This window comes from Dreissena polymorpha, chromosome 4 (assembly GCF_020536995.1).
Source record: "Dreissena polymorpha isolate Duluth1 chromosome 4, UMN_Dpol_1.0, whole genome shotgun sequence".
NCBI lineage: Eukaryota > Metazoa > Mollusca > Bivalvia > Myida > Dreissenidae > Dreissena > Dreissena polymorpha.
The window spans coordinates 122990939-123112041 of record NC_068358.1 but is presented as its reverse complement, the minus strand read 5'-3'; the positions used below and the strand labels follow the sequence as shown (position 1 = coordinate 123112041).

General features: G+C 35.7%; 4 protein-coding genes across 17 annotated transcripts; 1 reads left to right on the top strand and 3 right to left on the bottom strand.

The window, feature by feature from the left end:
- Nucleotides 1-2933: 2933 nt before the first annotated feature.
- LOC127880237 (60S ribosomal protein L9-like) lies at nt 2934-90666 on the bottom strand. 3 transcript variants are annotated; one of them, XM_052427549.1, is made up of 5 exons: nt 90655-90666; nt 9963-10013; nt 7740-7945; nt 4450-4663; nt 2934-3093 (listed from the first exon to the last, which is right to left on the bottom strand). In XM_052427549.1, exons 2-5 carry the CDS (start codon nt 10006-10008, stop codon nt 2990-2992), a joined length of 570 nt encoding a protein of 189 aa, XP_052283509.1. In that variant the 5' UTR covers nt 10009-10013; nt 90655-90666; the 3' UTR covers nt 2934-2989. The 3 variants fall into 3 exon arrangements, with proteins under 3 accessions (XP_052283509.1, XP_052283507.1, XP_052283508.1); XM_052427547.1 differs by lacking the exon at nt 90655-90666 and adding an exon at nt 10178-10272; XM_052427548.1 differs by lacking the exon at nt 90655-90666 and adding an exon at nt 10160-10184.
- Nucleotides 13568-87524, top strand: LOC127880233 (protein YIPF5-like). Of its 3 annotated transcripts, none has more exons than XM_052427539.1 (7): nt 13568-13647; nt 21403-21520; nt 24996-25168; nt 25952-25986; nt 77747-77857; nt 81451-81632; nt 83755-87524. In XM_052427539.1, exons 2-7 carry the CDS (start codon nt 21414-21416, stop codon nt 83915-83917), a joined length of 771 nt encoding a protein of 256 aa, XP_052283499.1. In that variant the 5' UTR covers nt 13568-13647; nt 21403-21413; the 3' UTR covers nt 83918-87524. The 3 variants fall into 3 exon arrangements, with proteins under 3 accessions (XP_052283499.1, XP_052283500.1, XP_052283498.1); XM_052427540.1 differs by lacking the exon at nt 13568-13647 and adding an exon at nt 13829-13937; XM_052427538.1 differs by lacking the exon at nt 13568-13647 and adding an exon at nt 17640-17692.
- On the bottom strand, nt 35411-72900 carry LOC127880220 (leucine-rich repeat-containing protein 24-like). 8 transcript variants are annotated; one of them, XM_052427500.1, is made up of 3 exons: nt 56207-56514; nt 52415-52464; nt 35411-39489 (listed from the first exon to the last, which is right to left on the bottom strand). In XM_052427500.1, exon 3 carries the CDS (start codon nt 38143-38145, stop codon nt 35971-35973), a length of 2175 nt encoding a protein of 724 aa, XP_052283460.1. In that variant the 5' UTR covers nt 38146-39489; nt 52415-52464; nt 56207-56514; the 3' UTR covers nt 35411-35970. The 8 variants fall into 8 exon arrangements, with proteins under 8 accessions (XP_052283460.1, XP_052283463.1, XP_052283465.1 ...); XM_052427503.1 differs by having other exon boundaries at nt 52415-52461; XM_052427505.1 differs by lacking the exons at nt 52415-52464; nt 56207-56514 and adding an exon at nt 72791-72900.
- A 3343-nt stretch (nt 90667-94009) lies between the features above and the next one.
- LOC127880224 (DNA-directed RNA polymerase III subunit RPC3-like) lies at nt 94010-119792 on the bottom strand. 3 transcript variants are annotated; one of them, XM_052427511.1, is made up of 15 exons: nt 119657-119792; nt 116883-117144; nt 115044-115205; nt 113976-114058; nt 111509-111607; nt 109368-109460; nt 104335-104415; nt 101165-101216; nt 99473-99533; nt 99068-99134; nt 98512-98595; nt 97788-97889; nt 97170-97219; nt 95436-95585; nt 94010-94169 (listed from the first exon to the last, which is right to left on the bottom strand). In XM_052427511.1, exons 1-15 carry the CDS (start codon nt 119723-119725, stop codon nt 94076-94078), a joined length of 1509 nt encoding a protein of 502 aa, XP_052283471.1. In that variant the 5' UTR covers nt 119726-119792; the 3' UTR covers nt 94010-94075. The 3 variants fall into 3 exon arrangements, with proteins under 3 accessions (XP_052283471.1, XP_052283470.1, XP_052283472.1); XM_052427510.1 differs by having other exon boundaries at nt 119579-119785; XM_052427512.1 differs by lacking the exon at nt 98512-98595 and having other exon boundaries at nt 119579-119785.
- Between the last annotated feature and the right edge of the window lie 1311 nt (nt 119793-121103).

Here is a 121103-nt window from a genome sequence, read left to right as displayed (position 1 = left end):
TACCAACCAAGCAACTCCAATATAACTGTCCCAAGACTACAGACATTCATGATCTCAATCTAGGACTAAATTTAATTAAAAATCACGCATGAAAATACACTCTGAGGTTGCCATGGCGTTCTGAATTTGGTGTCTGCATTTGGGACCTGTAGGTCACGGGTTCGAGCCCCACTGTGGAGCATTCTTAAGATCTTCCACATAGACACCAAGCACTTGTTCTAGTCCCAGGAAACAGACTTAAAAAAATATGCCCGAGGCTTTCTATGCAATCGAGCTCAAATTAATAGGTTTAAACTAAATACACCGTTTAATTTACAGGCATTGTCATTGGTCAAGATTGAAAGTTGAGACTTAAAGGGATCTTTTCACGCTTTGGTAAATTGACAAAATTGAAAAAAGTTGTTTCAGATTCGCAAATTTTCGTTTTGATTATGATATTTGTGAGGAAACAGTAATACTGAACATTTACCATGCTCTAATATAGCCATTATATGCATCTTTTGACGATTTTAAAACCTAAAATTTATAAAGCGTTGCAACGCGAAACGATTGAATAATTTGGAGAGTTCTGTTTTTGTCGTTAAATTTTGTGAAACTACGAAGATTGCTTATATAAGGTATAAAATACATTTAGCATGTGTTCTCGGCGGAATAGCTCAGTACGTAAAGCGTTTTTACTTCAGGACTCTGGCAGGACTCCAGGGGTCACTGGTTCGAAACCTGCTCCGGGCAATGTTCTTAACCTTTTTTAAATTTTATTCTTGATTTTTTACTGGAGCTTTTACGATCAAATGTTTACATTTATCAATATAAAGCATTTAATGAATAAGTTAACAAAAATGCCAAAATCTGTGAAAAGGCCCCTTTAAGATCAAGACAAAGACAGTTTGCAGTGTTGGGGTCAGATCTCGCGGTAACACATAGTAACACATAGTTTACAGTTTTAGGGGAAAGGGGTCGGGTCCCCTGAGGGGGTAAATTCGCGAGAAAAAGAGGAAAAAGGGGAAATTTTCAATGCTTAGCAAGTAACAGTACAAAATCAAGTTTTAACACTATAATTCACCATACATAGAGAAAAACATTATTCCAAAATATATATGGCAAAACAACTTTTTTTCTCCAATATACACATTGTAACGTAGCAATCTTGTATGCTATTGTGTGTAAATGCTCTTGCAACAATTGGCCATTGATAATACTATAGCATAAAATACACCAATCAAGTTTGTATGCCTTTTCAATGTTGAAGTTTGTACAGGCAATGTAATTCTACCAAAATCGTCCTCATTGTGTTATTAAACCATTTCTGAGAACATCTAAAATGCACGATTTAAAAAGAATCCTGTGTTTCAACTACCATTAAAGTTAAAACAGAGATCTTTTGTCAATTTTTTTTCTGATAGCTTTTGCTGTTGTGCGACATGGTGGAATACATACTGTTTGCGGTAGATGTAGTAAAGCGAAAGTCGTGATAGTGAACTACATACTGTTTGCGGTAAAGGAGTAAAGGCTAAAAGAAAGTAAACACGCGGATGCGGCAGTTCAGGAAAATTATAGTAAGTAAATTCGTAACGAAAGACGTACATTTACTGTGAAACCATTATTATTCGTCAGACATTAATTTTCGTCTTTTTCGTCCTTCGACCGATGGGACGAATTCAAGATCCTTACGAACAATCGTGTCCCATATTTGAAACAAATAAGACTGAATTACCGTAGGCATAAGGCATTTAAATCCAGCGTAATCCACGCATATACACATGGCTCGAAATTAACTCTCGCACACGCAAAATGCGAGTAAAAAAAGATTGCAAGGCAAGTTATAAGCCACTAGTATTTTTTGCAAGTAAAGAAATAGTGAAAAAAAACCGAGTTATATTGCTAAATGCGTTCGACAGCATGAACACTTAACCGTAGGTCAATTTTTTTTAATGTCGGAATACCCATATGCGGAAGCATGCACCTTGTTTGTAGACTGGTATACTTATAGTACAGATACCCAGATAGTATTGATACAAAAAACATGAAACAGTCGACTATTCACACTCAAGTTAAATCCGGTTTTGACCCAAAGGGGTGTACATTATACAGGGTACTGACAACTGACATTTCCTGTAAAACGCGAATGCAATAAGGCTGTATCGAATGCGTCGACTTCGTTTAGGTATAATAGTGTTGATTAGCGCTAATTGTTAACAACTTTATTACCCATTGTGTGTATTGTGTTTTTCAGGGGTGTTGCAGATATACAGCCAACACGTGGCGAATCTGGATTAAAGACAATACTATTAAACGCAATTAAAATATGACGATGTGTGATCAACACCGGACTGAAATATATTCTGCGCTTTTATTACAAATTAATAAAGAACATATTGATTTGTGTTTGGTTGTTTGGTTTTAAGTTTTAACTGCATCTACTATTTGTGTACATATACATAAAAACCGTACCTTTTTTTATTTTTCAAAACCAGAAATGGACGAATTTAAGTGCTGACGAAATATTCATTTTTTCAAAAGGACGAAATTTCGTGCTGACAAAAAATAAATGGTTTCACAGTATTTAAATGAGGTATTGATTAAAATTGAATAACACTTCGGAGAGGGGAATTAAAAAAAGAAATTGGGGAAAAATATATACTCTTTGAGATGGGGGGAATGGGGCCGAATAACTCCGAATACTTCATAAAAAAAACAACACTGTAACATAAGAGCATTCAGTAATTTTGTTAGATAAAATCAATATGCAAAATTGTGAGAAAATGTCGCTGGTATCAAAACTGCCATGCTACAACAAAAGGTTGACATTACATAAATTTATTCACCGCTTTGTTGAGTTGGCTTAGCCATGCAAAATATGAATGTGAGCGAAATCCAGTTTTTTTTCTGGAATTTAAACACCAGATTAACTTCATTAATAACAAGTATGGATATCTCTCTTCAGTTCTCTCTTTATTTCCAATGACATGAAACATGATCACCTAAATGTCTAGTCGTCTGGAACCACAGTGGTCTTGTCTGACACATAGATGCCATCCAAGAACTTTCGGATATCCTTGTTTTTCACTGCGGTGGACTGTTGAATCAGGGCAGCTGTAAACAATCAATTATAAACGCTACTTATTGATATTGATTTTTTTAATCAACATCAAATACTTGTGAATTTCTATTTAATACTTGCGGTAGAAAAGTGATATGGAGATGTTGCACGTTTACCATAAACAGAGAATTACTCAGATGCAGCCCCTGACTGTTGGGCCAGTTGTAAAGCTCTGAATATGCTGACTGTTGGGCGAGTTGTATAGCTCTGAATATGCCGACTGTTGGGTGAGTTGTATAGCTCTGACTATGCTGACTTTTGGGTGAGTTGTATAGCTCTGAATATGCTGACTGTTGGGTGAGTTGTATAGCTCTGAATATGCTGACTGTTGGGCGAGTTGTATAGCTCTGAATATGCTGACTGTTGGGTGAGTTGTATAGCTCTGAATATGCTGACTGTTGGGTGAGTTGTATAGCTCTGAATATGCTGACTGTTGGGTGAGTTGTATAGCTCTAAATATGCTGACTGTTGGGTGAGTTGTATAGCTCTAAATATGCTTACTGTTGGGCGAGTTGTATAGCTCTGAATATGCTGACTGTTGGGTGAGTTGTATAGCTCTGAATATGCGGACTGTTGGGTGAGTTGTATAGCTCTGAATATGCTGACTGATGGGTGAGTTGTATAGCTCTGAATATGCTGACTGTTGGGTGAGTTGTATAGCTCTGAATATGCTGACTGTTGGGCAAGTTGTATAGCTCTGAATATGCTGACTGTTGGGCGAGTAATATAGCTCTGAATATGCTGACTGTTGGGTGAGTAATATAGCTCTGAATATGCGGACTGTTGGGTGAGTAATATAGCTCTGAATATGCGGACTGTTGGGTGAGTAATATAGCTCTGAATATGCTGACTGTTGGGCGAGTTGTATAGCTCTGAATATTCTCTAAATAGTAGAGCTCATAAGTAACAAGAATTTTTTTTGTTTCACAATGAAACTGTAATATGTTTCGTGATAGATTAACAACAGCTTAAAACACAGTATCAACAATATAGTCACTTCTTGTAACAGTGACATGTGTGATGTTTACCATTATAATTTTAGCATACACATGTTGGATTTTCTTGTGTAACAATATACAGTTTGCTGTAATGGCATGGAAGATATTGAAATGTTAACATATTAAATATATTTATTTAAACTCAGTTGAATACAGTACTTCAATAACATAACAACACAAGTGTGTATGTTTAATTATACTTGGTAATATTTCCCCGCAAACTGCCAATAGAACGCATACATGTTCACGCAAGTCTAGCGTTTCACGCGTATCCCCCCCATAAATAGATTCGGCCAAAAGTTGCAAAAAGGTTTTTTTTAAGATAAAAACATCCGTTCCACTATAGCATACCTGATCTTGACACAAGTTCAACATCATTTCCCTGCACATGGAACTCGTCCTTAGCGCCGGCAGCAACATTGACGGTGACTCCATCCAACATGTTGACGTGACGTGTGAACTTCTCACCTAAGAAGTTGCGGATCGCCATTGACTTCTTGTCTTCAGCCACAGCCACGTTGATGGGAAAGTGAGCATAAACAGAGCGCATCTTGTACAAGTAGCCCTTGCAAAAAAATAATCCATGCTTATAAAAGAGCAGTTTGGGAGTAGTTCTACACATTTAATTCTTATTATGGGCAGTCAGAGGACGTTATTGCATGGGTTCAAGGTATTAACTTTGTTTGAATCATTAACAAAATTCATTAGTATTTTCAGTCATACAATAGCTGATTGTAAACTTCAGGGCTATAGATAACGAGCATATTTGCGTTATTACGCAAAAAAACAACCCCAAAACGTAAATAAATTCAACATAAAGCGTACAAAAACGCAAATACAATTTTAATAACGTAATTCCCGTAAAAAACCTTGTGTCACGAAATGCAATTCTAACGAACACCCGGCGTATTTTTTAGACTGGTTATTTTCTGTACAAAAATGTACTGGACAGTTTATATGCCGTCCTATGAAGACAAGAAACCGTCGGAGACGGGTGATGCTCCCGGAAGTTTTTTTTGGTCACAATATTGCACTATATATTCAGATAAAAGGAAACGTCTAGTAGTTGAAGGGACAAGAATTGCACTATATGTACAGTTATAGAAAATTTCAAAGGGCCACAACTCTGTGAAAAATCATCCAACCAAAACCAGCTGATAATATGCACATCTCCTCTCATTCTATACATAGATGGTGACATCACTACGTTATTGTCACCTCTATACTAAGACGCATCACATTCTCCTGGTTTGGGGAATTATGCTTCCGCCAAAGTAGTTCTGCGTAGGAATGAAAAGGTTCATAATGAAAGAAAAATCGTTTTTTTTATTGTGTGTTTAAAATGGAATGTTGTTTAAAGAAATGTTATTTAATAATGTTTAAATGTGATTTGAATCTCTATTAAGACTGATAGTGATTATCAGAAGCACGATAACCTGACCTACTTTCGCTTTCACTCGTAAAAGAAGTGCTATCCACAATTCCTTTTGCGTTAGTACACAGGTCAGTAAGACCGGTGTGTACACAATGCATCTCCTCTTGGTAGTGAAGCTTCCCATAAAATTTAATTGAACTCCGGTCATTAATTGCTGAGAAATAGCCCGGATAAAAATTGTGCACGGACGGACGGACACACACACGGACAGACGAAGCGGCGACTATATGCTCCCCCCAAAAATTTTGGGGGAGCATAAAAAGAAGGCAGTCTTTCAAGCGGTTATCAATCTTTGGGGTATTATTGTAATTATTCGTCGACCCGACCGATTTTTACTTTCATTTTCAATGTATTAAACTCAAAATGACCTGAAAACGAGGAATGATTTGAACAGCCATGACTTCATCAATTGTGCAGCGATTTTCACAAACCCGGTCTTTTTCAACACAAAAATGAATGAACTTTGATCAGAAATTCAGTAATTGTTTGTTGTTATGTACAGGTACCTTTTTGAATTCCATTTGTACAAATAATATAGTACCTTAGTTGATTTTTTTTACATTATATTTCATTCCCTAAACAGTGTTTTTTTTATGGCAATTTCGGGGCCAATATTGGGCTCCATTCCCCTCAAAAAAGAGTACGTATATATTTTTTCCCCGATTTTGTAGAAAAAAATCCCCTCCACAATTTTTTTTTTTTTAGAAAGAACTCTCTTATGATAAATATTCATTTCATAACAACTAACAAAGTATATAACAAATTCATAATATTATATGATTTTGAATTAATATAAAGAGTTACATTAGATTAGTATTTCCCAAATCAGTGTACTTTTCATATGAATTTCATGCTTTTCCGAAAATGGCCAGAAAAAGGCCTGATGTATCTATATATATTGTGTCAATATTTGATGATAAAAACATTCGAATTTGGTCCATTTTATTGATAAAAAAATGCTCACATTTGCCATTTTATCGATTAGAAAGTTCCAATTAGACTCAAAATGGCTAGAAAAACTGAGACTGTGCATGAAGGCTTAACTGTTTGAAACTAATGTTGAAACAATCATTGGTATATATTTTAGAAAAAGGACAGAGAAATTCAGCTGTGAATATTACATTCATACATTCATGTGTATTCATATAATAAATTTCAGAACAGTGAATTTTTTATTTTCCCCTTTTCCTAAAAAACGACGCGTTTTTCCCCTTTTGGACGGGCCCCGCCACCATTCCCCTATTTGTGAAAAAAAACACTGCTAAATTACCCAATCGAGTTAAAACACCGGGGTTGAAAAAGCCAATTAAGCTCAAAAGTAGGCCGTGAAATTTTTTGCTAAAACTATTGAATTTACAAAAACCCTATTGTTGTCAAAAACAGGGGTTGAATTACCCAATATACCCCAAAAGTTATCTATAGCCCTGAAACTTACTCACATTTTATGGGTAACTGGTTATATAGTGCACCTAACATATACCAATAAAGTGGGGGGATAAAAACTTACATACAGCAAAAATTTGTCCCGTTGAAATTCAGGGCTGGTAGCCGGCCCCATTCCCAATGGAAAAAGTATACATTTTCCCCAAAAGGGACCTAACAATTCCCAATTGAATGTTAACAAAATAATAATTATATTTTTTTATCAACATTTAGTTCATCTCCCATCCAGCTCTATTATAAGTTGAACCTTAGAACAAATAATATTGATAACACTTTAATTCTCAATTTTGAAGCATCTGTTAGCAAAACAACAATAGCTATTGTCCAATTTTATCAAAGCACTGCGATTTTTCCCAATCCAAAAGGACCCAGCCCCAGTCCTAACATGGTCAAACAAAAAAGAACAGAGAATGTTTACCTGCTTAAAACATTAATCTGAGAAAATATTTCATTCTTGTATTGGCTTGCGCTGCCATTCGCCAAATTAGTAAATGGCTACAAATGAGCAAATGTGGCCTTTTCATCTTAAAACCTCATAACAGCGCCATAAGGAACATGCTTAATTTGTAAATGTGACAAGATACTGCATTCTTGTCTTGTGTTTTATACTGAACAACACATCACAAACAATTGTATCCTAGTGTGCAAAACTAACTTGTTTGTCTTCATAGCCATCAGGTTATGAACTTAACAATTATTATCATTTTATGATGAAAACATTGTCTACAATAGAAGACCAAAGTTTAAAAAACGTTGAAGTTACCTTAGTTACTCCTTTGAACATGTTCTTAATGTGGCTGCAAACGGTGTTGACTGCAGCCAATTCCTTGCGCTTGCCAAACCACTTAATAACTTTAATTTTCTTCTTGCCATCCATGGTGATGTCGACGGCCAAATGCTTAAATGTACGGGACAGAGTTCCACGAGATCCTTTCACAATAACCTTACGGGACCTGACCTTTGCTTCAACTGAAACAAAAATAAGTCTTGCAGTAAAAAACGAAATTGGAATATAATGAATTAATTCTAGCACAGATAATTTTGAAAGTGCATATTGAAGATTTCCAATTCATTGCAGAGTTAACAATGCTGGTTACAGGATGTGACAAACTGTAATTTCTAAAAGCAAATGCTAGTCAGCTTTGAATTGTCACCATAACTTGAAGTTTAAAACATAACCTTTAATGATTATTCTAAAAATCATGTGATTGTCACCTACTTTTAATTGTAAATTTTTAGTTCAATCTCAAGATAATTCACAACAACTATCACAAAGACCACCACCAACTAAATATATGTGTGCTAGCTGAAATAATTCGCGTTCAGAATAAATCTGAACGCTGAAACTCCGGTCTGCAAAAACCATAACGAAAATTAAATACAATACTATTATATCAATATGCTTAGAATTGCAAAAGAACATAACCAACTCAAAGTTTTAGTTAATTAGTCCATTTTTACCTCAAATAGCGTCGAATTGAAGTTAAAAGGCATAATTTGTTTCAGTTAAATTTCTGCTTAAATCGCAATACAATCACTGACCTCTCGCCATGTTATGAAATATTTAAATATCAACCAATCAGAAGAAGGCATACGGTGTAATAGGCTGCGTTATCGATTAAAATCTACCTGCCGTATACAGCGGGCACAGCGATTGGAATTGAAAATGTGAGTAGTGTGTTGATTTAAATTGGTCAGGCGTGCAAAATTGAAAGAGTCATTACATAATTCTTACGGAACATTATTGAGAAATGAATTATCTACACAGGTATGTAAATATTATTGCAATCCGTTGATATTAACTGTCTGATATCGGGGCTTGAATGTTGCGCACCAAATTCCTTGCGCATCAATATAGACAAAGAAGGAAAACTCTCGCTATTAAAAAGATAGAGTGGACTATTGACGCCAAGAGTCTGCCAAAGAAAAAATCATCAAAAGACTCTTAAGGCGGCAATTTATATTGACTAATATGTGTGCATGCTATATTTTACTACTAGTCAATATAAATTGCCGCCTAAGAGTCTTTTGATGATTTTTGCTTTTGCAGACTCTTGGCGTCAATAGTCCACTCTATCTTTTTAATAGCGAGAGTTTTCCTTCTTTGTCTATATTGATGCGCAAGGAATTTGGTGCGCAACATTCAAGCCCCGATATCAGACAGTTAATATCAACGGATTGCAATAATATTTACATACCTGTGTAGATAATTCATTTCTCAATAATGTTCCGTAAGAATTATGTATTGACTCTTTCAATTTTGCACGCCTGACCAATTTAAATCAACACACTACTTATATTTTCAATTCCAATCGCTGTGCCCGCTGTATACGGCAGGTAGATTTTAATCGATAACGCAGCCTATTACACCGTAATGCCTTCTTCTGATTGGTTGATATTTAAATATTTCATAACATGGCGAGAGGTCAGTGATTGTATTTCGATTTAAGCAGAAGTTTAACTGAAACAAATTATGCCTTTTAACATCAAATCGACGCTATTTGAGGTAAAAATGGACTAATTAACTAAAACTTTATGAGTTGGTAATGTTATTTTGCAATTTTAAGCATATTGATATAATAGTATTGTATTTATTTTTCGTTATGGTTTTTGCAGACCGGAGTTTCAGCGTTCAGATTTTTTCTGAACGCGAATTATTTCAGCTAATTTTACTACCAACGACGTTACGTTGTTTTGACAGTCATTTCATTACCTACATTAAGTTAAACACAACTCAACAAACGGTTTCATGTATCAATGTTTAAACAGCATAACAAGTGAATAAATTAAGGACAGGACAAGCAAAATAACAGTGGATTTCCTGTCAAAGCAAACTATTAAATTAGTGGGTCATTGGGCGATGATGTTGTTAAATGAGATTTATCACAACAGTGATTGAATTGCAAAACAAAAACAGCTTGAGGATAATCACACACATTGACATGCAAATAGATAAATGTATGTCTGATAGTTTTCAAAGCCTGACCTCCATCAGGAATTTTGATCGTCTGTGTTGTCAGCCGAGTCTTCATTGCTTCTGAAAATAGGCAATTGTATCATAAACTGATTAGTATATCAATTTTAACAAACACTTTTATGTAAGGATATGACTAAATTTCGTGACGTAAATATAAAATACCCGAATCAACCAGCAGATGACAAGATAATCGAAGATATGTTTACATTGTATGTATAATGTACCTGCTCAGCGAAGTTTTGACCGGAAAAGGAAGTAACATAGCAGTAATTGATTAGCCTGTTGTTTGTAAAGGCTACACTCAACGAAGTTTGAAGTATAATTGTTAACGAATTTTTTACTTACAGGGGGCCTTTTCACAGATTTTGGCATGTATTAAAGATTGTCCTTAAATGATTTATAATGATAAATGTAAACATTGGATCTTAAAAGCTTCAGTAAAAACAACATGAATAAAATAAAAGAAAGAAACAAGTAACCCTCAACTGGGCTCGAACTGGTGACCACGTAATATCACAAAATATAACGACAACAATAGAACTCTCCAAATTATTCAATCGTTGCAATGCTTTATAATTTTCAGGTTTTTATATAGTCAAAAGATGCATATAATGGATATTTTAGAGCATGGTAAATGTTCATTATTACTGTTTCCTCACAAATATCAGAACTACAACGAAAATGTGCGAATCTGAAACGCTTTTTTTATTTTGTCAATTTACCAAAACGTGAAAAAGCCCATTTAATCTTAAAATATTTAATTCAACAATTCGGAAAAACAAAAAAATCCAAAGAAGACACCGCCAACAGCCGTGCAATTTAAGAAACCACATTTGCTAAACATGTTATAGGTTTTTGCCTCTTTGAAACGATTTGCTGGTGTCAAATTGGAAATATAAAAATGGCCGAGCAAACTAAATGTAGTGTAGTAAAAATGATGTAATTTCATGGTTGGCATATTGACCGGTCAATTGAGTATTGACCGGTGCGGAGGTCAATACCCGGTTAAAACCGGTCAATACTGGTCATTACTGGTCTTTACTGGTTAATACTTGTCGATTGAAAATTGTAGCATTTAAACATTACAAAGGAGCCATTTTATATTAAATCAATAATTATTCTGTAATTGATAAACTTTTTTTCTGAGTTATTTATTGTAAAAAAAATCTTTAAAGCTGTAAAAAGTTACTTCTTTATTATTTATGGAAACAGCCTCAAATACAAAACGAAAGGTGAAAGCAAAACGGCTGTAACAGACATTTTTTCACAAAATGACTTTTTTGTATATTTTGTATCGCAACACCCATGACCATCATGTATTAAAATATCATAGTTCCAGGCAATCATATAAAAAGTAAAATAGAAATTTGTCCTAAAGCTCTAAGTGAAATTAAATATATTTTTTAGTGCAAAAAGATTCTATGTGCAGTAAAGTGCTACTTAGAGCTCTTTCGCATTCAGGTAGTAAGCGTTAAGAATTTTTTTTAATGAAACTTCTATCAATATTTGAGGAATATATTTTACAAAAAATAATAAATTTGTATTTGGAAACCTCCAGAACAGATAATATTTTGTAATTGATGAAAACTAATAACAAATATTGATAAAATTGTTCACTTAGATCTGTTTCGCACTGAATTTGGATATTTACTAATTTTCTTAAATTATTCTTTTCATGTGTTACATTTAAATAATTAACTTTTTTGACAATTTAATAAGCATTGAAACACTATTTAACATTCTGTTTTATTTTTCCATAATTTATGAAGCATAATTGCAGAAAAGCTAGTTTAATTTGAAATGAATTTCAAAGAGATGTGAGCCTAAATTTGTTCTGAGCTCTGCCTAATTTCTTAATGTACAAAACAAGAAGAATAAAACTATTACGGTAAAGTGATCATAATTTGAATATTAAGTTGTGTAATTGTTAAATTGCTTATACCTGAAATCTTTGTATACTTCTCTCAGAATTACCTAGTACCTAGTTTATTGTATACAACATCATAAAGAAAGTTAAACATCTAAATATCTTGCTATTTGAGATCATTATGAAAGAAATCATTTAATTACCCTCTGACACTTATTGAACACGCGCAGATATGGTTTCCTTAAGACACAAGATACAAGAATCTTTATTTAAGTCGGATATGAACAACAGTAAACATTAGCTCATGAGCTATTTCCCGACAAACAAATGTATATAGTATAACAAGTATAAATGAGCTAAAATAAGATTAAGCATATTATATAAGCATTTAAAGTACATGTTAAAGCACATAAAACACAAATTAAGAACAAGTTAACATTAAGAGCATAATATTTTGCATGCAACAAAACACATACATATAAGACAAAGGGTAGATACCTAAAAGCTAAAAGAAAGATTAAGCATATTATATAAGCATTTAAAGTACATGTTAAAGCACATAGTTAAAGCACACAAAACACAAATTAAGAACAAGTTTACATTAAGAGCATAATATTTTGCATGCAACAAAACACATACATATAAGACAAAGGGTAGATACCTAAAAGCTAAAAGAAAGATTAAGCATATTATATAAGCATTTTAAGTACATGTTAAAGCACATGGTTAAAGCACATAAAACACAAATTAAGTACAAGTGCACATTAAGAACATAATATTTTGCATGCAACAAACACATACATATAAGAAAAAGGGTAAGATACCTAAAATTACATTAAAGTTATCTTGCATGGTTAAATATTTACACATATATTATACACATTTAAACACTTAAAACAAAGCATAGCAGACCTAATATAAATTTAAGATATTAAGGCAGGTAAAGCACATAAATACATGTTTAAAAGCATATTAGAGCACGTGAATAACAAATACATTGGACCTCACCTGCGAAATGAAGTATGCGAATATAATTTATTTTCTTTCACATGTTATTTTTCTTGCGCTGTCTGATCGAATGAAACACATCTAAGTTTTTTTCTGTTTTATACAAACGATTTGACGTTCAATGAAATGTTTGCTTTCTTCTCGATAATCTAAACGGCCACGTATTTGAACACCAGCTTGTAGATAACGTGTAACTCATTTATTTCCCAATCATTACATCACACACAACGAACTTTTTGGTCTACTAACAAAGTGATTTTATCAAAATTGTATTAATTGTGTGTTAGAAAAATGGTTGAAAAAAGAACGACCTGCAACTAGTTGTAGCCTACGGGAATTTAAATTGGCACGTTTGCGGCAAAACGTGAATATTTCACGGCTTTCGTTGCTAGAATTTGTTTTCGGTGATATAAATGTGATATATATTGCTCTTGAGATAGTCGTATTTATCTTTCACATTAAACGCGATTGTCCCATATGCTCATGCTCGTGCGCACGGGCAAAGAAAGAATGTGCATATGTGTTGTTAACTGTTCACATGTGAATATCAGTGTAAATATATTTATGCAATTATGTGCACAATACTTTTTTTACATTAATCCCAAAATTTGCTTTAGATGTTGTTGCTGTCGTTATTGCGTGAAAACATGTACAGATAAAAGTCAGATATACATGAAAGCTAATGTGTTTCGTCATATTTACGAAAAGGTTAATTTATTTAGCAAATTTCTTAATCGATTCTATTTAAGTATAACTCAAATCAAGCTACGCGGTTAGGATACACTATATTTTACGTGTCTTCGCAAAATCAATTTAAAAGTAAGCTGTTCACCACTTTGTGACAGGTTTCTTTCAATTTCATTTTAAAATAGTTTTTCTTCTTAAATATAAAGCTTTGAATAATTAGTTTTGTCGGTCTTTGCTTCAGTAAGAAAACAAACATTTGTGAACTTGTTTTAAAATCGGATAGTTATTTTCGGATAAAACGGTTGTATCATGTAACTATTAAAGGGACTTGTTCCCTGTTTGGCAAAATGACAATTTTTGTCATAAAACTTTAGAGACGGAAAATCTGTGCCTACATTAAAATTAGCATAATATCAGTCTATGTAAGAACAAATATGTAAAATATTGTTTTTAATGGATAATAAACCATGTTAACAGTGAATAGAAATTTGTAAAATTATGAAGCGTTTCTTAATCTTATTAATAATAATGAAAAGTTTATTGTACACATGTAATTAGAAATATGCTGTTCATATAAGGAGCCAGAGTTGTCCTTTTCTGCATATTATATTTTGCGCCACAATGTCTGAAGTAAGAATCTTGTTGAATGCAAACTTTTTTATTCAGCTTTTTAGAACTTGCAATGATGATTAGTTTACACTTTTCTAAATGGCATGATTATAGGTGATGCCTAATTTTCTGGAAATCTATTTTTGTATAGCTATTTAAGGTATCAAATGCATCGAATCTATGGATATATAGACAGTTGTCTGCCTTTGAGAGTCAGTTGTGCTCACTGCATTGATTTAAGTCAATAATATAGGTCCTTATAATATTTGTTTGTTTTCTAGTTTGCCATCGCCTACCCAATGTTGCTTGCAAAGGGTCTGAAGATTGGCATATGTGAAAAATACCGATTGCGAGTTAAGTTTTAAGCCACTAGTAATTTTTTGCGAGTAACGAAATAGTGAAAAAACAACAGTAATATTGCTTAATGCGTTCGACATCCTGAACGCTAAACCATATGTCATAGAACCTCCTAATACCCGTATGCGGAAGCGCGCACCTTGTATATAGACTAGTATACTTATAGTACAGATACCAGGATGGTATTGGTACAAAGAATGTTAAACAGTCGACTAATCCACACGTGTTCATTGAACTTGAACAGACATGGCGTCGAAGCGAAAAATTACTAGTTTCTTTTTGCCCACAGATTGAAATAACAATACGAAAGATAACGCAAAGTTAACTGTTGAATACAAAAATGAAATTAAATTATGTTTTCAGCAAAATTTGCGAGAATGTTTTTGATTTTGCGAGTTGGTATTAAAGCTGCTCGCAATGTTTTGCAAGTAGGAAAAAAAGTTAAATTCGAGCCCTGAGTGAAAGGCAGTTTTCCTACATTAAGAGCTAGTTGTCATTCTCAGATACAATCAGTTTTCTATCAAGGTATCAAATGAGGTGGGACAAAGGTCTTACAGCTCATGAAACCTTGGGGACATTTCCCTTACTTTTGAGACACAAACTAATGGATTTTAAATACTTTTTATTAACTAAAAATGTAACTCCTTTGTTTGCAAAACGAGTAACAAACAGCAAATAACTCCATTATATTAAATGAAATTTGATTTCCATCCCCATTTTTTTTCACATTACTTAAAGCAGGGCTTCCCCTGGCCCAAAAATTTCTGTAGCCAACATTTTAGCCAACTGGATTTTTTTGTAGCCAAATTTTAGAAACTGTAGCCAAAGTATTAGCAAAGCATTCGGAACCGCCTGTTGTATAGGCTACAGTAGTGTTAAAGAAGAAACTAAACAAAGAACTTTAATATGTTTATTACTATAATCATCATGTGTGCATAACAAAAAAACACAGTTGTGCAGCAAAGTACACATTAGTCATAGCCGACACACAGCCGCTTCACTTTTGGATATTGCTGCAGCCTGCGCATTTGTCATAGATGTTTTCAGACTATAGACGCTTGTGAGGCCTCTTTGCGATCTGAAATAAACAAAATCAAATATGCTTAATTTCAAAACAAAAAGCTCATTTTGAAAAGTGTCAATATATATTTATTATGAACATAAATTATTATTGTTATTTTTAATATATTATTAATAATATAAACAATATTCATGTATATACATTTTAATATTAATGATTGTCATTCTTTTTTATTACCTTTTGATTTTTCGTGTTTTGAAATGTTGTCTTTTTTCAACATACTACACCCAGGTGTGAATGAATTTGATTTTTGAAACTGTATGCATATTTTGCAAAACATCATTTTTGATTTTGCGTTATAATCTAACCACATGAATTCCGAAAGCCAAATATCTTTGAACGATCTATTGTCAGATTTGATTTTTTTTTTAGACCGATTCAATACATTCGTCAGCGTCCAAAGGACGCTTATTGCCTAAGGTTGCCATAGTGGAAAACGCAATTCTGACAATGTTTAGGCTTATATTCCCATAAACCTGTCGTCATTCACAATTGCAACACATTAAGACTATGATCTTTAACAAACATTGCAAACAATTAACAAACTACTTGAAATCAAAATCAATTTCTTTACTTGCGTTCATTGTGTGACTTAGTTGATAATTCGCTAACTGCTATTACTCAAATTGATTGGAATCGGTAGCAGTCTTTAATCAGTGTTTATTGTTTTATATCTTAGCCGATAAGATGTACGATAACACCTTTTGTTTTCACACCAGCAAGCGTTCTATACATAGATGGTGACGTCACTGCCAGTACACAATGCACCAGCAAGTTTGCTTTGTTTCGATGACCGGTTCTGACCGGTGTTGCAGCAGACTGCGTATCAAATTTTCTGGTTAATAACACGATGATGTATTGACGCACAGTTGACGGTTAAAGAGTTTACTATCTGGGATGGTACTTGACAGGCAAAAAACGTTTCGCCGAGCATTTTCGCCAACCGAGAATTTTATTCGCCGAATTTTAAAAACGTTTCGCCGAGCATTTTCGCCAACCGAGAATTTTATTCGCCGAATTTGCGAAACTTTCGCCAACGGCGAATTTGGCGAACGACAGCGGAAGCCCTGACTTACAATTTATCTTACACAATTTTCGTGGGACATAAATCGCAACTTTGCAAGGTTTTTGCGGCATTTAAAAAATTATGCTGTAAAATGGCAATTTTGCGGCAATTTTGCGGCCTCGGCGGAACCCTGTACCATCCATAATTATGTCACAAAGTACAGACCAGATAAAAGCTTCTTTATATAATAGTTTTTAACCAGGTTTTCCGAAGGAAAAAACTGGTAATTAGATTGGCGAATGCGGGCGGGCTGGCTGGCTGGCTGGCTAGCGGGCTGGCGGGCGGGCGGAACAAGCTTGTCCGGGCCATAACTTTGTCGTTCATTGTGAGATTTTAAAATCATTTGGCACATTTGTTAACCATCATTAGACGGTGTGTTGCGTGAAAAAATTACGTCAATATCTCCAAGTTCAAGGTCACACTTTGAGTTCAAAGGTAAAAAATAGCCATAAATGAGCTTGTCTGGGCTATAACTATGTCATTCATTATGAGATTTTAAAATCATTTGGCACATTTGTTCACCATCATGGGACGGTGTGTCGCACGATAGAATCACGTCAATATCTCCAATGTCAAGGTCGCCACAACTAAAAATAGATTTATTTTAAAACAAACTTACAAAGGGGGTTAATTTTGTTTGTTCATTTCAAAAGTTCAGTTTGAGTTGTCTCCCTTTATCAGATTTTTTTTCACAATGAAAACCTGATTTTGTGACAATTTTGTCCCTTGTTTTTCAGTTAAAACATTGAATTTTAAAGATAGGAATCGAGTGCGCATGCGTTGGTCAACTAACACGTCTTCCTCTGACTGAAGAAAAATTTCTGCAAACTATTGTTTCCAGCTATTATTTTATATTTCATTGGTAATTAATGGTAAACATTTGTATATTTGAGACTATTCCCATTCACGAAGCAGAGAAATTCCCTTGAAAATGTGCAATTTACACCTTTTTCACATGCCTATTTTGACTAGGTGATACGTACCCTGACACCGCCATATTTTGCGCCAACTCCCGGAGGTAAACATCCTGTTACTACCACATTAGTTTACAACCATGTTTACAGGTATTTCAGTCACCCTTTCAGTATTGTCAGTGGTTCTTAGGATATTTATGACCCCAAATGAGTTGGACACTACCCAACCTCACCTTTTTATTAGGCCAAATCACCTTGTTACACATCGTTTTACGGGTTTGTGCTCATTATTGCTACGCTTGAAAAAGTCCAGCAGATCAAACGCCCGTGTAAAACCTCAGGGTTATTCCTCCCTAGCCTATTTGAGCCTACTCCTACTATCCCTCTCAGCAGACATCGCGCTTAATCCAGGCCCAGAGCCCAGTTATCCACGTGGAAGCTGTGGCATCGATGTTCTAGACTCTGATCAAGCCTTAGAGTGTGACGAATGTCAAACTTAGCACCATATTGCATGCCAAGGTGTTGGAGACAACACATACAATCACCTCCTTAATCTAGATGTCTCGTTTTCATGGATGTGCACCCACTGCGACTCCATAAACATATCAAACATATCCAGCACCTCCAGCTCCCCCACCAGTCAACCAAATAGCTTCTCATCACTACCCCATGAAAATCCAACTCCTGTTATAATAAAAGGCAAGGTAAAATCTAAAATCCCACCCTATGCCAACCTAAGGGTCTTGTTTTTGAACTGTCAATCTGTTGTAAACAAAAAACAAGAGTTCCACGTCCTACTTGATACCCACCACCCTGATATTGTTGTTGGCACCGAGTCCTGGTTAAATGAAGACCATCTCACAAGCGAAATCTTCCCATCCTCCCTAGGCTACTCGCCCTACTGTAATGACAGGAAAAAAGGTAAAGGAGGTGATGTATTCATTCTGGTCAAAAATTAATTTATTTCTTCAGTGCAGCAACAACTCACCACATCTTGTGAAATTTTATGAGTGAAAATAAATATGAATATGTCCAAACCCTTGTATGTTGCTGCCTATTACAGACCAAACGAAAATGATCTTCAGAGAATCACGGAGTTTGGCAGGTCACTTGAACTCACAAGACCCCTTAAAGGAACCAAATGGATCTTTGGTGACTTTAACACCCCCAAACTATCATGGGACTGTGATCACATCCCAATAACCAAACCTAACTGTAGCCTTCCCCAGTCTTCTGACAAGCTGCTTGAAATCCTCAATGATCACAGCCTCACACAAATGGTCAACAAGCCCACCCGAAATGATAACACACTGGACCTGTTTCTAACTTCCAACCTAACATTAGTCAGCCATGTTAATGTCCAAGTAGGTATCTCCGACCATGACTTAGTTATTGCCCAGGCCAGATTAAAACCCCAAATAAATAGGCAAGCCCCGAGGGAAATCCCATTATTTAAGAAAGCCAAATGGGATGACCTCAAATCCTCTATCAATACCTCAAAAGTCAGCATCCTCCAAAACACAGATACCTCATCAGTGGATGAACTCTGGAACCAATTTAAGGCCCTTATCCAGGCAGGTATCTCAAAATTTGTCCCTATCAAAAAGTAGGCTCCAAAAGATTTCTCCCCTGGGTTACCCAATACATAAAAAGATTAATCAGGAAAAGGGACTCCCTTTACCAAAACGTAAAAAAACACAAAGGTCAAAACCCCTACATTAGGAAATTCAGAACAATCTAACACCTCATTCAATCCAAAATAAAAAGGTCATACGAACTATACATTGAAGACATCCTAGATATACAACATGCAGACACTCACTCCAGCAAATTCAACACTAAAAAGTTGTATTCCATCATAAAGAAGGCAAAACAAGACACACAAGGTGTTTCTCCACTCAAATGTCAGACAAGCGGAAACCTTATCTCAGACAGCCTTGGTAAAGCCAATATCCTAAACCGGCAATTCCAATCTGTTTTCTCAGGAGTCTCCCCTCTGTCTCTATCCCAGCTATGCAGAAATACCCTAGGAAATTCACCGTATCCCACCATGCCCAAGATAGAAATAGACCCCAAAGGAGTCTTGAAATTACTTCAAAACCTTAAAGTAGATAAGGCTGCTGGCCCAGACATGATCAAACCCATTGTCCTCAAGGAACTCCGGCATGAGATCCTTGACCTAGTGTCACTGATTTTCCAAAAGTCTTTAGACTCTGGTCAACTACCATCAGATTGGACGAAGGCAAACGTCTCTCCTCAATTTAAAAAAGGTAACACTAGTGACCCAGCAAACTATAGGCCCATATCACTCACATGTGTCCTATGCAAACTACTAGAACACATTATCGCATCTAGCCTATCCACACATTTTACCAAACACAGCATACTCTATGAGCTGCAACACGGGTTTCGCGAAAGGCGGTCCTGTGAGACTCAGCTTATAGAGTTAGTAGATGACTTAGCGAAAACTCTTGCATCAGGTAAACAGACAGACCTAATCCTACTAGACTTTAGTAAAGCCTTCGACAAAGTCAATCACCTCAATTTACTGCATAAACTTAAGATACATGGTGCTTCTGACCAGACCACATCCTGGATCCAGTCCTTCCTAATCGGCAGATCCCAATCAGTCGTAGTAGATGGTACTAAGTCTGACCAAGTCCCAGTTACCTCTGTAGTGCCTCAGGGATCTAACCTTGGCCCCCTCCTTTTCCTCCTATACATGAATGACCTCCCTTCCCTTGTTACATCCCAAGTTCGCCTCTTTGCTGATGACACTGCCATCTATCTTACAGTGACATCCGAGGCGGACTGTCAAAGGTTACAAGACGATCTCCGTAAACTAGAGAAATGGGAAGAGCTATGGGACATGGAGTTTAACCCTGGCAAGTGCCAGGTTCTCCATGTCACACGGAATCGTAAGCCCATTGCGCACCAATACAAGCTTCATGGTCAAATCCTATCCCCAGTTAAGGACGCAAAATACCTTGGTGTTGACATTTGCCATGATTTAAGTTGGAACACACATATCTCCAGGATCACAACAAATGCAAACAAAACATTAAGTCTTCTCAAACGTAACATCAAGACAAAACATGAAAAGGTCAAATCACTATCCTATCAAACACTAGTACGTCCCCAACTTGAATATGCTTCCCCCGTATGGTCACCACAAACTCAGGTCAACAAACACAACATAGAAATGATTCAGTGGCGAGCAGTCAGATGGGTAAAAAATGACTTCTCCCATTACACCAGTGTCACACAACTGCAAAATACACTCAACTGGCGCACCCTTGAGAACAGACGCATAGATGCCAAACTCGTCCTTTTCTACAAAGTCTACCACTATCTTGTGGCCATATCCCTCCCATCTTATCTTGAAGTCCCAACCAGGTTAAACAGACACATGCATCCCCTCAGTCTTCGTCAAGTCCATACAGGTTACGATTACTTTAAGTACTCTTTCTTCCCCCACACCACAGTATTGTGGAACAGGTTACCCCACCCCGTCGCAATGCTGCCTGACCATGAGAGCTTCAAGCAGGCAGTAGCCCAACTTAGCCACTAAACCCATGGGAATTGTTTTTATCCATTTTTATCCCTTGTATACTACATGACTTTTAAATCTCCTAACAACCTAACAACACTATCCTTATTATTGTACAAATTCTTAATTTGCTGAAAGATATATTTCTCAGCTTTTACTCTTTTACTTTACTAACAGCCAACGCGCACCCTGCCCATAATACTCGTGAGAGGCGTGAGGCAGTACTATGAGATAGATAGATAGATTTTTATTCATTTTCTCCTGTTACATCCTTTGTGACATTACCGTTTTTCGTATGGGACTGTTTCAGGTAGCACAATAATGTCAAACTTCGGCCAAGAGGATGGGTTCTACAGTGGCCAGTACTATGGGAACCAGAGCCAGAATCCGGACATGAGCTATGCACAGGGAGGCTATGGCCAAGAGCAGTAAGACACAGGCTTCCTGATAAGACCGGACCGCCAGTCTTGTCCAGCAAAATTATTTACGGTCCAGCGAAGTTTCTTATATCGCCGGTCCTAGTGACAGGCCAAAAAAAATATGACTAAATACTGAAAAGTCTAATACTTGCCAAAAGAACGAAAACACCCCAATAGAATCACTCTGTTTGTGAAGTTTGAGCCTTTTTATGTCCCCCACTATAGTAGTGGGGGACATATTGTTTTTGCCCTGTTTGTTGGTTGGTTGGTCTGTTGGTTTGCGCCAACTTTAACATTTGCAATAACTTTTGCAATATTGAAGATAGCAACTTGATATTTGGCATGCATATGTATCTCATGGAGCTGCACATTTTGAGTGGTGAAAGGTCAAGGTCATCCTTCAAGGTCAAAGGTCAAATATATGGGTCAAAATCGCTCATTTAATGTACACTTTTGCAATATTTCAATATTCAAGATAGCAACTTGATATTTAGCATGCTCATGAAGCTGCACATTTTGAGTGGTGAAAGGTCAAGGTCAAGGTCATCCTTCAAGGTCAAAGGTCAAATATATGTGTCAAAATCGCTCATTTAATGTACACTTTTGCAATATTTCAATATTCAAGATAGCAACTTGATATTTGGCATGCATGTGTATCTCATGGAGCTGCACATTTTGAGTGGTGAAAGGTAAAGGTCAAGGTCATCCTTCAAGGTCAGAGGTCAAATATATGTGGCCAAAATCGCTCATTTGATGAGTACTTTTGCAATATTGAAGATAGCAACTTGATATTTGGCATGCATATGTATCTCATGGAGCTGCACATTTTGAGTGGTGAAAGGTCAGGGTCAAGGTCATCATTCAAGGTCAAATATATGGGTCAAAATTGCTCATGTAATGTCACTTCTGCAATATTGAAGCTAGCAATTTTATATTTGACATGCATGTGTATCTCATGGAGCTGCACATTTTGAGTGGTGAAGGGTCAATGTCAAGGTCATCCTCCAAGGTCAAACGTCATATACGGGGGACATAGTGTTTCACAAACACATCTTGTTGTCATTTAGAACACTTACGCGTCACTATTTCTCAAGAGTGCTCTGCCTTGGTGTTTTTTCGAAAACGTCAATTTTATTGGTCCGACATATTACCATCTACCATAATTACTCTATGTTTTCGGACACTTAAAAATAATTTTAAAAAAATTCGTGTCCGAAAACTTAGATACGAAAAATATTCACAAAATACAGGTGTCCGAAAACTTAGAGTCGCAAATTAAAGTGTCCGAAAATAGCGTAAATTGTATCAATGACTACCGGTAATAGCACGCACTTGTAAAATACCATGCTCTGTAGTATAAATTACAGTTATATATGTTTGCACTGCATTTTAAATAATTTTAAATGCGTAATTTATTTGACAGAAAGTTACTACAAGGTTTGTGTTTGTTCATTTCCGATAGTTGTTGTCTTACACCTTTAATTGTTCGTAAAACTTGCAATATTGCATCACACTTTGAAGCGTTTAGTATTTGTTACAGTTATTTTACTGAGAAGAGTAGTACCATTGTGGTAGATAATTGAACTGTTAATTGGCACTTCCCGTTGTAATTGTCATAACGCTTATGCTTTCGGGCGAAACCATTGTTTAATACCGGTTTACAAGGTTATTTATCCAATAACACAAATGTAATGGTCCGTTGCCCTCAGGCAGGCACCTGCCATATCTTATGGTGTTAATCTGGTTGTAAAACCCCATGATCGAAGTGTCATTAGATATAGAAAACAGGACCGAAATTTGGTAAAATAGCACTGTAAAATATACTGTCCGAAAACTTAGAGACATTAATTATGGATGAAAACTTGTGTGTCCGAAAATTAAGAGTCACAAAAAATTATTATTTTTGCTAAAAAAAGGGGTGTCCAAAAACTTAGAGTGTCCGAAAACATAGAGTTATTACGGTATCCATGTACAGGTTGTAACAAAAAACTACACATGAAAAAAATTGTGTTGCTGAAGTTCTTCAATCTTAAATAAGATTCATTTTAGAATTGATGAAATTAGTTTTTAGCGCACATCGAAAGACCTAACATGTGTTTAAGACATAACATAATTACTGAGGTTATTGGAATAAGCTTTGCGAAGTCACTTTTGTATCTGCGGAAGAGATTCTTACAGATTCTGACGATGGTCTTGACTTTTAGGATGAAGAAGGCAACACCAATCTTGTTATGTTATTTTGTTTTGAGTCTGACTAGAGTTTAAAACTGTTGTCCATCATACACTGTTATCAATAGAACACTCAAGTGTTTTGTTTGACTTTATCGAGTGTACTTATGCACATGAGGCTGCACATTGCAATAAATATGTGCTCAACTTTACTCAATTCTTCAGTAATAAACTCACGCTGTTCGGTCAGGTGAATTTTTGTCTGGACAGGCTAACTTTTCCATCAGCCTGTTCGGTTGACAGGCACTTTTTGGGACTTTTCAGGAAGCCTGAAGACAGATGTCCACTGATGTTTGATTGAATAAATTAATAATTCTCAATTTTTTTTAATTATTGTGTAGCACATTTGATTACCCATGAATTGTTTTGTATTGGTAGCCTAAACACACCATAGACATATGTACTATCAACATAGCAACATGTGGTCGGTGTTTCTAGGAAATCGTGTAAATCTAATTTTATTAAAATGTTATTGCTTTTATTGGAATGCATATTTTCTGTCAAAATACTGGATATGATATCCAGTTTGAAGACAGTGTATAAAATGATCAAAGGTAAAAAATCTGTCAAAACACTACTTAAATTTTCCTTGATAATATCTATCAAACCAGGATCAAAAATAGATAGTATTTACGTGCATATCCTACAGTCTTCCGCCTATATATGAATCAGTTGCTGAAAAATATGCCAAATTAAATACCTAGTACCCAAAAACTTGAAGGATGTTTTTTTGAAAAACTTAAATAATTTTACTTATTTTGCGACTTCAAACTGACACATGCTATATAATAATTTTGCTTCCAATGACAATAGCACACTTCTGATTGAGATTAAGACATTACTTGATAAAGTAGTGAACTTGAAACTGCGTTTCTCCATATGATTTGGGGGTATTTAATATTTTGTCTCAAAACATTGGTCAGTGTGAATATCTTATGCTTTGCGGTAAAAAATTATGTGCTCTGTTCTTTAGAAAGAACTGGAACACTTTATATGATGCAACATGCAAAAATGGGCCTTATGCCATATAAAGCAATGATAGCACCAGCCTGTGAATAAGTAAAGTCAGGTCTCAATCTTTCCTCTCCATTTATAAGACCTCGAAACCTTGCTGACTTTAAAGCCGACAATGTAGCTCATTTTCAGACTGCTCAATCACCATGTTTTTCCGCATATGTCATTTGGCCCATTTTCACATAGCACTGTTGATATTACCTAATGATGCTCAACTAAGCAACAATACTTTCTCTTTTAGACGTTTTGGACAGTTTGATTACAGCCAACAGGGCTATGGCATTGACAGTAGTTACGCGGGCCAGCCTGGCGCCAGTCCTGCCTACAACCCCTCCATCCTGACCCCCGACCAGTCTGCGTACTCCTCACCGCCAGTGGCAGACAATTACGAGGATGAACCACCTCTCATGGAAGGTTAGATCACTCCTGAAAGTTTTATTCAGTTAATAGTAAAATTTAAATAATTATTGTAAAAAAGTGGTACCGGTTATATTATTTATGCCTGCTGTCTTTGATGGCTGGGTATATTCCTTGCTAATGTCTGGTTAGATGGTCTGTTAATAAGTAGATATCTTAAATATCTGCTTTATTTGTAAGTCCCACAGTTTCCTCTAAACAACCTTTACAAGATTGTTTGTTGTCATTATATCTTGTTCAGGCTGTATTATAAGCCAATTAGGCTTAGGCACTTGTACAGTTATGACTCTTGATTGTGGTGCTCACTGTGTCCAGTGTTCAACTAGTGTTCTTCACATATGCTTAAGGGTGCATATCTCTTGTTATAATTATGTTGAATAAAATTTAATTGCAAGGCAAAATTTAATGAAAAGTATCGAGGCATTTTACTTTTAGAGGATATGGTTAAGTGAAACTCTATTTATGTAATGACACTTGCAACTGTTTACTTGTTAACCCTTTCAGTGCGGGAACCGTATTTTAAAGGCCTTTGCAAACAGTTTGGATCCAGATGAGACGCCACAGAACGTGGCGTCTCATCTGGATACAAACTGTTTGCTATTCTGATAGTCTTCTTTGAAAAAAATGAAGAAAATGCTTATTTTACAAATTCAACAGAAGACATTTTAGCAGACGACAAATTTCCCAGCATGCAAAGGGTTAAACCTTAAGGGGCAACTTACAAAGATATAACCTGTGAATTAATGATTATTGATTGAGGTTTTGTTTTTCTTGTTTCAGAGCTTGGAATAAACTTTGACCATATTGTTCAAAAGGTGAGTGCTACTAGTTAACCAGTGGCTATTATAGTTGTTGTTACATGTTATAACAGTAAAATCAGGATATAGCTAGGTCAAAATATAGCAAAACTCAGAGGTATAAATGTTATCTTGGCACCACAAAAGCAGGTCTCTTCTCTAGCCAAGCCCATTTATAAATCACTGTCATATAGCATACAGCCAGATATTACACAATTTGTCATTAAAATGCTTAGCGTCTCCTTAGTATCAATATAAACGCTTATACTTTTAGTGGTCTAGGAAATTCTCAATTTTAAGACCAAGGGGATTGATAATTTAATCTATTGTGTATTCATTGATGGTATAAATAGCTCTTTGTATGGTTGCCTAAATTACTTGAATTGGTATAGATTTTAGAAGTTTATGTGATTTGATTGTATATTGAAAGATTTCTAATGACGACATACGTAATGTACTTTTCTTATTGGTGTGTTTTGAGAAATTGGAGGAGGTGTTAGGAACTGTACAAAAACAAACATGATATTTGATGAAAATATTACCTTGTGAACATAATGATTTGAATGGAGTTGCTCTTCCGTTTCATTCAACTTTATTGAGGTTGAATTTGTATTGTTTATGACTGAAGAATACTAATAGTACATTTTTGTTGAATTGAAGGGAAGTAATTATTGATTATAAAAGAAGAGTTTTGTTTTGATCACCTTCCCTGAATTGTGTTTTGGTAAACAGTGTTCTGTGTGGTACAGAATGGCAAAGGGGGCCTTATTTTTATGCCTCGCCATTTAAAAATATGTCTCACACTTTTTTGTCCCTTTTTTATTTGGTCAATGTATTTGAAAATACAGGAACGCCATATGTTTTTATTGGCTATTGACAATTTAATTGAATAACTTACAGTATTACTAGATATTAACATCTACATTTTTAACTATGCATACAAGTACTCTACGGAAAATAGCATAATTAAGTCACAGTCATGAACAAAGTTAATGATGTGACAATTGTTAATGTAAGAGGTCATCCTGCCCTTTTTTACACTCTTCAGCCATTTTTTGTCTTGTTAAATGCCAATTGAAGTGTGTTTTTTTTTTAATGTAATGTGATAATAATATTAACATTCTATATCACTTGAGTAAACATGAAAAAGAAGATTGATATGTATTTCCACATGTCATGGGTGAGATTGAGGAGAAGTCTGAGGGGAGGACAATTCTGTCAACTGATTTGGAAACAATGAGTTGTGCATAATGGATTGACAAATCTCTTTCAACACACATACAATTACAGACCTGTTTGATCTTAACAACTAGATTTATTCATAAAAACACTCTTACTTTACATGTTCAGGTACAAAGTTAGCGGTAGCCATAGGAGTAACTTACGTAATGTTTTTATGCCTGTGAACAAAGCTGGCAAGATTTGATTTTTACTGTTTTTTTTGTTTGCAGTTCTACAGCTTTTAATTAACAACTCTTTACCACTTGATTTTTCAAATGGACAAAACTTTGCCTTTCCAAATACCCGGACAGTCATTCTTTTTTAACCATTCAGAAACTGATATTTCTTTCTGATTTTTATTCACTGTTACTAGCCATTCCTGTAAAAAAGATTCTTCACTGATTAGCCTATCACCGAGATTTGGTGCGAGTCGTTCTCTTTTTATGTCATCTTTATTATCTTAAGATATTATCTTATGCACACACTCTGATGCACATACTCTTGTTTAAATCGAAAGTAATTCAAGATCGCTTTCGTTGATAACATGAGCGTCCATATCCGTTTCTTGATAGAATTTAGTACAAAATTAATTGTAACAGATGTGTTTGTGTTTGTTTGATTTGTTTTCATTATCCTGCATACAATATTATTATTAAGAAGTTTTAAGATTGTCACATATTTTTTGTGGCGCTGCTTGTAACATTCCCGTTAATTGCTTGAACAGTTGTTGTTTCTTTGTTCGTTTTCGTTGAATATTCTTAAGTTGGAAATTAATTATCCCCACGCTTTTTGAAAAAAAGGTGGGGATATTGTGGTTATCTCCGCCGTCCGTCCGTCCGTCTGTCTGTCTGTCGGTCCGTCCTGGCCACTATCTCCTCCTACACTAAAAGCACTAGAACCTTGAAACTTACACACATGGTAGCTATGAGCATATGTGCGACCCTGCACTATTTGGAATTTTGATCTGACCCCTGGGTCAAAAGTTATAGCGGTTGGGGTGGGGCCGCGTCAGAAATTATCACTCATTTTTTTAGGTTATTTTACATTTACTTCTTTATTTCTACACCGATTCACTTCAAATTCATACTGGACCTCTCTTATGACAATACGGTCAATCTCAACCATGCATGGCCCCATTCCCAACCCTGGGGCGCCCCGCCCACATAGGCCACACCCACCAAAAATTTCCATTTACTATAATTTTTTCATTTCTACACGGATTCACTTCAAATTGATACTGAACTTTTGTTATGACATTAGGGTCAATCTCAACTATGCATGGCCCCAATCCTAACCCTGGGGCGCCCGCCCACATAGGCCACACCCACCAAAAAATTCCATTTACTATAATTTTTTCATTTCTACACGGATTCACTTCAAATTGATACTGAACTTCTCTTATGACATTAGGGTCAATCTCAACTATGCATGGCCCCATAACCAACCCTGGGGCCCCGCCCACATAGACCACACCCACCCAAAATTGCCTTTACTATAATTTCTTCATTTCTACACCGATTAACTTCAAATTGATATTGAACTTCTCTTATGACAATACAGTCAATCTCAACTATGCATGGCCCCATTACCAACCCTGGGGCGCCCCGCCCACATAGACCACACCCACCCAAAATTGCCTTTTACTATAATTTCTTAATTTCTACACCGATTCACTTCAAATTGATACTGAACCTCTCTTATGACAATACGGTCAATCTCAACTATGCATGGCCCCATTACCAACCCTGGGGCCCCGCCCACATAGACCACACCCGCCCAAAATTGCCTTTTACTATAATTTCTTCATTTCTACACCGATTCACTTCAAATTGATACTGAACTTCTCTTATGACAATACGGTCAATCTCAACTATGCATGGCACAATTACCAACCCTGGGGCGCCCTGCCCACATATGTCACACCCACCCAAAATTGCCTTTTACTATAACTTCTTCATTTCTACACCAATTCACTTCTAATTGATGATGAACTTCTCTTATGACAATACGGTCAATCTCAGCTATGCATGGCCCCATTACCAACCCTGGGGCACATCTAGGTCAAACATTCGGCGTGGGGATACGCGTCGGCCTCTGCCGCGCCATTTCTAGTTAAATATTAAGATATTGTCTTTCTCTATTAGGTTGAATGAAATTAAAATGAAGAATTTTATATAATCATTATATTCATTTAAGAGCGATGGTAATAAGTATTATGATCTTAAATAATGCTAGTCAATTTTTTTTGCAGGATAACTTTGAAATGATGACATAAAATACTACATTTAATGATGATATATTTTAATAAATGTTTGATTGTTGTTTTTAATTAAATCAGTTTAATGCTTTGCTTTCTTAATTCAAACTTGCCTCAGTCGGATAGTTACCGGTATTTACTAATTATAGAATAAAATTACATGTATGATGAAGAAAATAAACAATAACTGGTCATGATTTATATTCTTGATACAATTGTTATCCCCACGCTTTTTGAAAAAAAGGTGGGGATATTGTGGTTATCTCCGCCGTCCGTCCGTCCGTCTGTCTGTCTGTCCGTCCTGGCCACTATCTCCTCCTACACTAAAAGCACTAGAACCTTGAAACTTACACACATGGTAGCTATGAGCATATGTGCGACCCTGCACTATTTGGAATTTTGATCTGACCCCTGGGTCAAAAGTTATAGCGGTTGGGGTGGGGCCGCGTCAGAAATTATCACTCATTTTTTTTAGGTTATTTTACATTTACTTCTTTATTTCTACACCGATTCACTTCAAATTGATACTGGACCTCTCTTATGACAATACGGTCAATCTCAACCATGCATGGCCCCATTCCCAACCCTGGGGCGCTCCGCCCACATAGGCCACACCCACCAAAAATTTCCATTTACTATAATTTTTTCATTTCTACACGGATTCACTTCAAATTGATACTGAACTTTTGTTATGACATTAGGGTCAATCTCAACTATGCATGGCCCCAATCCCAACCCTGGGGCGCCCGCCCACATAGGCCACACCCACCAAAAAATTCCATTTACTATAATTTTTTCATTTCTACACGGATTCACTTCAAATTGATACTGAACTTCTCTTATGACATTAGGGTCAATCTCAACTATGCATGGCCCCATAACCAACCCTGGGGCCCCGCCCACATAGACCACACCCACCCAAAATTGCCTTTACTATAATTTCTTCATTTCTACACCGATTCACTTCAAATTGATATTGAACTTCTCTTATGACAATACAGTCAATCTCAACTATGCATGGCCCCATTACCAACCTTGGGGCCCCGCCCACATAGACCACACCCGCCCAAAATTGCCTTTTACTATAATTTCTTCATTTCTACACCGATTCACTTCAAATTGATACTGAACTTCTCTTATGACAATACGGTCAATCTCAACTATGCATGGCACAATTACCAACCCTGGGGCCCCGCCCACATAGACCACACCCACCCAAAATTGCCTTTACTATAATTTCTTCATTTCTACACCGATTCACTTCAAATTGATATTGAACTTCTCTTACGACAATACAGTTAATCTCAACTATGCATGGCCCCATTACCAACCCTGGGGCCCCGCCCACATAGACCACACCCGCCCAAAATTGCCTTTTACTATAATTTCTTCATTTCTACACCGATTCACTTCAAATTGATACTGAACTTCTCTTATGACAATACGGTCAATCTCAACTATGCATGGCACAATTACCAACCCTGGGGCCCCGCCCACATAGACCACACCCACCCAAAATTGCCTTTTACTATAACTTCTTCATTTCTACACCAATTCACTTCTAATTGATGATGAACTTCTCTTATGACAATACGGTCAATCTCAGCTATGCTTGGCCCCATTACCAATCCTGGGGCACACCTAGGTCAAACATTCGGCGTGGGGATACGCGTCGGCCTCTGCCGCGCCATTTCTAGTTAATTCTAAAAACGCTTAATATTTAGGAGCAATCAATCTTGCATATTTGTTAACAAAACATCATAATAAGCCAACTACAGTCTCCCCTGATTGATTGGTGTCGAAAACATCTCTGCTAATAGCCCACACTCCCCACAGTTTGAAAGAAAACAAAACAATTGTCCTACATATCAAAACTTACCCCTGCTGGTAACCAAAATGATACTTGTTTATTGCTTGTTTATGTGTTATTAATTGACACATTATGGATTCCTGTTGTTGTTTTGGTATGTGGTTCATAGTAGGCACCAGCATTTATTGGCAGTATGCCGCGTGCAAAAATAACATGTTTATGATTCTTTCCATGATAAAAGCATTATTAAAAATAAAACTTTCAGGTAAACCTTTACTAACAAATCTAACCGTTTAACTGATTGTTTCAGTTGGTTTACTGGTGAAGTGGTGAACCTCTTGCATCCCTAATAAAACTTACATTTTACCTGTAACTCTTTATTCTGAGCTTTACTTGTTCAGCATGGATTTAGTTTAGCACATAATTAGGATTTGCACAAAACTTTGCAGAAATTACAGTCAATTCCTAACATGGAATGGTACAAGGTTCCTAGTATGTCTTAAGACTGTTTGTGACACTTATTTACATGTAACATATAAAAAGCTTTTATGAAACTCGGATCATCTGTATTTCAGAGCTTTATTAGAATTCTTATTTGGTAATCTGGAATTGATCATCATCAATTAAATTATTATAGGTTCAGAGAAGTGAGCTAATATTTGATAGTTTTAAAATATTAATCGAAATGATGTTCTGAACAATGTGCACAGGGTTGAACTGAAAATTAATAATATTTCTAATAACATGTAAGTGTACAGGAAAATGTCTTGAAACTTCCATAAATGTGTTAAAATGTATTAAACCTATTGTAATTCACCCATGGCATGTATGAACTACTGGCCCAGCAAGCCTTCAACACAGTGTTTATATTGATTATAAACACAGTCATGAAGTGGGTTTGGCAGCATGAAAGTAATGGAACTATGTACACTGAATCTATAGAATACTAGGTTGGTGTTTTATACAAATTAAATTGTTTTGCCAAGGTTTGGCAGCATGAAAGTAATGGAACTATGTACACTGAATCTATAGAATACTAGGTTGGTGTTTTATACAAATTAAATTGTTTTGCCAAGTTCCGAAAACTTGAACCACAAGCTTTGTTGAGTGGTTTGTGTTTTCATGCTGATCAAATAATTAACCTGTATTTTACACCTACCTGGTTTTCTAATTATTCCACAATTTCTTCAAAAGGGATCCTTTACTTTTAAGTAATAAAAATATAATGGCAGAATTTGCCAGTAAAACATTGTAAAATATTTTCATGTTAAAGAAGTAAGTAACAGCTTTGTTTTGCAATGCTTAAATATAAATATATCTGCAGGAGTTTATTTTAATAATGAATATTTTATTATGGTTTTCATTATTATGCCCCCCTTACTCCAAAGACGAGGGGTTATATTGTTTTGCACATGTAAGTCTGTCCGTCGGTCCAACAACCAAATTGTTTCCGGATGATAACTCAAGAATGCTTAAGCCTAGGATCATGAACTTCATAGGTACATTGATCATGACTGGCAGATGACCCTTATTTCAGGTCACTAGGTCAAAGGTCAAGGTCACAGTGACTCTAAAGAGTAAAATGGTTTCCGGATGATAACTCAATAACACTTAGGCCTAGGATCATGAAACTTAATAGGTACATTGATCACAGCTGGCAGATGACCCCTATTGATTTTCATGTCACTAGGTCAAAGGTCAAGGTCACAGTGACTTGAAACAGTAAAATGGTTTCCAGATGATAACTCAAGAATGCTTAGGCCTAGGATCATGAAACTTTATAGGTACATTGATCATGACTGGCAGATGATCCCTATTGATTTTCATGTCACTAGGTCAAAGGTCAAGGTCACAGTGACTCGAAACAGTAAAATGGTTTCCGGATTATAACTCAAGAATGCTAAGGCCTAGGATCACGAAACTTCATAGGTACATTGATCATGACTGGCAGATGACCCCTATTGATTTTCAGGTCACTAGGTCTAAGGTCAAGGTCACAGTGACTCAAAACAGTAAAATGATTTCCAGATGATAACTCAAGAATGCTTAGGCCTAGGATCATGAATCGTCATAGGTACATTGATCATTACTGGCAGATGACCCCTATCGATTTTCAGGTCACTTGGTCAAAGGTCAAGGTCACAGCGACTTGAAACAGTAAAATGGTTTCCGGATGATAACTCAAGAACACTTCATAGGTTCATTGATCATGACTGGAAGATGATCCCTATTGATTTTCAGGTCAAAGGTCAAGGTAACAGTGACTTGAAACAGTAAAATGGTTTCCGGATGATAACTCAAGAATGCTTTGACCTAGGATCATTAAACTTCATAGGTACATTGATCATGACTGGCAGATGACCCCTATTGATTTTCAGGTCACTAGGTCAAAGGTCAAGGTCACAGTGACTCAAAACAGTAAAATGGTTTCCGGATGATAACTCAAGAACACTTAGGCCAAGGATCATGAAACTTAAAAGGTACATTGATCACGACTGGCAGATGACCCCTATTTATTTTGAGGTCACTAGGGCAAAGGTCAAGGTCACAGTGGCTTGAAACAGTAAAATGGTTTCCGAATGATAACTCAACAATGCTTAGGCCTAGGATCATGAAACTTCATAGGTACGTTGATCATGACTGGCAGATGACCCCTATTGCTTTTCAGGTCACTAGGTCAAAGGTCTTAGTGACCTGAAGCAGTAAAATGGTTTCTATGGTATTCACATAATGGCTGCCACTACAACTGGCAGCCGATTTGGGGGGCATGCATGTATTACAAACAGCCCTTGTATTGGTATTTAAAGACCAGAATAAACCTAGTTATTTCATGGGATAAACAGTAGATTGCAAGATTAACAATTCTATTCTAGGCCAATAATTGTTTGAACGTTGTTGTGTGAGCCATTTCACTCAGGGCAGCCATAAATGGACAGCCAGATGTAAGTTACGCCCGAAATTTGCTGAGGAATTAAAGTGAATGTCAAATAATCTGCATATACACTGTTTTCTAATACACAGGACAAATTCATCTGGACAGCAAATCCGATACATCGTAATACTGAGCATCACTAAAGTTAACTAAGCTTCTGTCAGTGTCTGCATTGGTCAGCGAGAAGCTGATATTGATGTTTCTTAATCTGTCTACAATCCATTCTATTGTCCTTTTTATGCTGTCCAATCAGCCAATAATGCTAGTGTCACGTGATACCAGTATATGTTTCCTTAGGTGTGACTGACATTGGCAAATCTTATTAATGACAATCAATTAAAACTTTGCCATGTACAGGTATCATGTTCAATTGGAATTAGGTCTTGTTGAGTATTAAATTGTTACTCTGAAAGATTTACAGAAAAATGTGTTGTTTTTACTCCAAGAAATTCATGTTCACTTATGCTAAATTTTCAGATAATAGTTGGTACATGTTGCATTCAATCTAAACTGAATTCTCTTGTTTCTTGGTGGCAATTCAAAGTGCTCAATGCTTACACGTCTTGTTGACATTTGCCCACAATTCACTTAGTACGGTACATGCACTTCCATAAAATGGAAAATGTTTGCGTTCCTGAAATTCTGTAACACATTTATTGTCATATTAGACATATTTTGCTATTGACAATAGAAACCATGATAAAACTGGATTATTGTAGAATGGATGGAGTTGGAAATGTTGAGAAATTCACTGATAATAACTTTTGAATGATTCAAATTTGTTCCATTTTAAAACGCATGAAAAAAATGAAACTGTAGGATCTTGCATGACTACCTCATTCCCTCAGAAACCCTTGGAAATATTTACTAGTTATTAACCAAAAGCAGCTAAATAACAGTCAGATATGACAGCCATGTTGGGTGACTGTACATGATGTATGTGCGAATACATGATATTATCATACGTATTTGAATTTTTTTTATTACAATATATTGTGATCCATTTAATTGGTAGAATTATACTTATTGTATCTTGAATCAAAGTAGGATTCCAGATTTTATAATTGGGACTTTCAAAATTAGAGCAATAGAAGTCTTTACTTCCTATTCTTAAAAGCTAGTGAAGCACATAATTGTTCATGATTTAAATGAACCCCAAAGCGATTTTACATTTTCAGTGTTGCAAAGACTTGAATTGCGTCTTTGTTCATACAAGAACAACATGTTTAATCCAGTTTATTATGCAACAAAGGCATTTCTTATGCACAAACAGTTATAATAAAAAATATAGTCATCTTCAGGATCTCAAATAGTAATACTTAGTGTATCTATTGAGCCAAATAAATAAATAGAAAGTTTTTCATTTGCCACCTATCACATAAAATGTGTCCAAAAACTTATGGAAGTACCTGTAGTATGTTTATACATGTTTTGTACCAAATGCATTAGCAAGATTCTTTATTTTATTTGTGAATAAAGTTGAAAACTTAAATTATTCTAATATATATTTAAAATTACTTTTTCCATATTCTGGATCTTAAACTTGTTCATATTGAACCAGAGTTTGATGTAAAATAATCTAATAATGGTTAATTTGTGATACAATTACATGTACCTTTAGTATTTCTTTTATGTGTCTGACAATTTTAAGTAGATAAAGAATAAAAACCTTGAATTTGTTGGGACCATTAGAAAAACACAATCCACAAATACATGTAGAAGTACAATTATTCATGATTGAATGGCATATTATATTCTAGTTTAACATACAATTCTATGACATTAGACAGCAGTTCCGTACCCATCCACAGACCCAGGTTTAGGTAGTGAGAGTTTCAAACCTCCTTCCTCGCCAAAGCTTGATTGAGAATGTAATGATACAGTGTCACGCGATTGAAAGCTTCGAGGGGGCTTTTTGGGAGGGTTTGTACCCAGATAACCGACAGACGAACTCCGGTGATTGATCGACATACTGTTACTCCTGACAGCTGGGTTTGATTTGTAGTCTGGCATGTGATGTGCTGAAAATCCGTGCGGCAATGTGTGAGTCCTGTGTGGAATCCTAGGCACATGGCCATTTTGTGGCAAGGTTGCCGAGTGATAAGTGTGTAATGTTGTCATACTAGGGAGTATAAATCCATGGACATCACGTACTGGAATGAATTCACTTTCAAAGCGTTGGATCTTCCTGGGAGCTGAATTCAAGCCATTGAGAATATTAGCTTCCAGATCACGAGGCGTTGAATGTAAATAATTGTTTGTTGAGGCATAAAAACGTGGCACATATAAATTTGCCTCCTCATAAAATGGGTCGTTAGGATCAATGAGTATTGGTGATATGTTTTCTAGCAGTGGGGATGTAGATTCGCACTGGGAGCCGTCACTCGTCTTGGAAGTGCTGGCTGTGGTTTGGTGTCCCTCGGAATTGAGCTGTGTCTCTTCTTCGGCTTCGGGTTCAGAGAACTCTGTCTTGAATGAAATGTATGTGTTTGTATTGACAGAGCTGGGCTGTCGAGGTCTTTGTAGGGAATCATACACTGAACCTGGCTCCTCAAGGTCATCCTCCAGCGACGGTGTTCTGTCAGCGACATCGTCAAACATTACTGGCTCTTTCTTAAGACTGGGCTCAATGAAGCCATTAGCCTTCAAGTGCTCTTCAAAACTCATTCTTATGGACTCCTTCTTTCTTCTATGGTACCGTTTGCACCTTTTTATGCAGCAGAATATGATGAGAACAATTATCAATAAAAACATAACACCACCTATTGTCGAGGAAGCAATTATTGCATTTCTAACTCGGTCTTTATCATCTTCCACATTTTTTGTCGTTGGTTGCAAAGCAATAGATGGATCTACACCTTGGATGGTAACCAGACAGGAATCGAAAGCACGTCCAAGTTTATTTTCCGCGTAACACTCATATTCACCAATATCACCGTATCCAAAGTCAAAGATATACAACCGACTTGTTGTCATAATTGTGCCCTCATAGTCCACTTTGTATTTCTGCTTCTGTGACAGGTCAAGTGGCTGACCATTTCTCAGCCACTGAATGTCAACACGGGGGTCAGCTGAATATTTGCAGAAAAGCTCCACCTCCCCACCAGCCAAGGTTTCTTGGTTCCTGGCCTTGGAATACATTCGTATAGGACATAGAAACCATTCTCCTGTTAAGCTGGAAAACAGTCTTTGATCAATAATAGATGGTCCATTACACATTGGCTCCTCTGAACCAAATTTCCAACGAAGACGCTGAATATCTGTTTCACTACTGTTTTTGAGCCACTGTATTAACCATCGTAAATTGCAGTCACAAAACCATGGATTGTTGAAGAGTTTGATCTCTTTAAGATTTGTCTGAAATGATTCCAAAGAAGAACCATTAAGCTGTGAAAGAGCGTTATTTTGTAGTTCCAGGTATTGTAGATTGCGTAATCCAGTAAATGCATTAGGATGAATGCTTTGAATGTGATTACCCGATAAAAACAGATTAGTTAATTTCGTAATGCCACCAAACGCATCCCAATGAATGGTGACAATTTTATTGCCGAGTAAGGATAAAGTGAGCAAGGATTTCAAGTCCCGAAAGGCTTGCGAGGGTATCTCGGCAATGTTATTGTATGACAAGTCGAGGTACATGACGCTCCGCAAACGATTGAACACCCTCGTCTCTAATCTCGACAGGCTGTTATTATGCAGGTGCAGCATTTCAAGGAGTTCATACTTCACAAACGCATTGTCCTGAAGCTGTGTGATTTGGTTGTTGGAGAGATCGAGCACTCGAATGTTGTGTGGTAAGTTGGCTGGCACGTGGGCTAGGTGCTGTCTTGAGCAGTTAGCCACGCCCACTATTGCATCTGCACTGGATGTAGTACACTCGAAATTCAGCATGATTGCCACTGCATTTATTGCACTTAAAAAGAGAAAGACGATCAAAATGCCTATGCTGTGTGCCATATTTCTTTGTGATGTTGAGCACTTCACATTATTTTGAATTCCACTTCCCAACAAATGTGTGTACTTCTTCCAACAGAAATTATCATACTGGAGATTATGCCTGACTTTTTGCTGGCTAATTATTTGGAATATTCTCCTGCGATAATTCTTTGGAACAGGGCATCTTTATGATGCCTCTGTCATCCCAACATTAATTCCTACTCGTTTTCACAGTCTGAAGTCGATCACAGACAGTTGTAAAAAATGTTCTTCATTAGCAGAGATTTTCAGAAACTAGCTACCACATTTTATCTTGTTTATGAGCGAAGCCTGTTCCCATTGAAAAGCTTGTAAACACATCCATTACATGTCATTTTCTCACTTAGAAAAACATGATTACCCAAGCTCCATGCATTTATTCAGCAATTTCATTGCATCACATATGTTTTTTCCCACAGAATTTTCAAGTTTCTTTTTACTTATCTAAACAGTGAAGTTATATCACATCTGTCACCAAGTCAACCATTTTATTATTCCAAGAAGCAAAGTAAGAGAACATCTGTCACAAGTCACACAAGCAATATTTATTGCCAATAAATGGGTCAACACATATATCAGCTCATGTCAAAGATTGAGGTGTAATTGACACAGAATGAACCATTAGTAACTACAAAGTGAAGATGACAGCCAACTGAAGCTATTTCCTTCCTGTACAGAAGAATTATGGAGTGAATTCCAGTGCTGTCATCTGCAGGCCTTTGTTTTCAGTTTTTTCCAATAATCGCTGTCTCCTAGATACCGTGACTAAATTCATCGGCATGGAAACTGTGTAATTCCTTGACTGGTGACTCGCCGACTGATATTCCATTCATGGACGCAGCTGAATCTTGTTGCTGTCTTGGATATGACGTTTAACATAACTTCTCACAAAAACATTTAAATCCTTTGTCACTTGTCCTCGCAAAGTGCTTCACTATTGATGTTATTGTTGAAATTTAAATAAAACTTATCAAACAGCAAGACACGTAATGGACATGTATTACTCCTTCATAGTATTTTGTTATACTAATCAACATGCTTTTTGCATGATAGGTACTTTCAAAACTTCTGCCAGATACAATCCAAATGTTTACGGAAACTTTGTTCTCTTCTGGAAAGAAACTGGAATCCTTAGATGTGTATTCCAGATCCAGGATTGAAAAGGACTGCAAAAGCTTGGCACACTTAACTGTCAAGGCTGTACAAGAAATTCCGCCATGCAAGAGTACCATCAGCTGTCGGACCCTTCTGAAACTCACCAGCAACTTCTACCGTCTGCTCATATCGATGCTGCAATTGCCTGTTGATATCATCTGATGCTATGACCTGAAACACATAAATTCATGCTTTGAAACGTTTGATTTTTTGTCAGGTTTCTGAGGTGGAGCTTGAAATCTAACAGGCAAACACTGCTGCGTATCACAACCTTACCTATAAAATTATATATTTATTATAAGGTGAAATCTGTTTCGGAAACACTTCTGCATATCTCATCATTACCTATAAAATGATATATTTATTATTAGGCTGAACACAACATGTGGCATTCTTGATGTAAAAAAGAAATAATGGAAATACTATCATCGTTGCGGTTCTGTTGCTGATAAAATTAACAATAGGTAACTCTTGCACTTACTTCAGTAAAATTTAAGCACACATCATTTAATATGCACAGAAACACCAACTATTTAACTTTAGTATTAATGTTAATTTGGTAATTTTTTTGCTTAAATTACACCACGTTTTATTTTAAGCAGGAACATAACAATTTATGTGTACTGGTAATAACATTGATTCCACTTGCTTGAATAATTTGGAAAGTCAACCACATTTACAACTTACACAAGTATTCATCAAAAGTACAAATATCTTTGTAAAATAAAGGGAGATTGATATGTTGGTTGGTTGTGAATTGTCAATATTGATTTTTATTACTGAAAAGTTTTTGTAACACTAAAATGTGGAGCATATGGGTTGCTTCAAAGTTAATTATGACAAATTTATCTTCCTTGAGTTACTGAGCTTGTGATACCAGTTCACCTTTGATTCCAAAATCTCCATTGATCTCTACAAGGGAGATAAGTTGATAAGTTCTGGAGCTACAACATGTGTTGCTTAAAAATATGAGAGACATTGCCAAACACTGCAATGTTACTCAGCTGTTGCTGAATAATAATAAGACTGTATTATCTAAAAAGTTGATGTTGCTTTTATGTGGCCTGAGAGTTTTATTTCTTATAAATATGTCATGTATGCGAAAGTTTTTTTATAGGAAAATAGATAAGTGTTTATTATATTTGTGTTTGTCATCAAGAAATATAGACAAAACATATGCAGATGGTGCCAGGCTGGCAATGTTGCAGTATTGCTAGAATGTCCAGTTTTATAGTGCAATAATATGACCTTCCATGTTTAATTTGAATCAATGTCTACTGGAAAAATTATTGTTGTTCACTGTTACTGTAGCCTTTGGATTTAAGTGGGTGCATTACTGAATCACTGACATATGATATGCGTTTTGTAGTACATTACTATTATCCTGTTACAGATCTATACTTGATACCCCAAAAAGTAAACACAACTCATCTGTGTCTTGTTTGCCTTCTATCACAGTCAGATGTGCATTCAGTAAGCCCACCTTTGAGATAATGTGACTAGAAAAGCTCTAGTGTAGGCACACATAGAAAATTTGGTCCAACTTTTATCAGGAATACTCAGGAAATAAGGAACAAAAACTTGTAAAACACAAGCTACAAATTTCATGAATGAAATGAGAAACACATGTGCGTCTGCACAACTGGGTATAGTAAAAATCAGGTGCTATAGTTTGTAGGCAGATATTGCTCAGAAAGACAGATGTTCCAGGTACATTGTTCCAAGTGCCATTGCTAACATTTTACCAGAACTATGGCTGGATGGATTTGTTATGATAATTATGGAGTTTTTGTTTGAAAGGCTCTGGTGTTAGTCATAGTTGTATGCATTTGAGGCTTTCTGTTATTGTTATGGGTAATTAATAGCTGTTCCTTTGCCAGTAATGCAATTTTTATTTCATTCACATTAACCCATTTATGCCTAGTGGACTCTCCCATCCTAATTTGGATCAATTTATTTTCAAAATTAGGGATGTCTTAAGTATATTTATTTCTATATTGAGAATATTTCTTACAGACATTCCTTTAAGCAAACAGCCCAGACCCTGATGAGATGTCGCATCATGCGGCGTTTCATCTGGGTCTACGCTGTTTGCCAAGGCCTTTTTTCTCGACGCTAGTCATAAATGGGTTAATGTTCAACTGGTCATGAATAATTTATTTGAAGAGTGCCATTCAACTTTGTAGTTAAATCAGACTGCTTTGCATTGTTTTTTAGCTCACATGAACAGATCATCAAACAATGCTGTCTTTATGATATCTGATATATTCAAAAATTATACTGGGTCATACAAAAAAAGGCTGCCATATGTTTGGAACAATGTCACATCAGTCTTGAATGAAAACAATTGTGATCATGTAATCTTCTCATAACAGTTTAATTCCTGCTTGTGGTCTTGGGTGGGCACCTCAGGGCCATTGATCCTCTTGTCATATTATTGCAGCTATTTGGTATGTTGTTCTCTATAAGAATAACCATGCTTAGAAAAATCTTGCATTCTGCTCACAGTTATTAAACTGGACATTCTCCATTTATTAGCAAGCAGTAATTTGTCCCTGACACACGCTACCCTTTATCAGACCACCCATCTGCCTACTTTGTCTCCTGACTAGACCAATCCATTGCCTAAAGCCTAGACAGCAGTGCTATACTCTTAGACTATTCCAGGATGCAAGTATTTAGAGTCAAGCAATTTTGTTGTTTTCTTTTGAGAAGAATTGAGTTTTTAAGCTGGATGAAAGCAACAGCATTAAATTAGAGTATACCAAAAATGTGTACTTGTACTATCAATGAGCTGGATTGACCTGTTCGGGATGGATAGACATGTAACAATTAGTATGCATGTTGTGGCACTGGCATTAAGCAGGTTTCTTTCAAGCCCATACAATTTACTTAAAACGTCAGGCATATAATAATGAGTTAAAATGAAAACAAAAGTTAATTGCCTTTGCTGGAAAAAACAATCATTCAAACAAGTAAATCTTTTTGATGTTATATTGGCAGTGTCATTTCTGAGAAACCCATTAAGTACTGTTTTTCCTAGTAAAATAATTTACTCCATCTAAATTACCCTAGAACTTTTAAAACAATCTAGTTCAAAGAGCAAAAATGTATACTTAATGCTGAATTATCCTATGAAGCAGCTAGTCTACACTAGGCTGTGTACCATGGCTACTAAATGAATGTCAATGACATAATTATAAACCCATCACCATATTTCATGCAATATGAGCGTTTGATGAAGACCTATTATATATCTGGAACTCATTACAACCCCCAGGAGCCGCCTGTGTCTATAAGGAAAACTTTAACTTAAGTGGTAGATGAAATGAAACCAAAACACTTTGAAATTGACTATCTTCATGATAACAGATTAAATTTAAAAAAATCTCTGGTTCAGTATATATCAAATTAATGTTCTAAGCAAGAAATGTGTTTGTCAGAAACACAATGCCCCCTATTGCGCTGTTTTGATTTATTTATTTTTATTTTTGATTATATCCCTTTAAAAAATATTACTTCCCTTGTAAAAATGATCTGTACCTGCCAAATGATAAATAGAAATTATCTCCCTTTAAAGCTTGTTACTTCCCTTGGATTTGTTTTTTTGACCTTTGACCTTAAAGGATGACCTTGAACTTTCACCACTTAAAATGTGCAGCTCTATAAGATACACATGCATGCCAAATATCAAGTTGCTATCTTCAATATTGCAAGTTATTGCAAAAGTTTAACCAAGGTTAAAGTTTGTGACAGACTAATACAATGACAGACAGACACATACAATGACAAACAGACAGGCCAAAACAATATACCCCCAATCATTCGATCTGGGGGAATAAAAAGTATGTAAGTTACATTTGTTACAACCTTTAAAAGTGTTGCATATTTTCCCAGTGATTTTAAATTATATGGAATTGTTCATTAATTTTTTAATAATCTAATCTTAAATTATTTAATACTTACAGTGTTGGTTAAAATCCTCTAAAGAAATTTACAAAACCACTTAATGTAAGTTTTGTACTTTATTTAAACCTGTTGCAATTTAACAAGCCACTCCAAAAATAGAGATCTTTATATGCATTAAACCTCTAACTATGTGCATTCATTACATTGCACAATGTGATTATTCAATTTACATGACTCATGTTGATTTATCATTGCAGACATGTTGACATATGGATATGAAAACATTCAACATGCACATGATGAAGTAAAAAATCTCATTATATACCTCATAAACAAGTTTATAGCTGTTGAACAGTTTTAGAGTACGGATCACCAAGGACCTTGAACATTTTCATGCAGTTTTACATTGCATCATGTAGATACCAGACTTCAAAAGAATTACTGCTGTCAAATTAAATCGTTATTCGCTCTTTTGTGCAGTGAATTCACATGCAATTTGCAGTTGCGCAATATTCAGGGGGGAAATCCCTGATTGTCAAGATGGTGAAGTTTATGCTGACATTGCTGAGACAGTATTCATGTGATAATCCCTCTGATATTGCATAGTGTTGAGATAAATTTTTTTAAAATACAATATTTAAATGAAAAACAATTTTGATTTAAAGGCACACACAATTGCCGCAATGAAAATAACTTATATTTTTTTACCAAAAAGGTAAAATAAAGCATTTTCCCCAAATTATATTTTTAATTTTCTTTGAATACGTTGACTTGGACTTGTGTTAATTTATGTTATTGTATACATTATGTGTCTTTAAGTTTAAAAAAAATGAAATATATATCACTATCACAATGGTTTTGTGGAAAAATCCTGCTATTTTTGTCAATAAAACTTTAACTTTTGGGGTCTGTTAATACCTGAGAAATTTAAAATAATGGCTTAAACATTTGAACAACCAATTGAGAAATTATTTATTATAATAATAACAACAATATTAGCATCTTTTTTTCCAATCACATTGACTTGTTAGTGGGAAGGAATTTATCATTTGAACTTTACATTATAAAATTTTGAATAAATAATAAATTTCAATTTTGAAAAGCAGCTGCACAAAATGGTTCATAGACAGTCCTAAAAATAACGCTTGATTGGTCCTTGTTGGCTCGGGTACTACTTACATGTACCCCGGGTACTCTTAAGTATACTTACATGTACGCCGGATACGGTAAATATACTAAAACGTACACAGGAATTTTAACGCCAAATCGGTTGTTGTCGGCTATATATTTAGAACTTAATTATGTTCACTTTCAACTTTCTGTTAAATGGCCTCTATATTATCAGAACTCTTACTCAAAAAGCATGTTGATGCAGTTTTTTAAAGCAGAAGTTTGTTAAAGATAAACAATATCGTTTCACGGTAATTGGTAGCGCGTTTTACGACATCGGATTTGGGGCTGGAATACAACTCGGGTACAGTCTAATATCGACCAGGTACGTTCAAGTATAATATTTACTATAACCGGGGTACATGTTAGTATACTTAAGAGTACCCGGGGTACATGTAAGTAGTACTCGGGCCGACAATGACCAATCGAGCCAAAATAACCTGTCAATTTCATGAAATGAGAGGATCATTTTTTTTATTAACTCATGAGGTTTAAACCTTAAAAAGACAACAAACTAGTACTGTAATTGCATTTTACATGTCTGTTTAATTATGTATTGCAATTTTGGCAATGTACACCTTTAATGAGACTTGAATGAATGTCAAAATGGGAAACATTTCTAGACAGAAATCAGTGTTACTGCTTTAGAGATTATATAAAGTATGCATTAAACTTCAAATTTCTATTATTCAGACTCTGAAGTATCATATGACATTTTTATGTAATATGTTACATTTATTCAAATATTTAGTTATTTCTTAGACAGACAACATACTTTTTGTCAATGTTCTATAGAATTTTAAAACTATTATTTCTTCGGAAGTTAAAAGTTTCTTGTAAAATTTGATAAACGCTTTATTTGTTATTAGAGCATGGGCCCGTTGAACAGTCTTTAATGATTGTGTATGTTTTTAAAAAGTGTTCATTAATTTGTATGATTCAAGGCATTAATTAATAAGCTGAACTAGTTTCATATCACAAGTTCAACATTATACTTAAGAACTGTTTTACATACCTGGTGGTAATGTCCCAATAATTTATAGCTGTTTCATAAACAAACACACTTGGAGGTAATAAACATTCTGACATGCAGCTAAAAACACTTTGGGATTGGGGTAGAAAGTTTACACAATGTGAGAACTCTAGCACTCCTGTTTATAGCACTTTCTCAAACTGCCTTAAACCAGTTATTACCTGGAAATCCTTTGACTTTTGATAACAGTTATTAACAGTTATGTTTTCCTAAGTAAAAGCAATTATGCGATCCAGATCGGTGGTTATCCAGATAATTAAAACTCCTCCCCTTGTTTTAAATATGATAATCCTCTCTGCATGTGGTATTCCAGTTGGCATATTGGGGCTAATACACTGTATATTAGCCCCCCCCCCCTCCCCTGATATCTCTTATCATAATCTTTTCTCTCAGATGTCTAAGAAATGGCTTTACATTATTTAAATAATGAGCAATCATATATCAGTGTTATAATAGTGCAATGGGCTTTTTTTGTTTATTGATTTATAAATTAATAAGGACAACATTTCATGTTTTAATTGTACATTTAGTTTATGGTGTAACAAATTTATGTTGTTTTTTTTGTTTTTTATCGAGTGCACCGGGATTGTCTCCCATATGGCCATCGCCCCCAGAAAGACGAGTTAGTTGGTTACGGGGGATAGTGCAAGATACAGGAGACACCCCGTTCCAGAGGTGACCCTGGGTCTTTTAGTGCCCGGTGTATAGCACCTAGTACACTGCACCTCGGTTTAACGTCTCATGCGAAAGACGAGTTAGTAGGTTAGGTGCAGCGGGGGATCGAACCAGCGATCTCTGGATTGTGAAGCCAGTGTGTTACCACTAGACCACGGATCCGCTACTAACAAATTTAATATTTCCTTCTGATATTTAATTAATAAATTATGTACTCTGTATGTCCATAGGAACCATTATCCGTAGGAACCATTGTCCATAGAAACCATTGTTCATAGGAACCATTGTCCATAGGAACCATTGTCTATAGGAACCATTGTCCATAGGAACCAATTTCCATAGAAACCATTGTCCATAGGAGCAATTGTCCATAGAAACCATTGTCCATAGGAACCATTGTCCTTAGGAAAGAAAAGGTAGTTAGCTTGTACTCTAGTGGTAAACCATAAGGAAAAACTTATTTAAGCATAATTTTTTTGTCCTTCATAGAAGTAAAACTCCTAAATTCATTTATAGCGGTACCTGGTAAGTGTAGCTAATCAATTAATAAAATTACAGACAGTCAGTCCCTAAATAGAACATCAATCATTAGTTGTATAACCTTTCTGTATGAAGTTGAACTTACTACCGATATTGATGTGCAATCTCACCGTCATCCCACTACCTGTCTGCAGCTATTACAGGACCTTTATTGCAATAAGTACCACTGTTTGAATACAGAATAGCCGTTTTATTAACATGGCCATCATTGTTGACAGTTTTGTATGACAACTGTTGACATACGACTGCTGAGCTGTTAATTGAAACATCAAATATGAAATGCTTGCTTCTTACATTATTTTCCCAATTTGAACCCATGGGACATACAAGTTTACGCTTTTACATATTTAGAAATGTAAAGCATTATTATCAGAAAGGAACATCAAATTACCTTTATGTGTTCATTGAAAATCAAAATCGTGAAGGAAGTTATCAGAGAAAGTGAAAAATTAAATAATACATATTATGCAATACTAATTCTGTTTTAACCCTATACAACTTAGATACGTATTTTCATGCATTTGTAGTCACTTAAAAGTTATATTAAATTGAAGACCTTTCTCATTAGATTCAAGTTTTTAAGGCTTTATCTCCGAACCATAGGTACTGATGAGCAGCAAACAGCATAAAACCTGAACAGACTGCAAGTTACTGTTTTATGCTGTTTGCACATAACCAATTTTTACTCTGCTTCTAAGTCGGAAAGGGTTAAGAGTGATGCTTATTAATGTGCATTTATATTTTGTTTTTGTTGTTTGAGGATATTTAATTTTAGGTCATAATTTGTTTGCATAAAAATTCAGTCCTATTGTGAATGGGGAAGAGAATCTATAAAGACATATTTCTGTTCACCACAGAAGCTAAATCAACTTGATAAATGGTTCAAAGGCTGATAACCCCCTAGTAATTGTTTGTTCACTGTCTGTCCTGCTAGATTAATAGCCAGGTTCTCACTCTACAATGTGCCTTTAGGCTAACAGCCGCTCTTGCTGCATTTGGGTACTTGATGCTGTCATGTTGGGCATGTTAACCCATTTATGCCTAGCGTCTAGAAAAAAGGCCTTGGTAAACAGCATAGATCCCCCCAAGGGGCGGATAAGTGCCCCCCTGTGTCAATTTCAATTAGCATGAAACATGGGGCATCATCATCACACCTTTTTGCCGCAAACAGCTACAACAATGGTTTCTATTGTGAAGTTCAATGTAAATGGTGAGCAGTAAATTACTTATGGCGAGTACGTAGTGAAAACAATACTTACGGGTAATTTTAGGTTATACCCGAACACATTTTATCCGGTAACAATTCAATTTCAGTACAAGTATATTTCCATTTATCGAACTGAATAACATAAATTTTCTACATCCACGTGTTAATATTTTTTAAGTCCCATTGTACGCATCTGCACCAATCACTATACATAAATGCCATGTAAAAGTCAGGGCTTCCGCTGTCGTTCGCCAAATTCGCCGTTGGCGAAAGTTTCGCAAATTCGGCGAATAAAATTCTCGGTTGGCGAAAATGCTCGGCGAAACGTTTTTAAAATTCGGCGAATAAAATTCTCGGTTGGCGAAAATGCTCGGCGAAACGTTTTTTGCCTGTCAAGTATCATCCCAGATAGTAAACTCTTTAACCGTCAACTGTGCGTCAATACATCATCGTGTTATTAACCAGAAAATTTGATACGCAGTCTGCTGCAACACCGGTCAGAACCGGTCATCGAAACAAAGCAAACTTGCTGGTGCATTGTGTACTGGCAGTGACGTCACCATCTATGTATAGAACGCTTGCTGGTGTGAAAACAAAAGGTGTTATCGTACATCTTATCGGCTAAGATATAAAACAATAAACACTGATTAAAGACTGCTACCGATTCCAATCAATTTGAGTAATAGCAGTTAGCGAATTATCAACTAAGTCACACAATGAACGCAAGTAAAGAAATTGATTTTGATTTCAAGTAGTTTGTTAATTGTTTGCAATGTTTGTTAAAGATCATAGTCTTAATGTGTTGCAATTGTGAATGACGACAGGTTTATGGGAATATAAGCCTAAACATTGTCAGAATTGCGTTTTCCACTATGGCAACCTTAGGCAATAAGCGTCCTTTGGACGCTGACGAATGTATTGAATCGGTCTAAAAAAAAATCAAATCTGACAATAGATCGTTCAAAGATATTTGGCTTTCGGAATTCATGTGGTTAGATTATAACGCAAAATCAAAAACGATGTTTTGCAAAATATGCATACAGTTTCAAAAATCAAATTCATTCACACCTGGGTGTAGTATGTTGAAAAAAGACAACATTTCAAAACACGAAAAATCAAAAGGTAATAAAAAAGAATGACAATCATTAATATTAAAATGTATATACATGAATATTGTTTATATTATTAATAATATATTAAAAATAACAATAATAATTTATGTTCATAATAAATATATATTGACACTTTTCAAAATGAGCTTTTTGTTTTGAAATTAAGCATATTTGATTTTGTTTATTTCAGATCGCAAAGAGGCCTCACAAGCGTCTATAGTCTGAAAACATCTATGACAAATGCGCAGGCTGCAGCAATATCCAAAAGTGAAGCGGCTGTGTGTCGGCTATGACTAATGTGTACTTTGCTGCACAACTGTGTTTTTTTGTTATGCACACATGATGATTATAGTAATAAACATATTAAAGCTTCTTTGTTTAGTTTCTTCTTTAACACTACTGTAGCCTATACAACAGGCGGTTCCGAATGCTTTGCTAATACTTTGGCTACAGTTTCTAAAATTTGGCTACAAAAAAATCCAGTTGGCTAAAATGTTGGCTACAGAAATTTTTGGGCCAGGGGAAGCCCTGTTAATAAGAGAGCGAAACATAGTCGAGTCCACACAGAAAAAGCGTGCCTGTTAATATAGACCATGTGTCGTTACTAAATATAGACATGCAACTAATTACATGTAGTACTTACGAAAGAAAAATTACATTGGAATTAATGCACACAAAAAGATAGTAATTGACCATTGAAAATAGCGAAAAAATACGTAAATTTACAAATAATAAATTTAATTCAATAGGCAAAATAGATGCCTATATGTAAGGTAGCACAAAATTGTCTACCGTATAAACATATACATTTGACGGAATCATAAATAAATAAAAACATTGCCATTGAGCGCCTATGAGCGCGTCATAAACAAAATCGGTTTCAGTTTGCTTTAATATGCAGCTAATTAGGCAGGCTTAGAACGTGTTACCTTAAAAGATAAGCACCGTGATATTTTAATTGGTAGACCGGGCCGACTTTAATTGTTGAGCACTTAATTATTACGTTTTAAGAAAGCGGCATAAAGGTTTATTATATGGAACCGTCGCAATCCGTAATTGGTGAAAACAAACAAACAAATTATTGTTTTCAGCTTGCATAAGGATGTAATAAATTGCATATTTATTGTTTGTTTTAATTTTGGAGAAAATATCAAATATTTCAGCCGCGAAAACTTTTTATTAGCAAAAATGATTTTTTTCTTTGGTCACATAGGGGAAAATCACATGATTATCAAAATGGCAACGTCCATGCCCAGGCAGGTATTTTTTGCCGTTTTATACCTCTTATTACTTGTATATTATTTTTGAAATTTTGCTCACATTCCAACCAAATTAGCAAGAAAGTTACTGGCGTTTTTGTCATTGTGATACTCGCTCTAAATATCGACTTTATCGACTTTACTCGTCACAAAATTTCTTTATTGAGGGGGCACTTCTCTGGGTCATCAATTCTGACAGGAGGGCACTTCTCCGCCCCCTATTTTTCAGCAGGAGGGCAGTTCTCCGCCCAATAAAAAACAGTGAGGGGGGAGTCCACTATAATGGGTTAAACACAATAATATTCCCCTCATCCCTGTGACCCTAATGAACCTTACCCATTTTACCATAGCAAATTAAAAATACACATTGGATTTAAATGAAATTACCATAACCAAGAAGAAAAGAATAAGAAATAAGACAAACAAGGTGAAGAAAAAAGAATGGAACATTATTAATTGGTTAATGTAACCACAAACTTGTACATGATTTTCATATATCATAATGGCAACTTATTTTTAAATGACACATTGAAGTATGATCATAAAAGACTAGGTTAAAACGACTGGCTGCTGTTACTGTTGCAACATTAAAATCAGAAATAAACTGTCATTGGGAGTTATTAAAGCCACATCTTCTTTAAAACTGGCCATCACACAGAGTTGTAAATGACAAATGACTCAATTAAAATGATATAACTGTTCTTGTTATATGACAAGGAAGTTAAAGTATTTGCAATATAGAGACAGATGAACATTGGATAAACCCAGACAGGCATTGCAATTCATTTAAAGCAGTGTATACATTTTACAATACTAATTTGTATAATTTGACACTAATAGCTAGAATATTCACTGAAAAGTCTGAGCTACAATTCTCATACCCAAATGTGGGCGTCTGCGCCTTGCTATTTTAAATGTAAATGTGCAACCTATTCACATCACTGTTTCAAGTTTGCAGAGATTCAAGTAAAACTTCACACATGTGTAGGGGCTATTGTGTGAGGTCACTTACAAAGTTCCATAACTCTGATCTGCTATTGAGCTGAATTTTTTCCCTTTTTATGCCCCCGGATTGAATGATCGGGGGTATATTGTTTTTGGCCTGTCTGTCTGTCATTGTATGTGCCTGTCATTGTATGTGTCACAAAACTTTAACCTTGGTCATAACTTTTGCAATATTGATGATAGCAACTTGATATTTGGCATGAATGTGTATCTCATGGAGCTGCACATTTTGAGTGGTGAAAGGTCAAGGTCAATGTCATCCTTCAAGGTTAAAGGTAAAAAAAATCAATCAAAGCGGCGCATTAGGGGGCATTGTGTTTCTGACAAACACATCTCTTGTTGTTCTTAAGAAATGGTTTAATCTATACCTACAACATCCCCAAATCATGGTTTCTATTACAGGTATTCAACTGAAACTTCACACTTGGTCATCATGTGAGGTTACTGAATGATTTCCATGACTATTATCTGCAGCTAAGCTGAATTTTACAACCTTTTTTGTATGTAGAAAATTTGAAAAGGTAAATGGGCAACCTGTCCATCTTATTGTTTAAAAAATGTGAAATTATATAATCTTGGCATGGCCTGACACTTCTTGATTTAATTTTGTTAAAGTTCATCTGATTGTTTCCATACTCTTTATTACTGATGCAGATGTTAAACTTCAAATGTTTGTTTGTTGTCATTATATTAGGTGACAGATAGCATCTATTTTGATAGCAAAGCGGAAGAACAGTCGAGTCAGCAGAGGAAAACTGTTGTTCTATTTGAAATATAACCAGTAGCAAAATTTGCACAATAAGACAACTATTTGATTTTGACAAAAATATACTTCAGTTAGACTGTTCTATCTTGTTTCATGTTGTTTTATTATTTTACTGCAGTGGAATCAAGTAAAACAATAATTATTATGAACTTTACAGGAGCAAACTAATAATATGACTGTGTCTTCTTTACATAATAAATATTATCAATATTATGTTTATGTTAATATCGTTTGGATAATAAAACCTCCACAATGAACAACATGTAAATATTTACCTAGGAAGTGCTATACAAGTCCATTTCAGGTAACAAGAAACTTGTAGAATGTTTGTACAAGCTGTCAGACTGTTTGTATTGACAGGTGTGATGATGTGAGATACAGTAAATACAGGATACAGAGATGATGTTGGTAGATAAATACCTGTTATGAATTAATAATAGCTGCACAATATTGTATAGGTGAACTTGCTTCTGAAACAAATCAATACCTGGCTCAGTAGGAGAAATGGCAATGGACCGTTCTCTGTGAAAAGGGGGTTAAATGCATGTGTGTTAAGTATCGTTCCAGATTGGTCTGTGCAGTCTAATAAGATATTTTCTTTAAACAAAAATTATCATAAAATCAGAAAGTGTCGTCCAAGATTAGCCTGTGTGGACTAATTAGGCACATGCATTTAATCCTTTGCATGCTGGGAAATTTGTTGTCTGCTAAAATGTTGTCTGCTAAATTTCTAAAATTAGCAATTTTCTTCGATTTTTTTTCAAAGAATACTATCAGAATAGCAAACAGTTTGGATCCTGATGAGACGCCACGTCCCCAAAAATCGAGCCAAAATTATCTCGGTTGGTGAAAAAATAGTTTAATATTGCACATATTAATCTATATTTAAATAAATGAGCAATAACAAATTTCTGAAATAAAAGTGTAAACAATATGTTATATAAATAGTTTTGTGGTTATAATACTTCTATTGACACTGAGTCATCATTTACTTGTATCTGTACATGTATTAATACAAAAGTTGAAAACTTCACATGTTTATAAGTACATGTATTAATACAAAAGTTGAAAACTTCACATGTTTATAAGTACATGTATTAAATTTAAAGATGTTATGTTTGTTTTTGTTCAAAAGAGTATATAATCATATTACAAAATAAGTCAACATCATTTGCATCATATTTATACACATTGGGTAAGAAATTATAAATAAATATCAACATAATATATTCAAAACCATCACTAGTATGTTACATTGCTCTGGTACTTTGATAACACTGGTCTTTTCCCTTGATATCATGGCTATCATGATATTTAGTAAGTATTATCTTTGAGACTGTGAATTCCCTTTGTAATAGATACACTTGTGTGATTTGTATTCTTCATATGAACATGTATCTAATTATCTCTAAATTGAACACTGGTTTAAGTATCAGTTTTCCAATTCACATCTGCTTTTAATGATCATGTATGTTCCTTGTATATGATGAAAATATTGTTTAACAAGAAAACATATACAAATAAAACTTTTCATTAAATAACATGCATCAATCATGCATGTTATAATATTTCATTGGGTTTGGTATGAGATTGTTAAATGTTTTATCTTTTACTTTGAACCGAATACATAGAGAATAACAGGTTGTTAATGAGGCTTAAAATAAAAACGCCCAATGTTTTTTATTTGTACCGAGCCTGATATATTACACAAAGAAGGGACAGTAACCTGTTTTCTGTTTATCATACCTCTACATCTCCATTAAAAAATAAAATAAAATGTAATCGCCCTGACTCTGGATTTTTGCAGCAATTATTATGTTTTATGATGTTTGACGTGTTTATTATTACTGCATGTGTACTTGCGCGAAATATTTGTAAAATTAGTTTTCATTTTGTTCTTTTTGTGTACATAAAATGTACGACATCTTTGTATTTAATTGTTTGTAATGTTGAATTTGATATATTTCTATAGAAAATGAAGACATTATTATAGTTGATTCGCAGTAATATTTTGTACCTCCAAACATTGACTGACATCAATTGAAAATAATTTGAGGCCCCTTTGGCCTTTGTATCAGGAAGATATCAGCATGGAGGTTTGATTAATAATTGTTGTTGTGCAGCAATTATTGAAACCCTTTATTGAATTCAATTTTAACTGTATATTTAACCATGCCCTTTTTTGTAAAAAGTGGACTTAAAAAAAGAAAATTTATTTCTATTTTTAATTTCCTCAGATACCATGTACGTAATTATACCTTACTTTGATTTCCCAGTTTTTAAATTCTCAGCTATCCATCTCTGCATCATTTCGATATGCTAAGAAAATAATATATTGTAAGCGGTTTAATTTTTTTAAGTACCCAGCGTGTGGTGCTTAAAATAGTAAATCCCAAAGCCTCCATTGACATCAGTCTCTCCAGGGTACAATGTATTTATTTAACCCTCAACTGCCTTTGATATTACAGACCATGTCTTGTTTCAATAAATAAATGTTTACTCAGTCTGCTAAATTTATCAATTTTTAGCTCATCTATTTTTTGAAAAAAAATTATGAGCTATTGTCATCACCTTGGCGTCGGCGTTGGCGTTGGCGTTGGCGTTGGCGTTGGCGTTGGCGTCGGCGTCCGGTTAAGTTTTGCGTTTAGGTCCACTTTTCTCAGAAAGTATCAATGCTATTGCATTCAAACTTGGTACACTTACTTACTATCATGAGGGGACTAGGCAGGCAAAGTTAGATAACTCTGGCGTGCATTTTGACAGAATTATGTGCCCTTTTTGTACTTAAAAAATTGCAAATTTTGGTTAAGTTTTGCGTTTAGTTCCACTTTTCTCAGTAAGTATCAATGCTATTGCATTCAAACTTGGTACACTTACTTACTATCATGAGGGGACTGGGCAGGCAAAGTTAGATAACTCTGGCATGCATTTTGACAGAATTATGTGCCCTTTTTATACTTAGAAAATTGACAATTTTGGTTAAGTTTTGTGTTTAGGTCCATTTTATTCCTTAAGCATCAAAGCTATTGCTTTCATACTTGCAACACTTACTAACTATCATAAGGGGACTGTGCAGGCAAAGTAATGTAACTCTGACTGGCATTTTGACAGAATTATGTGCCCTTTTTATACTTAGAAAATTGAAAATTTGATTAAGTTTTGTGTTTAGGTCCACTTTATTCCTACAGTATCAAAGCTATTGCTTTCATACTTGCAAGATTTATGAACTATCATAAGGGGACGGTGCAGGCAAAGTTATGTAACTCTGACTGGCATTTGGACGGAATTATGGGCCCTTTATACTTAGAAAATTGAAAATTTGGTTAAGATTTATGTTTTGGTCACTTTACCCCTAAAGTATCATAGATATTGCTTTCATACTTGGAACACTCACAAACTATCATAAGGGTACAGTAAAAGGACAAGTTGCATAACTCTGGTTGTCATTGTTACGGAATTATGGCCCTTTTTTGACTTAGTAACTTTTAATATATGGTTAAATTTTGTGTTTCGATCCACTCGAAGTATCAAGGCTATTGCTTTCAAACTTCAAATACTTACATGCTATCATGAGGTTACTGTACCTGGCAACTTGAATTTTACTTTGACCTTTGAATGACCTTGACTCTCAAGGTCAAATTATTAAATTTTGCTAAAATTGCCATAACTTCTTTATTTATGATTAGATTTGATTGATACTTTGATGAAACTACTCTTACCTGACATACCACAATAGACTTCACCCAAACCATCCCCCGTGCCCTCCCCCCCCCTCCCCCCCCCTCCCCCCCCCCCCCTAATTTTTTTTTTTTTTTTTTTTTTTTATAAGATCATCTCACAAATGACCACCACACCCTCACACTATACCCCCACCCCACCCCCCCCACCCCCCCCCCCAAATTTTTTTTTTGATTTTTTTTTTTTTTTTTTTTTTTTTTTTTTTAAGATCATCTCACAAATTATCACCACACCCTCACACTATACCCCCCCCCCCCCCCCCCCCCCCCCCCGATTTTTTTTTTTTTTTTTTTTTTTTTTTCGCTTTTTTGGAAGATAATGTAATAAATGTCCACAACCCCACACTATACACCCCTCTTCACTCCACTCCTCCCTCCTTTGTGATTGAAAATGAGAGTCCCTTCACCTTTAAAAAGAAAATAGATGAGCGGTCTGCACCCGCAAGGCGGTGCTCTTGTTAAATAAAACCATTACCTGTGATGTATATTTTTTAACTCCTAGATAGCAATTTTTCACACCACCATAATATCCATCCACATGTATCACTGAAATCTGACATTAATTTGACAATTTAAAATAGATTAGTTCCTTAGACTATTAAGATCCATGAATGTCTGAGCCAATCTGAAACTACATGTACTGCACTGTCTGTTCAATAGAGGACGTGTCGACTTGTGGCCAACCTTTTATCAGGTCTGACAACACCTAATGTGGCCTGCAATCACTCGCTTAATCTAGCTCAGTGTTTTGTAGTTCAATTCTTTTCTATGCACTCCTCTCATTTTGGTTGGATTGATGTGTTGCAGAATCATACATTGTTTGTTATCTTTAAAAAAAATCTTAATTCCAGTTTGTATTGATTTGAGGTACTGATAATAACTCGTTGACAGGTTTGCAAAATACAACTTGAAAAAAATGAATGTTTGGAATGTTAATTCATTTGTGCATTAAAAGCCTTTCTGTTCAATAAAATTGAGCTGTTATAATCCTATTGAAAGTTTCAACAACCATAATCATGTTGGTTAAGGCACTTTGTAGTTAATTACATTCAAAGAGAATTTTTTTAATTGTCTTGCAAACAAGCTGAGTATAGCATGTAGATTGAATTTTGCTGAATTTACCAGTATTTTAAAATTCACTGAGGATGCTTTTGAATACAATGAACACAATAATCTTCATACAACAATATGTTTACAATGGTTAAAATATATAATTTAAACAGTAAGAGCATATTTAATTGTCGGTATATACTAACTTTCGCCTTCTATACATTTATTTCGTACTAGTTACTACAATATTTAAATGTGAATGTCAGTACACAACTTAAACTTTAAGTAATCTATTTAATTTCAACGTAATAATGAAACTGACTTACTTAGATTTAATGTGAAATTAATCGATAAAAGTGAAACAATTATGTATAATTTATGTAACAACTTGCCGAAAGCAAGAAAGTAAATGTCAGTTTATTAGATAATCAGTTCATCAGATGTAAAAGGGGTGCTGATGGTTTTTGATTAGGAAAATGTAGCCATCACCTCTAGGGGTCATCTGTACAGATCTGAGTTAATTAACATATATGCAACTAAATTATGTGACAGAATTTGATGACTTATTCAACAGGCTTTAGGTGTTCAACAGTCAACACGTTTTGTTATACCCTCAATATTTTACCTCAAAGTCAATATTAATTGTCATGCAGCAATGTGCATTATTTAAGTTGTACATGCATGTTGAAACATGGTATTGCATCAATTAATTTATCTACATAACTGTTATATGGGCTTTTTATGAGTAAATCTAACAGTTTACTTAGTACTACATGACATCACCCACTGACAGGTACTAAATGAATGCGTTTTATTTCCAATGTACTGAATAAAGAAATTATTCTTGATTTGTAATCTTTTCAGGATATAAGTACTGTATGTTGTACCAATATAATAAGCAATTATATCAATTATTCCATGTTCAGTTTTCATCAATCTGTTTGAAGGTGTCAAACTTGCACTCCTTGAACCTTTGCTAAAAATACGTGAGTTAAATAAACTTGATCTGTTAATAATTAAATGTGTTTTGCAGTCATAAATGTTTGAAGTTATTCAAGGATGGAAAACATTAAGTGAAATGTTTGATAAAAATGATTGATAATTGTGTCCGAACATTGGTTTAGAAGTATAGATACATACCTGAATGGTTACTTGAAAAAGCTTTTAATGAAATATCAGATTTATATCAGATTTATGGTTATGTGTTAGTATTGAATTGTTACCTATAATGTATCATTCTGACTAACACATTAGTACCTGTCCAGTACAAAAAACAGCTCACTGTAAAACAACCCGTAAATTAGATGGGATATACAACTTTACAATTTGTTAATGTGTTTTTTTATGTTTAAAAAAACTACTGCTCATTTATTTTGACGATATACAATTTCTCTTCATTTCCGTTACTGTACAGTGGGTCTTGTTGGTAAAAAATCAGATCTTTTACTTAAATATAATTTATGCTTTGTATTGGGTAAACCATGTTTGCATTTGTATATTTGATCTTGAGTGAAAACCCTGAGGCCATTGTGTATATATCAATTGTTATTTTACCAGCGTAATGAAACACAAATAATATTATTCACCAAAATCGCCACTGGCAAGAGATGTTAGGAAAATATTTATCAAACATGTCAAGATTTCTTTTAAAAGAACTTGTTTTAACCCTTTCAGTGCGGGAACCGATTTTTGAAGGCCTTTGCAAACAGTTTGGATCCTGATGAGACGCCACAAAACGTGGCGTCTCATCAGGAGCCAAACTGTTTGCTATTCTGATAGTATTCTTTGAAAAAAATCGAAGAAAATGCTAATTTTAGAAATTCAGCAGACGACATTTTAGCAGAAGACAAATTACCCAGCATGCAAAGTGTTAAAACATGAGAATAATATATCTCTGTATCTGATCAGCAAATAACATGAAAGTTACCCAAACCGATGAAATGGTCAGTTTGACCAACTATAAGCAAAATTTTAACCCTTTGCATGCTGGGAAATTTGTCTTCTGCTTAAATGTCGTCTGCTGAATTTCTAAAATTAGCATTTTCTTCGATTTTTTTCAAAGAATATTATCAGAATAGCAAACAGTTTGGATCCTGATGAGACGCCACGTTCTGTGGCGTCTCATCTGGATCCAAACTGTTTGCAAAGGCCTTCAAAATTGGGTTCCAGCGCTTAAAGGGTTAATGTGACCTCTTTCTATGGGAAAGCATGAGATCTTGATCGGATCATGGATAGATTTTTTTATGGAAATAAATTATTGAGAGTGTTCATAAAAAAATGCTGCATTAGTATATATAGTACCCAAACAGTAATTAGTTTTGTGCCTAGCTGTCTTAACGAGGTAACCAGCCATATATCACCAGGAACTTTGGAGTAATGGCCCTTGAATTTCTCAAAATATGGCTTCCATTTGTCAGTCAGTAAGTCGGTTGTCCGGTCAGTCGGTCGGTCGGAAGGACAGTCGGTTGGTCAGTCAGTCTGCACATTTTGGTTTCAGACCACTATTCAATTTTGATGGTCACCAATTTACTGAAAAAAAAAGCTTAATAGCATAAATGGGGGCTAAGTTTAATAGTCTGCTTAATCTCACTTGGCACTCATCGTTATGGCCATTGAAGATCTTTAAATATTGCTCGTTTTGTATTTAAATGTGTTTGTCCAGAGCAAAATAATATAGGTATCGACTTGAAACTTAACATATATAGGTAGATCTCATTGAGGGAATGTTCTGTGCACAAGAACTGTAACTCTTGCTGAACTATTTGTAGGGGTGTTGCCATTTGTTGGTTTTTGTAATAAAATTATGTCTGGAAAATATCTCAAAAATTAAAAGAGGTATCAACTTGAAACTTGATAAGTGGGTAGATCTTATTTAAGAAATGTGAAGTGCACTAGAACCATAACTCTTGATCCCCTAATTTTAGATTTAGTTTATAATAAATTCACATAATGACTGTCAAACCAAAACTCATTAACCCTTTGCATGCTGGGAAATTTATCGTCTGCTAAAATGTTGTCTGCTGAATTTCTAAAATTAGCATTTTCTTCAATTTTTTTTCAAAGAATATTATCAGAATAGCAAACAGTTTGGATCCTGATGAGATGCCACGTTCTGTGGCGTCTCATCTGGATTTAAACTGTTTGCAAAGGCCTTCAAAATTCGGTTCCCGCACTGAAAGGGTTAATGTTTCCAGTGGCATTTAGTTAGGGGGCATCTGTGAATGATTTGTGGTTTAAATATATATTTCTTGTTAATGTTGACCTCTGAATAATGTCTTATTACTCAAAGTTATCAGCTTGGACTTTCATTGGCCTATATTTATGTCTCCCTTCGAAGAAGAGGGGGTATATTATTTTGCACATGTCGGTCCATCCGTCCGTCTGTATGTCCGTCCATCCACCAGATGGTTTCCGGATGATAACTCAAGAATGCTTACGCCTAGGATCATGAAACTTCATAGGTACATTGATCATTACTGGCAGATGACCCCTATTGATTTTGAGGTCACTAGGTCAAAAGTCAAGATCACAGTGACTCGTTCTTGGATGCAGTTTAGGACCACATTTGCAGATTATATTATGTACTGGTGTGGTGGGGTCTCCGTCCCAACCAGATGGTTTCCGGATGATAACTCAAGAAGCTTACACCTAGGATCATGAAACTTCATAGGTACATTGATCATGACTGGCAGATGACCCATATTGATTTTGAGGTCACTAGGTCAAAGGTAAAGGTCACAGTGACTCGTTCTTGGATGCAGTTAAGAACCACATTTGCAGATTATAATATGTACTGGTGTCGTGGGGTCTCCGTCCCCACCAGATGGTTTCTGGCTGATAACTCAAGAACGCTTATGCCTAGGATCATGAAACTTCATAGGTACATTGATCATGACTGGCAGATGACCCCTATTGATTTTCAGGTCACTAGGTCAAAGGTCAAGGTCACAGTGACTCGAAAGAGTAAAATGGTTTACGGATATAAACTCAAGAATTCTTACGCCTAGGATCATGAATCTTCATAGGTACATTGATCATGACTGGCAGATGACCCCTATTGATTTTCAGGTCACTAGGTCAAAGGTCAAGGTCACAGTGACAAAAAACGTAATCACACAATGGCTGCCACTACAACTGACAGCCCATAGGGGGGGCATGCATGTTTTACAAACAGCCAGTGTTTTTTTATGGCAATTTCGGGGCCGATATTCGGCCCCATTCCCCTCAAAAAAAAGTATATATTTTTCCCCTATTTTGTAGAAAAAATCCCCTCCAGAAGTTAAAAAAAAACAAAAACATTTTTTTTTATAGAAAGAACTGTCTTATGATACATAATTTTATATCTCATATTTATTTCATAAACAACTAACAAAGTATATAAATATAATATTAATATGATTTTGAATTATCATAAAGAGTTAAATTAGTTTTTCCCAAATCAGTGGTCACTTTTCACATGAATTTCATTTTTTCCCAAAATGGCCAGGGAAAGGCCTGATGTATCTATATTGTGTCGACATTTGTTGATAAAAACATTCCAATTTGCTCTATTTTATTGATAAAAAATGCTCAAATTTGACATTTTATCGATTAAAATTGGATTTGGAAATAAAACTGTGAAAGCAACAAAAAATTGGAACTGAATCTTAAAAAAAAAGGTTCACATACATAAAACATTTTGTCGCCAGTCCATGTGGTACAATGTTGGCCCTAGTCAGGTGTCAGTGGGGACAGCTTTGTCAATAATATCCTGACTTTGAATGTGAATGGGTATTCATGTTGCATATCGCCACACAGACATATTTATTATTACAAATTCGTCTTCTTGTCTGTGCATTAATCCTCGACCCTGGTGTGCTGTTTGTTTGCTGTGCAAATTAATACAATGAGCAAGATTAGTGTCTTAAGAAAGGGTGATTAACGGTGGTCTTGCTGGTAACTTGTTAATCCCGTCAGTCTAGTCTGATTATAAGATCATAATGTTGAATGTGACTTTTCCCTTTTAAACTCATTTGCCTTCTAGCGTATGATTATTTATATCAAACTTAAGAAGATTATTTAAGTATTACAGTAAAAAAATCCGTTTTCATTTTGCAACCAGTAATGAAGTCATAGTAATAATGCTTGTGTTTAAAAGAGGAACAACCCATACTTTTGATACTTTCTATCCTTTTCAAGAGAAAAATATGACTTAAAAAAAAGACAATAAATTAATTCGAAAAAATCATTAAAATAATGTGATTATCATTCTGCCTGAATTCTTTCGCAGTGAAGATTTGAAAAAACCCTCTGTGGTTTCCCTTGTTAAACTACAGCCAGTCGTATAATGTTACTTATTAAAAATATGTTTCAATTACATTCATGTATTTTAATATATTGTACTTTTATACATTTCCATAAATTTTTATTTTGCTTTGAGTTGTTATATATCCATTCTGTCACAAACCTTTCATAAAAGCTACATTACTGTGTACACTATGAGCAAAAAATTGCCATCATAAACCAATGAAAATGTTTAATATTAAATTGTTACTTTTTGAAGATTGGTTTGCAATTTGTCAATGTACATAATGGTAGTGCAGGTTTATCAACATTTATTGGCAATAAAACATTTTCAACAGGGTTATAATCTAGAGGACCACTTGAATCCCAGTCAAGGTGGGCTTTGGACACCTTTTGGCTGCCCACTGCAGCCCATGATAGATCAAGCATGCTAATGATAACTAGCTGAGATGAGAGAAAAGCAGTTCTTTGACCTTTTCTTTTATTGAAGATTATAGTCTTACAAGGTCCATTGATGTTTATTTTGTCAAGTTAGATAGATTAATGCTGTTATGGAACTTAGTCTAAAATGCTTTTGAATTGTCTGTATTGTAGTATAAAAAATATTTAACAAAGCAGTAAATGTAATGTTTTTTAGCTCGACTATTTACCAAATAGTTGGAACTTTACTATTAACCCAATTAAATGTCAGCGTCAGTGTCGGACTCTGTGTAATGTCTTGTAAACCTGCCACATCTGTATAATGCTGTTTTTTTTGCCACCAGTCGGTCGGTCTGTCAGTCGGTTTGTCTGTCGGTAGACAAGTTTGTTTCCGATCAATAACTTGTGAATGGATTGACGAATTAGCTTGATACTTACCATGTGAATTTGCCTTGCCAGTAGATAATCCCAATTGAAATTGGGGTCCATAGGTCAAAGGTCAAGGTCACACTTAGAATGAAAATTGTTTCCAATCAATTACTTGTCAACGGATTGACCAAATGGCTTGATACTTCCCTTTTGAATTGGCCTTTGCCAGTAGTTGATCCCTATTGAGATTTGGGTCACTAGGTCAAAGGTCACTGTCACACTAAGAGTGAACATTGTTTCCGATCAATAACTTGTGAACAGAGGGACCGATTGGCTTGATACTACCCATGTGCATTGGTCCAAATTAAAATTGGGGTCACTAGGTCAAAGGTCACTGTCACACTAAGTGTGAAATCATTTCCGATCAATAACTCGCCAACTGATATACCGATTGGCTTGATACTTCCCATGCAATTGGCTTTGGACAGTTGATGACCCTTATTGAAATTGGGGTCACTAGGTCAAAGGTCACTGTCCCAATAAGTGTGAAAATCGTTTCCGATCAATAACTGGTCAAAGAATTGACTGATTTGCTTGATACTACCCATGTACATTGGCCTTGGACAGTAGATGACCCCTATTGAAATTTGGGACACTAGTTCATAGTCCAAGGTCACTGTGACATTAACTGTTAAATTGGTTTCAGTTTGATATGTCATCACGGGATTGAGTGATGGGCCTTATACTTTTCAGATGCATTGACCTTGAGCAGTAGATAATCCCTATTGAAATTTAGGTCAATGATCAAAGTCACTGCAACATTGAATGTGAAAATCATGGCTGTAAGGGGATGACTGATCGGCCAGATTTTCACACTAATATTATGAGATTAACTCTTATGGTCAGTTTTGTGGCAAAAAAATCCTGAGTCAAGTCCCTGTTTTGGGGGCATCTGTCTCCGACTGCGGAGCTTTTGTTACTACTGGTATTCAATTGAATCTTCAAACATGTGATTGTTATCATGGCGTGATGTCACTCACCAAGTTCCATAACTCTGACAAGCTATTTAGAAGAATTATGCTTATTTTGTTGTACTTGAAATTTTGTTAAGGTACATGTGCAATATCTCTGTAAAACTGTTTCTACTACAGATATTCAATTAAAACTTTGCTCATATGTGTGGGGTAATTGTTTATGGTCACTGACTGAGTTAAATAACTCTAAAATTATATGTAAAATATCATATTTTAGTCCTTTTTTTACATTCAGGCTAATGTTTGCATGCAACTACTCCATGTCTCTGTACCTGCTACAGAATTTGAAAAAGACTTTGAATATGTGTCCAGGGTCTTTATAAACACTCACAGACCAATACATTTTGTACTTTGACAAGTCAGGGGAAGTTGTATGTGCATGTTGAAATTCAGATTAAAATTTGCATGCAACACGTACGTCATTTTCCTGGAATTACTACAGATATGTTAAAGTGAAACTTAACACATCTCTCAAATAGTCGAGCATGCTGTCTTGGGGCAGCTCTTGTTGAGTTCTGGTAAAAATTTGTTACTGAGAAGATATTCGTGGACAAAATATTAATATTTGAAGGAAAATTATAAAAAAATATTGCAGTGTAACAAAACATTAGCTAAGAACTTTCGATGGATCATAACAAAAGATCAATCTGTTACCATAACAATGTTTTACATTTACCGTACAAACAATATTGACCAAGGGACGTTATGTGTACCTATTGAAAATTAAGAAAACATAAAAAGAGTGCACAGTTTTCCTAATACGTTGTTGTCAACATGGTTCTGGACTGTTCAAGTAATTGACTCATACTTCTGTGTTATTGATTTTAAGATCCTAATGTTAAAGATATTGATTGCCCTTGTATGGGTGACCTTGCGCTGACCTGACCAGTTAGGGACCCTAATGCATATAATTAACGGTAGTTATTTGAGAATGCATGAGTTTCTGTTTAGTCTGTAGAATAAAGTCATCAGACTGTCTCTCGTGCTTATGAGATAAGAAAATATCGGACACATAAACAATAAATTCATTTGACTTATGCATACAATTTTTTATATAAGAATACCAAAAACATCACATTTCATTTACTAAATTTTATGGTTAGTTTAATACATGAGGTGTTTTCAACAGCTAAATGTTTCATTTGTTATGCCAGTGTTGAGTCATGGGTGTTTAATTTTTTACTTGTAATTAAGATATATGTGTCTCCATTCATCCTGCAGTAGCTGATGTAACAATGGTGACACTGTCATTTGGCACATCCTGTGACAGCTTTCAGAAACGTTTAAATTTAATTTATTACATACATAAGTATGTAATACGACTTGATTACCGGTAGGCACGTTCAGCAGATTTTATAGCACGAAGACCTCTGACAAACTAAAATTAACTGAACAGATACATCATTTTGATTGATGTGTTATTCTGTATTTAGTTATATTTAGGTATATTTTTTGTGTTAGTTTAAAGTTTATGAGATCCTAAAGAGTAAGAGCTCTTAATCATATTGTGATGATCAGGAATGGCGCCCTCAACATTTAGTTACTTATATAGAGACTGGCACAAAGTTGAGAACAATTCTAAATAAATGATCAGTTTTCCTGCTATTATGTTACAGTATCTTTAATTTTCGCAAAATAATTCTTAGGAGGGAAGCCAAGGCTAGTATACATCCCAACTGTCTGGTACTTAAGTGACCATCAAACACACTAAGTCTTGATTGTTGTGATCTTGAAGTATTTTATTACTGCTTGATTGCAATAAATTCCTATGACTTATTGAGACTGGAGTCTACCTATATTCTGTGTAGAACAAGACAGTTACTTAGTGACTTTGTGGGAGATCATGTTCTTAGAGTGCTGATTAAACCCAGGACCTTCTGATCACTAGAGAGATTCCATATCAGCTATGTTCAACTATATGACAGCCACCTGGCAGTCAAGTCAAACTGCACCTAGACTGACAGCATAATGCTATAATGCTGCTCCTGCAGCGCATTATCATTGGTCATGAAACCTGTGCAGGGGTATTCATACCTTCCACCACCTGGATCCTCCGCACTTGTCTGTCACCGTGCCATGTGGCCAAACATTGATTAGCACACTTATCTCAGGACACTTGTAAATTCCACCAGATTTAGATAAACATTCCAGCTACCTGTTGAGAAATCAATCAAGATGCCCCTCTCAAATACTATTGACCCCATTTGACAAGATTACCTGTTCTAGCTAATGTATTTCAGGTAATACCATAAGACCTTTAATGTGCCTTTTATCGGGATATTTCTGTAATAACAAAGCCATGCAAAATCCATATTGGCCACAACAAATCCTGGATATTGGACTATGAAGTTTGAACTGATGGCAATAAAGCAGACTAGGCAAAAAAATAAAAACTCTTTTAGATCTTCTTAAACTGCTCTTGAATTTATTTATTAATGAATACTTTAAGAACTGCTTAGAGCAAGTGCAAGAACAATCTAAGAACAATTTAAGAACTGTTAAATGAAATTTTTGTTTGTTGTGGAACTGTTCAAGTACTTCTGAAAAATGTAGTTCTTGGCATTTTTCTAAAATTGCTACACATATACACTGCAAGAACTGTTGTTGAAATAATTGTGCTTGCCAGGTTTAATATAAACTCTAAAACTGCAATTGGTACAAGTTAAAAAAAAATCTTTTAACTCTTTCAGTGCTGAAACCGAATTTTGAAGGCCTTTGAAAACAGTTTGGATCCAGATGAGATGCCACAGAACGTGGCGTCTCATCAGGATCCAAACTGTTTGCTATTCTGATAGTATTCTTTGAAAAAAATCGAAGAAAATGCTAATTTTAGAAATTCAGCAGACGACAAATTTCCCAGCATGCAAAGGGTTAACATTTTTCTCTTGATGATGATTCTTCCGGGTCCATTTCTTTTAGGCAAAGTTACGGACGGTCTTTGGACCAATATTCTATAGAATAAGTTTTCCAGACTCTTTTCTTTAACGCTTGCAGGTATTTTCCTGATATTTGGTTGATCAGCCTACCTACATGACCCACCGATCAAGTTTGAGTTTTGTTACAGTGCATTGATTTTTTTAAAACTAAGTAACCGATCTTGGACTGAACAATTATCTTTAAATATCTGCTGTTTGGCTTCAAAGTGCAGTATGGGGCATTTACTTTTCACAAACACAGCCCTTGTTTCAAAATAAATTGGGTTGTTTCTACATGTAAACCCTTTATAAATAATTCATTACAAAACTTATGATAAAAAGGAAGATATTTGTGCAAACAGTGGAACTTTTTATAATAAACAATGTATAAACATACCACGGAGTGTATATTGACAGGAGATGAATCGAGTATTTGACCCTTACTTTAGTAAATTCAATCTTATGCAAAAACTATTCATCCGATTTTATTGGTTTATACGTTATCTTGTTGCTTATTAATTCCTCTTTCAAAAAAATATAACTTTTAGTATATTCCTGTTGTTATTAATGGATTTATAGCGAGTTAAACACAAGAAATACAAATTTTATGTTTTACCACCGCGCGTTTTAACGTGTCGTGGCTATCGATCTTTTACGATTAGCGTACAGCGAAGCGCCGAGGTTATACATTTTGATGTACCCACTCACGTCTTTTGTTAAATTATAGTTTCATTTCTCGGCCGATTTTGACAAATTATATATCATTAGAAAGCTTACGTTACGCAGTAAACAGATATATCAATATATATTAAGTTTTTCTTCTGATTTCGACAGCCCGGCGAGTTATAACTTTAACTTTTGCAAATATCATACCGTTTTGGAGTTTTAGAATCTAGATTTACGGTTGACATGTTCGTACTTAATACCAATTTGTAGCGTTTATATTTGGAGTTCAGTTTTAAAAATTACATCTTGCTTAGGAGAAAAGAATTCTGTATACGATAGAAAAAATTTTTGTTTAAAAACCAAAGTAATTAAGGAATGAAGGCGGGAAAATGTAGCGCGCGTTCCTAACGCACTGAACTGATGCTACGGTCTTGGCGATTATGCTTTTGTTTAGAAATCGGCCATTCAATTTCTTTTGCCATCTTATTATATTTTTTATGGAATATATTGTAGTATTTTGTTCACGAAACATATCAATAAAGCTTATTATAAATGAATCTTAATAAATTAACGATTTCAGCTCTTGTTTATAACACAGAAAGGTTGTAAAATTTATGATGAAACAGCGAATATAGCGGACCCTCTCGATATTATTCGGCTTTGCATGCATACTTGAAATAAAATGGGTGTCAAAAACATTCATCGTTTGCTGTTTATTATCAACAAGGTAATTATGTATAATTATTTGAAATGTTATTTACCTTAAATTATCAATTTATTAAAGATTCTTGAAAATCACGGTCCGTGTTACGCGGGTCATTTCGTATTTTGACATCAGGGCATCATGTCCAACTATTGAAAATCAGATTTTTTCACCGGGACGATGACGGCTTGGATTTAGACAGGCAGACAGATAGTTTATTCAGACTTAAACAACAGTACATCGTCTTCAACTCAAATATATAAATTATTTTTAGACGAATTGTTAGGTGATTACACATATAGCAGTGATGATTCTGAGAATGTTGCCATGTTTCTTATCCGTGTATTCTAGAGTCCATGGTTTGAGCATTTTTATCGCGGTGTTCAAAAAAAGATATCTCAATAATCTTGTTTATTGATAGATCTGTGGTTTTATTGCCCCTGTGTTCAGCACAAACCAATTATCTCGTTATGATCAGATACTGTGCCGACCAGTACTAAATAACACTATGGTGTCATACGCCACAGCAGGGACCTATACTTGTATATTGGTCCCTAACCACAGGTGGCAATGTCTGGTCAGATTACACTTTTTATGATACCTCCATGTCTTCTCGTGGTATTAGTGGTCATTTCTTGGAGTAATTTAACGCCCAATACTCAATTTTGCGTTTATGAGATATGTAGCGTATTGAAAACATTTATAGTCATCTGCCCATACAGATTGCCATAAACTAAATACTGTATAGATGTCAGCCAGCTAAATCACAATAATTATAAGTGCTTAATACCTATACATGTACATTTTAAACATTTAAAAAATCTAATACTTAACATTTGACGTATTTAGCGGGTACCGGTAAAAAAACTCCGTCATTTCGTAGTCCTATAAAGAGTGTATGAATAATCTTTCCGAAAAATACAAATAATACAGTGTTTTAATTTAGAATTCTATATATTTATAACTCTGTTAACTTATAAAGATATTTCAATATACATGCATAGACAGTTGACCGTGATTTTCAAGAATCTTTAAATAATTTTAATTAATTTATAATTTATGGTTAATAACCTTTCATATAATTTTACATAATTACCTTTTTGATAATAAACAACAAACGATGAATGTTTTGACACCCATTATATTTGAAGTATGCAAAGCCGAAAAATATCAAGAGGGTCCGCTATACATTTGTATACGCTGTTTCATCATAAAATTAACACCCTTTCTGTGTTATAATCAAGAGCTGAAATCGTAAATTTATTAAGCTTCATTAATACTTAGCTTTATGGATATGTCTCTAGAACAAAATATTTCAATATATTTCATAAAAAATATAATAATCATGGCAAAGGAAATTCAATGGCCGGTATCTAAACAAAAGCATAATCGCCAAGACCGTAGCATCAGTTCAGAGCGTTAGGAACGCGCGCTACATTTTCCCGCCTTCATTCCTTAATTACTTTAGTTTTTAAACAATTTTTTTTTCTATCGTATACAGAATTCTATTCTCCTAAGCAAGATGTTATTTTTAAAACTGAACTCCAAATATAAACGCTACAAATCGGTATAAAGTACGAACATGTCAACCGTAAATCTAGATTCTAAAACTCCAAAACGGTATGTTATTTGCAAAAGTTAAAGTTATAACTCGCCGGGCTGCCGAAATCAGAAGAAAAACTCAATATATAATGATATATCTGAAAACTACGTTACGTTAGCTTTCTAATGATATATAATTTGTCAAAATCGGCCTAGAAATGAAACTATAATTTAACAAAATACGTGAGTGAGTACATCAAATTTATAACCTCGGCGCTTCGATAAAAGATCGATAGTTACGACACGGTCACGTGACTTAGACACGACAAGATATTTGGCGTAACGGTCCCGTTTCTTATCCGTGTAATCTAGAATCCGTGAAACATACTAAGCAGTAGCCATCAATTTTCCATTCTTCTTGTGAATACTATAAATTGGACAAATCCAACACAAGGTTCTGAAATCATTATTTAAATGAGTCTTGACCTTTAAGTTTTCCTTTCAACAAACAAAGTTGTTATGGCCATTATTTAAAAGTACGTCTCCACTAAACTCTTCCAGGATGATATAAGTTTATTACCATTCTTTTGCCATGGCAGCTTAAAAGTTTTTTGTACTCCTCTCACTTGGAAAAAACGCAATCATTGGATGTATTTGTCTGGTCTGAACCTCTCTGTCTGTATTGTGTACAGACCTGACCCCTGTGGAGATGGATGTATTTGTCTGGTCTGAACCTCTCTGTCTGTATTGTGTAAAGACCTGACCCCCTGTGGAGATGGATGTATTTGTCTGGTCTGAACCTCTCTGTCTGTATTGAGTACAGACCTGACCCCCTGTGGAGATGCATACATGCCATAAATTTTCAGACCAATTCCAGGACATTGAGCTCAATTTTCCGGGACTTTTGCCGATTTTCCGGGACATGTATACATATAGCGATATATACATTGTATAGACATATATGCATTTTTGATGCACATTTTTTTTCACATCGAAAATTGCTAAGTTCGAAAGACTATCCGAAATACACAAGATCTATGAACGTCAAATTAAACATTTCTTCTTCCGTTACTAGATACAAGCCACGTGTTTTTCGTGTTAAAAAAGAGCACCAAATTGCTTTTGTGTCCATGTCGCATATCTGTAGGAAACGCGTGGGCGTATCTGCGGCCACATAAAAACTTTGTAGCGCAATTGTTACTATTTAAAGATGTGATGAAATAACGTCCAATCGGGGCGGGTTTTTTCCACTGAACACGTGTAAATCGCCTGACGTGATGTTCATGTGTTTATACAACACAAAATACACCCACACTTTCCATGCGACGTTCTACATGACTGCATAATTTTCGCGCGCTTTTTATGGAGACAAAGGATACAGCACTGTTTATTTGACGTTTTAAATTGTTAATGTCGTGTAAGCATTAAAATTTTGAAGCCTGTTTCGGATTACAAATTGAATGATGCTCATTTGAGAATCGAACGCAACATTTACAGTTGTGCATAATTAATTCAACAAACTGCCATAAAATCACACGCTTATGAAAATTACGTCACTCGTCGTCTGCATGATCTTACTGCAGTTTACGAGTGTTGTCGCTCATTCAAAGCGTGCGCCAACAAACTGCCATAAAATCAGTATATTTAAGCCAATTAACAACCACATTAAACAATGCAGACTTTTCGGTTTGACTGCGAACGTGAGACAATCGATATGATAACAGGACCCCTGTTAATTGATCGATTTTGACATGTAGCGTAGTCACCTATTCGGGTAGGCATTGCCATGGAGACCTTGCGTATTAGTGGGAACACAGTGATTCGAGGTGCAGTTAAGCCTTAGATAAGGTACATGTATATATGGATTTTGTAAAATCCGGGACATTTGACAGATTTTCGGGACTGCAGGACACGTCCTTCATTTCCGGGACAATCCCGGACAATCCGGGACATATGGCATGTATGGGAGATGCCTGCCTGAGCTCAATAGTTTTTTTTCATTGATTGCACCTTAAGCTTGTGTTTCTATGAATGGATTGGTATTGATATTCATGAATGGATTGGTATTGATAGCCATGAATGGTTTGGTATTGATATCCATGAATGGATTGGTATTGATATCCTTGAATGGTTTGGTATTGATAGGCGCCCATTGCAAATAAAATCATCATATATGGATATTTTTGCATACTGGTATTTGTTCACTGTTTGATTAAAAATACTGTTGAGTTTTTGTTGGTTTGAATGAGTTATTTTCAAGAAATTTCTGTATCATGAGTTTGATAAAATAATTGATTATGAGAAAAATACCAGTAATTTTATCAGAATTTTGACAACAACATGAACCCAAATTAAAATGACGGTCTCGATATTACATTTAAGCCTGTTTTAACATAGTTAAGATTAATTCCCTTGATTAATTTATTGAAAGTGTTCCCATATAAAACACCATTTATTTGATATAAAAGTTTTTCTTGCAAGAAGTTTGCCAAGATAATCTATTTAGAAGGAGTGCTCTTAGAAAGACTAATGTAAAGAAGGAGTGCTCTTAGACGCACAAAGCCAGTTTCCCTTCAGGAATTACAAAGTGATTACTAAGGCAATGTCTCCAAAAGTTTATAAAAGCTCATGGGGAGCAGGTGCTGTGACAACTTGACCCCTTTGCATGCTGGGAAATTTGTCGTCTGCAAAAATGTTGTCTGCTGAATTTCTAAAATTAGTATTTTCTTTGATTTCTTTCCAAACTGTTTGCAAAGGCCTTTAAAATTTGGTTCCAGCACTGAAAGGGTTAAAGTTCAATTACCTTTATTTAGACAAAAATGAACAACTGGCAAAATTGTAGAGCCATCCTTAAAATCGGGTACAGTGTGCTTGTTGTACTGAGTTTTTGAAAAGAACTTATCGAACTAGACTTTTATCCTTTGGTAATGAGCTGTCATTTAAGACACATTTGATCGCATTTGTTTAACTGATGTCATTTCATTGACATGCATACCATTGAATTGAATTTCAAATGTAATTATATTGCATGACCTTAGGATCTAGAATCAAAAGAAGTAATTTTAATATTTACTCACCAAAATGTTTGTACGCACCAACAATTGATGTTACGAAAGCTCTTATCCAAACATGCACTGATTCAGGTCACAGACAACCACTGACCACAAAATCCAACCGAAAGTCTATTTTAGACCACTGTAGTAGCCTGGTTGTGTATATAAAGCCACAATTGGCAATGCATGTATTGTCAGACTGGGGGTATTGGGAAATAGTATTGATTTTCTCTCCTCTCTTCTTAGGAAGCAAAATATAGCATTGGTAATGTTTTAATGAGGAATTGTTAATGGCCGAAAGAAAATGTGGGAAACAGTAGATATTTAGCAGACCAACGTCTATACATATAATTTCAAACAAATGTTTCAAAGTGTTCTGTGGAGCCCCTCACTTCTTGTGAGAGTCTAACTAATGTGCTCTTCCCAATCATTCCATAATGCATATCTCGATATGGAAACACTGTGTTTAATTGCATGTGCATAAAGTGTCGTCCCAGATTAGCCTGTACAGTCCAGGCAAAGAAGAGAATTTGTTGAATGCACAGGGTAATTTGGGACGTTACTTAACCCTTTGCATGCTGGGAAATTTGTAGTCTGCTAAAATGTCGTCTGCAGAATTTCTAAAATTAGCATTTTCTTCTATTTTTTTCAAAGAATACTATCAGAATAGCAAACAGTTTGGATCCTGATGAGACGCCACGTTCTGTGGCATCTCATCTGGATCCAAACTGTTTGCAAAGGCCTTTAAAATTCGGTTCCCGCACTGAAAGGGTTAATACAGGGTCATTCATGAATACATACACAGAATAAATTAAAATCAATCGCCTTAGGAAATGACCCATCTTGAGGGACCTCATTTGAACTGTGAAGGATATTTGGTGAAAACGAAAGCTTAAATAAAAGTCTGAATCTCAAGACGTACATTTAGTTACAAAATAATTTCTCTTACTAAACCTTTCCTAAATGATTTATTTCTGTTCTTTCAATATGTGATCAAAGTACCTCTTTATTTGATGTTTTCCCTTTCTTATCTGGATTTTAAATTTCTTATTTTTTATCTTGTGTGATGTATAAATCCCATGTGGGGTTGGCTACAGTTAATGCTGTGAACATTTCTTTGATTTTTCCAATTATACATCTCAGATGCAGATGTTAGATGGTTTTTTTTTCCATTACAGAGATGAAAGATTCACTAAATTGTCTTTTACCAAAATTCAATGCACATAATTATGTTAGCAGACTTGAATTGTTTTATTCCAGGCAATATTACCTATTTGGAATTGAAAATAATATTAATTCATAATTATAGAAAGTACTTTATTAAAATCATAAATTGTTTTCTACTATAGTTAAAACTTTGTTGTTAAAAATGGCATTGTTTTATTAATACTTTATTATACAAATTTATTGAATGACTTCAGAATCATTGATACAATTCCAAACATCCACAGTGACCTCATTTAATTGATTCTAAACTCAATGTAACATGCTAAAAACACTGCAAAATAGGAATTTTAATATATTAACATTTTGTGTAAATATTATGATGAATTATAATTATCGTAACTTACGTTTTTAGCTTGACTATTCACCCAATAATCTGAGATAATACTAAAACTAGAAAGTTGGTACGGCAATTTTCTGGTGAATGAGCAAACTGATTTTTTGCCTTTCTTCAATAAATTGCAGGGCAAGTACATATTTCAGCAGGGCAAGTGAAAATTCTTAGCTACTCGCCCTGCAGGGCAAGTTGCTGAAAAAAAAAAGTCGACCCCTGGTATATGTATACTTACATGTACCCCGGGTAGGGTGAATATACTAAAACGTACAAGGGAATTTTAACACTAAATAGGTCATTGTCGGCTAATTTTTAGCTATGCTGTCTTTGGAGAAAACCCGAGGTATTGTCATAGCCAGCTCGTCGTGTCGTGTTGTGTTGTGTCCGTCGTTGTGCGCGTCGTGCTAAAACCTTAACATTTTGTCAAGGTTTTGAACATTGGCTCTAAAATCAAAGTGCTTCAACCTACAACCCTAAAACTTTGAAACTTAATATGTAGCTACACCTTGTACATGCCACACCCATTTTTGGGTCACTAGGTCAAAGGTCAAGGTCACTGTGACCTCTGAAAAAAAAAATTCTGACAAGCTTTCATTTATTCAAAACTGCACCCGCAGCTGAGCGTGGCACCCGTTATGCGTTGCTCTTGTATTAAATGAATGAAGTTCACATTTTTGTCAAATTTCTGTTAAATGGCCTCTATATTATCGAAACTCGTACTCAAAAAGCATGTTGATGCAGTTTTTGTAATTGAGAAGTTTGTTATATGCACATTTACATTATTTCTGTTTCTAGTACTCCTAGATTAAGATAAACAATACCGTTTTATGGTAATCGGTAGCGCGTTTTACAACATCGGATTTGGGGCAGGAATACAACTTGAGTACAGTCTAATATCGACCGGGTGCGTTACAGTATATTAACTGTACCCGGGGTAAATGTAAGTATACTTAAGAGTACCTGGGGTACATTTAAGTAGTGCCCGAGGCGACAATGACCAATCAAGCAATTATTAAGCTAATACTTATACAAAACAAACGCTAATCCCTTTTTTGCTGATATGGCTGGAAAGTGAGCAGAATTTATAAAAATAATAAAGGGTATAAAGCTGTGAAAAATAACTTTCTCAGCATTGACGTTACCATCTTGACTATCACATGATTTGTAACCCCCTCTGAATCATTCCTGCTAATTGATATTGGAGTCAGTGAAACAGGGGAGCTTACTGTGCAGTTACCATCTCAGAAGGGGTACCGGTCACATGTTTTCAAAGTGCAGTCCATTAATGAATGGGGCTATTGATGCAAACTTAAAAGATTACAACCTAGGTTCCACTTCTAAAGGAGGAAAAGTCAGACTGTGTTTGATGGATGGTTGCCAGCTGACCCCCTGGTCTTCTCATGTATGGGACTGTAATTGTCAGCTGGTAGTAAAGTGGCCTTAATTGTGGGAAGTATGGGACACAAAAGTGTAGCTGCTCACAGGGTCACAGCTCTGATTGTAATGTCATCCACTGGCCATGTTTTGTTCTTCCCTTTTATGAAGTATCTCTGCTTTTTCTGATTTCGTGACTTTCAATAACATATAGCATTTTAGGACTGAAATACATTCGTAATGAAATGTATATGTCCTTATTTAGTGGATGTATTTTCTTGAGAATCACATTTATATTAATATCAATTCTTGATATAAAATTTGTAATGTTCTCCAATAATACATTTAATGACTTTCATCAGGAATGCATGCTTCTTGTTTATGATTATGCGTGATCATGCATCTAAGTTGCATGTTAAAACCATTGCAGTATGTTTCCCATTAGAAATTGATTTAGTTCATTTGCCTTTTGGAGACTGGTTATTGACTTCGATAAAGACAGAGTACCAGTACTCATAATTCATTTCTGAAATGTCGGCATGCAGTCATCTTAAACCCGTTTAAAATAGTCTTTATTTCAGCTAATAACCTTAACTCCCAGCAGTCATGTGAGGCTTATGTTGTTTTTGTCAGCGCGACATGGCATTTTTATAAAATGTAAATGCCCTAGGAAAAATATTAACGCTGTTTGATAATAGTCACCTAGTTCTTTTCAGAAGGCCTGTAATAAATAGCACCACCTATTTAAGCAGGCTATAAGAAGGAAAGAGCCATTTATACTTCTGAGATGGTGCTAATGACATGGATGTTCGCAAAACATTTAATAGTGATGTAATATATTATTTCTTTTTATACGCCTTTTGAAAACAGGATGTATTATAAGATCACCCTTGGCGGGCGGCGGTGGGCGGGCGGCGTCCACAGTAGTGTCCACTCTCCAATTATCCTTCGCCAAAGGCGGAGGGATATTGTTTTGGCGTTGTCCGTCCATCCATCTTTCTGTCCGTCCGTCTTTCCGTCCATCTGTCCGTCCGGCACTTTTGTGTACGGAGCCATATCTTGGAAGTGCTTTGGGGGATTTCCTTGAAACTTGGTATGAGTATATATATGGATAAGAGGATGATGCACGCCAAATGGCAGTGTACACCATTGGATAATAAGGGAGTTATGGCCCTTTGTATCTTGAAAAAATGCTTTTTGTGTGTGTCTGGAGCCATATCTTGGAAGTGCTTTGACAGATTTCATTGAAACTTGGTATGAGTATATATATGAATAAGAGGATGATGCACGTTGGCGTTGTCCATCCATCCAGAAAACTTTTGTGTCCAGAAGTATAATGGCGGGGGATATCAATTATACGAATTTGCTTGATCAAATAGTCTTCATCTGATCTTCACCAAACTTGGTCAAAAGTTGTATCTTGACAATATCTAGGTCAAGTTCGAATATGGGTCATGCCTGGTAAATAAAATAGGTCACGGGATCACTTAGTGCATTTAAGGATTTAGCATGGTGTCCGCTCTCTAATTGAAGTAGTTTTCATCCGATCTTCACCAAATTTGGTCAGAAGTTGTGTCTAAATGATATCTAGGTCAAGTTCAAATAAGGGTCATGCCTGGTCAAAACTAGGTCACGAGGTCGCTTAGTGCATTTTAAGCATTTAGCATGGTGTCTGCTCTCTAATTGAAGTAGTTTTCATCCGATCTTCATTTGGTCAGAAGTTGTGTCTAGATGATATCTAGGTCAAGTTCAAATATGGGTCATGTCAGGTAAAAAAATAGGTCACAGGGTCACTTAGTGCGTTTAAAACAATCACCATTGTGTCTTGTGTTGCTTAATTTTCAAATATATTTCATTTTGCCACTCAAGTTGTCCAAAACCTTCAAACCTGCGTATCTTGTGACAGTTTGGCACTCTTGTTCTTTAATGCATCTCCAGCAAGAGGAAGCACAATTGACTACATACCTTGCACATGTATTACAGTTTCTTTGTAAAAATGTCTGGCCATAAATAAACTTACTGAAATTTGTTCTTGTGGTTTATTGCAGACGCTGGCGGTGCTGAATCCCATGAAGCAGACGGGCCATGACATTATGCAGGACACTGATCTGGCCGGACCCCTAGTCTTCTGTCTGGCATTTGGTGGCAGCCTTATGTTGGTGAGCTCAATACATCATGCCAAGCCAGGATGACTTATTGTGGCTTAGCCAGGATTATCTTCTAATGGCCGAGTCAGGATGGCTTCTTTTGGCTCAGTCAAGATGTCTTGAAGTGACTATGTCAGGATGACTTCTTGTGGCTTAGCCAGGATTATCTTCTAATGACTATGTCAGGATGGCTTCTTGTGGCTTAGTCAGGATGGCTCTAAATGGCATAGTCAAAATGTCTCCTTGTGGCTAAGTCATGATGACTTTAAGTGGAAAAAAGTTAGAATTCGTCTAGTGCCAGGATTAATTTCAGTGGCTAAGCCAGGATACCTTCAAGAAGCTAAACCAGGCTCAAATAGCTAGTCCAACATAGCTTCTTGTGGCTAAGCCAGGATACCTTCAAGAGGCTAAACCAGGCTCAAATAGCTAGTCCAACATAGTTCTTGTGGGTTAGCCGGAATGCCTTCAAGTGGCTAAACTAAGATTAAAGTATCTTCTGTGCCAACATGGCTTCTTTTGCCTTAGCCAGGATTGCTTCTAGGGGCTTAACCCAGCCTAAAGTATCTATGCCAGAATGGCTTCTTGTGGCTCAGCCAGGATTGCTAGCTTAACAAGTTAACCAGGCTCAAATTAGCTTAGCCGACATGGCTTCTTTTGGCGAAGCCATGCTAGCTGTAACTGGCTTAACCTGGTTTAAAGTAGCTTAGCCAACATGGCTTCTTTTTAAGAAGTCATGATGAATAAAAGTTACCGTAATTACTCTAAGTTTTCGGACACTAAGTTTTTGACACCCCCTTTTTTAGCCAAAATAATTATTTTTTGTGATTATATTTTCGAACAAACGTGTTTTCGTCCATAATTATTGACTCCAATTTTTCAGACAGTATATTTTACAGTGCTATTTTACTAGATTTCTGTCCTGTTTTCACTAATATTTGACCCTTCGATCATGGAGTTTTACAACCGGATTAGGGTCATAAAACCTGGCATAGAATGACCTGAGAGCAATGGACCATTACAATTGCTTTATTGGGTAGATTACCTTGTATACCGGTAATAAACAATGGTTTCAACCGATAGAATTTGAAATGACATCAAATTCAGGAAGCAGTATGGTTGTTTTTATAACGTTTTTAAGAAATCGCAAATAAGTGAAGTTGTATTTAATTTAAAGCTGAGAAAGTAGAGTACAACACACTATAATTATTGCAAATTTATTAATTGGTTTTGTTTCAAGATAATAATTGACAAACGAACAAAACATATATGTCTCTAAATTTGCAGACAATCGTACTCTTTGAATATTTTTGGTAACTAAATTTTTGGACACGAAAATTTGTATTATTTTTAAGTGTCCGAAAACTTAAAGTACTCATCCAGGATTTAAGCCGCAAGGCCAACATGGCTTCTTGTGGCTAAGCCAGGATAGTTGTTAATATTATACCTCACTTTTATTCACAATGCTAAACTCCCATAGGCCATCGTGACATAGAAGTACTGTCAGACCCAGCGGGAAAAAATTTACTGTCCAAAAAAATACTGTCGCCTGCTACCTTAGTAATCACGTGCCACCAGCAGGAAAAAATTTACTGTCCAAAAAAAACTGTCCCCGCTACCTTAGCAATCACGTGCGGAATGGTAAAAAATTATACTCCCATATGCGCATGCGCAGTACGCAGTTTTGCATTTCTGTTTTATTTGAATAATTAAAATATCGATTGCAGCTGAAACTGTGCTGTATAATAGATTAATGCCATTATTTAAGCTTTGACAGGAGTCCTAAAAACATTCAATTTAGTATAAACGACACGCTTACCTCAATGGCAACTTTAATCCAATGCTAATAACAATAAAGTTACAACGATATACACTTCCAGTGTCTGTTCTTAAGGTGTTATGCATGACAAACACACAATCCGAAATACGTTTTAGATTTGTTCGATGCTTTACACAAATATTTTACTGTTAAAAAACCACCACGTCCATATTGTTTTCCCAAAATGTTTCGTCACCAAAATGACGTCACTAAGGTACGTCATAAATTGCGTTATCAAGTGATGAAAATAAAATACGGAAAGCTGGTTTGGTAATCTATTTTTAAAGAAATAATTGACGACTAAGAAAATTGATGGAATAAATCGATTACTAGGTCGGTGCAGAATAAAGCGAAGTTCATTTTGCTCGGCCCGAAAATCTAAACCACTCAACATATTAATGGTTGTTCATTGCTGAAATTAAATACAATTATTGAATATTAAAATTGTTCATGATTCATATAAATTGTTCCTGTTTAAATAGTTTGTTCGGTATAATAAAATAAATATTACATGTCTGACAGGGTGACAGTAAATTTGTCAACTTTCGGAAAAATACTGTCAACCTTGGCTTCGCCTCTGTTGACAGTATTTCCTCAAGTTGACAAATTTACTGTCACCCTGTCAGACATGCTTTACCTGGCTTAAAGAAGCTTAGCCAGCATGGCTTCTTTTAGCGTAGCCAGTATGAATACAAGTGACTCAATCAGGCTTTAAGCTGCAAATGCTAAATGGCTTCTTGTGGCTAAGGCAGGATAGCTGTAACTGGCTTTACCAGGATTAAAGTACCTTAGTCAACTTGGCTTTTTTTACAAAACCAGGATGAATGCAAGTGAATCAACCAGGCTTTTAACAGCATAGGCTAAATGGCTTCTTGTGGCTAAGGCAGGATAGCTTAAAGAGGCTAGCTTTGCCCATGGTTATGAATATTCCTAAGATTGATATAAGTGTTATTCTTAAACAATCTGCCCAATAAAAGTGCATTTTCAAATAAAGCTTTTGCTATGGCTGATTGTTCACTACATAATCATTTATTGAAACTTGGGGGCTTTCAGTTATCCTGGATATATTATGCTGCTTTCGTAACTTAAGCTGAATATACATAACCCTGTTTTACCAAGGGAGGTAAATAGAAGTGATATTTACACAAAATGTATGACATTTACTTCCCTTCTTTGAAAGTGTTTCTTAAGTGTGTGAAGTGCATATAATGATACAATACATTGAGAAACAGTAATTCAATCAAAGTCATCAAGATCGGCCAGAAAACCCCAAAATAACAATTGTTTAGAATAATCAATTTGCTGAAATTGCTGTAAATGTTTTCATGTGCTAGAGCCACAAAAAGTATGGTACACTGATAAATTATCAAGTGAAATACATATCTTTGAAATGTATAATGGTAATTATGATTGAATGAAACAAAAAACAATTACAGTGTTGTTGGTAGCTTTGCTCTAATATAGTGATTATAATTTGTAAGCTCATTTACAACAACTGCGCCTACTGGTGAATTACAGCCGCTTTTAACAATCACACCTGGAATTTCAGCAAAGGTATTAACACATAGGCTATAACTAAAAAACGTGTGAATGAATGGATGGGTACCTAATATAAGACTTGAAAAACTAATCATGGGAATTAAACGAAGTGCTAAGAAATGTTGTTTATTGTTGTAAAAAAAAGCAGAACCGTAAAAAACTTTAACATACGTTCAAATGAGTTTTGTTTAATAATTGCTACCATCCCCCCCTACCTCCCCCTGCCTAAACTTGCTGTTGCCAATTTCAGGCTGGCAAGCTGAGTTTCGGCTACATCTACGGTATAGGTGTGGTGGGTTGCCTGGCCATGTACTGCCTGCTGAACCTGATGTCGATGACAGGTGTGTCCAGTGGCTGCATCATCAGTGTGCTCGGCTATTGCCTGCTGCCCATGGTCATCCTGTCCTTCACCTCCATCGTCCTCTCCCTCCAGTGAGTAGACCAGAGGCCAGTGTTTACAAAAAATCTTTACCTTCCACCATATTGAGTGACCCATTTGTAGTCCCTTATAAAATATAATTAAATCTAAGCCCTTTCCTAATTGATTCTAATTATCCCCACGCTTTTTGAAAAAAAGGTGGGGATATTGTGGTTATCTCCGCCGTCCGTCCGTCCGTCCGTCCGTCTGTCTGTCTGTCTGTCTGTCCGTCCGTCCTGGCCACTATCTCCTCCTACACTAAAAGCACTAGAACCTTGAAACTTACACACATGGTAGCTATGAGCATATGTGCGACCCTGCACTATTTGGAATTTTGATCTGACCCCTGGGTCAAAAGTTATAGCGGTTGGGGTGGGGCCGCGTAAGAAATTATCACTCATTTTTTTAGGTTATTTTACATTTACTTCTTTATTTCTACACCGATTCACTTCAAATTGATACTGGACCTCTCTTATGACAATACGGTCAATCTCAACCATGCATGGCCCCATTCCCAACCCTGGGGCGCCCCGCCCACATAGGCCACACCCACCAAAAATTTCCATTTACTATAATTTTTTCATTTCTACACGGATTCACTTCAAATTGATACTGAACTTTTGTTATGACATTAGGGTCAATCTCAACTATGCATGGCCCCAATCCTAACCCTGGGGCGCCCGCCCACATAGGCCACACCCACCAAAAAATTCCATTTACTATAATTTTTTCATTTCTACACGGATTCACTTCAAATTGATACTGAACTTCTCTTATGACATTAGGGTCAATCTCAACTATGCATGGCCCCATAACCAACCCTGGGGCCCCGCCCACATAGACCACACCCACCCAAAATTGCCTTTACTATAATTTCTTCATTTCTACACCGATTCACTTCAAATTGATATTGAACTTCTCTTATGACAATACAGTCAATCTCAACTATGCATGGCCCCATTACCAACCCTGGGGCGCCCCGCCCATATAGACCACACCCACCCAAAATTGCCTTTTACTATAATTTCTTCATTTCTACACCGATTCACTTCAAATTGATACTGAACCTCTCTTATGACAATACGGTCAATCTCAACTATGCATGGCCCCATTACCAACCCTGGGGCCCCGCCCACATAGACCACACCCGCCCAAAATTGCCTTTTACTATAATTTCTTCATTTCTACACCGATTCACTTCAAATTGATACTGAACTTCTCTTATGACAATACGGTCAATCTCAACTATGCATGGCACAATTACCAACCCTGGGGCGCCCTGCCCACATATGTCACACCCACCCAAAATTGCCTTTTACTATAACTTCTTCATTTCTACACCAATTCACTTCTAATTGATGATGAACTTCTCTTATGACAATACGGTCAATCTCAGCTATGCATGGCCCCATTACCAACCCTGGGGCACATCTAGGTCAAACATTCGGCGTGGGGATACGCGTCGGCCTCTGCCGCGCCATTTCTAGTTTTAAAGGCTTTGATACATATGAGCAGCAAACTCTATGATACATATGAGCAGCAAACTCTATGATACATATGAGCAGCAAACTCTATGATACATATGAGCAGCAAACTATGATACATATGAGCAGCAAACTCTATGATACATATGAGCAGCAAACTTATGATACATATGAGCAGCAAACTCTATGATACATATGAGCAGCAAACTCTATGATACATATGAGCAGCAAACAGCATACTTGCAGGCTGTTCTGGTTCTATGCTGGTTGCATAGAGCCATTTTCACTTTGCTTTGGAGCACGAAGGGGTTAAGATATATTTTATCCTATCACTAGGATATTTAGTTGGGACCCAAGAGTCAGGGGCCAGTTTTAAAAAAGGAACTGAATATATATTTTATCAACTCCATACAAAACTTAGAATTTAGTAATCAAATACATTTATATTAAAATTCTACATTTTATATACAGCCAGAATGGTATCTGTTATCACTACATTGGGCAGAATCACTCGGGCTAGTTGAGAATTTACATATGTGGACACAATGCTGATGTTTCCAAATATAATTTGGTCTTCCTTGGTCTTTATCTGCCAAGAGGGATCATTTAAAGGCCACTTAGCTCATTATTATCCTTGTATGACTGATTTCAGGGGAATATTGGGCATCGTCCTAACCTCGGTCACAGTCCTGTGGTGTAGCATATCCGCGTCTAAACTGTTCGTCTCTGCATTGGACATGAATCACCAGCAGCTGCTTGTGGCCTACCCCTGCTGTCTCGTCTACGGAGTGTTTGCACTTCTTACCGTCTTCTAGTCTGAGTTTTGTCTAGTTCAGAAATTACTAACTTTTCTCTACCTTAGTGTTGTTATAAGGGCCTAACTCCTTGATATTTTACTGGGCCTGTTTAATTTTTTTTTTGGAGCACCAGTAGTGGGCAATCTGTTGTGTGGTGGTTGGGCAGCATCTACAGTTTATATCAAATCATAATAATAGAAATATTTATTGACATAATATCTCGGCCATCATGATAACCAGTCAGCTTTCAATAAGCATTCATGCATTATGGCCGCTGAATTAAAAAAAAAAGCCAAATGTACCTTGTCCTCTTATTTACTCTGACAGGTTAGTTTGGATCATCTTGAAACTTGATGGTTATGTTTGTGGGCATGAAATCTCCACCAAGTTTGATAACCAGCCCAATTCCAGGAAGTACTAATAAATAATAGTGGTTTTTCGTTTAACATCTCAAGTAAGTTAACGTCACTTTTGCTACAAATAGATAAAACAGTTTCTGCTCAATTTCGTGAGTTTTGATGGAGGTATTGTGCTGCAATATTGTGTGTAGGTTTCTTTCCTGCAGACCAAACATGCATATTAATGATTTTAATTAAATTTGATTACCATGATAAAGGCTGAGGACCAGGTTTCATTTTATGCCCATGATTCTAATTTTACCCATTATTATCCCCCCATGAGCAATGGTAATGGGGGCTATAAAGGAGTCACTTTGTCGGTCTGTCTGTCGGTCTGTCCCGAAATTTCATCCGATCTTCACCAAACTTGGTCAGAAGTTGTATCTAGTTTTTTGTGCCCTCATTTCGGAAACAAATGAATACATTATTTAGTTTAAATCTATTTATTTTAGCTCCATTGCATGGAAAGCCTAGGGATTATTAAAACGGTCTCAAGTCAAGTCCGTTTCCTGGGCCTAATAACCAGTACCTATTGTCTTTGAGGAAGATAGAAAGAACGCTCCCACAGTGGGGATCGAACCCATGACCTCCTGGTTGCTAGGCGGACAATTCGCAGATCAATGTCATCCAGACCTTTAAACGGGCATATTTTGCGACAAGTTTGCACTCTTTTAAAAGTTTAGACAGGCCCATTTTACATTAAGGGGTGTTTTAATTTGCTTTATTGGTGTGTACTGCATAAAATAGTGAATATTTTAAAGTTGTGTTTTTTTAACCAGGTTTTCCGAAGGAAAAAACTGGTTATTAGATTGGCGAATGCGGGCGGGCTGGCTGGCTGGCTGGCTGGCGGGCGGGCGGAACAAGCTTGTCCGGGCCATAACTATGTCGTTCATTGTCAGATTTTAAAATCATTTGGCACATTTGTTCACCATCATTGGACGGTGTGTCGCGCGAAATAATTACGTCGATATCTCCAAGGTCAAGGTCACACTTTGAGTTCAAAGGTCAAAAATGGCCATAAATAAGCTTGTCCTGGCCATAACTATGTCATTCATTGTGAGATTTTAAAATCATTTGGCACATTTGTTCACCATCATGGGACGGTGTGTCGCACGAAAGAATCACGTCAATATCTCCAATGTCAAGGTCGCCACGACTAATAATAGATTTTTTTAAAAAAACAAACTTACAAAGGGGGTTAATTTTGTTTGTTCATTTCAAAAGTTAAGTTTGAGATTTCTCCCTTTATCAGATTTTTTTTTCACAATGAAAACCTGGTTTTGTGACAATTTTGTCCCTTGTTTAAACATAATACAAGTATTGTCTTAAAAAAATCTTTACACATTGTTTAACATTAGAGTAAAAAAATCAATCACACCCACTTTTGTCACTTTTTAATTGTTAGAATAAACACAAACCTTACCATTTATTGTAAAAATGTCAAATTTGGTATAACTGGAAAATATATCATTTAAGAGAAGAAATCCGACCACTCCCGACACTTCAATTTTCTGTTCATTGTTAAGATGTGTACATATGTACAGAATAATTATATAGGTGCCTGAGTGACTGATCTAACATGTTTATGTACAACCTGTGAAAAAATGTGTATGCATGTTGTGAATGTTGCACCAAATTTTTATCTATATGTCATTGTTAACTTTGTCAGTTTATTATGCTCCCCCAAAATTTTTGGGGGGAGCATATAGTCGCCGCTTCGTCTGTCCGTGTCCGGAATTCAATTAAACTTTATGGGAAGATTCACTACCAAGAGATGTGCATATTATCAGCCGGTTCTGGTCGGATGATTTTTCAGATTTATGGCCCTTTGAAATTTTCTATAAACTGTACAAATAGTGCAATTCTTGTCCCCCCAACTACTAGACATTTCCTTTTAACTGAATATATAGTGCAATATTGTGACAAAAAAAAACTTAAGGGAGCATCACCGGCAGAGCTCCAGATAATTTTTTCAGCCGAGGGGTATTTCACTCATGAATTTTTTAATTGATGAGTGAAAATCATAATCCGATAATTTTAAGGAGTATTTATGTTCAAAGGACCTGAAGTAATAATAAATTGTACTTGTAGTGTTAACTTGCTATTACAAGCAGTTTTGTACACAATAAAGCAATAACTTTTGTTTTATTTAATATACTGTCAATAATAGGGCGTACAATTTTTTCCGGTGTTACTAATGACGATGTCCACTTAATAGAGTTCGACCATTTATAACTGGCTCGTCATTAATTTTTGTTTTATTTACATGACAATAAAACACAAAACATGCAGACGCTGCTGAACATGTCACAAAAAGAAAAGCGCTTTCGGGACATGGACTGCCGGTCAGGGCGGCACAGATCGTGACGGTCATATGAAAAACAAGCAAGCAGCAAGTTTTCGCATTACATAATGATTCTAGTGGATTCATTGATTCATATATGTGTATAACCATTTAAAAAGTGCTTGAAGGAAAAAGGTTTTTCCATAGTGCCACACAAGAGATGAACTGATAGCAAAACTTATATGCTTGAAGTTGGGCGATTTGTTTTTTTTTTTCGAATGTGATGTCAAATGTTTTCACCATTAGCGTATATCGATTTTCAACAATGCAGCGGAGAGTCCGTTGTGTCAACATCAGCCTTTATCGTGGGCCAAAATGAAATGATACCGTTCTGACTGAGGAGTAAATTAGGTTGGGAACCTCATTCTGTACATAGATGGTGATGTCACTACGTTTTTACTGGTGTGGACACAATGACGGGAACCAGTCATGATTACATGAACTTATATTCATGTATAAACGGCTAATACGCATTGAAATTGCACACGATACGTAATCCGAATTTAGCCAGGAGTTTTTTTACTCAACAAAAGTTTAAGCCATGCGTATTTTCTTTTTTTTCATGCGTATTTTACGCAAATACGCATCTTATCTGGACCTCTGATCACCGGTCTCCGACGGTTTCTTGTTGATTGAGTATTGAGGATGGTTTTGTCTGGTTATTTTCACTGTGCCTTTCACTGTAAGAACATCAGTGAAATAGTTTATTTTGTATTTCTGTGTAGTGATAACAGATACCATTCTGGCTGTTTCCAAATAATGATTTCTTACCACTGTGAAATGAAGATCATGCCCTATATTGTCTGTAACAATCTGTATTTATCTTTCTGTGGAGTATTGCATTTGTTATTATATTTATTTTTTGGAAATAAATTTAAAACAATTGAAATAATGTTGACTTTGAAATACCCATCAATCCAAATATTGCTTGATAAAATTGTTATTTTTATATTAGTTTGACTTAAGATCTAAGTGTTCACTTGACCTTGAAGGAAGCAATTACGTTCTTGTGGGTGAGTTAATATTAAGAAGTTTATAAGGCATTTGTTTCCAAGGCTGCATGATGTGTGGACTTGGGAGTGTGTCCAAGCATTTCTGCCCAATAAACTCACTAGATTATTGAGAGTTGAGATATATTTTGTAAATTACAGCTAGTTGGTTTTTACTTTAAACAAGATGTGTTTGTCAGAAACACAATGCCCCCTTATGCGCCGTTTTGATTTTTTTTTACCTTTGACCTTGAAGGATGACTTTGACCTTTCACCACTCAAAATGTGCAGCTCCATGAGATACACATGCATACCAAATATCAAGTTGCTATCATAAATATTGCAAAAGTTATGAGCAAGGTTAAAGTTTTGGGACACACACAATGAATGACTGACTGACTGACACAGTGACAGGCAGACAGGCCAAAAACAATATACCCCCGATCTTTCGATCCAGGGGCATAAAAGTCAATTTCAGTGCGGTTTTGTGATGTTAGAGGGGCGGGCGCAGGAAGGAAACCCCGCCTGTACGGTATGGTTACCATCAACATGGCTCACATGCGCCTGGAGCAGATGTTAAACCTGGGTCATTTAGATGAACAAGTTATCTTTGTGTTAATGCCACTTAGTTGGCTTTGATCCTGCATGGGATGCTGCAAACTGCTGACGATATGTCTTATCCAATTTGTTTCTTTTTTAGCTCACCTGAGCACAACGTGCTCATGGTGAGCTTTTGTGATCGCCTTTTGTCCGTCGTCAACATTTGCCTTGTGAACACTCTAGAGGCCACATTTATTGTCCAATCTTCATGAAATTTGGTCAGAAGATTGGTCTCAATGATATCTTGGAGGAGTTTGAAAATGGTTACGTTTGCTTGAAAAACATGGCTGCCAAGGGGCGGGGCATTTTTCCTTATTTAGCTTTAGTAAAACCTTGTTAACACTCTAGAGGCCACATTTATTTTCCGATCTTCATGAAACTTGCTCAGAAAATTTGTCCCAATTATATCTTGGATGAGTTAAAAAATGGTAACCTTAGTTTGCTGAAAAAACATGGCTGCCAAGGGGCGGGGCATTTTTCCTTATATGGCTATAGTAAAATCTTGTAGACACTCTAGAGGCCACATTTATTGTCCAATCTTCATGAAACTTGGTCAAAAGATTCATCCCAATAATATCTTGGAGGAGTTCGAAAATGATGCCGGTTGGTTGAAAAACATGGCCGCCAGGGGGCGGGGCATTTTTTGATTGTAAGATGATTTGTCCTAATGATATCTTGGATGAGTTCGAAAATTGTTTTGGTTTCTTAAAAACATGGCCCCCAGGGGGCGGGGCATTTTTCCTTATAAGGCTATATATGGCTTTTGTAAAACCTTGTTAACACTCTAGAGGCCACATTTATTGTCCAATCTTCATGAAATATGGTCAGAAGATTTGTCTTATTGATATCTTGGATGAGTTCGAAAATGATTACGTTTGCTTGAAAAATATGGCTGCCAAAGGGCGGGCATTTTTCCTTATATGGCTATTGTAAAATCTTGTTAACACTCTAGAGGCCACATTTATAGTCCGATCTTCATGAAACTCGGTCAGAAGATTCATCCCAATAATATCTTGGACTAGTTCAAAAGTGATGCCTGTTGGTTGAAAAACATGGCCATTACGAGGGCGGGGCATTGTTCCTTATATGGCTATAGTAAAACCATGTTAACACTCTAGAGGTCACATTTATTTTCCAATCATCATGAAACTTGGTCAGAAGATTTGTCCCAATGATATTTTGAATGAGTTTGAAAATGGTATTGGTTGCTTTAAAAACATGGCCACCAGGGGTGGGGCATTTTTCCTTATATGGCTATAGTAACACCTTGTTAACACTCTAGAGGCCACATTCATTGTCCAATCTTCATGAAATATGGTCAGAAGATTGGTCTTGATGATATCTTGGATGAGTTCGAAAATATTTATGTTTGCTTGAAAAACATTGCTTCCAAGGGGCGGGGCATTTTTCCTTATATGGCTATAGTAAAATCTTGTTAACACTCTAGAGGCCACATTTACTGTCCGATCTTTATGAAACTTGGTCAGAAGATTCATCACGATAATATCTTGGACGAGTTTAAAATTGATGCCGGTTGGTTGAAAAACATGGCTGCCAGGGGGCGGGGCATTTTTTCCTTATATAGCTATAGTAAAACCTTGTTAACACTCTAGAGGCCACATTTATTTTTGCGATCTTCATGAAACTTGGTCAGAAGATTTGTCCCAAAAATATCTTGTTATCTCAGGTGAGCGACTTTGGGCCTTTCAGACCCTCTTGTTTATTAATGACTGCATTGTTCATTGATTTTTATAGTTGATATATATTATATATCCATGGCAGTCCATACAAACATCGAAAATTACTGGTTTTAAGTACACTTAATTAATATAGCATGAATTATCACATGGTTTGTTAAAATCCCTACTTTTAAAAGGATCCAGAAGAAAAACTTAGAAAAGGGATTATGGTACGCAGTGTACGTTTGCATAAATCATACAGAAACTACATCAATACTTCCATTTCGTACACAGTTCCAATTTTGTGCACTGTCCTGCAGTTGAATGCAATTTACGCTGATGATGTTCAGCTGGTGTTCCTCTTCTTGACAGTTGCTCCATGAAAGTCAGTTGTGACGATGTGATTTTTGAGACTGTTCACCAGCAGGATGCTCTGATAGTAAATGGGTGGTAGAATGCCCAGGGACGTAAACTAGGCCCCAACTATCCTGTATACCATTACTGGCTGGGATTGTATGTGTGTGGTGCTTTTTAAGCCCAGGGACGTAAACTAGGCCCCAACTATCCTGTATACCATTACTGGCTGGGATTGTATGTGTGCTGTGCTTTGTAAGCCCAGGGACGTAAACTAGTCCCCCAACTATCCTGTATACCATTGCTGGCTGGGATTGTATGTGTGCGGTCCTTTTTAAGGCCAGGGACATAAACTAGTCCCCAACTATCCTGTATACCATTTCTGGCTGGGATTGTATGTATGTGGTGCTTTCTAAGGCCAGGGATGTAAACTAGGCCCCAACTATCCTGTATACCATTGCTGGCTGGGATTGAATGTGTGCGGTGCTTTCTAAGGCCAGGGACATAAACTAGGCCCCAACTATCCTGTATACCATTAATGGCTGGGTATGTATGTGTGTGGTGCTTTTTAAGGCCAGGGACATAAAGTAGGCCCCAACTATCCTGTATACCATTGCTGGCTGGGTTTGTATGTGTGCGGTGCTTTCTAAGGCCAGGGACATAAACTAGGCCCCAACTATCCTGTATACCGTTACTGGCTGGGAATGTATGTGTGTGGTGCTTTCTAAGGCCAGGGATGTAAACTAGGCTTAAACATTCTGTATATCATCACTGTCTAAAGGATGCAAAATAAATGTTACATACCAAATAGTTTACCTATGGTTTCATATAAAGATTTTAAAAGCTATTTTCTGATATATTTATTTGAACCCCTTTGTGTGGCCAGGTTTGACCAAAGAGTCATGATGTAATGAAACGTATTAGAGAGCCCTTTTATTGTGTTACAAATTATGATTCATATATAGCATTTACAGGTCTATTGGTTTCAGAGATGTAATTTCTTGTGAATACTTATCGTCGATATTAAAAAACAATTGTCATACAAGTTCAACAAAGGATGATAAACATCACAAATCCAAATCTTCATATCATATGGTAGATAAAAGCAAGTTTGAACGATGTATGTTGAAAGATGTTGGAGAGCTGCTCTAAACAAAATGTGTGTCTAGTTCTATGATGACAGTAGAACATTTGTAATGTTTATAGGTACACAGTATACCAATAGTAAAGGATTTCACCTTTTGACCGACTTTAAAATCACACTTTACAGATATTTAAACAGGATGCAGGATCATGTGACTTTGTGAGGTTCCCAGTTAAACATTAATTGATGTAAACAAACCAGTAAATATTTTTTTTAAAGCAATATTTCTTAAGAATTTCAACTAGTGCATATAAGACAGATTTGTATGCTGCATATGCTAATATGAAATACATCATAATTACTTTATTTAATAAGCATGTGTTCTTGTTAAAAAATTATATATGTACTGCATTCATTTATACAGTTATGCTTCACGCAATGTGTAATTTTAGCACCGATTTCAGACCTATTCAAGGATTTAATATTATACCTTAAGATATTGGCACAAACTCCAAGAAACCTGCAAGAAAATCTGTATTTTATGCACTAAAGAATTTTTCAAATGAATTTTAATAACTTGAGATATTTGCAAAAATAAAGTTCTTAACGGTGTGTTTACATTCTGTCCAGCCCATGTTTAGACCCAAGAAAAACCCAGTTTATTCTGCACCCTGTAAAGATTGCCTTGATATTAAAAAAATAGATATTGTAAGCATGTTTTATCAAAATTGCCTTAACCCTTTCAGTGCTGGAACCGAATTTTGAAGGCCTTTGCAAACAGTTTGGATCCAGATGAGACGCCACAGAACGTGGCGTCTCATCAGGATCCAAACTGTTTGCTATTCTGATAGTATGTTCAAAACCTTGACAAAATGTTAAGGTTTTAGCACGACGCGCACGACGACGGACACAACACAACACGACACGACGAGCTGGCTATGACAATACCTCGGGTTTTCTCCAAAGACAGCATAGCTAAAAATTAGCCGACAATGACCTATTTAGTGTTAAAATTCCCTTGTACGTTTTAGTATATTCACCCTACCCGGGGTACATGTAAGTATACATAAGAGTACCAGGGGTCGACTTTTTTTTTTCAGCAACTTGCCCTGCAGGGCGAGTAGCTAAGAATTTTCACTTGCCCTGCTGAAATATGTACTTGCCCTGCAATTTATTGAAGAAAGGCAAAAAATCAGTTTGCTCATTCACCAGAAAATTGCCGTACCAACTTTCTAGTTTTAGTATTATCTCAGATTATTGGGTGAATAGTCAAGCTAAAAACGTAAGTTACGATAATTATAATTCATCATAATATTTACACAAAATGTTAATATATTAAAATTCCTATTTTGCAGTGTTTTTAGCATGTTACATTGAGTTTAGAATCAATTAAAATGAGGTCACTGTGGATGTTTGGAATTGTATCAATGATTCTGAAGTCATTCAATAAATTTGTATAATAAAGTATTAATAAAACAATGCCATTTTTCACAACAAAGTTTTAACTATAGTAGAAAACAATTTATGATTTTAATAAAGTACTTTCTATAATTATGAATCAATATTATTTTCAATTCCAAATAGGTAATATTGCCTGGAATAAAACAATTCAAGTCTGCTAACATAATTATGTGCATTGAATTTTGGTAAAAGACAATTTAGTGAATCTTTCATCTCTGTAATGGAAAAAAACCCATCTAACATCTGCATCTGAGATGTATAATTGGAAAAATCAAAGAAATGTTCACAGCATTAACTGTAGCCAACCCCACATGGGATTTATACATCACACAAGATAAAAAATAAGAAATTTAAAATCCAGATAAGAAAGGGAAAACATCAAATAAAGAGGTACTTTGATCACATATTGAAAGAACAGAAATAAATCATTTAGGAAAGGTTTAGTAAGAGAAATTATTTTGTAACTAAATGTACGTCTTGAGATTCAGACTTTTATTTAAGCTTTCGTTTTCACCAAATATCCTTCACAGTTCAAATGAGGTCCCTCAAGATGGGTCATTTCCTAAGGCGATTGATTTTAATTTATTCTGTGTATGTATTCACGAATGACCCTGTATTAACCCTTTCAGTGCGGGAACCGAATTTTAAAGGCCTTTGCAAACAGTTTGGATCCAGATGAGATGCCACAGAACGTGGCGTCTCATCAGGATCCAAACTGTTTGCTATTCTGATAGTATTCTTTGAAAAAAATCGAAGAAAATGCTAATTTTAGAAATTCAGCAGAAAACATTTTAGCAGACGACAAATTTCCCAGCATGCAAAGGGTTAAAATTATGGTCTCTATAGTGGAAACAAGGTTTTTCTACAGTGTGAACTGGTGACCTAGTTTTTGGATGCACATGTCCCAGATTGGTAATCGGCATAGATATTGTCAAGATAAACATTCTCACCAAGTTTCATCTAGATAAGGTGCAACAATGAGGCATCTAGAATGTTCACAAGCTTAACTACAAGTCATCCAAACATGCCTGACGCACAATGACATATGCGCGGTATAGGGTGACCCAGAATATCTCACCATGACTACCTTGTGCTCAGGTGTGCTACCAAACAAAATGCTATTATTTAGAGCTATGATAATATCAGTCGTTTTATAGTACCTACATGAATTCTGGATTTGGGAATCATCAGAACACAGATGTAAAACTTCTTGTTTTTATTACTTTTTTATCAATCAAACACCATCCATAACAGATTTCAGCAGCTGTCAGCGTTTTGTCTTCAGTTTTGTCTCACAGTACTGGAGGTAGGTCTCCAACACGAATATTGTCTCATCCAGCTGCAGCTCACACTGATCTAGCCTGAGAACAGACGGACACACACACATGTTCATATGTCTTGCTAATAATAACTTAACCCTTTGCATGCTGGGAAATTTGTCGTCTGCTAAAATGTTGTCTGCTAAATTAAAAAAATTAGCATTTTCTTCGATTTTTTCCAAAGAATACTATCAGAATAGCAAACAGTTTGGATCCTGATGAGACGCCACGTTCTGTGGCGTCTCATCTGGATCCAAACTGTTTGCACAGGCCTTCAAAATTCGGTTCCCGCACTGAAAGGGTTAATTGTATTCAGGTGATTTCATTAACAGTATTAATCATTACTTTACTAAAATGGTCATTTGCTAATCATGTAATGTATCACTGGATTAAATAATTACCCCACTAGTCCTACAAACAATTCATCATAGAAAGAACGAAGTGAATATACAATGTCATTTAGAATATTCATAATATCCAGATAAGAAGTGAACAAGAGATTGCCAAGCAATATTGTCCCCTACCGGTGAAACTCCACCATTGTCAGATTTTGTTGTTGTTGCCATAGCAATCAGAATTCTTGACCTAGGAACAAAATTAAATGATGTGCATAATCTCCATATTGCAATCTATCCATGTTTCAAGTTTCATGAAAAATCATGAAGAACTTTAAAAGTTATCGCAAGATCCAGAAAAGTGTGACAAACTGAGAGACAGACAGACACTGACAGAGGGAGTGCAAACCATAAGTCTCCTTCAAGCTCACCGGTAGGGGACAATAAGTACATTTAGGCCCAGTTACAAGTTACAAAATCTGCAGCACTGTCCAAAATAGCAAACATCTATCAATAACCATTACTCAAAACTAATTGATCTCCACACAATTGTTACCCTTAAGGCCTGTCATAAAAGCAACAAGACATATTTTTATGCCCCCGGAAGGGTGGCATATAGCAGTCGCACTGCCCGTTCGTCTGTCTGTCCGTCACACTTTTGCGTTTAGATTAAAAAAAATGCTTATAACTTCTATGTCCCTTCAGATGTAACCTTCATATTTGGTATGCACGTGTATATGGACAAGGCCTTTCCATACCCACACAAATTTTAACCCCTTTACCTTAAACTTAGTGTCCGCGTTTAGGTTTTGAAATCTGCGTTTGGGTTTTGCAAAAGCATTTTTCAGGGGCATATGTCTTCCAATGGAGACAGCTCTTGTTCACTTCACCAAACAGTATGCCAGAGATTTGAAGCATGTTTGTATTAATCACATTGATCATCCACCATGTCATTAGATGCATAAAGTCTCACATATTGATCATATGTTTGACCCTCTTGAGCTGTGTTTTCTCGGCGGGTGTGATGGACTGCAGGATCTCCTCTTTCTGCTCGGCGTCTCCCCCGCTGCGTTCCAGGTTGGCGATGATCGCCTCTGCCCGCTCTTCCTTCTCCATCAAGCGCCTTCAGTGGTGGACAGAGACAATATGTGAGCCTCTATCTGGGAAAACTGGGCTTAATGCGTGTGTTTAAAGTGTTGGCCAAGATAAGCCTGTGTATTCCACACAGGCTAATCAGAGACGAAACTTTCCATCTAAAAATGATTATCATTTAGAGTAATCATCCTCTAAGCGAAAAAAAATCCATAAAAGCAGAATGTGTCTTCACAGATAAGCCTGTGCAAACTGCACAGGCTAATCTGGGATGATACTTTATGCATATGTATAAGGCTCAGTTTTCCCCCAACAAGGCTCATACCATTGATGACTTTTGATACTATGTGTTTTAAGACAAGTCTGATATTGATGAGAAACGGTGTGGCTTTGTGTAATTGGTAAGTGACCTGATATCACAGAAAGTGGGCGCAATCAATATGTGTTACCGGTCAGTAATATAAAAAAAACATATGGAGTTTAAACGTCATCAAAATTGTGCACTTAATTGAGGTTAATACATGTGAGAATACTATGTTAGTGTTGACTACAGATAAATGTATTAATCTAGGCTTGGAACATGAAAAAGGAGCCTCGGCTAGTGGATCATGTTTTCATGGCAAGCAAATAAACTAAATGTATTCCACACTTCTGGTGTTTCATTTTCTCATAATTTTCTGAAAGTTTTCTTTGGTTATTTTGAAAATAAATAAGACAGGCGTCAGTAGGAAGGACATAGACACCAGACATTCAACTTTTGTTTTCTAATTTGATCTTTTACCTATTAGTATGATGCATTTGGGGTAGGAAGACAGTTGTCTCATGCAACATGTCATTGTATGATGGTTCCAATTTGTGTGCAAAGTTATTTTAACCCTTTGCATGCTGGGAAATTTGTCGTATGCTAAAATGTCGTCTGCTGAATCTCTAAATATTAGCATTTTCTTCCAAAAAATAAATAAAAAAATACTATTAGAATAGCAAACAGTTTGGATCCTGATGAGACGCCACGTTTTGTGGCGTCTCATCTGGATCCAAACTGTTTACAAAGGCCTTCAAAATTCGGTTCCAGCACTGAAATAGTTAAAATCCATCAATATAGAATTATATAATAGAATTGGAGTATTCTACTAATGTAAACCAAATTAGATGATGCAAAGTTACAAACTAAAAACACAAACTTAAACTTTGAACTTGTTTTTATTACGGTATCTTGGAATGTTTCCATGATGATTATCAGTTATTTATCCAAATATATTCCTCAACTATCGCTGCATATGACCAACTTTTAGTGTAAGCAAAAAGTCACTCAAATTCAAAGATTATGATTAGTTGTCATAAACAGTTACCCAAAACGGCTTTAAGTGATAGTTTCAGCTATTCTGTTGGTGCAACTCTCATTTACATATCTAATATCCGTTATCTCCCACAAACATAAGGAGCGTAAGGTGGAAGAAGACTGTTGAAGTAAATACAAATGACCTTTAGAAGGCGATTGTCCCATGAATTTGGATTTAAAGATAACAACAAAACATCTTCTCATTTAGGTGTTGTCAAATGCTTGTAACATAGGATATAACTTAATGAAAAACACAATAATGAAGAGTCAATATACCTGTTTTCCCTTGTTTCCATTTCCCGTTTCACTATTGTATTCATTAAAGCCTGAAAATGAGATAGAACGAATCATTTTTGTTGATGCTAGCTGTTTTGAAGTTTTTTGTGGCAAGACATTTTGCATTAAGTGATTATAAATAAAACTGGGATAACAAATGGATAATTTATTATTTGATGATTACTTATATAATAAGTTCAGTTCTGAACTTCAAATTAATTACCTTCAATTATAAATTGCCATGCACAATTCTGCACAATTTAAAAAAGCTAAGCACATATAGATACCATAACAAACATATTTTTGAGATACATCACCAACTAGCATATAAATCAAATATAAATAAATTACAAAAACTGGTAAAACTTATTACTTTTAACCCTTTCAGTGCGGGAACCGAATTTTGAAGGCCTGTGCAAACAGTTTGGATCCAGATGAGACGCCACAAAACGTGGCGTCTCATCAGGATCCAAACTGTTTGCTATTCTGATAGTATTCCTTGAGAAAAATTCAAAGAAAATGCTAATTTTAGAAATTCAGCAGACGACATTTTTGCAGACAACAAATTTCCCAGCATGCAAAGGGTTAAGTGACAAAACATATGCGTGACTTGCTCACCTTCATAGAGTGCTCCAGCAGCATGCGAGCCACCTGCTCCAAGTTGACCCTGAACAGATAAAAGGATCTGGCCGGGGCATGGTCAGCAGTCTTGGAGATCTCCTGCAAGAATCAACACACACAGTGGGAACATCTGCCCTTTCCCACTCAGAAGCAAAGTCAAAATGGCTATACGCAAAAGCATAAGACCTGAAGAGCATGCGAGGAAATCGCAGTCTGTTCAGGTTTTATGCTGTTTGCTGCTCATCAGTATCAAGGACCAACATACACATTGCCAATATTTAAGAATATGGTGATCGCTTTGATGTTAAAGTAACAATTGGTGATTTAACTCTTTACCTCCTAGATACGCACTTTGACACTTCTTCTTAAAAGATTCAAGTTTTAAAGGTTTCATTTTCAACCCTAATGTAATGATAAGCAAACAGCATAAAACCTGAACAGACTGTGAGTAACCTGCAGGCTGTTCTGGTTTTATGCTGGTTGAATATAGCCATTTTCACATTGCTTCCGAGCATGAAAGAATTAAGTTGTGATCCTTTGCTGTTTTCAACAATATTTCAGTCATACCACTACTTCCAGGTGTACGATAATTAAGTGCATGTACTTATGCCAGTAACTAAGAATTGCACTACTTGAATCAGAGGTAGGGAGATATCAGCAATAGAAATTAGAAATAAGTGAGCAATTACACTTATTTGAGGATTTGTAGGTTACAACTTACAGTAATGGTTATGAAGTTCTGAGCAAACATGTTATACAGGAGCTCTTTGGCTTCTTTAGCTGGAATCATGACCAGCTCTTCTATCTAAAAGTTGCGATATAAAATACTAGAACTTGTGAAACCCGATAAAATACCTTTTAGTGTTACGAAGGAAACAATTCCTATAAAATAACTAATAAACATTCACAGAGATAGTCCCACTATTTACATAATTGGTTGCCTGTGATTCATAACTTTGACAAACACACAGGCCCCTGGTTGGTGCTGGACAGCAAATTTGTATGTCAAGGTAAAAGAGGGGTTGGGTGATGGTTAAGGAAAACTCTTATGTATCAACTGTGTAAGTGCCTAAGAGTTGCAGCAATCGAATCTGAGCCAGCTAGACAAAGCGGTCAATTCTATATACCGGTAATCTGTAACGGACTATCACAACAATCAAAACATGACTTCCAAATAAAATACATGACACATCAATATGCCAGGGGCCTTAAGAACATATTATGAAAATGAATGTAAGTAGACTGAAGAACCTTAACATTACATATAAAATAGATACCTGTTTCTGTTCCAGATGTTTTTTGAGGATCAGGACTCGGAAAATTCTTAAACTCTTTGATCCAAACCTTGGGAAATAATTAAATGTTAAACGTCAGACTGGAGATGTTTTGATTAGAGATAAATTTACTACTTGCATATATGTGATGTTTATACTTGTATAGAGAAATTAGCATTTCTTGTCAAGTTCTGTATTAGTAAAGTATTATTTTACATGTCACATTAAAATCAGATTAAAATTGGTTTGGAATAGTTAATCATTTTCCATGTACAAAATGTCTACTTAAAACTCGCAATTTTTTATTTATTTAAGTGCGTCATTCACATTGAATTTCTACATAAAATGTCACAAAAAGTATTAATCCATCATAGTTTGTAATCAGTACTGATGACCACATGTCCTTACCTCTCCTGAATGACAGACTCAACATGTGCCGTACAGATAGTAGTCATGGCTTTCATCATGTCTGATTTCCATCAAGGAATTAATAATAACTTGTGACCACTGTATGGATTATTTTTTCTTTAGATGTAGACAATGAAGTATTGATTGTACATTTGAAACAATAATGTCAGCAGATTTACCATACACATTTGAACAAAACATCCCATGACTGTATACTATCAGGGTTTCCACACATCCCAAAGGGCTTTCATGGCCACGGTCCCTTCATAATCTAGGGTGGTATGAGGACATCCCTTAATTGCTATGACATCACATAATCTGCCGCTCATCATGTCATATGATATGAGTAAATATGAGTCAATAAGCAACAAACCTCGTGTAAGTTCTCAACTTGAGCAGTTTGCTTGTTCTACGCAAAAAATTTGTAAGAGGAAACAGTAATAGATTACACGAGTTCATCAATTGATTTTCCTGGTAAGTGATGTGTTAATAGAATTTTTTAATTGCAGTTTAATTAGTGCATTCTATTATTTTATGTAAACAGTGAATTCAAAACATTTGACAAAATGTTAAAGTTGGAGCAAATAAACCAACAGACAGACCAACAGACAGACCAACAGATAAACCAACAGACAGGGCAAAATCAATATGTCCCCCACTATAGTAGGTGGGGGACATTAAATTATCAACATGAACAAAATCTTTGACTTTCTTTTCTATAGCATTTAAAAATAAGCATTATTATTTTGTTATTAATTCCACTTTAAATTAAAGTTTAACAAACTTGTTTCTTTTTTACTTTAATAATAAAATTCCATTTATCTCCAAAATGCCAAAATAAAAGACCGGATGTACAGGTCCTTTAGGTTTCCAACTCTGGATGCTAAGCTAATGATTTCCATGGACTTCTGGAGTACAGAAAAGTCTTGCATGATGTGGGGCGAATGCAAGAACCATCATCCTGCTGTTTAATCAGCAGTGCTATACAAAGATGATTAGGACGCATTTCATTGATGTTCGAGAGTATTTACTGCGATAATTGACAATTACATAATATGAACCACCAGTTAATTGTTTTTGTGGTAGAGTGGTACACCATTCCAGAGGTCCCCAGTTCAATTCCCCGCCGGGGCACTGGAAATTTCAGAAATGCTTCAAGTGTTTCCCACCCAACTAGAGATGTACTGGTATGAAATCCAGGTAATTCTCGCGTGTATCGGTGCTATACATTGAGCACATAAAAGAGCCAAGGGATCTATTGGCAATTTGGCAAAGAGCTAAGGTATCGCACCCGGATTCCTTGTATACCAATACTGTCTCTGCTGCTAGCTGTCTCTTCAGCAAAACCAAAGGATCCTATTGGAAATAAGTGCTTGCACTTTCATGGGTTATCCTTGACTGCAAGGTAAAAAGAAATACACACACACATTGTTTTTGTATACATTAGTTTTTCAATAAAGATGATAATTCTGTGTATGCACCAACCAGTGTTCCCAAAGTGCACTTACAATCATCCTAAAAATCAAAATTTTCTTATAACAAAGGGCGATAACCCTTCCAAACTCAACTTTTCTAGGCCTGGAATCTATTCATGAACTCCTGGCAGAAATTCTGCATACTGTGGATATGAAAGAATAGCCCTTGAATGAATAGTCATTCCCAGGTTCTGAATTGATTGGAACCAAAGGATACTGATAGTGTACATGCCGCCACCACTGTCCCCAATTTTGTTCACAAATCCAGTCTGAAAACAAAAACAAATTTTGTCTATATGTTGAAGCTTGCATCCTTTTACAATGCATCAACAACAAGACTATTGTCAAGCAATATGGTCCCCTACCGGTGAAACTCCACTGTTGTCAGATTTTTTTGATTTTTATTTGTTTATATTTGTTGCCATAGCAACCAGAATTTTTGACCTAGGAACAAAATGAAATGACGTGCATTATCTCCATATTGCCAACTATTCATGTTTCAAGTTTCATGAAAAAATATTAAGAACTTTTAAAGTTATCGCAGGATCCAGAAAAGTATGACAGAGTGACTGTCGGACATACTGACGGACACACAGAGCGCAAACCATAAGTCCCCTCCGGTTTCACCGGTAGGGGACAATAACCATGCCACGCTTACAAAAGTCCTCAAATAAAATTTAATACAGAATAAACAAGAGGGCCATGGGCCCTCAGGCGCTCACCTGAGACCCGAAGTAACTAAACTATTCTGGGAAGGTGGAGTCAAAATAATAAAAGTACTTCATGAAACATGAAATATTATCATATTGTTCACAAGAATAAATTCGCTTGCCCCTGAAAACCATGCTCTTCAGAGCACCGGAGCCATTTTCAAAATAAATCAATATATTATAGGAACATATGTTCTCAGCATGTTTCATTAAGATTGAACTAAAATGTGACTTATAGCGAGTTCAAAATGTTTCACTATAGCAATAAAAAGAAATCTTCCACACATCTCAGGGCCTTGCTTTTAAACAAACTGGAACTATTTTCAGACTCACCTTGCAATGATATTTCCAATTAAAACAACTACCAACCCTATTTTAAACACAAATCTTAGATAATCACACCAAAACTACCGACCTCATCCATAAACTGTGTGCCATAACAATTTGTGTTCCACTCTAATCAGTCTGAAGGTCTTTGATGTTAGTTCCCAGCTGGGGCCTATTTCTAGGGACTAAGGACATTTCAGCTGCAAGCCTGTTACATCACATCAATGAGTACTAGTGTACCAGAACAATTCAGGCACAGTCAAAAGAGAAATAATTAGTTGCTGATAAGCAGGTAGATGAATGGGATCATTGGAGAAATAAGAGTGCAATCCTGACAAGCCATGCATTCATGATTGGAGGTCAAACACAATTCAAGTGATATGCAGTTGTTTCTCCCCTAAGTAATTTTCTGTGAAATTAATTTACTACTTGAAATTTTGAGAATACCGGGTATTTAATAAAGGGTTTTCAGATGGCATACATGTAAATATGTTTGTTGCACTTTATCCCCAACCAATCATCAACATAATAATCCTCTTCAGAAAGGAACAAAACTAAAAAATTTTTTTTGGCAATTTAACTGTATATCTTATCGGCAGAATTAATATTCAGATAACTGCATGAAGATCATGAATATCATAATATGCATAAATTTCATTCAACCTGTACATTGGTAATTTCTTAGTAGAGTGTAAACAAGGTTACACTATAAAGCCATTTAAAGCCATGTTTTTCAACAGACCGAAACCATACAGGAACTCGGCCTAGATTTCATAACAAGATATTCAAAAAACCAATGTTTTGACCAAGTTTCATGATGATTGGACAAAAAATGTCACAAGCTTTTTTTACTATATAAATATAAGGAAAATGACCACCCCTGGCGGCCATGTTTTTTTACCAATCCGAACCATTTTTGAACTCAACCGTCCAGGAAACAAATGTTCTGACCAAATTTCATGAAGATTGGGCAAAAATGTGTCTTCTAGACTGTTCACATGTGTTCACTATATACATATAGACAAAAATGCCCCACCCCCTGGCGGCCATGTTTTTCAAATGATCACGACCACTTTGGAACTCGTCCGAGATATATACAAAACCAATGTTTTGACCAAATTTCATGATGATTAGGCAAAAAATGTGGCTTCTAGAGTGTTCACAAGCTTTTTTACTATGTAAATATAAGGAAAATGACCGCCCCCCCCACCTGGCGGCCATGTTTTTTTACCGATCCGAACCATTTTCAAACTCATCCATCATATCCAGGAAAAAAAATGTTCTGACCAAATTTCATGAACATTGGGCAAAAAAATGTGTCTTCTTGACAGTTCACATTTTTTTCACTTAATACATATAGAGAAAACTGCCACACCCCCTGTCGGCCATGTTTCTCCAACTATAATGACCATTTTTGAACCCGTCCAAGATATCTATAAAATTGATGTTTAGACAAAATTTCATGATGAATAGGCAAAAAATGTATATTGTAGAGTGTTCACAAGCTATTTTTACTATATAAATATAAGGAAAATGACCCCCCATGGCGGCCATGTTTTTTACCGATTCGAACCATTTTCGAAGTCAACAATTGCATACAGGAAACAAATATTCTGACCAAATTTCATGAAGATCGGAACAAAAATGTGACTTCTAGAGTGTTCACATGTTTTCACTATATACATATAGAGAAAACTGCCCCACCCCCTGGCGGCCATGTTTTTTCACCGATTTGGACCATTTTCGAACTCGTCCCGGATATCAATGAAACTAATGTTTTCACCAAGTTCCATAATTTTTGGGCAAAATTTTTGACTCCATGAGTGTTCACAAGGTTTCTCTATAGCCATATAAGGAATACTGACTCGCCCCCTGGCGGCCATGTTTTTTCAACTGACCGGAACCATTTTTCAACTCAACCAACATATCACTTAGACAAACATTTTAACAAAGTTACATGAAGATTGGACATCAAATGTGACTTCTACAGTGTTTACAAGTTATTTTTGTTTTTTTTGACCTAGTGACCTAGTTTTTAACCCAGCATGACCCAGTTTCGAACTCAGTAGAGGTATCATTGGGACAAATGTTCTGACCAAGTTTCATGAAGATCGCACAATATATGTGGCCTCTAGAGTGTTCACAAGGCAAAATGTTGACGACGGCCAACGGACAAAAGGCGATCACAAAAGCTCACCATGAGCATGTTGTACTCAGGTGAGCTAAAAACATTCTGTTGGAATAAAAATTAATTATATTGTCTAATAACTTTTACAAATATGAATCCCATATATGAAAATAACATCTGATAATAACAATGTCTTAGGCCATTTTGTGGTTAACATATTACCGAATCATCAGCCATGACTGTCAAGTACTGTTCACAGATCTGCTTTGAGAGTTGCAAGTCTTTAGGTAAAGCCTGAAATATCTGTAAGAAACATTTCACATTAACAACTTTCATAGAAAAGTGTTGATGTTTTATTTTTTTAATCCTATACACAAACAAGAGGGCCATGATGGCCCTGAATCACTCACCTGACTAACCTTGCTACATCAACTTCAATTCTATCAGACCCATATACAATCCCAAGCCAGATTTCATCAATGAATACATTCTGACAAAATTTCATTAAAGCGGGTATATACGATTTGTTATATGTGTTTAATTGTAATATATTGATAAAACATGTTACAATAACCATATATAGGCAAGAAAAATCATACATTAAAGCCGAATTTCATAAAATGCAGCAAAGACAAATTAGCGCCCCGAGCCGATTGTGACGTGCATATTTTCCTACAATAACCAAAGCATTCGTCTTTGTATTAGGATCGGAGCTAGTGTTCGTGTGTCGTATGAATAGATATCGTTGCAGGAATTCAAATAAACCGTTAAACTAAGTTTAGATTCACAACGTACATGTATGGTATACATGCTGGCGAATTCGGCTGAACAGCCGTTTTCAATTTCAGAATTTAATATCTGGCTTATTTTGCATTTTTCGACACAGGTTCTTCTCAACTTTTATTTTAATTTATATTGAAATATATATATATAATAAGTTTTTACACATTTTATATGAATTCATAAATATTTGACAAAATCGTATATACCCGCTTTAAGACGTGATGAAAACTGTGACCTCTTTCATCTACACAAGGTTTTACTAGAATTGGCCCGATGACCTAATTTTTGACCCCAGATGACCCATATACGATCCAAAATCAGATATTATCAAGATAGACATTCTGTCCACATTTCATTAAGATCAGATGAAAACTATGACCTCTATTGTCTACACAATGTTTGTCTATGATTTGACCTAGTGACCTAGTTTTTGACCACAGATGACTCAAATACAATCCCAACCCAAATTTCATCAATATTCTGGCAATATTTTATTAAGTTTGGATGAAAACTGTGACCAGTAGGTCTACAAAAGTGTTTTTTAACTTTGACTTAGAGACCTAGTTTTTGACCCCAGATGACCCAAATACAATCCCAACCCAGTTTTAACAAGACAAACATTCTGACCATATTTCATTAAGATCTGATGAAAACTGTGACCTCTACTGTCTTCACAAGGTTTTTCTATTATTTGACCTAGTGACCTAGTTTCTGACCCCAGATGACCCAAATACAATATCAATCCAGATGTTATCAAGATACACATTCTGACCAAATTTCATAAAGATTGGATGAACACTGTAACCTCTATTGCCTACAGAAGCTTTTTCTATTATTTGACCTAGTTTTTGACCCCAGATACCCAAATACAATCACAACCCAGATTTCATGAAGATAAACATTCTGATCAAATTTCATTAAGATTGAATGAAAACTGTGACCTCTATTGTCTACACAAGGTTTTTCTAATATTTGACCTAGTGACCTAATTTTTTCATCCCAGATGACCCAAATACAATCCCAACCCAGATTTCATCATGATAACATTCTGACCAAATTTCATAAAGATTGGATGAAATCTGTGACCTCTATTGTCTACACAAGGTTTTTCTATTATTTGACCTAATCACCTAGTTTTTGACCCCAGATGACCCAAATACAATCCCAACCCAGATTTCATCAATATAAACATTCTAACCAAATTTCATAAAGATTGGATGAAAACTGTGACCTCTATTGTCTACACAAGTTTTTTCTATTATTTGACCTAGTGACCTAGTGTTTGACCCCAGATGACCCAAATACAATCCCAACCCAGATTTCATAAAGATAAACATTCTGACCAAATTTCATAAAGATTGGATGAAAACTGTGACCTCTTCTGTCTACACAAACAAGTTGACGGACACACGCACGCACACAAGCAAGCACACCGGACATCACAGGGTCACATAAGCTCACCATGTCACTTCGTGACAGGTAAGCTAAAAACAACAAGCAAATTCGTTGAATTGATATACCCCGCCTATATACTTCTGGACACAAAAGTGTTATATTTGACACTAAAAAAGCATTTTTTTTGAAGATACAAAGGGCCATAACTCTGTTATTATCAGATGGTGTACAATGCCATTTGGCATGCATCATCCTATTATCAATATATATACTCATACCAAGTTTCAATGAAATCCGCAAAAGAACTTCCAAGATATGGCTCCGGACACAAAAGTGACGGACAGACGGACAGCGCCAAAACAATATCCCTCCGCCTCTGGCGAGGGATATATACTCTAACCAAGTTTCAATGAAATCTGCCAGGGCACTTCAAAGATATGGCTCCGGACACAAAAGTGCCTATAGTAAAAAGCATTTTTTCAAGATACAAAGGGCCATTACTCTGTTTTTAACAGATGGTATACAATGCCATTTGGAGTGCATCATCCTCTTATGCATATATATACTCATACCAAGTTTCAATGAAATCCGCCAAAGCACTTCCAAGATATGGCTCCGGACACAAAAGTGCCTATAGTAAAAAGCATTTTTTCAAGATACAAAGGGCCATAACTCTGTTTTTAACAGATGGTGTACAATGCCATTTGGCTTGCATCATCCTCTAATGCATATATATTCTCATACGAAGTTTCAATGAAATCCGCCAAAGCACTTCCAAGATATGGCTCCGGACACAAAAGTGCCGGACGGACGGACAGCCAGACGGACGGACAACGCCAAAACAATATCCCTCCGCCTCTGGCGGGGGATAACAATTAATATATGTTATTATTAAATCATACATATACATTTTTAGTAGGCCACAAACAAAGCTTGTCTTCTTAAATTATACATCGAGTTGAACCCTAAAGCCTGGTTTCAATGTGTGAAAATCAATTCATGATGGACAAAACAATGGTCTGGACAGTCCGATACACCTTTATGTGCCAACTCAGCTCCAATTACCAGGCCTGTTTTTATAAGAACATACACAGATAAACAAGACGTGTTGATAGGGAAACCATAACCCAACATTCCACTTAATCTCAAAACTCAAATATAAGCTGTTTAAGGTCATATAATACTTTTGACCACTAAGTGTGTCCTTGACGTAATGAGACGGGTGATACATGTGACTCTAAATCACCTCTGTTAGTCATTTGTGTTGAGTTATTTCAAAATTGCATGTTGAATGGCATAGTTTAAGCTAGTGCTGCAATAAAACGCCAAAAACTGTAAAGCAATATATTGTCAGTTCAAAACCCGTACTGCAATTTATTGCTAACTTGTACCTAAATTATAACTCGCCAGCTAATCACCAAAACCAACTTAATAACAAGAACATAACCTTTGTATTGTATGCTTAAGTTCTAGTTATATCCTATTGGCAATTCTAGCCTTTTTTACAAAATGTCTATAAAGTCAAACTCGGCTTTTGTTTCGTCTGCCATTTTGAGAACTATTATAAAAGCCAACAAGACAACAAGAAGAATAATAACCCGAAAGAGAATTGTGGATGTTTAAAAGCCGGTCGTGTAACTTATCAGAATGCTGTTACGTAACTTTTTTTTTATCATTATTATTTCTGTCTTTACAGTTTATAATATAAACATCAATTTACATTTGTATCATGTAATTAATTGTTTTTTTGTTCGTATTTCCATAAGCTTCATCTTAAATTTAACACCAATTTGTTTTGTTTACCTTGATATCATTATTTCGGATGGCTTTTCTGGGCGAAATATGGATGAATTTTTCGTAGAATTTTCGTACCGGTATGTATGATGAAAATCGTATTGCAATACAATATGCCGATTTCATATAGCAATATATACCAATATACTGGTATATTGTTGCAGCACAAGTTTTAGCTTAGACAAGCTGTTTTATGGCCTTTGACCTTTAAGAGCAACCTTGACATCTGAGATAGGGACAATTTTACACAGGAAATGCTGGCTCTTCATGGTGGTCATCAGTGATAAGTTATTTCATAATAAAAATATGAATGACAAGTAACAGTCAGGACAATATGTTCTAAGGTTTGACCTTTCAACTCAAAGTGTGGCCTTGACCTTTGTGGAAGAGAAATGAGTTTACACACAACACATAATCTTATGATGGACTGCATTTGTGCCTATTTATTTTCAAATCAATAAATATATGGCAAATATATGGCAGAGACAGGAATTTTCAAGCTGGTTTACAGCCAAATTTGATAATTGAACTTGGCCTTTGAAACAGGAAGATGGTTTTACAAGCAACACATCATGTTATGATGTTTAACATTTATGACATGTTAATTGGAAATCAATCAATATATGGCAAAGTTATGACTAAGACAAGAATTTTTGCTCAAACGCAGTGTGACTGCTACATGCCACCTTCTTCAAAAGAGAGCACAACAAGAGATGTGTTTGTCAGAAACACAATGCCCCCTTCTCCACCACTGTGAAGCCATATATTTGACCTTTACCATGAAAGATGACCTTGACCTTTCACCACTCAAAATGTGCAGCTCCATGAGATTCACATGCATTCCAAATATCAAGTTGCTATCTTCAATATTGCAAAAGTTATGACAAATGTTAAAGTTTTCGGACGGATGGACAGACGCCATATATTTGACCTTTGACCTTGAAGGATGACCTTGACCTTTCACCACTCAAAATGTGCAGCTTCATGAGATACACATGCATGCCAAATATCAAGTTGCTATCTTCAATATTGCAAAAGTTATAAACCAATGTTAAACTTTTCGGACAGACTGGACTGACGCACAGTTCAAAAATTATATGCCAGCCTTCAGGGGCATAAAAATTGCCACAACTAATATTAACAGGATATTACACAAACAATCAAGCATGCAATCATAACATTATTAAAACTTCTTTAACTATCATGTTGACGCTGTATTCAGATTGGATAATCAGATCATATGACCTGCTTTATGAATGTAACGATGTTTCACGAATGGGTACCTCAATAAAGGAGACTGGATTGGAGGTGAGGGCGAGGTCCTCTGTCATCACCTCATTCAGCCGAAGTATGGTCTGCAGGATCTGACCTGCTCGCTGCAGTGTACAGATTGCAATACAATTCCTTAGGGAAATGGGTAACGTGACAATTTAATAAGAAAAAGAGGATTTAAGTTATTTTCAACTATTTATGTTATTAAAATTGTGAAATAAACAAGCATTACTGGTATATCAGGCATAAATACAAAATTTTTATATTTCATTTACATACCATGTAAAACAAGCAAATTCGTTGAATTGATATCCCCCGCCAATATGCTTCTGGACACAAAAGTGTTATATTTGACACTCAAAAAAGATTTTTTTTCAAGATACAAAGGGCCATAACTCCTTTATTATCCAATGGTGTACAATGCCATTTGGCGTGCATCATCCCCTTATCCATATATATACTCATACCAAGTTTCAATGAAATCCGCCAAAGCACTTCCAAGATATGACTCCAGGCACAAAAAAGCATTTTTCCAAGATACAAAGGGCCATAACTCTGTTATTAACAGATGGTGTACAATGCCATTAGGCGTGCATCATCCTCTTATCCATATAGATACTCATACCAAGTTTCATTGAAATCCGCGAAAGCACTTCCAAGATATGGCTCTGGACACAAAAGTGCCGGACGGACGGAAAGACGGATGGACGGACAACGCCTATGGCGGGGGATAATAAAATAGGTTTGTACACAAAATTTCTTCAGTACAAGATTATGTTTATTAGTAGCGTTATAATGCATTTTAAATTAATATTGTAAAGGTAAGCAAAATTAAAAGCTTTTTGGGTGAGGGATTAAAAACATGGTCTACAAATGAAATCACATACACACATTTAAAAACTGACAGTTCCTGCCACCTTCAAGTAGCGGCAAAATATCCTCATGTCAGGAAGTGTATTTCTGTATCAGGGGTCTCCCTAGGATTTTAACCCTTTGCATGCTGGGAAATTTGTCGTCTGCTAAAATGTTGTCTGCTAAATTAAAAAAAATAGCATTTTCTTCGATTTTTTTCAAAGAATACTATCAGAATAGCAAATAGTTTGGATCCTGATGAGACGCCACGTTATGTGTCGTCTCATCTGGATCCAAACTGTTTGCACAGGCCTTAAAAATTCGGTTCCCGCGCTGAAAGGGTTAAAACAGGTGTACTTGGACTCCTAACTTGGAAAAGTAGGAGTCCAAAAGGAACAAATAGGAGTCCGAATTAATTTTGCACACATCTTCAAATTTGAAGCAAAAAATCCATTTGAATAAAAAATGAATGTAAAATAATTCATAATATAATTGGTGGTTTCATTATTCAAACCCCAAATACAAAATGTAGCAGTCTCATTAATTATGTTCTCTTTATTGTTTCATCAATCAAAAATTATGTTGGAAAAAAATGAAATAATTAATGCAAGTGTGCATAAAAGTGCTTAATATATTTACATTCACATCCCTCTTATATACATTTACTTTTTTGGAAACAAAACATTATCATAACCTTGCAATCATATTTCCATCTGAAACAACAATACAAATAGTTAAATACAAAAGTCTTTGACAATCCCAACTGTGTTACCAGATGACATCAATTAAACCTTTGCCTAAAAAAACTGCAAGTTGTGAATGGTGTCGGCAGACATTAAAAGTTTTTGACCTATATGCAGAGTCCTGGCAAGGTTCTAGAAATTTAAAACTGTTAATTCCTAACACATCAGCTAGTGGCCATTTCAAAAAGCATTAATCAATACTACATTACTGGAAGCATGCTAATACTGTCAGACAAAGCATTAGGGCTTAGTTCCATAGGGGATGGGATGTGAGAAAACTATGGACAATTTAGAAACATTTATGAATTTGATTAATTGGATTTTAAAAAGGTGTGAAGAAATAAATTGTGTTGGCTTGAATTTAAATAGGAGGTTGCTTTACAGGTTGTGTTTGTTAATGGATTGACTTGTAGAACCCAGTTATGCAAAAAGGTGTATCCTGGGTATCTCAATTTGTTTCCAATAAGCGTCATTTTTCAAATGTATGCGTACCAATACGCTTGATTAAGCGTTTCTGAGAGCCCTGTGTATACAAATCTTGTTGAAGTGAAACATACCTCATCAATTTTCGAGCGAATTGCCTTAATTAGTAACTGGTCTGTAAAGTAGCGGTGAAATCTGTTGTTGTTGATTGTCCAGTAGATATGGTCATCAGCCTAAAATGGAGGATAAGCATGTCTTATAAAGGATTAAGAACTCAATTGTTTTAAAATAATAAGAATCAGGCATAGCGTGCAAAAAATAATGATATTCATGTATAGCACAGAGATCAAGAGAGGAATCTGTTGGGTCATGGATGCGCACCTATTCAGTTAAAAACTATGTGATTTTTCGATTTTGTCCAGACAATGAAGGGTTCAAGTCTTAAGCTTTTTTTGTTACTTTGTTTAAAATTGCAAAAGGTTTTAGTTGCTGAAAATTGACGTTAATAAAACAAGAGCACTGCAAAACGGGTGCCACACTCGGCTGCAAAAGCTTGTAAGATTTTTTTGTATTTTTTTTTTAGAGGTCACAGTGACCTTGACCTTTGACCTTGTGACCCAAAATGGGTGTGGCGTGTAAAATTCATCAAGGTGCATCTACATATGAAGTTTCAAAGTTGTAGGTGGAAGCACTTTGATTTTAGAGCCAATGTAAAGATTTTAGCACTACGCCTGACGGCGAGCAGGCTATGAGAATACCTCGGGTTTTATCCGAAAACAGCCTCGCTAAAAATGTAAAACTTTAGACCCTTTTATGATTACCCTCGTTTTAGCCTGGGAGCCAACATAAAGAAAACTAGTTTAGAGTTTAACTGATAGATACGTTAATTCTGCGGGGCTAGGAAAACCTTAGCAACAAGCCTTAGAAAGTGGTTCATGTGGTTGTACTGAGATGAGTATTCAACACTAACTTAGTATTCTTTTAATCTCATCATTTTTTAGATTTTCTTGAAATATTTCAACAGAGTTGAACAAAGGAAAAATTATCCAATGGGTTGTTATTTTAATTATAGGTGCATTAAAAAGGGATAGATATGCTCTTTCATTTGATAATATATTTTATCCCATCATCATACCTGCATTAACAAATAAAACCCCATAAGATAAATTTCAGTGTACTCAACCTTGTTGATATAGCAAACAAACGCACAATAATGACGCTATTGTGTAATTATTTTCATCATTAGATGTTTCATGGTTGTTTACAGCCATTTTCTATTTTTTTAAGTTTTACATGAAGACAAAAACATGCAAGAATGATGGGATAAAGAGATCTTCTCTTAAGTATTGTACACAGATAAGTTTATTTGCTTGGCATCAAAAACCTATAGATGCTGCAGGTATTGTCCCTCATTAGCCTGGGCAGACTGCACAGGCTTATCTGATATGATACTTAAAGCACATGCATTAGGCCAGATTTTACCAGAGAGTGGCTCGGCTTTCTGGTAAAAACTGAAATCAGTGTTGAGTGGCATATACAGAAATGTCTTCAATTCTAGCTGTATTAAACCTTTCCCCCATAAAAGAAAAGTGAAAATGGCTTTTGCAACCAGCATAAAACCAGAACAGCCTGCGAGTCACTCACAGTCTGTTCAGGTTTTATGCTGTTTGCTGCTCATCAGTAACAAGATTTCTTTGAGAAATACAATGCCCCCCAGTAAGCCAAATATGAAGTTGCTATGTAGTTTATCAGGGTTGCCACCAACCTGATGAAATAAAATTCCCCGAGTAGTAGTAGTAGTAGTAGTAGTAGTAGTAGTAGTAGTAGTAGTAGTAGTAGTAGAAGTAGTAGTAGTAGTAGTAGTAGAAGTAGTAGTAGTAGTAGTAGTAGTAGTAGTAGAAGTAGTAGTAGAAGAAGTAGTAGTAGTAGTAGTAGTAGTAGTAGTAGTAGTAGTAGTAGTAGTAGTAGTAGTAGTAGTAGTAGTAGCAGTAGCAGTAGCAGCAGCAGTAGCAGCATTACAATACCAATACTTAAGAATGATCAAATGGGAAAAGGTAACCTAGCACTGGCAGTAAATATGGGGCTCATTTACAGGTCAGATTTGGAATCTCTGCTGTAAAATGAGATTTTGAATGAATTAAAGGGAGGCAAATCTGTAATAAAAAGAACATGCATAAACCGTAGTTGTTTCCCTTGTTTGAACCATGCTTAATCCTTATAATGTCTATTTCCAGTAACTGTGACCTTCACCTGTGACCTTTGACCTAGTGACCTCAAAATCAATAGGGGTCATCTGCGAGTCATGATCAATGTACCTATGAAGTTTCATGATGCTAGCCCCAAGCGTTCTTGAGTTATCATCCGGAAACCACCTGGTGGACGGACCGACCGACCTACCGACCGACATGAGCAAAGCAATATACCCCCTCTTCTTCGAAGTGGGGCATAACTAAGGGTTGGAATGAAGCCTTGAAAACTTGAATTTAGTAAGCAAGGTATTTAATTAAATGTTACTTTCAAAGCGATTACACATGAATCACAATACGTATCTAAGGAGTAAAGGGTTAAAGACTTGATATAAAACTTGAACATTAATCTTACAGCTGATGCTCCTGCTTCAGTTTTTATTTTCTTATTTACAGGCTGAGCTTCTTCATCACTTGCCAGCTTTCTCTTTCTGTTTCCTACAACACACAATACACTACTGCGAGAGAAAACTTTCTTACAAAAATGTCTGTACACATGCATTTGTGGAAGGTAAACTTGGTTTTCCAATAAAAAATTATCTGATATGTTTATGCCCAAAAACACAACACTTAATCCTATTCATTAACAATTAAAGTATTTATTTTTAAATTAACAGCAATGTAACACAAAAAATGTCAGATATTGTACATACAAGCCGTGTTCTGTGAGAAGAGGGTTTAATGCATGTGCGTAAAGTGTCGTCCCAGATTAGCCTGTGCAGTCCGCACAGGCTAATCAGGGACGACACTTTCTATCTAAACTAATTTTTTGCTAAGAAGAGACTTTCTTTAAACGAAAAATATCATAAAAGCTGAACGTGTTGTCCCTGATAAGCCTGTGCGGACTGCACAAGCTAATCTGGGATGACACTTTACCAGCGCCCTCACACTACTTTGGGGGAAGGGGTCCGCAGCCCTTAGGAGGGGGAATTTTCGCGGCGTTTCCCTTTTTGGGGGATTTTTTTTACTTACTCTCTCATTATTACATTTGTACATGTTTGCACTATATTCATAGCATTTTTTATAATTTAGTATGTTTGCAAAGATCAAATTGAAATAGAATTGAGATAAAATAATCATGAGACACATCGTTCTTTTTTTAGGGGGTATTTTTCCCCCCAAAAGGGGAAAAAAGGATACTTTTTAGGTGGGGGACTGCCGCCGAATTTCGACGGCAGATTTAATAGATTGAGGGCCCTGCTTTACGCACATGCATTTAAACCCCTTTTCACAGAGCACGGCCCATATCATTTCAGAAAAGCATGACATTTTGGAGAAAACAAACAAAAACCAACTTATTTACCAACTAACTGACCAACCCACTAAAAGAGTGACTCCAATGTAGCACCTCTAAACATTCTTTTGCAAAGGTATGAAATCAGGTAATAAAATATTGATGTTTATTAATTGATGGTTTGTTTACCAGGTTGAAAGGGTGGCACAGTGTATAACTTTGCAACAGCACATTCATCAATGTCTTCAGGGCACAGCGTCTCTAAAGGATTCACACATTGCTTGATGAAGTGGGTGTTGGCCAACGCCTTGAATTTCTCATACACAACACTGGCACCAATCTTAGGGTGTCCTGTTTAAAGAAACAAGACAGTTAAATGGTTTGTTTTGTTGCTGTTATTGTTTATTCAGTGCTGTTTGCCTGTTTCAACAATAATTCAGTCATAAAACCAACTCACTCTTACCTGGGTGAGCTAGTTTACCAGTACTAGCTTTTTCATGTAACTGAGAATTGTCCTACTTGAAGGTTGTTTTAACACCTCTGCTCCGAGGTGCTTGAAAAAATGAATTGGACATACATGTACCAAAAAAGTGCTATATTGAGGTAAGAAACACAATTATCAATTTATTAATTAAGCTGCAATCAATCAATGTGTAGCACTGCCCAACCCAATGGAAAACCTTTGCTATGACTGACCAATCAGAACAACTGGCATGCTTCAATTTACAAGTTACATTACATATGTTTCAATTTGTATTTATGTTAGTTAATCCTTTCCCACTCACAAGCAAAGTGAAAATGGCTATTGGCAAACAGCATAAAACCAGAATAGTCTGTGAGTTACTTGCAGTCTGTTAAGGTTTTATGCTGTTTGCTGCTCATCATTATCTTAGGGTTGGAAATGAAGCCTTTAAAAAATGAATCTAGCAGAGCTCCAGATAAGGAATTGTGAAATTAGTAACGGTACTGCCACTGACAGAGAGAAAAGGAGTAACGCTTAAAATCAATTAGTACTTGTACTATCATATCCAAAAATACAGGTAGTTTTGTTCTACCCGTGTTCTTGGATATTGAAGGGTGTATAACTGACTTTACAGAAACATTGGCAGCAATTATAATAAATATATGTAGCTTCTGAAACAGTTACTGTATTAGGTTTTCCATTCTGAATTATGATGCAAATACAACTACACATTAAAACTTATGACTAATACTATTTCTTCATTTTTCTTGACAAGAAAACACAAGCCAACTAGTAAGCTAAGTAAATGAACACTTATTTCACTGTCTCGTCCGTTTATCATCGTGTTTTCTAACGTTTTAAGCCACCGATGCAATCAAATCGTTAAATATCGGGGCGACAATGTTTTTTTTCTGGGTTTACAGATTTAATGTCAGGATGGTTAGACGACACCGTATGTAGTCATTATATGACAACAAAGTGTTGTTTTGAACCGCTTTCGGTTAAGCCGGCATTCCATTGCGCGCAGACATAATGTTTTTGACGGATTTACAAGTTACAGGAAATCACGCGACAGAATAGACAATAATATATGAACCCAGTCTACAACTTTTCGGTAATTTAAATTAACGAAAAGCGCCGTTAGGTTAGAGACCAACAAATCACGCCACGCTGAAAAAGACGTATCGGTACATCCAGATATTTTTCGTAAATGCGTAAAATGGATATTAATGTCGTAATTATACGTCCAGTTTATTAAAATAAATGCGTAAATCTTCATGAAAAAGGCGTATTTAAGGCTGTACGGCCCTTATCTGGAGCTCTGATCTAGTAAGAAATGTTATTATTAAATTAAACTTTCTAAGGGATTACAAATGCGTCAAAATATGTATTTAAGTGGTTAAATGAAAGGTTTAGTCTGTATTAAGCTCTTTTCAGGTCTATAAGTAATAGTTTTTTCCTCACGATTTTCTCCTAATCATATCATTATTTTATTGAAAATAAGTGCATTTTGAATTTAAGTAAATAACTTACATCTTTCCACACTCTGCAACAAATACACATACCTGCATTTTCTAAAGCTTCATTGAGTTTATCGGTCACATTTTCCACAACAGTTGACATGGTAATCTGACCATTGTGTGCAATGTCCTCAATAAGAAGTTCAGCTGCATCGCCGTACAAGTTCTTTCCACAGAATATGTAGTGTGGAATGCGATTTCTCCATAGTATGGCATCATGATCGAGGGTGTATTCTGTCTGACCTCGCTTGTTTTTTTGGAATGTCACCAAATTATTCTGTATAAGAACCGTTAAAACATGCTTGACCTGAAAAAAATGTTTGATGCTTTACACAACTTGCTCGCAATAACCAAAGGAATAATTTAAGCTTTTAAAGAAAAACATTGTTATTATAAAACAGACACCAACAATAACTGCATAACTAAAAGGTTACTTAACTTACATAAAATGGCATAATAATAAGGTTGAAAGTATCATTTATTTTGTTCTTATTTATGTTCATACATGTTTTCAAAGTATTATACAAGAAGGGTATTTTAGTAAATGCCTTTAAAAAAGTGCAAATCTCATTTTGAAATAACATGTATTGAGTACAAGTATATTATTGGGTGTTATATCCTTGAGATCTATTCATAGAACATATCTTATTGTTAATGACGTCGGTGAGGTTCATGACGTTGTCGTCACGGTGATTTAGTTTATATATATACAGAGTCCAAGAGAGTGAGCATTAAAAGTATTGAAATAGCGAGCAGTCTTAGTGAGTGAGTCTTATATATTGGCGACAAGAGAAAAAATTGGAGGACTGATGCAGCTGTTATTGCGCGCATAATACGGAATTGAGATATGGCGGACAGCAATAGAAGGCTTGATTTACAACCGTTTCGGGTGGACTGCAGCGACCACATAGCAACGGGTGAGGCATGGTGTGAATGGCTAGAGGACTTTGAAAGGCAACTCAGATACTTCAAAATCACTGAAGATGATGATAAAACGGACGCTTTACTTATCTACGGCGGGCCAGAGGTAAAACGGCTAAGTAGAAGTTTAGAGGATCCGGAGAAAAGCACAAAATATTAGAAGCTGTCAAGCAAGTTATCGGATTATTTTTCTCCTAAAAAGAATAAACATTACTCAAGATATTTATTCTTTAAGATGCGTCCCAATAGCGGAGAAAGCACAATTGAATATGCTGCTAGGCTGCGGGACAAGGCGCTTTCATGCAATTTTGTGGACATTGATGATCGAATACTTGAACATCTTTTACAAACTACTAGCAATTCTGAGTTTGTAAGAAAAGTATTACATAAACAATGGCCACTCCAAGAAGCATTAAGCGATGCTCAAATCCACGAGGATACATCTGTCCAGATTGGGGCGATGGGTCACCAAGATCGGGACATTGCCAGAGTAAGCAAAAAGAAGAAATCATTTACAGCTACTAATGATTCGCGAAACGACAGAGGCTTGAATTGTAGATACTGCGATATGAAACACCCGTTTCAGAAAGAGAAATACCCTGCTTATGGAAAAAAGTGTGATGTTTGCGGTAAATTGAACCATTTTGCGAAGGTTTGTAGATCAAAAGATCATGGGAACAGATACAGACCTACACCTTACAGGAGGTCGAGAGAAGTTAGATATACAAGCAATGAAACAGATAGTGAAGCTTCAAGCAGTTCGGAAGAAGAATCCAGAGAATTTATTCATTCAGTCAGGAGTCGGACCAAAATGCATTTGCAAAGACAGAAAATAGCAAAGCGAAATTACACACAGTGTGGATATTGTGGATGAAATCTAGTGCATGCAAGAAAGGAGCATTGCATAGCTTATGGAAAAAGGTGCTATTATTGCAACAAGTGGCACCACATAGCCAAAGTATGTAAATCTGCTGAAAACGATCATAACGAGAATACAGTACCAGGCAAGAGCAACGTGCAAAAAAGAGGAACAAGAAAAAGAAGAATTAATGACTTTTCATCTTCTGATGAATCGGATCACAGCTTATCCAGATCTAGTTTAACAAGAAGCGTTCAACATATCAGCAAATTAATGACTTGATCGGAAATGGCTTTATGATTGATGCCTTTCAAGGAACAGGAGTCCATTCATAACCATCATAAACATTGATTATACGTTTAATCAATTGTTATTTGATAATTTATTTGTTTTGTTTAATTTGCACAATTCCATTCTTTTTCAAATGATAGGAGAAATGTTATATCCTTGAGATCTATTCATAGAACATATCTTATTGTTAATGACGTCGGTGACGTTCATGACGTTGTTGTAACGGTGATTTAGTTTTTATATATACAGAGTCCAAGAGAGTGAGCATTAAAAGTATTGAAATAGCGAGGAGTCTTAGTGAGTCTTTAACATTGGGCTAGCATCACCCTGGAATAAACATGTCCTACTTTCCAACGATCACCAGAAATCATGAGTACGATCGTCATAATAGTCATGGATAACCATCAAATAAATTACTTCTAAAAATTGAAAAAAGATAAACTTTGCATTTCTTATTCTTAACTTGAGACCTAAAATCAGCAAAAGTGTCAACAGAGCTTGTCATAACAAGTTTAAATCCTATGATGTAAACAAGCATTATGTGGTGGAAATTATCTAAATTCATTAAGAAATTAAAGCGCGTATATAAAATTCAACTTTGTCCAAAATGTTGTGAATTTTTCTAAAATGTTGGTAACAATGAAGAAATTTCAATGTCAGAACACCGCACCCGGTCGAGGGGTATTTTGGCCTCAGATGTCAGCTGACGAAGGTGACAGTCGCATTTTTGTAACAATACATCACAAACTGTTTGTGTGAGATCTCCAAAATGATCTTTAATCAGGTGGCTGCAGATACTTGACTTGCAATTTGACATGATCAAAACGTGGAAATATGATGCAGACAACTGCAACAACACATGGACTGGTTCTCTGCTTTAAGGCTACAAACAACTGATAAACGAAACTACACGTAATCCATTCTATACATAGATGGTGACGTCCGTATTCCGTTGACAATCTCCGCCCTAAGAAATGTCTGGTTCGTAGCATATTTGTATCGAATCCCTACTACTATTTAACACCACTCGATCGTGATCAATTCAACTACTATTGTTACATTATTGATCTCTTTTCTTTCTTTTTCTTTTTTTTTTGTAAATAACTTTCTTTTCTATTTTAGGGGCCTTTTCACGTTTTGGTAAATTGATAAAATTTCAAAAAGTTGTATAAGATTCCCAAATTTTCGTTTTAGTTATGATATTTGTGAGGAAACAGTAATATTTAACATTTACCAATCTCTAAAATAGCCATTATATGTATCTTTTGACGATTTAAAAACCTAAAAATTATTTAGCGTTGCAACGCGAAATGATTGAATAATTTGGAGAGTTCTTTTGTTTTCGTTATATTTTGCAAAACTACGCGGATTTCTTATATTAAGTATAAAATACCTCGTAAATTGTTTGAGCGCGAATGGCTGAGTGGTCTAAATGGTTAAAACATTTACTCCAGGACTCCAGGTGTCAGTGGTTCGAACCCAGTTGTGGTTTACTTTTTTTTCTTTTTTTTTTTAAATTTTATTCTCGATTTTTCACTTGAGCTTTTTATTTCCAATGTAAAAGTTTGCAATTATCAATATAAAGCATTAAATGACAAACTTCAAAACATGCAAAAATCTGTGAAAAGGCCACTTTAAGTGTGAACCATATAACTTTGGTGAATTTTCCTGAAAGGGGCTTGTTCACAAATTTTAATTGATAGATTTAAAATCGGAACTTAAAAGAACCATTAAAAACAATACTAAAATTAAATAGGGGTAAACAAGTAATCAACACCGTGTCTCGAACTACTTACCTTTGAAAAAAGTCTTGCGCTTAAAACCACTAGGCCTCTCAAAATTATTCCATAGTTTCGCGTTAGTAACACTTCAAAACGTTCCGACCTTTAAATAGCCAAAAGATGCATATACTGGATAATTTAGAGCATGGAAAATGTTCAGCATTACAGCTTCATAAAAAAACTACAACGAACATTTGCAAATCTGTATCATTTGTTTACAATTTTGTCAATTAATTAAACTATGAACAGGTCCCTTTAAATATTGGTAAATATTGGTTAACAATGAAGCAACATTATAGATGAAAACTTCACTTAGTCTGACGAAGAAAATATAAAATGATATATTACATGTATGTAGAAAACAACATAAATTTGTCTACTATATGAACATCTTAAATACTACACATCATTCCA

Bases quoted from the DNA above. Each gene is read 5' to 3' on its own strand.
- LOC127880237 (XM_052427549.1), bottom strand. From the start codon at position 10,008: ATGAAGACTCGGCTGACAACACAGACGATCAAAATTCCTGATGGAG. The intron at 7,946-9,962 runs GTCAGGCTTTGA...TTTTTGTTTCAG, and splicing joins GATCAAAATTCCTGATGGAG to TTGAAGCAAAGGTCAGGTCC. The intron at 4,664-7,739 runs GTAACTTCAACG...TTTTTTTGCAAG, and splicing joins TGTTCAAAGGAGTAACTAAG to GGCTACTTGTACAAGATGCG.
- LOC127880224 (XM_052427510.1), bottom strand. From the start codon at position 119,725: ATGTCAAATTGCAAGTCAAGTATCTGCAGCCACCTGATTAAAGATCAT. The intron at 115,206-116,882 runs GTATGTGTATTT...TTCTTTAAACAG, and splicing joins TGAAGCTTTAGAAAATGCAG to GACACCCTAAGATTGGTGCC. The intron at 111,608-113,975 runs GTAAGATTAATG...CCTCCATTTTAG, and splicing joins CTGAAGCAGGAGCATCAGCT to GCTGATGACCATATCTACTG.
- LOC127880233 (XM_052427538.1), top strand. The intron at 77,858-81,450 runs GTGAGCTCAATA...TGCCAATTTCAG, and splicing joins TTGGTGGCAGCCTTATGTTG to GCTGGCAAGCTGAGTTTCGG. The intron at 81,633-83,754 runs GTGAGTAGACCA...GACTGATTTCAG, and splicing joins TCCATCGTCCTCTCCCTCCA to GGGAATATTGGGCATCGTCC.
- LOC127880220 (XM_052427505.1), bottom strand. From the start codon at position 38,145: ATGGCACACAGCATAGGCATTTTGATCGTCTTTCTCTTTTTAAGTGCA.